This window comes from Poecile atricapillus, chromosome 11 (assembly GCF_030490865.1).
Source record: "Poecile atricapillus isolate bPoeAtr1 chromosome 11, bPoeAtr1.hap1, whole genome shotgun sequence".
In the NCBI taxonomy this organism is placed as follows: domain Eukaryota; kingdom Metazoa; phylum Chordata; class Aves; order Passeriformes; family Paridae; genus Poecile; species Poecile atricapillus.
In genome coordinates, this window is record NC_081259.1 from 10,217,265 (window position 1) to 10,360,294 (window position 143,030).

Genomic DNA, 143,030 nt, shown 5'->3' on the forward strand with positions numbered 1-143,030 from the left:
CACTTCAGTTCTCCCTCTTCATCCCAGGGGAAAAAAAAGAAGAGAAAAACAATGAACCAAACCCATCACACACAAGCAGAATCATAACTTTGATACATCAAGAAGAACTGCAGCTACATATTCATGGGGGTGCATTATGGATTTTTAATTGACTTGGTATTATGAAGTGTTAATTGTTTTTCTATGAACATTCACAATAGGAAAAGGATGAGTTAGAACAAAGCAATTACTCAACTATTTTTTCCAAGTAACATTTATTAATAACATTTTTAAGGTGATAACTTAAGGGTCATAAGGAAGGGGGCTGCTGTCAGTAAACATACAATGAAAAGGTAGTAAGATTTTTTCTATTGAAGTATGACTAGCAAGGCTTTCAACAGTGTTTAGCCCAACCAAATTTAATATTAAAAACATTCAAAATTGCTAGAAGTGTTGCAATCAGTTCTATTGAACTTACAAAACCTCATTTCAGTAGTCAATACTAACCTACTATTGATATAAAATTTTAAACTCCATTCATAATTTCTGTAAACAAAGCACCTAAGCATTTGAAAGAAAAACAAGTTAGTTTACATCCCACTAAACGGCAGCACATGTGTGAAACCTCAGGCATGATCAAGCATGGAGCATTATTAGGCACAGAACAAGACAGAGCTTCCACAGCCAGCTGCTGAATACACTTCTGTTGCCAAAGATCTTTTTTATTTATACTAATTCTGTTATTACTTATAGCTGAAAATTTAATAAATCCTCCATGTGGAAGATTTCAAAGAGACAAAGAAGTCATCTTACATAGGTTTGTGAAGCTTCTGAGTGCTTTCAATTGTACATGACTTAGAATGAGTTATGACTTCTTTATCTGCTTCAGGAATTTTTAGAAACTTCTCCAGAACCACTGAACTTTGGCAGATACTGGACTTGTCAAAGAGCATAACACATCAGAAGACACATTTTCAGTCTGCTATTAAAACACTGAGGTATGCTGTAATTTATTATGAAATGCCAGTTAAATAAAACAGAAGATGATCGCTGTATTCTGAGGCTGTCAATTCAAGCTCGAGTCAAGGGGGGGAACTACTAACATACAAAAACTGCTTGTAATTTCTGTTTTCTTAGGGAAGCTGCAAACAAGGTGAGTTATCTTACCCGTATCAACTGGCACCACGCTCAATCACTGTGAATGGCAACAACTGATATCCAGGCTGTTGGTCTGTCTGCTCCTGACTCTTGCAAACAAAAGTTTAAACTTGATAAAAATTAGGTAAATTTCCAGAAAGCCTTTGTTAACTGCCAATACAGATTTTCAACTGTCTTAATTAACATACTTCCAAAGTAAACCTAGCTAAACTAGATTTACTCAGGGTAATTTTTTCTGAGCTGACATGCCCCAAACTGACTACAAATGTCTAGAGGTGACCTTCAAACAAAGGAGGCACTTGCACAGGCACTGCAGGAAAGCCTCCATTGTCAGTGCTCAGCATGTGCTTACTCAGTTATTTTCTCCAGGGTTCTTGAACTTGTACTTACTATAGGAATGATATTCATTTAAAGAATAGGAAAAATGTTTTAACAACTACCTGACATTAGCACTAAGTGAACTCAGTGGTCTCCCCTTGTTGCCTTCTCAGTTTTCTTTGGTGTCAAGTGTTAGCATTACAGCTATACAAGTTTTCTATGCCTAATCCCCCTCAATTTGCAGTTTCCTGAAAAAAGAACAGGTGTCAAACTCAAACTCTTCTAAATGCAAACTAATGATTTAAACTACTTATCCTTTTTCCAAGTCTTTAAAAGCAAAAACAAATTAAGATTAAACAAGTTAAACACATGCATTTGCCTTAGCTAACACAGGTACTACTAGCACTATTCAAACCTGTTTTGTCTATCAATTGCAAAGAATTTTCAAAAATACTTCAAAAAAAGGTATGGTGCAGATGCAAAAGGTAAAAAAAAAAAATTTAAAAAAAAATCTGTCCTGTCTTCCCCTATCCCTCTGAACTGATCCACAGCCAAATGAAGACCACAAATACACACCTACTCTCAACAGGTGAGAGAACCAGGCCAGTGTTAACATTTTATCCCATCCTTTAAAATAGCACTCACTGAGCAAAAAACCTCTTGCTTTTCACACCATCTTGCCTGTCAACTATTCCAGGAGCTGTACAGAAGTTTTCAGGACAATGTGTAAGTACCTCCCCTCTTTTATTATTTTTAAATGTTTGGAAATGTATATAATCCAAAGACTTGCATCAAAGTTTAACAATTTTAACAATTAAGGCATAAGCCAGTGATAAATGAGGGGAGTGGGGAGAAGAGCTTACAACCCCACACTCAATCTCCCCTGTTATTTATTTTATGGCTCACAATGTACATTGACATACACACTGTTTATTGAATTACTTGTAGTAATGGAACTATAGTCACATCCTTCAGTTGCTATAGTTACATTACATCCACCTTTGCATTCAAAATCTGCAAAGAAATCACATGAAGGGTACTTCATTTTTTTTTCAAAGAGACCTGATTTGTCTTAATCAAAACTTTAAAGGAACATTTCACTTAAGCTGATATGGGCAAGCAAATTTTATAAAAATATACTGTATAGAAACACAGTTGGAAAATTGCATAGAAAATATCCTTTTATTTAAATCGAAATAAGGCACGGTTTTACTAGCTATGGTTTGGCTGTAAAAATGCGACTATTTTGATTACTTTTATGTTATTAACAGTATTTTCCATAAAAATATAGGTGCAGGAATAAAAAACCTTTTATACAGAGTGGGAAACACTCTATTGTAAAATTTCACCAAATTTACTGTAATTCAGCTGTCAAAAATTCAAATGCTATTTTAAATCAGGATCCCACATATTATTGTCCTCCGGGCTGTTCAGTGGCTGATGCCGTGCTTTCTTCATTTCCTGTGTAATCCAGGTGTTCCATCATCTAAAAAAGGAGGGGAAAAAAAAGGGAAAAGGGATGGCTCTTTATAAAGAAATACTTCTTTACCCCATTGATCTAAAGTATTTGTTAGCCAAGAGAAATATAATTAAACAAGTGTTAGAGTGCATTTTAGCAGCGTACATTTAACAGATCCTCCATAGATCAGAAAAATATTTAAGCCAAATAATCAAAGCTCTAATAGCTAATGCTTTCTACTACAAAATGATTCTCCAACCAAGGACCTGAGTCCTCTACAAGAAAATAAACTCAGAAGTATCTCAGTTATTAAATACAGAGAACCAAAAACAATTTGGCTTACACAAATTTTTCAAAAATATGGCTTGCAAAACTGGAAGTAGACTCTAGGATCTTACCTGACATTTACTGGTAGCAAGCAATAGCTTGAACAGAAAAGACTAATTTTCTCTTACCATGGCCGTAAAGGCTACCTATATTACAGTTAGTCAAAACTAACTGTAGTGATCACGTCTTTTTAAATTTTCCTTTTATTTTAAAAAGGATAAAGGAAAGGGAACTGTGTAGTCCTGCAACAGGACAGAATCCAAACCAGGTTATTATATAGACTGATTATACCTGGCATTGATGTAACTGATTAGATTGCCTGAAATAACTCAAGACAAATTTGTAGTTGTCCTGACTAAAAAGCAGCCTGTTTCCCTATCCACTATTGTATTGCTGGAGGCAATGAAGGCTCTGCCTCTGGGACAAGGCATTGGATGCATTACAGAGGTAATACACACGCTTGTTAGTGTGACAAACTGAGACCATCAGTTTGAGGGCTTCAGAACTGAGCATAACTAACAAGAGGCCGAGAACTGGACAGTTTGGGTAGCTGACAGCCACAGACAGAAGACACAGAAATAGTACAACTAATGCTGAAAAAACAAAATGTGCCCAGGAGCTCATATGCCCAGAGTGGCAGGATTATTAGGACAAGAGATAATGTTTTAAGCATCAAAAGGTGGAAAAGCCTACTTATGTTCTTTCATAGTGGCATATCCTGCCTGTCTTTCTGTGTAACAGCTGCTCACTGTGTGGGTTCTGATCTAAGCTGGGCAAATTTCCACACAATTATTTTCTTGTCTTACAAGCACCTGCTCAGAATCCTTGCCAGGACAAAGCCAGGCTCTGAGACTGCTGTGTTGTACACACTTTAGTGTGGTGTAATTCTATGTACAGGGTAAAAAGACTTGTTCAGTTAACTTTTCTATTCTTTAGTTATGATCCAGCTCTGTGCCATTCCTTCTTTTATGCCACCAGAATTGTTTCACTGAAAGTACACAAACATACCTTACCAAAAGCACTTTTGCTTAAACAAGTTGTTTCACAGTCAAGCCACACCAGCATGCTGTGCAGTAAACCCAGATGACAGTTCCAAAAAACAAGTCAGTGGGATTTGGGTAAGGTTTAGGAGAGCCCAGTGGCCACAGTATCAATCTGACTAAGACCAGAAAAGATCTTTTACAACCCTCCCTTCATGTGCCAGAACCAAAGCTCTAAGAACTAAGGCAGGCACCAGTCTTGCCTTGCCAATAGACTTCAGGACTGAGTTAAGAGCAGCAGCACACACTCAGCCCAGCAGTGAATACCCAGTTCTTGTGCTAATCACAATCTTGCATTTATTTCAGTATATCCAGAATTTTCCTCTAAACTGCAACCAAAAATCCACATCAAAAGTCACCAAAAGCAAAACACTCCCTACAATTACAGAACTCAAACCATCCCTTTGAATGAGGATTAAAGTATTCGTTTCCAGGATAAAACAAGAACAACCTTCCCCCAAAGTACCATATTGCATCGAGTCATACCATATATCCTCCTCCAACCTAGGGAGAATCATCTAATAACTGGCATAGAGAAAGTAATTTTGCTAAGCATTTTTGCACAGTCCTTTCCTATTAAATTGACAAAATGCTTCTAGAAATAGAGTTAAAATTATTTCCAATAATTCAGTGTATTCCAAAGTCAAAGATTCTTCTGGTAATCATACAACACTAAGAAGCAAAAAATATATTTTCTTTTGTATAAATGCTGGAGACAGCACCTATATTTAAATTTTAAAGTCTCCACTTAATAATCAGATTTTGAAGTTAACTTTAAAACCAAACGCCTTGTAAAACTCTAAGGGTATTGGGGGGATGGGGGGGGGGGTGTGTTTATATAAATGTTTCAAGGCTAAAAAAGCCACACCACCCCATTTTTAATTTTTCCTCCACACAGAAGGACAGCCCACAGTTTAAAGCTGGGGACAGCAGGTGCCACACTAAAAGTACAAGATGGCATTTAAGCAGCTTTGTCCACATATGTATCTCCACTGTGGGTTCTCTCAGGACAACCCCTTCCTCAAAGCCTCAGCAGGAATCTTTATGATAATTGCTGCAAGATGAAGGCACCTTGCTACAATCCCGGACAAAGTTGTTAATTTAAGCTAAGAAGGAGGCAAAGCTAATCTGACTGTACATCGTGGAGAGCTCACAAACATTCCTGAAGTGGAAGAGACTTAGAAGCTTTGCTCTCACATCTGATTTTCTGACAATTTTTAAGGGGGAGGTGTTAGGACAGCTTTGTAAGTAAAACATTTCTGTTTAACCTATCTACTAACATGGTGAGCTATTAAGAACTAAAACCAGCAAACTCACCCCCTAAAAAACACTTCCACAGAGCCAAACTGGGAATGGCAGTACAAATCTCCCCCTGTAAGAGCACATAGTACCTATGCACACAATTACTTGCAAGATTCATGGCAATAATGTTGCTTTCATGAAATTCTTAACAACTTCCAGTTATGATGGATTCAAGTCTCTAAAAATGTGATTATAAAACTTACTAAACAGCAGGTGCATGCTGTGTAACATGCCAGTGACAAATCTGTTGATTTATTATTTCAAAGAGAGATAAGAAGTGCTAAACACTTCAAACTGACAAACTCCAACAAGCTGCAAGACTACTCCATGTAGAAGACTTAAGTTGAATTAGGCCACTAGATTTTCCAGGTTTTTGCTAAAATTATTTCATAGATTGTACTGATACAAAAACCAGTATTCTAAAATTAAATTAATTACTGGAAAATAAGTATGAAATTAGTTTAAGGCATCTATGAGGAGTATAAGCAATCCAGAAACTTAGATAAACCTTTATTTCACACTTCATACTAGCAATACTGCCAGTAAGGTGGCAGGAAAGTAAGTACATTATTCTTCCAAGAAATCTCTGCAGTTCAGTGAATAGTTAAAATGTTTTCTGTGCAGCAACTCATTATAGCTCAAGACTACACCATAAAAAAGCCACACAGAGCATAACAAGAATTTAAGACTGCATCATTATGCAGAAACAGAAATTACCTCAGCTATGAATTATGGGACCTCAGAGCTATCTCAGGGAGTCAAGCATTTGTCATATGTATAAAGAAGAAACTAAAAAAGTGATTTTAACAAACCTATCCAAGAACTCAAGTGCACACAGCAGGACAGAAGAATTCTAAGTTATAAAAATAGCTTGGCCATATGCTTTTAATTTGCACTCAACCCCTCCCACTTCCTAATATCATCTTTGGTTTATATCTAATTTCTTCATTATTAAAGCTTGCTAATGAGACTTAAATTGTTAAAGTACTCTTTCTTAGAAGAAAGGAGCTAATGAGAAAAGAATTTTTAATTTGAGAATTTAAGACACAGGCAGACAGAATTCACCATTCCAAATTGTCTTCAAAGCAGACATCCTACATTTTATAAATACACGTGTAACTCCCACAACTATAATTCAAGATTATAATTAAATGCTTAGATTCCATGAGAAGCTGAAATTTGAAAGCTTGCACTGCTCTCTGCAAGCTGTGTGGACAGCAAAACTAAATGCCATCAGTGTTAGCTGTCATGAGCTGCTGCCAAGAAAGGCCAAATGTCGCTGCAGTCCAGAAATGGTGCAGCAGTGAGGTCACAAGGTCCCAGTCCCTGCTCCCCAGCCCAGGGCAAGCAGTGCAGACAGGACAGGATGAACACTGTGGAGCAGGACAATGACAGAAGGGCTGCAGACGTGATTACTAAAGGCAAATTTATAATGCCCAGCATTGTAACAGAACACAACAAAGTTGTTGTTCAGCACTAAGCAGGTTTCCACATCTATACAGTGACAGAAAAATCAGGTGAATGACTGCAATATAGGTGACAGAAGAGGAACTAACACCAACTGCAAATATTTGAAGACAGTCCTATGGTTTGCGAAGTTAGAGAGCAGAGAAGCATACAAAACCTGCCTTCAGGTTTAGGAATCACAGCTCCATTGCTACTTAATGTTTTCCTGCACTCCTTTAAAAAATAAAAAACCCAAAAGAGCTAAGGGTGAATACAGATTGGTATCTTGTCTTCAGTTCTACCTTCTTCTCTTAAGTAATTAATACAAAATTAAGAGGCAGATGCAGAAAAGACTGAAAAGAGGAAGCAGAAGGGGAAAAAGAAGAAAAAAGAAACTGTAAGATGATTACTAAAGTTGCATTAAAAGAAGGCTATAATCACACCTTGTAGCAAAGGCGTCCTGGAGGAGTCCGATACCTAAATAAAATTCATTCCATTATTAAAATCATACACAACAAAACCAACAAAAAAAATCAGAAAAAAACCCAAACTCCAAGAAGGTAACTAATGGACTATTATTATGAAGTTTAGTCACCTGATGCACTGTACCTGTTCTTCTACCCCTATTCCTAGGACACTGCTCTAGCAACTCTTCAAGGTATTTCTGTTCCCATGAGGGCAAAGCAAACCTCTACACAAGTCTGGCCACCCTTGTCCATGGGGCAGCTCTGCCCGAGCCTCAATCACTGATGTAGCAAAAACCTGTCTTCTGACACCTCTGCATATCTTTCCTCCTCCGAGTGAACACTGAAAGCTGGAGATTTCAACCCTGGAGCTGTGTGGGTTAGGGCTGTTTGGGGTTTTATTTACTTGCTGGGATTTTTTTGCATGTTTGTAAGTTCAGTAAGAACAGTTCAAAATACAGTTTTAGATAAGGACAATATATGAGAAAGATCAACCCTGCAGCATTTCAAGAGTGCAATTTGAATAATACTCTCTGTGAACAAAAAATTCATATAAAAATATTCTTCAGAAAGTTATAGAAAAATAGAAGTTAGTAAAGTTACACAGAGCTCAACTGCACACTCAATTACAGACAAGTCTAACTCAAGGATGGTGGAGTGGGGGTTGAAATCAACATTTTAAATTGTGCTAGAAATGAAGTCATCTGACTCAAAACAAGCTGAAGTTCAGAGTAGTTTTAATCCTTCACAAAACCAGTTGAAAGGACATGAAATAACTACTATGGCAACATAATTCTTTCAAGCATGAGTTTTGCTACAAGAAGTGCAAGAAATTTTTTGTCGCTAAGGAGACCTGCCAAATTTACTTAGGCCAATCTTACTCAGAACTTAAGTGAGGAAATTAAATTGCAAAGTGTTTTCCCCACAACAAACCCAGAGTTACAGGGCTTCATAAATGCGACCTTGTTTATTTTAGAAGAGCAAACAGCCACCATTTGATATATAAATGCACAGTAAACCAAATTAATTCTGACCTACAGAGAAACATTTCTATTCACTGGACCTATGAGAGGAGGAGTTGATTTTGTAAACAAAAAGACAGGGTATTTAGTTAAAGCTGAAAATCTGAGTAATTTCACACCTAAGCCAATCTCCAGCTGAAACAGATGTAGCTATTAAATCAACAAAAGGTAGCATTTTGCTAGTGATACTATAGGAGCTGGTGCCTGTAGTTTTATCTTTACAAGAGTTACTCTTCACTTCCACTGACCCACTTAAACTTTCCAATCCAGAAACTGAAAAAGCAGGAGCTGCTTCTGTCCACCATGAATTTGACACCCACCTTCCCCCAGAACAGACTATCCAAGCTCCAAGTTCAACATGACCTAGGTAGAGGTGATGGTGCTTCAATTCAAATACTGAACTTAGGTCTCAAGTAAAACACAGAGTAATCTTTAGATTGCTCTGTCTTATGATAAATGCCAGCTCACAAGGGCTACTGGCACACCCAGTTACTACAGCAAGTCACATCAGGGGAAATATGCACATGTCAGCAAGTGGGATTTTAAGAACTGTATTTCCTGGGTAGTGTCAGACATAACCAAGGGAGAAATAAAGAATATCCAAGACAGCGTGCCCATAGTGTGTGCTGTGATTGGAAGCAGTTACACAACCCAATTATTTTGTTCCTGAATGCTCCATACAATCCTTATGATGTAGGCCATTGGTGATGCATGGAAAGTTTCTAAAGCTCTAGGTGATCACTGGTTTTTTGGAACTGTCTCTAATATAGAACTAGCACAGTTTGGAGTCTGCATGCTTAGTTCAGTGACTCATGTTATACCACATCAAGATGATAGATGAGGAATGTTAAAATACAAGAAAACATTTGAAGTAGATAGAACAAATTACTTTCCCTCCCTGAGTACTGAACCAGCTATTTGATCTCCCTTGAGTTTTGTTCCACCACGTCAACTACTCAACTAACATTTTCTAAGATTAAAGACAGCTTTTCCTTATTAATTCCAGAAGATCTCAGGAAAACTTGCAAAAACTGGATTGCAGGTGATCTATCACCAAGTTTGCAGAGAAGCATATACTCAAAGGAATTAACAACAGATTACTCAAGGCTTCCAGCCTACCTGGTAATTGCTTCCTTTCCAAAACTTCTTCATCTCTTTGCGCCTCCAGGCAACAAGGGAGCTTGTGATGAGTGTACATGGTACAAGATAGAGAAGGGCAGGCTGCCCCATCTTCATCAATGCCAAAACAATGAAAGTCAGCACCATGCCAACAGCATAAGCTATTAAAAGACATTCATACATACACAATCAAGAACAGGAGAATTTTTAGATTAGGTCAATCAATTAGTAAGACAGAATTTCTTTTTAAGCAATATTTTCCTCGTTATTATAACTGAAGAAGAAAAACAATAGGCTGCCCTATATTTGCAAGATTTCTTAAAGCAACACACTATCATAAAGAATAGTCACCTTAAGTATAAGTCAGCACACTAAAAAGAGTTTCTAAAGAGATTCTTTACAACATTGAACCTTACCTGACAAAAACCATCTAGATCTGCCATTTTAAAAAAGCTACCATGAAGATCAACCATGCTGAAATATCACAATTTACCTATTGTGCAGGAAATGTAGTATACAGAAGATGATCTTGCTTGAACATCAAATCTTCTACAATAGGCAACCAGAAGTCCTTGAAGGGAAAAAAAAATTAAAAAAGGAAAAGGATTAATGAAATGTTTAGTCATGATTTTTTTTTCTTCCCAATTTTCCAAATGAAAGCAGCATAAAGAATTTATAGTAAAGCTTCCCATTACGGTATTTTATCTCCTTTCAGGATTTTTTCTGTAAAGACAAGAACCAGTCTAAGAAATCCTACAGAAAGTCTAGAAAATCAAAACCATACTATAAATATGAGCCAAGCAAGCTTGGAATTAGAGGTTTGGGGTTTTCAAGCAACCTAATTACATTGTGCTATTTTCAGCTCTCTAATACAGAAGCGTAACAACCTATTTTTAATACTTTTCTTCAATAGGATTCTCATTCAGCAATTTTGCCTGCACATGCTTGATTAAAGTAATTTGCTCAAGACTCCAATTATAGCCAAATTCAGCTCTTCTGAGAAAGATGGGAAATCTTGGCAAAACATTTTACATTACCTCACCTCTAATTACATAGTTTAGAATATGAAAATCCTACAAAATCACAGAATATTTGCTTTCTGTGAGACTTAAATGAAATTTAGTTAACACTGACAACTAGATTTACCTATGGGACTTGCATTTACTCTATCCAGTACAACAGAAAATAAAAAACCTTTCACTATTTAAGTATCCTGTAACATATTGAGATTTCTTCTTCCACTCTTACTTCTGTTGTATTTTGCACTGACTGATCAAGGCAAACTCCTGCATTTGATTTAGTAATTACCCTGTGAATAAACTCCACGAGTCAGCTGAGATTAAAACTCAAAATATTTATTCATAAATTACAATTACCAAAAATATTTGCTCACCTGGGACAATAATGTCTCCAAAACCCAACAATGAAAAGGGCAAGTCACAGAGTGTCGATGCAGAGTGTTCAAGTCTAGGCACTCTAATAACCACGGGTAACTGGAAAACATTATTTCAGAAGCCACATAAATCTCATCTAAAGCATTCTGGTGTTCTGGATTTTTTTGGTTGCTTGAGTTAATAAACAGTTTAAATATAATTAATTTATCATTAATGCAGACTTCAAAATAGGTAGAACCTGAAGTAAAAACCAGAAACCAACATAAAAAGTAGATAAAGCTTAAGGCAACTGGTCAGCTGGAATTTCAGATTTACAAATAATATACACACACACACACAAAAAAAAGTTAAAACAACATTTAACCATGTAAAGGGAATAACAAATCTGGATTATTAACCTAACTATAGAATACTGATCAATGATATCCAGGCCCTAAAGAGAAATTTGGACAGTAAGGTTTTCCCCAAAAGAACAGTCTTTTCAGAGGAAATAATTTAAAAATCCAGTATCTGAAATACAATCCTTACTTTCTCATGGGGAGCTGAGCGTTCAGTAGGGACTTCCACCAAGTTTCCATCACTCTAGGATCAAACCCAAGTCAACAGGCATTTAATACTTATAAGAAAATAGCAGAAGCTGGCTATATTTTGTGAGAAAGTTATGCCGAAAAGCACATTATGAATTAGCTACACAGAGTCAGTACTTCAATGCTGCACATATCACGATGACTGTTCATACCTTTTCACTGTTTCCAAAAGGACCAGCTGCAACTTCAACCATTATACTTGCCCCATTCTGAAATTTAAGTTATTTTTCAAAAGTTAGTGGTTTAATGAACCAGAACTTTCATACGACATTTATAGAAATTGCTTGTATCTCCACTGACAATTCGGGATTGGAAAAATCCTGAATATCAAAGGGAATGCCTCAGTATTGTGCAGTATTATACTGCTTTGTTTGGCAATAAAAACATGTAGTCCAGGCTAAAATGATGTTAAAAAACCCCAAACAACAAGTCCACTAGATGTAGCTGGAATTTTAGATAAAAACATGTCAGCTTTTTCTGCCATGAGCTTTCTGCTTCAAAATAAAAGCTAAACTTGCACACAGTTCATACCACACTGCAAGTGATCACTGCAGAAAGTACTAGAGCATATTCCAATAAATGGCTCTTTAAAGAAAAAGAAGGGAAAAAACTGGAGGGCAGTAATTTCTCATGATCACACTATGCCTCACACTAACTGGGGATGGTTTACTTTTAACCATGTGATTGCCATAAAAATTTAGGCCATTGTTATCTTACATGGGGAAAAATGGAAATCAGCTTTTCCACCTTGAGAATACTGCAAACACTGACCTGTTAAACAAAAAATACTCTCCCAATGACCAGACATTTTTGTTCTTACAATGAATTCACAGACATACCTTTGTGATAAATGGTGTTATGAAGACAAAAAACACATCATATAGAAGGAGGAGGCCTAGAAGTATTACACAGGACTGTCAAAAAAAATGAGAAGAAAATATTACTGTGGGTTTTCAAGTATCACACAGCTAGATTCTGGTACCATTACTGAAACATGTTTTAATCTGGCATAACATTAAAAACAGGATTAGTTTCTTTTAATAATTATTAAAAATGGTAAAGATGAAGTTTTTTAATATATATTTCTTGCATATTGAAAACCTACTTCCTGACTGTAAACTTGCAGATTCATGGCAGCAAAGTATTATCTTAAGGTAAGCAACTTACAGTACCTTAAAGTTGGGCATTTTCAGTGTTTTAATGAAGTTTAGGCAGAAAGCAACTCCCAAAATATCTTGCAAAATCCAAGCCCACCTACAAAAAAAACCCAGAACATTTTTACCGGTTGTTCAAACTGCTGCTGAAATCGAGATTTTTCTGGAAATAGCTAGGAGAATTTCTCAAAAAGCAAGAAAAAAAGTTTCAGGATTACTGCTATCAAAACCACAAAAGTCCTAGTTTCAAGATGTTCAATTTATGCCAGCCTCTGATCATAAATAGGTAACTGTTTGTGCTGGTAATGCCTGGCATAGAGTTCATTTTCTTTACAATAGCTGGCATGTTTTGGATTTGTGCTGGAAACAGTGTTGATAACACAAGGATGTTGTAGTTACTGCTGAGCAGAGCTATTCCCTATGCTATTCTGCACCTCTTTTCTTCTGTGGCAATCATTAGCAATCAAGCTAGTTCTTCCTCATCTTCATAGTTTTTTGTAACTTCATATTACCATACAGCTCATTTGCATTGCTTTGTTCTCTATTACTCCCATGCTTGTTAAGCTTCAAAATACTTTCATGATTTTTTGAAATTGGCACTGGAGTTTAGAAGGATGCTGTGCTCCAGGATTAGCTGTGTGCTGGGAAGTTCATTAACACCAATTATTCACTCTACTCTTAAGTCAGAATGCACCACTTACCTATCTTCATTTCGAAATACTGCCCAGACAACAGCTGCTGCTATGCAGAATATAGCAAGAAAAATAAGCCTCACTTCAATGGTTTTGTTGGAACATGTAATCCTAAAAGAAAATAATTAAATTAAAAGAGAAAGCCTGCAACAGGCCAAGACACACGCCTGTGCTATCACACATCCTTAAGCTGACAAGGTGTTGTGAACCCAGGAGTTTCTCTTTTGCCTGTCTATTCTGTACAGATTCAGGTGGCATTGTGTTTACAACTGCAGTACTTCTCTGGGCTGCACTAAAAACCTGCCAAGAGGGGCTTGGATGGCCTGTCCTCATTCTAGCAAACACATCCAGGGAAGGCAGCAAGCAAATGAGTTTGTTTAATCTATTTCTGTCATGCAACAATTACACCAACTGAGCTACATCAGTGAGGGACAGCCATGTCAGAATTGCACAAAATGGTAGTAGTGAGAAAAATCAATTTTAGGACACTTAATACAAGATTAAAAATGAAGTAACCATGTATTGCAAAATTGTGAGCCCATATCCATTTCTACCACATACTCAATTTTCTGTGATAGTTTTTGAACTGACAACTGACAGAAGTAATGCCTCTCCTGCAGCTGACACAAAACCTGCTCTTTTCTACTTGATTACTACCTTTGATGGGCTACTGGATCACCTGACATGAATGGCCTACACTAAGCAACATGCAAATCACACAATTCACATGTGGTTCATAGGCATTGTTCTTTTGGGCAAAAACCATGTGTTGCATTAAACATTCAGTAAAAAAGTGAAAATGCAGGGAAGGAAAACAGAGACCCTCCCATAGACCCTAAAACAAGCAGGATATTTAACTCAGAGTGGTAAGAAGCACCTATGTGTGCACTGGTAACAAACCAGCTAAGTGAGGACTGCAACTACAACCTTCTAACATGGGTGACACGAGCAATGTGTCATCCATGCTGAAAGTTAAAAATTGGCAGGTACAGTACAGGTTAAGAACAGGCAAAAACTCTTCTGCTGCCTATAGCAGTACTTGCTCCAAACAGCATCAAATGTGCAGGATCCTCCCCTTACACAGTTCCTTGAGGAACAAAATAAGCACATATGACAGACAACCAGAATTTGGCAAAACCAAGCTCAGACAGACAAGAGAGCTTTCAAATTTTATTACAGAATGCTTTAAAATAAAGGTAATGCAGCAAATTTACAACTATTTTAACTGTTGATTATGCTACAGATACCTTTAATATTTATTAAAGCAGCCTGTAATTTTCTTTTGTAACTATCCCACACATTAAAACCATACAGAAAATAATTCGTCAAACTGTTCTAGTATTTTCATGCTGCCTTGAGTAGCAACCAGGAAATACCCAAAGGAAACCTGTCATTTTTAGTAAGTGAAAGGTGCACAATACCTGCACTGCCCAAATGGGATTTCCCCTATTAATGCTGCGAGACAGTTGTACAGACTCATCGCAGATGCCAGGCAGAAGACTGATATTATAACATAAACTAAATAAAAACAATGAAGACAGGAATCAGTGACACAAAATAGAAAACAGCAAATAAAAACAATAACATGCATTCGATATTTTGTGTACAAGAGATGTCTGGACTGGCACTGGGTGATGAGGTTTAAGGGTTACAGTGACAGTACTGAGGAGACAGTTGGAACGGATGATCCTGAACGTCTCTTTCAGCCTTGAGGATTCTGTGATTCATGATATAAACTCTTTATAGTTATAGGGGTGCTCAAGTCATTGGAGATCATAGTCAGCCGAGTATAGAAAATGCTGAGTTCTGAGTATCTCTGCTATGATAAAATTCTCATCAAGCAAAAACTTGACTCAGAAATATAAAAATTGCTTTCTAGCCAGATCCTCACCAAAAAACTAAAACCAAACACCGAACTCCAACTAGCAAAACATGTTTTCATCAAGCAAACTCTAAACACTACTAGGTTGTCATTGCCATCCTCCCAAGAATGTCAACATCAATCATAAATTTTTTTTTGCTCATCATTAGTCACCTCTCCCCCACATGACTTCATTCAGAACAAGCAATCTCAAGGCAGTAAGACAGCTGAAGAAACCTCTCCTTTAAGTAGCAACTGCATCCTTTCAACCCTCAACTCATGCATGGAGAGAATAATTTAAAAAGTTACCTTCATTTTAGTTTAGAAATCTAGTTTTTTAGACAAAACATTTCATAAGATCATGTAGAAAAATAAGTCAAATTAGATTGTTCGTTTTTTCTTACCTAACCATTTGTAGAAGAAATAAAGTAAGACCAGCATGACACAACAGATGACAACAAACAAGATAACTGTTAGAGGGGTGAAAGTAACATTTTCTTCCTTCTTCCATCGGGTTTCTCTCTCCCCAGGACTTGCTACTGCTTTCAGATTCTCACTGTTTTATGAAAACAACAAACACATTTACCTCAGATGACAGATTATGAAAACGTTCTACTATGACCAGAATTGATGGTTATAGAACATTCAGACTGACAAGGTTTCAGTTTAGTTCATACTATTATTAGACTTAAACCCACAGAAAATGGCATGGTTATTGTTTGAATTTCTCTCCATTTTTAATGAAGATATGCATTTCCAAACTAGCACACATCACAAGGAAAAGATTAACTGCACTCCTTTCCAATGGTGCAATTGCCAACTTTAAGGGAGCATCCCCAACCGATCCACGTGAAGAAATGTAGTACTACACTCTTAAACTGCTTTTCAGGATACACACACTGAGCTCTATTAGTGCATCACCTCTGACTACAAAATTTATTGGGCTAAATGTAGACAATCTGAAAAATATGTCTACAATAAATCAAAATCATATGTATTGCACACTCTTAAAACCTCATCTAGACATTAAGTGTCTGCAAAACCCATTCAATTCATGTGAGCAGAATGAAACTAGCTAAGTACTAGCTCTTTTACACCTCATAATTAGAGTAAGTGAAAGAGAGGTGGTATAACTGGGGATTTTCACTGGGAGTAAGATTTCTGGGCATACATACTCCATATTCATACTTCACCATGCAAAATAAGGAGGCTTAAATTGCTGTGTTTGTTCTTTGAGCAGAGAGCTCTTCTACTCTTTAGTACACACCTAGTGCAAATTGCCCATCAGATAGCGTGTTCCTGAGGAATCCCAGGACCTACCTACCAAATGCTGAATTCAGCACTGAAACAGCTACCTTCAAAAGAGAATAGCCCACAGGAGCAAGGCACCTTGTTAGATGAATCACCTTCTCAGAAGACATGCTTTGAATAAGCAGCTTTTTAAAAAAAAAAAGCTTGCCCTAGATTTATGAAAGAACACTAACTAGTTTAATAACTTACATCTAGGTATTTTTAATATGGGAGACAGCACCACATTTTGTTATTTTAGCATTCTGTGCAACCACACCCTGCAGGGTGAAAAAGAAGCATAATCAGATCCAACCTTTAAGAAAAGAAACACACACACCTCCCCTCCTTCTACTTCTTTAATCTTTTTTAAAAAGCTAATTTGCATAACTATGGGAAAAAGGAAACCGTTGTTATCACATACAATCCTCTCCTTGTTGTTCTGGGGAGCAAAGCACCAGAACACCACTCAGACCCTGAAGGTAGCAACACACACTGGCCCATTTAGCATACACAGCCACCCAAGAAACACTGCAGAATAATGCCATGCTCTCAAAGGCCAGCTACAGCCAGTTTAACCCCAGACTAGTAACAATTCTGTACACCACTTAAAGCTGCACATCCCTCAAGGACAGTGCAGAAAGCCCCACTACCCCTTGTTTCCCCTGCCTTTGCCACCTTGTTCTGCACTGGCACTCCCTCTTCCCTCCACAGGGACTGCTGCTGCCTCCTTATCCTTGCCCAGTCCTAGAGCTGCTGCAGCCCTGGCTCTGCTGCTCCACCAGCTAAAACACAAAGCTGAAACACATAAACCAGGTTGGATTTTATTTGGAGCCAGCCAGACAACCAAACTGTGCTTCCCATTGCTCCTGGTGACAGGAGTGCTGCACAGCCAGCTGGGATGGAGCAGCTGCACAGATCCCTGCCGAGGCAGACACTACATACAATATGTATTTACCTCCTGAATCACTGCATTTGAAAGGTGTAACTAGAACACCTAATTTCTGTTGTGGATATTGGAGAATTATGATGCTAGTTACAGAGTATTTGGTAATTTGTCAAAATATTAACTCACACCTCCTCCCAAGAGCTGCATTATCCCTCAGGGACAGTTACAATCTGTGCTTGAGGTTTCTCAAAGACCACTGGTGATTTTTCAGAGGTTAGAGTGCTCAAACATTTGATGACAAAGCAGCTAATTGCACTTAGATCTTCTAATTTTTTAACTACCAACCTAAAAGAAAATAATTTCTCACTGATCATAATGACAGTTTTCACAAGCTTTGCAGTGCATGTAATTTCAGCAGTTCCATTTAACAAACTTACAGTTCTGCTACTCCACTCCAGTAGCCTCCCAGTGCCACTGTAAACACAGCAATTAGGAAGATGACAACCATACTGTAGTCAAACTCTGGCAAAGGTGGTGAATACAGAGTCACATTAACTTCACTTCCAAGCACCTGAAATATAACATACAAGTTGGTTCATAAGGAGAACAAAGAAATTATATTGCTTATTTTCCAGCAAGATGTATGTGATTTCCTACTCATAATCTACACAATGCTGAGAGGAAGTTTTCAACTCACTACACAAGACATGTCATATGTTTGCCTAGCAATGCTTTCCATGCTACCTTTCAGGATGGTCAGGTTTGGAAACAAATCTATTACCACTCCTGTGTAAATACAGAGATACCACAAAAGAAAATGGTAGCTCTTTGCATTCTTTCCACACTTCTGAGAAGTTGTGCCTCTAGCCCAAATGCCTCCCCAAAATAAACCAAGTGCTATCAAAGACATTAGCTCTGCAGGAAAGCACATCTAACTCAATCACCTTAAAATACAAACTCACAGATCCACTGAGGTATCAGCAGATCTGCCTCTAGCTCTCAAACCCACAAAACTCAGTTCAGATACAGACATGAGGCTTCAGACAGAACGCAGTGACAGCTCAAGGTGACAGAAAGTTATTTACCAACAGCTTCACACAAACATGATTTGAGATGGATTCAAATGAAAACAAAGCAATTTCAAGCTAATAAAAAAAAATTAAGACCTAAGGAAGAAAGCCAATCAGCTGAAGTACGCAGAAGAAAATTGGAGAGAACACTGAAATGTAGCTGGTACTGAATTGTACAAAAATCTTGAAAGCAAAACCAAGGTGCTTCCATTTGACTGAAAGGTGTGATTTAAAAAAACAAAGAAAGGATGATAATTTGACAGGAAATGGAAAGTAGTAGGGAAGACAAGTTTGCTGTTGCAGTCAAAGTCCAGACATCTAAAATAATTGTGCAGTGAGAACAGACTTCAGAGATGCAGAAAAAACAAACCAGATTTGTTTACAGTCTGCATGTGAGATAAAAGCAAGACAGAAGAACATGCCAGACAGGTTTGGCTTCAGAAAGATCAAATTGGCACTAGAAAGACTGAATGGGAAGCCCAGTAATAGAGTGGAATACATTGGCCACATATGAAGAAAGCTGAATCATTTCAACATCTAGATTTTCTAATTGCATGCAGATAATAACCTTTCTGCAGGCTAAAGAAGTCAGAATCATTCTTTTTGCCTGAAGTTATGGAAGTTCAGAAAACAAGGAATAAAATTAAATTCTAGTGAAACACTGCAGTTGTATGAAGTGGAGCATAACATTAAAGGGAAAAAAACTATTCAAATTACAGCATCCTCTATTTAAAAAAAAAAACAATAAGCCATCCCAAAAAAACAAACAAAAAACCCAAACAAACATCACCAAGAACCAAAAAAAAAAGCCAAAAAGAGGCCTAATAGACTTTTACATTTTTAGTATTCAGTTCCATCATATCTTAATCCATTTTTTCCTTTAATTTTCATAAATCTTACAAAGTATAATTCACATTAAATCTAGAGCAATTGTTTCTTTTTCTCCTATTGTTCCTCTCTTCACTAAAAACTTCCTAAATCTCAACTTCCACCACAGGGAGCACTAGAACGAAACGGAGTGCATCAGGTAACAAATCAGCAAGACAGCTATCCACTAACTAAAAGGTTTGTAACACACTGCTACTGCTCTCAAGACTCTTAACAGACCTGGCTCTAATGGTGAAGGCTAGCAAAGATTAACAGATATATAACAGAGATTATTTACTTGTCAAATAAAAAGAACGCTTATATAAACTACTTGCCCTCAGACTGGTGCTGTCTCTCTCTTCTAAATAAAGGGAGGAAGCTTTAAAATTAGTTAAACAAGAAATGCAACTGTAGTAGGAAGTGTACAATGGCTGCTGGATTCCAAGCAGAGCATATCATTCAAAATAGCAGCTGCCACTGACATGACAGAAAGCTTTGGCAAAGAAACGGAGGAGAACCAGGAAAGATCACTTGCAGTCTAGGCTGGTTCTTCACTACTTTTATGAAGGCAGTCTCATTATGAGACAAAAATGAATTCTTTGATTCAGCAGCAGTATGAGACATCACCTGGCACACTCCTCTACAGCAGAGGTGCTTTGGTGAGTTACTCTAGCTGTACAGAAGTGATTCTAAATCACACCACTCCAAGCATAACTGGGCAATAAAGAAGCGCAGAGAAGATCCAGACCTAACTTGTCCTAGGTACCTTTCCGTTAATAGGGCATTCTAAAATCACTCAAGCAAGCAAACACTTACCTGACTTGAGGAAACAAATCTGAAGACAGAGGACAGCCTGAACCTAACCCCAGTACTTATCAAGGCTGTGGCAGTCTGAAGACAGCACAAACCCTCAGTCATCTCAGTGCTCAGCAAGTACATGTCTTTAATGACAACAGTAAATAACCAAAGTCCTACAAATCTAGGCAGTTTCAGTTTGCATACTTACCTAAGACAACCTTCCATGGCAGCTCTGAAGGTTAAGAGCAGAAATGGTGAAGTGAGCTTGTAAATTCAACTCAAGAAACTAAGACTACCCAGTGCTAGCCTCTGCTATCCCCAGAAAAACATGTGCCAATGCAATTCCTGCTTAGCAAAACTATTCAACACTAAATAAAAACCCCCAAAAGCAGAAAAAGCCACACTGAAGAAAAACTACTGTTTTCTTTAAAACCCCGTGCAATGTTTTGTTATCCTAACATTCCATGCCAAGGAAAAGAAACTCCACATACTCCCAAAACAAACTCCCCTGCTTATAAAGTGTAGGAGATACCACATTTAACTGCTGCATTTGAACAACATGCATTTGGCATCTCACCATCAACTCACCAGCAGAAACTCAAACTACACTGCCTAACCACTCTTTAGCTGATGCTGTCACACTATACAGAGAGAGCTCATCATCTGGCAAAGGCAAAAAACCTCTCAGTCTTTCCTCAAGATCCAACCTGCTCAGGTGCTGCTTGCCTGGAAGCTCTGGTGCCAGTAGCTACAAGCTTCTGCACTAAAGGAACAGCCCTCTCAGGCCACAGCTCTTCATGTGTGTCAGGCACCTGCAACTGTATCCAAATCTACCAGAAGAGACAGCTTATCTTGTTCAGCAGGAAACTCCTAAGGTTCCCCATCTCCAGTTAGATATTGTGTTTCCCTTTCTCAGTGTTCTAATCAATCAATCTCTCTTGTTCACCTAATTGGGAAGACCAGTAATTCCACAACTAAATGTCTATCCTCTCTTAGGAATGAAAGCAGTATCTAAGCATATTCAAATCAGGCAGACATCCAGACCTGACCTGAAATTAATCTCTTTGTTCAAATACCTAAGTTTATATAACCATAACATGCTGAAGTTCTGTACTTACCTGCTGCATATCTACTATGTCATTATATCTTATAAGAGCAATTGGAAGAGTCACATCTTCAAAATCAGTCTTGTTATCTGAAATAGCAGACTAAAAAAGAAAGCATAAGTGATAAGTATGTTGAGCCTATTTACAAAGTCTTAGATCCCTAAAAGCAGATTTTATCTTCCTACAAATAAACTGAAATTGAAATGATAAATCAAAAAGGTCATTCATCACTCTTTGTAAAAGGCTAATAAAGAAAAATGTGCTTAAATCAAACCAGATGATACTACCAAGACATCTGAAATCATACTACTCTTGTGCTTTTATAGTATTATGAGAGATAATCAAAACTGTTTTTAATTTCTACACTTCTAAAGCAAGATGAACTTTCTGTGATAATCACACAAATTCGTAAATTGTACATACACTTTGCAGCTGCAATGGAGAAGAAAAAAGCAATGAGGTATCACAACACCTTTTTTATTTCCAGTTTTGGATTACATTTCCCTAGCTTACTTTTATCACACATGTCTAAACCAGTATCATCTAAGTTTACATGGAGTTCAGAAAGCACTGAAATTAGGGAATAAAAAAGACAAGAATTTGGATCCAGAAACATGTTTGATGTTTCAAACAACAAAGATACAAGGAACATTTAAAAATCCAGCTCAGCTGTAGCTCCTCTGAGCTGATGTGAGCCAGCACTGCACAGCCCCTCCAGCACACAGCTCTGTGGGGAGGGTAAATGACTCGTGCTGGAATCCCACACGTGGTCAGGGTCCTCTGCTTTTGGGGCTTCTCTCAGCTAATGCTGCACAACACTGCATGGGACCAAACAGACAAGACACTATTTCAGTACAGAAGAAAATTGTTTGTTGTAACTTACCAGCCTAGTTTTACTGGCAATCAACAGCATTTTAGCACCCAAACTTTGTGCGATTCTTGCCTTCTCCAAGAAAGTGCAGTTTCCTCTCATCACTACAACTGCTTTGTCTTTCATTAAGCCAGAAGGAACTTCTGCTGAGCTGCAGAGGACTGTAGAAGTCAGGTTTTCCAGAGTCATAAAAGTCTGCAGAGAAAGAGGGAGAAAAGGTTTGTGATTAAAGTAGGAAATTTGATATTACAAACAAATTAATCCAGATGACTACATTACTATGCTCTTTACCTGGAGATTTGCCAGGAAGAGGTGTAACAGAAAAAAAAATTAATTCAGGAACATAAAATCACAGCAGCAGTTTCTGCAACCTGCAATACTGAGGGACATTTAGAGCAGCATAGAGCTGAAATAATCTGGCTATTTCTAAATGTAATTTCACAGAAGGCAGTTTTATAATTTAAGCATAAGAAACTGATTACACAGAAAAATCACTACTTGTAGTTCAGTGGAATCTGGTGTACACCCTGTGATATTTCCAGGCTTTACAAGCCAAAAGAGCACTGATGGATACAACATAATCAGAGGTCCAAAGTACAACGGTTGTTTAAAACCAGCTGTTTAGTCTAATAACATATTACTTTACATCATCATCTCCTTAGTTGAAAATTTAATTTCATATCGACAGTTGTCTTGAAATGATTGTCAATTTTCTTAATTTGGTCAAGGCATCCCAGTGGCCAAAGTGGCACAGCAAAGACATCTGGGGCAATAAATGATTTTTACTGTGTCTTACACTGAGTTAGCCTGCGAAAGAACAACAGAAGGGAAAGCAGAGTGCATTGATCACTCCCAAACACAAAGTATTTCCTGTTTATAAGAATGCCTAAAGAATATTTATTTCTGCCTCACACCAACACATTCAGAAAATATAGCATCATAGTACATTTCAGATGATCTCCTATTACATCACCTGTTTTCAAGACATTTAAACAGTACACCAAACTGATGAGCCAATATAAAAAAAAAGTTTCAGAAGTTTACCAATTTTTGTAAACAAACAGAACTTTAACTCACAAATATAAAACTTAGACATAAAGATAACACCCAAAGGGAAAAAAATTAACAGGATAAAATTAATAAACACAAAAAAACTGGATCTAAGCACAGAGAGAGTATTCTCTTTGTAAACTCTAGAAACCAACTCTTTAAAGGATAGAAATGTTCACTATAGTTTTTTTTTTTGGAGTGAGCTGGGGAAGGGGACAACATGAACCAAAATGGCAAATATTCAGTATAGCATGTATTTAACTCAAAACTCCAAAGACCAGTTTTAGTTGATTCAAATTCATATTGCACTCTAGTTTTCTCAGAGAGTATGTCTACAAGCTACTTACAGCATTGTCCAAGGTTTTTGGAAGAGATACCCAATTAGAATTGTAAATGATGCAGTATTCCTTGGTTACTGGAGGCACTCCACTTCCAGAGGCATGCAGGATCCCCTCATCAGCAGCCACCTGCAATAAATTAGAGTTTTCTGAGTTACACTAAGTTCAGAATATCAGTTATGCAAACATTCTTCTAAAAAGCTTAAGAAGAGAAAGAACTATTACGAGAAAAGGAATTTACTCAACTCATTATTTTACATAATGACTGATTCCATGAGAGATGGGGACCATAAGAGCAGGCTGGAAAATTAGGAAGAACCTAGTTACTATATAATATTGCTAATCCTCTTTGCAAATACAGTGTATTTATGACATATACAATTCATGTCACCAAGCAGAATACCAGCAAGAAACCAATGCAAATTACTTCAGATTCTCTATCTTGTGCCTTCCAAAAAGTGTGAAATTTTACATGGAAAGCAATTAGAACAGTACATGGAAAAGAGATGAAGTTCCAGAGTTTTCCTTCCTCACAGACTCTACAATTTTCCCTACTAATAAAGTAGGGGCTTATATGTATTTCATATAGATATATATGCATCATATGACAATTCCCAAAATATCTTTTTGTCAAGTAACTGTAAACACAAAATGATCAATTAGTGCACCTTAAGAAGAATTTGTGTAGTCAAGGAAATACTGGTGATTCTCAAGCTTAGAGTCCCTCACATAATATGATTCCTGTTACTTACAAATAGAGCTGAATTTTAAAACTTTTGATAATGTTAGGAATGTATACTTCTCTGATAATGTTAGGAATGTATACTTCTCCCCAAGCAAAAATAATGGTCAGGTATCTAAATGGATAAATGCACAGACTAAAGATAAAATGCAGCTACAGCTATAAAGCAGTGAAAACAAATGAACATTATTTGCATCTCAAAGAAGTGAAGAAGTGTTGTGTAAAAAAACTGGAAGATGTTCTTATTACAACTCTTTGTCTTGAAACCAACCTCAATAGCAAGAAGAATCATCAGAGTAAAAAAAAAAAAAAAAAAAAAAATCCTGCTGTAAATTTCAGATTTGTGTAAAAAGCCACTAACATACTAAGCTAAAAGTAGGGATGGGTATGGGGGAGAAGCCTAAACAGATAAACAATGCTAAGCATTAACAGAGCTAGAGAAGCATTTCTCCTCAAGCTAGAAGATCTGTATTCTGCAGCAAGGGAGAACTGGAGAGAAAATAAAAGCATGTGACGATATTGTTTCAGAGGTTTATGTCTGCCTGGTTTGAATAGCAAAAAACCTTCTTCAGAGGAATCCATTATATTGGCCCCAGCGCATGAACATCTGCTGGGAGAACTGTGTCAAAGGGCCTGAGCACATTAACTGTTTAATACAGAACAGTTCTTCAGCTGCCAGCTGAAATAAATTGTTCCATGATTTATGATCAGCACAAAAATTATCAAGCCTTCCTCTTAAGTGCATTCATCTAGAAGTACAAACTAATGGTGAATTAAAAGCAGTAAAGACTTCAACAGGTGCAAACCCCAGAGGCTTACATTCATTAAAAGCTCTTTCTGCTTCACCAAATAGAATAATAAGTGTTTTCTGGGTTCCAGGAAATCAAGTGTTAATGCTACACAAGCATAAATTTACCTAGAAGGAGTGATTACTTGCTTATTTGATATGCATGTTTTGTTTGGCAAGCTTCCCTTCTCTGGGGATTAATCAGGGCACACAGTTCATCCTCATGAGGTGGAGGGAGGCAGGACCTGAGCATGACGTGTACCCACACCTATTCATTGCTGAGCTCCAGAGACAGCATTTAGAAGTTAAAAATTAAAAGAAATGCTACATGATGTGCCCCACTTGGAACATCCCCAGGGAAATCCTCTTGCATCCAGCTAAAGTCCTGTTACTTTCGAATCACTTCAGTATCCTTTCACAACAAAGGGCTACTGGTTTGGGTAGGTGGCCTTGCAGTTAGCTATGCCACCGAACAAATCTTCCTCTCAGCATACATACAAAGCTAACATTTCTCACCAAGCACGTTTTCAGCCTCATTACTTAGGAACAAGACTAAGTGTGTGATCACAAAAACATCTCTTGAAAAGATTAACCTGCTTCCCTAGGCTGATTTGCTCTGGCATAAAAGCATTTCCACATGGAGAAGAGGCATGACAGCCGTCCTTACCTAAAGGGGTATCACCATCTCCTTTCATTTCAGGTTCAGACAATTCACAATGGCCCCTCATCTCCAAACAAATCCCTTCCCATTTCTGACACATAGTTGTCTCATCATATTTCCTTCCCTTATCACTTTCAAATTTTTTGTCATATAATTCCTTATCTTTGATAAAGAAGTCTCATTCTGTCTCTTAATCCCTAATTTTCCAAACATGTCCCTGTCACTGCAGGGATATAAGCCTGGGCTGACTACTGAGCTCTGGAGTGTACCAGTAACCCCACCATGCAGAATACAGGAAATCAGATGAACCAGTAGACACAGAGACCAAACCAAGCCTATATTTACAATATCCACTACAACTAGTACCTAGATAAGACATATAAAAAGTCAAAGGTACAGACTAGGGAGAAGGCAGTCTGCATGTAGCAAGAGACAACATAAAACCCACAAAAACATAAAAAGGCAGGAAAAAAATAGCCATGAACAGAACAACCATCACTTCTCTGTTCTGCCAGTGACAGTGTGACACACACAAATTGGCCCTTCTCCCTCCCTCCAGGCACTGTGACCCAGGAGAACAGAAGCCCATGCTCAGAGAGCAGCAGTGATCCTTCCCCAAACCCAACTCCCCATGCTGTTGATGTCAAGCGACTGCTCCTGAGGCAGAATAACCTGGTCCGATGCTCACCACAGCTACAACTGCATCTGTAGAGCAAAGAAGGAGGCAGGACATAGGGCCAGGAGTCTTGTAAGAGGGCAGAAGTACCTTCCCTTGTCAGCAGCAGCAAATCATTGGGTTAAAGAGCAAAATAACTCTTCAGAAAACCCCAACACACCAGTGACGGCTACGTGGGACTCAGGAAAAGCAAGGGAGACAAGTTACTTCCCCCACAGGCATTCTCAAGGTAATAACAGACTGTGCTGTGCATCTGTTGTTGAACATATTCAGTGGTGACTTCCTACACAGGAAAGAAGTATTCTGCATCCTGTCTTACCAAAACAAGATGGACTCCATTAAAACTAAGTACACAACAAAAACTCAAGAACAAAACGATTTCGTGGAACAGCATTTAATGCACGCATGCCCTTTATACTGCCTAAACAGATTATGGAGGTTTCTGACTTCCCCATTTCACTACCCCATTTGGTACAAGGTGGTCTGCCAATTTCCACAGCAATGTACACCTGCAGAGAGGAAGAAGCTGCGAATATGTGCCATACCGAAACCAAAACTGAAGATAAACGAGGCCAAAGTCAGGATACATACACATACTACAAGCTTCCCCCTTCCCCACACTTAACCACCAGGTTTATCCACGCAGGCACCCGTGAGATTTGTTATCTCAGCTCCCAAGGCATGACCGGAGCTGGCCCGGCCTGAGCTTCCCGGGCCCGGTGGGGGGAACCGAGAGGCCTCGCCCGAGGCGCGCCCGGGAGGCCCAATCCCCCGGGCCGCACTGCAGCCCGAGCCGCCCGGAGGCAGGGGCAGCCCAGCCCAGCCGCGGGAGACGGGAGCTGCGCGGGGCCTGCCCGCCGCGGCCGGCGAGCTCCCGGGAACGTGCCCAGGGATGAGGCGGGCGGAGGGAGCCCCTCGGCCGGCAGCGAAGGGAAGCGACAGGCAGCGCCATCCGCCAGGGCCGGCCCAGTGGCGCCGTTCGGCCCCAGCCGGCCCGGCAGCGCGGCCCCGCGTCCTTACCAGCGGGAGCAGCAGGGCCCCCAGCGCGGCCCACAGCAGCCCGGCCGCCCCCATCGTCCTCCGCCGGCTGCTCGGGGAGGGGCCTCCCTGGGCTCGGGCTCCGCACGCCCCCGCGGAGCCTTTCACCGGCTCCCGGTGCGGCGCCACTTCCTCTTCCGTCCGCCGCGGCGCCGCTGCCGCCGGCCCGGTCCCGGGACGCCGCGGGCACGGCGGGCGGTGCGGCCCTCCCGGCGGGGCGGTGCTGCGGGAGCCGGGCGGCCACGGGGCTGCGCGTCCCCGCCCCCGCGGGGCTCGGTGCCTCTGTGTCCGTGTGTTCTTTCGCTGCGGTTCGCATGGGGTCCGCCCAGCAGCCCCCTTGTTTTAGGTACTGGCGGGCTCACTGAAACTCCTCAGAGCCCTTGCAAGAGAGAGGACACGGCCGCGTTTGCCCCGCGTCTCCCGACACAAAGCAATCCGAGTGTATCGCCTCGGCCATGGGATAGAGGTGTGGTGAGGATAGCAGGATGTCGTACGTGAGAGCAACAGTACAAGAAACAGCAAAGTGTGACCTATACCACGAGATTGAAGAAGTTGTGTTCTTTGTTCTTAAAAAAAACAAAACACAACAACAAACCAAAAAGCGCATTTCAGAGATGTCTTCCAGGTTTCGAAAGTACTAAAAGGGCTCTGATGCATCAGATGTAAGAACCAGCAAGGATTTCCAGGAAGCACATGGGCTGAAACAGCTCTGTGATTTACCATCAAAGGAAGCTGTGCAACATCCCTTTTTTCGCTGGAGGTTTTCTAGCGCTGGTTCCGCCATCCGCGCCCTGCCCCTTCCCGGGGCTGCCGAAGAGCCAGCGTGCACAGGGAAGAGGAAGGGGTGAAGAAAGATTGCTGTAGAAAGAAGGGATTGTGGCCATGACTGAGATGGCGGAGGCGTTAGGGAAAGGGAGACGCCAGAGGATGAGACCACTTCAGCATCAGTAAATCAAAGCCATAAGTGGGTAACTCCTTTAGTTTGAGATGCTCACAAGCTAAGTGTTTATTAGTTATTACTACGGAGGAAGGAGATTCCTGCACGCATGGTTCTTCCCCTCTGTGCATTTAAGGACAAAGACATAGAGAATATCTACAGAGAACATTCCCCGCTGCATTATAGCAAATTGTCAAGAAGCTGTTCTATTGCTGTAAAAATCTGAGTAATGTTTACATACCTGTATATAAGTAGTGTCTTGAGCAATACCAATATTTTGATGGTAACAGACAGGCTTTTTATTTTGCTCAGTGACAATCTGCAATTCATCATTATATCACCAACAGAACAGGCTTATGCATCTTGTAGTATTGTTGACCTGCAAAAGTGTGTCTAACAATTTCATGTGCTTAAACAGTTAACTAGATAATGGCACACTATGACACAGCTAATAATTCATATTCTATGCAGAATTGGTATTTAAAAAACAGGCTAGTATGTTGTCCATCTGTGTGTTTCTATTCTGGTGCTGTTGTCAGAGTAACCATGATACTTTACGCCAACTACTATTTCTTCTTCTGAGTCTAACAAGATCTGGATGACAAATGAATACTGATTTACTTCAATAAATCTGCCAATTCTGTGATCTGTAATGAGCTATGGATATGTATATTACACTGTATTTCGGCATGGAAGAAGTCTTTAATTTGAATTACAAGTGTGTAGAAGCTCCCAGGATCAGATTCCATGGCAGCATGTCCTGTCCTGCCATGTACTAATCCTTCTCTTTGTGTTCCCCAGGAAAACACAGCAGTTTTTATTCTGTCTGCAGCTGAAAATAAAAATGGACCAAGAAAAAAGGAATATGATTTCCTCTGAATAAAAGGAAATTGCTCTCTCAAAAGTTGCTTGGTTTGATGTCCCCTGCCTTGATAGTTGTTTAAAGATATTGTGAAAACATTTTTTATACTAAACACATATTCTGTAGTCCAGTCTATGTGGGTTAGAAATACCTGCACTGAAAAGCTGGTGGGGTGATTGGTTAGGATGTCAGCTTAGGATATTTCAGGGGGTTAGGATATCAGTGAAAACTTCTTAGGTAATCTTTATTGGCAACTTCAGTAGTCCCCAGGCTTTACCATCAGCTTTACTATGTAACCAAAACTAAAAACATGATCTATTCTCAAATTTCAGCACCAAGAAAACTAGATTTTGTTCATATATGTGATTTCCAATACCAGGCAGAAGAAATCTAGGCTATAAAGACATTCAGAGCTTGAAGAATGACTTCAAAGCCTAAAGGATCCTTCTCTCTTTTTTTCCAATTTTAAACCTCAAGTTTCTTATTTGCAAAGAACAATATAACCCTAGGCATAACCAGTGTAAGGTACTAAAGATCTGTACCAAAAATTATATCCTTTCTATACCACCATAGTTCTCATCAGAGAGAATATCAACACCACTCTCAGAAAAATCCCTTTCCCATCCAAAACATCAGCATGGAATAAAATCTGTAACTCAATTTAGGCATTCCTGAAAGTGTTAAAAAAGGGAGATGCTTAATGTAGGCATTGAGGATATTAGTTAGAAAGTGGAAACTGAATCTAATAACAATTAGCATGGAAAATAAACTGCTTGAACAATACTATGCACATATTGAAATCTTCTTCATGGGAATAGTGAAATTATCCTTTCCTTCCTTCTGCAGTTTTCCATCACTTACACACTCTTCTAAACACTAATGATTTCATTCACAAGGAAAGAAATCCGAAGTGCTGTCAATTCTAGGGCTATTCTCCTAATTCTAACATTGCATTAAGTGCTAATTTATGGTTTTTTTCATAATGATCATCCTCTTGGCTTGTCAGTAAACTTATCCCAACCAATCTGCTTTTTTCTATTCATTTACCTGTATTTCCCTATGCAATTAAATTTACTTTTCCAATAGCTTAACTTTGAATTATTGTCTAATTCTGTTAACTTTGCATAAAAATCCATAAACAGAAGGTAGTTCCTTCCTAGGTAGGCAGATATGGAAGGGTGGCTATCAGCATTAAGTATTTTACAGAAACATTGCATAATGTTTAGAGGACTAAGATTGCAAAAGCAACTGGACTCTGCTTATCAAATAGTTATGTCATACAAGAATCGGGGTGGAGGGGATTTGGGATTCGTTGATCAATACCCATCTTCAAAGGGATGAAGGGATTTTAACATGTATTCATTTCTAAGAACTAAGAAAGAACACTGACCCAAATGCTGCACATATCTCTAAGAAATTTAGTAGGCAGTAGAATAATAGGACAGAATAAAGCAGGTGATGAGGAAAAGGAAATAGGTTAAATGAAAAATATTTTACTCTGTCCTATAAATTCTTTCAGTGCCTCATATTTTCACAGCTTTTTGGCTGGAGTCTGGAACAAAACAGCAAAATAACACTGTGAAACCTCTTGATTAAACAGGTACAGGAAACATTGTTGCTGAAACCTCCTGTTTCTGTGAGACAGGCACACATGCTGGCAATAGGGGCAAGTGCAACAGCCCCATGGGACCTGTGTGTCCTGGCAAGAGACTCATCCAAAATATACAAAGAACAGCATTTAAGAATTATTTATTAATGCAAGCACATGTTTAGCAACTTTTCCCCATGTACCAACAGTATTATCTGAACACCTGTAAATAGTAATTTCTACAAGGAATAGATACCCTAGTATATGAATATTATGAATATTATGCAGCAGAGAGAATAACTAATTTAAATGCGTTTTCAAGGTAATGTTTAAACTAGTTGAAAGAAACTAGTGAAAGCCTTGCTCATACACCATTATGCAGCAAGGCCCCATTAGCATACATTAATGAAGCACTGTAAACCTTACTTTTGAATTACATTGTCAAACTTGTGCCACACCCTCAAAGGCATTGAGGTTTTAATATTCCCTGGTGGTAGACACTGCAAGGGTAAATGTGTGTAAACTGCATTTAAAAGGGTATTTCTTTCACCATTAATCTTCAGCTTCAACTCATGTTGAGTCCAGACCTTCAAACTTGCATATATCAGACCAATTTTTTAAAAATAGATTTCTGGCTAGAATATATGCCATTGTTTTGTCAGATCTATGAATCCTTAATAACACACAGCTCACTAATTACTATTATTAGGGACAGTCTTCATTCACCTTTAGACTCAGGTAAGTTATGTAAAATGCATACCTATTTCTTAAGCACCAGCAAGATCAGATGCATGTAAATAAACTATTATATATAAAATAAAAAGAATTCTGTAACCCTTTTTCTAGCTCTTTGATGAATAAATATGAAATTAATTAGTCATCCACTTGTACAGGCCAAAGTCAGCTTTAAAAGTACATTAAATTCTCTCCCAGCGATTTAAATGTAGATTTTAAGTCCATTTTAAAAAATTTCAGTAAGTCAGAATAATCATACTAATTTCAGTTTAAAAGAATGCCTTATTTCCTTACACATTACTTGAGATGAAGGTCTAAATATATACATATATATTAAAACATATGTATTAGAACAGTGAAAGACATAATTCAACATTTTTTTTTGCCTCTCAATAAGGATGGGCCCTTAGTAATAATAACCTTGGTTTTGTTCAGTTTGGATTCATATGCAAATATCAGAGGAAACTTAAAATTTGTTAGAATATTCTTCCCATTTACATTGTTTTAATAACAACAAAAAAGTTAAAAGGTTCACTGAATAAAGTAATTTCAACACAGTTTTGTGGCCTTGGTTTCATGAGTAATGAATTGTACAGGTCTCAACAGACATCTCAAAGCTGTTGTTCTTGTCCAGCCATTACTACTGTCTCATATGAAAACTAGGTTAAGAGAACTTCCATTTAAACTAAAGGTTTGGGTATCATTTTAGGATATCAGTCATGTTAATGGGATGCACATAAACAGGACATATGGAACAAGTGAGAACCACAAGGTGTTCAGTAGCCATACTGCAGCACTTGATAAGCTGGGTTTAGGCAGTGCAGAGGCCAAAGCAGCCCGTGCCATGGGTGTCCTGTACACCTCATTCTTCCTAAAAGGGCACAGGTTTAGTTATGAGTTTGTCCATCTCTTAAGTTCCCAGGTGAAGACAGGAGCTGTAGTTCAGTATCAAGCATCTCAAGCTGAGAGCTTTTTTGGCACCAGAACACATACTAGTAACATCCTTGTCTACTCAAATTGCTTCACTATTTTGTTTCATATTTCCATTCTCTACATAACAGCAGGAGAAAAAGCATAAATGGAAATCCAGAATAGCCAAGGTGACCTGGCATCTCAGTCTGCAGAGTCCAACAAACTGTCACCCAAACTTCCTCAGGCACAGGGAGTTCTTCATGACCTTTCACTCCAACTTGTTCATACCCTCCCAGTACCTGGAATCTGAATATCAGATGGATCTAGTTAATTTCCCAGAAATTTTGGCAGTGCAGTGGAGCAAAGGCAGATACCCTTTTACTATTGCTATTTTGTATTAATGCTAGTTTTGATTTGGTTTGTGTTCCAGTGGGTTGCAGCAAGCCTTGGCATTTAGAACACCTGCAACCTCACATATAGCAGAAAGAAAAAGAGAAAAAGCCCTCTTGTTTTTCAAACATAAATGTGATATCAGTCTGCAACTGCTGAAACCAGAGCTACCTTTGTGGGTGGCTCTGTATTTTCTGAAAACAGCTTTTTAAGCCACTGCAGGAACTAAGCCACTACCATTCATTAAAGTTATATTGGCAATCTGTGTCTCAAAGTCCCAGCTTAGTCATGCATTTAAGTGCCTAATTTCCTCCATATACCAATTATGCACATATTATGGGTATTTTCCAACTGATATCAAAGCTGTCTTGTGCATTGCAGATAAGAAACGTCAACATGAGCATGTTCTGCTCCCTGCTCCTTCCTCATTAATGTGCACCACATTGCCTCTCTGTGGCGAAATCTCCCTCACTTCCATACCTCATTTTTTCTGTAGTTCCTGATCAGCCTATTAGCTCTTCAACACTTTCCCTGCAGTAGGAAAAGTTAAGCAATAACAAGGGGACTTTATGCTTTCACATAGCAAAATATAAAAGTGGCTCAGAACTGTGTGTGATGAAAAGTTTAAGTAACTCAACAGCTCCAACAGGCCAGTTCTTAGAGAGGACCTATTCTGTCCAGGATGAGAAACCTTTTACATATACACTGTAGCCACATTAATATTATCAGGAAAATTACTGGTGTAAGTACCTTAAGCCTTCTGTGTCAGACAAATCACTGTGTATGAAGGAAGGACAGTTTATCTGCAGAAGTCCAGGCACCAACCACTTTCAGCATCTCTTTAGGCACTCAGAACTTCACTTTTACAGGTAAAACTTTGAATTTCAAGCATTAACCACAAAGTACCTGCGAGCCTTACAGGAACCCACTCACCAGAGAATATCCTAGCACCACTGTAAAACAGAAGTGTTTTCTTCCTATAGTTCCACAGTGATTATGAAAGGCAGACAAGATAGTTCTTACCTTCAGCTGTTGGCTTTTCAGGGCAGTGTCACAGTGCTGACAGCAAAGTAAATCCAAACATGTTCAGGAGCATTCATTTAATCATCTTTCACTGACAGATTGGAGTTTATTTTTCCAGTGATACCATATTTAGTAACATATAATGAATTTCATGAGCATGGAATTTAACACTGTTGAATTGTGCTTATTCTTGCTGGCATAGAAAGATAAAGGGCATTTATTAATCTCTTAACATTTTTTGTCTATACAGAGTGGAAGCTACAGCAGCACCTGGTAGTCCAATATGGTAAGAGCATACAAAGGAACAGTACCATGTGTGTGGGTTGCAAGTTATCATATCACAGGCTAACTTGGCACATAGCATTGACACCCTATAATTGGTATAAAGCTGCTCTGCAGGAGATAAAAAGACATATTAGGTTGCGAAAAAAACAAATACCTTTTCTGTATACTGACCACAGGTGTATGCAGTATTATGGGACAGTCAGTAAAGCCTAGCAGGAACATCAGGGGATAAGATAGCCAGAATTGAAAATACCTCCCTATCCCACTATCTTTTTTTTTCCCAAGGAAGCAAACATGCTAAGACTCTGCCAGATTACATAAAAAACAGTCGATCCTGCTCTGCTTGCAAGTTATTTTACTTCTGACTAAAGAAAGGAAACATAAAATGGCATCAAGCCAGAGCTGTAATGTTTCTTGATTGTCTTGATGTAAGTGTTTCACAGCCTAGAACATGGATCAAAAAGTTTGATCAATTGGTATCATTTCTGTATTTTATTTCAATCAAGTGCCAAAAACCACCAAACCCCACAATGGAGTTAGAGCTTGCATAGAACAGAGAAGACTTGATGTAAAACTGTGCTCTCTAGTGGAGAAATTTCATTCTATGCAATAAAAGTTGAAGCCATGCTGATCCATTTACTTATCCAACAGTTTTCAGTGCAGAGAAAATATCAGGATTTTCCACAATATGAAAAGAGTGAAAATTCCCAGTTCAACATATTTATTATAACTAAAATAGATTCACACTGAGTTATATGACAGATTACAGGTACACAAGGTTTCTAAATATAGAACAAAAAATATCGAAGCCCTAAAACGTGTTTATGTTTGTTAGATTTTTAAAAGTAATGACACTTTTAATGTAATAGCAAAACATTTCTTTTTAATGATCTTGCACTTTATTATGGTCTTATATAATACTATATAGTCTGATGAAAATAGGTTAGTTTCACACCAGATAATGCTACTCAGTTTACATGATCAAAACTAGGATTTTTCTCTAAATAAGTGTTAATAACAAATTTTCTGTTCATTTATCCTTAGAGAGAAGAAGTGAAATATTCACCAATTCCTTTATTTCTAGTTATACTGCTAATTTTAAATCTACTGAATGGGTCTCCAAGAAACCCTAACTTTTCTTCAATGTGTTTTCTTACAGTGTTAACAAAATACAGCCCATTTTCTCCATGCCAACTGCCCTATCACCCTTTTTTCTGGGCACGTACAGATGACTGAATGCATTAGCTCCATATAAAAGCAGATGAATTAGAATCTATTCTTTCAAACACCTTGGCCACTTTTTGCTTTCTCAACACTATATAGGATCTAGCTTTTTTGAACTCTGTATCTTAACTAGGTTGTTAGAGTATATCTGAAGTTAGAAGACAGAAATGCAAAAGACTTGCAAAAGCTAAATGTACAGTTAATTATGCTAATTTTAAAATATATTAAAATTTGGTGTGCATTCTAATTGGAGAGTAAGGATCTAGCAAGACATGGATATTAGGTTTCTCTTATGTGGTTTCAGAATGTTATGATCAGCTGTTGACCATTACAGAAAGCAATACTCCCTTTTTGGACCTAAAAGATAAAACATGGGGGAGGGGAAAAGCTGTTTTTTAAAACATATACAGAAACACAGAGCTACCATTCATGTTTTAAGTTCCCTAGTATATTCTGAAAAGGCAGCCTAACAATATTCAGCAAGGCCAGCAGCCTAGATTTAAGAAGTATCACAACTACAAACAGAATCATACAAGTTAAAAGATTTTCCAGCTATAATTTTTTTTAAATGGAAAAATGTTCATAACTGATCTTTTGCCTAGAGCAAGGACAGTTTGCTGACTTCCAGCATAACTTGTGCTGATATGGCAGCATTTTAAACACTTGTAATTAGTTAATCCCAAGAGAGCAAGCAGATTTCCTGTTTCTGCAGTGGTAGTCATACAGAATTTTGAGCTGGGGAACAATTGTCAGTGATTGGGTAAGAGAAAAACCTAGTTCTGCTTCAGCAGTTTTGTCACATCACTTAATCGAAAGATGAATAAGAACTAAGTAATAAACTGTAGTTTGAGCATGTCTAAGTATTTATGGCTGTTTATTTAAATATTTATGAAGTGCTGGAATTCTGCAAAATGCTGTTTCCATTTAATACCCTCCTGCAACTTTTCACAATATTCTTTAAATGCGTGTTCTTCACATGGCCGTATCACTTACACCACATGCAAGAAAATATTAATTTCATATAAAACAGACAGTCTTTAAATTAAGGAGCCAGAAAGACAAGCAAGATATCCCTTGAAGTCCTGTGTGGCTAACGTTACAGAGAGGTAACAAAGGAGAGATCTTAAATATGTTTAGTTTAAAATTCAATGGTAGTCATGCAAAACTAACACACAGTTGTGAGCATATTGTAGCACCACTAGAAGTTAACTGGTAGGTACAATTAGCTGTGTTGCAGTAATAGCTGCCAGTCACAGCAGTGTGTGTGCACGGATGGGAGGCAGCCCAGTCGCTGAGGGACACATGTCTTGTTCTCAGCCTCATTTGAGAGTCAAAACGTTTGCAAAAGCTACATTTTTAGATACAGAAGTGTTATCTTGGCAAGGCAGAAGTTTCACTGTGTTTTGCAGACTCAGCTAACTATCCCACATTAGAGTTCATTCACTATCAAAAAGCATTAAAAAAATACCAAAAATTTATGCATTAGGTTGTAAAGCATCTAAAAAACAGGTCCAAAGTTATCTCGCAGCTACAAGGTCATACTTAGCAAGTCAGTTTAGCCCATGTAAGAAGTGAAATCATGTGATATCTTCCAATTAAATCTCCTCTGCATTTCCTGCAAGGAGAAAAAACAGATGCCAAAATCCCAGGCAATTCATACTGACTTGCAATTCCATCTTATATGACAGCTTTGAGAGGCTTTTGGGACAGAGCTAGGAAGTCATCCACAGTGACAAATTACAGTTGCTACTACAACACTACCATGACTGACCATTTTAAGGACAACTTACAATAACTCCTTCAGAAGATATTGTGCAAAGAACACCAAAGCTTGTACTGACCTATTTTTAATTTAGGTACTCTCCCTACTCCATAGTAACAAGGTTTTAGAGAATATGAAAGCACAGTCCAGGGGATCCTCATAAGACAGAGCAGATTTCAGCCTTCTCTCGGTTTCCTATATTTCAACAGTTGCAGAAGTGCCATTTGTGTAGCCACCTTTAGACTTCATGTGGTCCTGAATTGACACAGCCTAGGGAAAAAAGCTTATTAGAACACACAACTTACAAATTCTGGTTGCCAGAGCAATTATTAAAGGCATCAATTTGAAAGAGCAGATAGGCCACATGTTTACAGTGCTGAGTCCCAACTATAATAAGGAGAAATAATAACAAAATCCTGTTAAATACAATTTTAAGTCAGTGTTTGAGACGCATTTTGCTATACAAAATCCACTTATTCTTACATCCCTCAACCTGGCACAGCTTTGACTTCAGGGTGATTTAGTTCTAGTATCAAGTGCATCCATAGAATCTGTATCCAAAAGGTTCTCATCATGTGTAAAGATACTGAGGAAATGAGCACTTCCTGCTCAGTGTATCTCCCACAGTATCTCATATTTACAAACCAAAAGACAGTTCTCTTCTGATGCTACTCTATTGATTAAAAAAAGCCCAGCCTTCAAGATTTTTCTCTCTCTTACAATTATCTAGTATTTTATTAGCTACTTGCTCTACAGGTGACTGCAGGGAGATGTGTGCTTTCCCAGAGGTGCACACTTACTGAGGAATAGTCGCTACTCATGTCTCTGGCCCCGACGTGCGCGGTGTGTACAAAGTTCATTGGCTCTCCTATCATATTCCGGTCCAGCCTCCGACGCCTCTTCTGTGAGGAAAAAAGATATCTTAGGTCTCTATTCAGAAAACATCAGCAGCTTTCAGCCAGAAACAAGTGGCCAAGATAAAAATAGACAGCCAGGACTGACCCTAATGACACCTCATGGCAAGCGGGCTGAAGTTTCAGCCTGTTCGCAGTAAGACACAACGACAGTCACTTTCATTACTGCTAATTGAATTCTAGCAAAAGCTTTATTTACTGTTGGAAAGTCAGGGCCTGAGAACTACAAACAATAATACTGTCTAAGTTTCTGGCAAAGAACACACAGTTCAAACATAGCTTAACAGGAATTGTTTTAGTTTTTGCATTTCTTTGCCCAAATTAATCAAACCAACAAGATAATGTTTCCTGTGTAACTGGAAAACAAAATTTCAAATCTGATAAAGGGTGGCAGCTATGCATCTACCTACCGGTGGGGGCTGTTCACCATTGCACCAATTAAAACAAACCAGGAACTCAGTCATTATATTTCTCAGTAGGTAATAAGGTCTTGTTAAATATAATTCTCTGGGAGTTTGAGCAGTTCAAGGATCAAGATGCAGTTCCTAGAGTGAGCTTAAAAAGGAATTGCTTGTGCAGGTTCACTGGTAGAGATCACAAAATGTATTTGATAAGTATACCTGCAAAGAGATGAATATTTAAATTTATATTAAAATATATCAAAGTTTTGTAACAGTTATTGAGAAATAGGCAGTTCCTAAGACTAAACCAAGATTGTTACATTCTTGAACATACCTGTAGAGGAGAGAAGCATCAATTTAAAATTACTATGTTCAAGTCAAAAATCAGGGTTAAGAATTCTGTGTATTTACTCACAGGGAGTATAGGAAGTTCTTTACAGAAATGTAATAAAAACAATGATAGAATTAAGTCAAGTCTTGTTTAACAATCTGTGATCTGATTGTAGGCAAAGCTAACCAATACTTATGTTTTATTTACTCTTTTTAAAAAAAAAACAGCTTTGAACAGATTGACCTGTTAACATTTACAAACTGAGGCCTTACATATGATACAGTTACTCTACTTAGATAGGGGAAAGCTCAAAGCAAAGAGCCTTCTACAACTCCAAATAGCCCTTAAAAGAGAAAAGAGCCTTGCATACCAGCAAAGGAAACCATTCATCAGAGCCTAGAGCTTCCCAGAATGTATAAAAATATTAACCTAGCAATCCTGACCTGGAGACACAACCAGGAAAATCACAAAGTACCGTGAAGGCAGGAGACAGCTCAATTTTTAGTAGTTACTGACTTTTTTTTTTTTTAAATGTGTCTTCCTTTAAAGCAATCCTTGGGTTATACAGTAGCCTTTGATATCAATTTTTTCATACTCCAGATCATTAAAACAATATCACAACATGTCAATTTAATAAAGTTTTGTGGTTTTTTTTAAAGCTTACAGCTTAACAGAAGTTAAACAGTTAAATAGTTTAATCAATTCAATCTTTCTGAGCCTCCACTAAAGCTTTCACAACCAACCAGCATGAGTTTCCTCCTTCATAGGCATTTCTTATGTAGTTCCACAATTATGTAATTAGCACATCTATTTATTTTACCTTTGTGGTTTTCTAACGTCTCACTTCAAGCAGATTTCTTAAATTTCTGTGATTTATCTTTCAAAGCATTTCTTATGTCTGCTCCTTTGTTTTAAGTAGTCTATGGGATACATTTCTGCAGAATGTCTTGTATTACTCCAGTTTGTCCTAGGTGGTTTTAATACAACTCATTATCTGCCTCATATTTCACCTCATCCTCTCACAATGGTCTTCACCACCGGAAGGGACAGTGGTCCACACAACCATAGAAACATGCAGAAGTCAAAGCTTTTACCAGCACTTCACATTAGTCGCAGATTTTTTGGTTTTGTTGCATGCTAATGAGACCACATCAAAGCTAAAATTTTCTTAAGTGTGTCACCGCGCAGAGATCACCTATTTGGAAATCAGACTGCCTGATACGACACCATGCCTATCCCAAAGCAACAGCTGATCTCCTACCGTCCTCCTGCCGTACCCCCATGTGTCCATCTCCCTCCGTGGGGCTCCGTGCGTACCTCGGTGCTGCCTGCCGCTCCCGGAGAGTCCTGACAGGATGGTGTGTCCTCATTCGAGCGCTGGCACACACCCAGCTCCCGACTTGGCAGCTTCAGCACATTTACAGTTCATATTCCTGGGTTATAATTAGTCCTGTTGGCTAAGCAAGAACGCTCCGCTGCGCTCCCATGCCCTGCGGCGGCTCCACCGCTCCGGGAGGTGCTGCACAAGTCTCTTGAGCACTTCACGCGTCCCTACAGGTGTCAGAAACGCAAAGCGGAGACCAAAAATAGAGCCCTGGTTTGGCGTCAGATTTGTGCAGCCGTGCAGTTTTCTCAGCACTCCCCATGCAGCCTGTGGCTCACTTCCACCCCTGCGGCAGCTCTGCAGGTGTCCTGCTGGCACACAGCGTGCTGAGCGCCTTCCTGTTGTCTTTTACATCAGAACGCTTCTTTTCCTTTGCATGACTCAGAGAATCATCCCCCAGGACAGGAATGTTTGTGCCAGGGCATGGGACACCACCTTACTCCCAGAGACTCAAGATTTCCACTCTAACTAGAAGAATTTTAAAAACATCTTAACGTTTTCAGGCTCGCCCAAGACAAGTAAAAGCCAACAAGAATGTCCGAACCAAGGAGAAAACAACATTTTGTCACAGTTGGCACGCAGACCAGAACGGGACAATATCCTGTTGTTCTTTCTCTCTGTTTTTCACCATGGCAGCAGTATCATCGAGGCGAGGAGACAAAGGGCCTGGGAATGGCTAGCACGCGCAGACACGGGTGCTGGATGTGCTGGCAGGATGCACAGCCCTGCTGGAGCCTGGGACCTTAAAGCACCCCAGAGCTTTGGGAATGTTGAGATAAACTTCCCTGAGTGTAACAATCAATTTCTTCTACCACTGCTGTGTATTAAAAAGTATTCAAAGTCTTCTTGTATTTTATTTACAAAATATAAATGGAAAATATTGGCCTGAACCATATCAAAAGAACCAAAAACCTGAATATTTGCATAGAGAAGGGAGACACGTGGTAATGTTGATAAATAACATCACTAAACACATTTATTCTTCCCAACTGGCCCTTAGACTCAAGGTCAGATCATGTAAAATCCTTGCCTTGAACTCTTAGTGCAGGACAATGAAGGTACAGTTAGTGTATATTGTCACAGGCTGCCATCCACCTGCCCCAATCCAGCGTTAAACTGGGATTACTGCTGGGCCCACTTGTTGTCATTTTAATTCCAGCTCTGTCAATAGTAAGTTCATGCAAGGAGCAGTGTATTTTAGCCTAAATGCCTTTCTGAAAACCACCATGCTTCTAATTTGTTAATTTGACATCAACATCACGTTAAAGTCCTCAAACGGTTATAGGTTTACATATTTACATTTTGAATGACAAGGTGTGGCAAAAGACAGCAAAACTTGTATTAGTTTTAAGCATGGAACTTGAAGAGTGCATCTTGCTTGGTAAAAAGGTGAAGAGTACAAAACAATTATTAAGACTTTGGAAGAACCTTGGGGCCAAACAGATAAAATCTTCTGTAGAGTGAGTTTAGCTGCTTGGAAGTAGCACCCTGATTTTACCAGTGTATGTACAGATTACAGGGATGCATTCCTCAAACTATACAGTAATGCTACTATGTATCATAAATGTATATCTTGGTCTACCATCCTGGGGCTTCACAGAAAACTGAGAATAAGGTTTTACCTGATCCCTTCAATGATCTAGGTGTGTAGGATTTTTAACCTAAGAAATTGGGGTTTACTCTATGAGGACATCCTTCTTTCCAACGCTATGTAGACATACATATTTTAAAAATAACTCTTCAAAACCCAACAAAACCAAAACTAAAACCAAACAACCATAAAACTCCCTCATACATAAAAGCCCCCCAAACCACAAAGGCAGCTCCCCTGTTTCAAATTGAAAATGAGCTAAATTACCTTAATATTGAAATAAAAATTTATTTTCAACTAAGTATCTGTTCCACTTTAAATAAGAAAAGCCAAAAGACCAAATTATGTGTTTGGAAGTTAAAAACAACTGCAAAAGGAATCAGCTGAGGTTGCCTTGCAGTTTTACTAGAAAAAAACACTAAAAATCATGAAAAGCAAGCAAATGGTTGGCAACACACCCACCACTGATAATGTAAACATGTTGAATGGATTAAGTGGCTTGTAAATGATGAAATTGAAAGTTACTAAAAAAAAGCTATGATCAAAAATTTCCCTTCTTTACAGAAGGGAAAAAAGCCTTAACAAGAAAAGGTAGAGTTCCTTAGGCAACATCTGAGGAGCAAACATGACGGCCAGGGAAAAGCTTATGAGGAAAGCAGGAAAAGCAGGAATTGGCCCCATTTAGAGAAGGCTACAGAAGAGATTCTCTCCGTGTTGATGTCCCGGTCAGTATTCCTGGGGCCTCCCGAGGCTCCGGCCCGGCCCGAGGACACGCCGTGACCTTGACCGCAGCGATGCTCGCGGGGCTGCCGCGCTGCGCCCGGGACAACGGCAGGGGGCGCCCCGCGCAGCCCCCGCGCTCGCGGCCTTCCCGCCCCGCCGCTCCCTCAGGAGCTTCGCGCGCCCTCACGGGGAGCCACGGCCGGTCCTGGCCCCAGCGTAGCTCCTCACTGTAGAACCGGGCCGGTGTCCGGAGCGGGGCCCAGCCGAACCGCCCGAGCGCCCGACACTGCCGCAGCTCCGCCCTCGCGGGAGGGGAGTGCGCGGCCCTGCGCTGCACCGGCAGAGCCAGCAGGGGGCGCCACGCCTTCACCTCCCCGGCGCGGAGGCCGTCGAGCGCCATCTAGCGGCCGCTCTGTAACACGGCCGGGCGTGAGTGAGCGTTCCTCAGCCAATCGCCGCGAGCCGTTCGCGTCACGCCGCTTCTTATTGGCTGTGCGGAGGAGGCTGCCGCCCAATGGGCGCGGCGGAGCGCGAGGGGAAGGCGAGCGCGCGCGGGCACCGCCCCCCTTTGCGGAGCGCGCGGCGCGGCGCGGACCGGCCCTGCTGCTGCTCTGAGCGACCATGGCGCTGCCCAGCAGTTGACGTTTGGCTTCTCCCCTCTCCACCTTCTCCTCTTTCTCCGGCCCCTTCCTTCTCCCTGCCCGGGTCCCGGCTCAGGCACGTAGACGGCCGGTACCGGAGACACCGGGTCCCCCCCGCCCCTCAGAAACAGGCAGTAGGAGTCGGGCCGGGCGGCCGCCGGACGCGCCATGAACATCATCATCGGCATCGGCGGGTGAGAGCTGGGACCGGGCGGGGAAAGCGGCTCGGGCTGCGGGACGGGCACGGGTCTCTCACCCCGGCCCCTCCCGGTGCCGCAGTGGGGGTGGGGGGGTGGACGCGGCCCCCACGTGGCGCTTCCCGACGGCCGCGCTCTCGCCGCAGGGTCACCAACGGCGGCAAGACCACCCTGACCCGCCGGCTGATGCGGGCCCTGCCCAACTGCAGCGTGGTGCACCAGGATGACTTCTTCAAGGTGAGCGGCCCGCCGGCCCCTGCAGGCCGCGGGAGGGCGCGGGGTGACCCCCGCGAGCTTCCGCCCGCGCTGCTGGCGCGCTGCCCGCCCTGCGCCGCCCTGCCCGCGCTGCCTGGCGGGGCCGTGCGGCGGCCGGATAACCCGCGCGGTAGCGGCTCTCCAGGACTTTCCGCGGAGCGCTGTGCTCCTGTCCGTGGGAAGATAGAGGAGCAGGCGGCTTTATCTGAGCTTCGTACTGCTGGTTTTATCTGCATGCAAAGGAAGCTGGTGGAGGGCTAAGATTCCCCTTTGTAACTTCTGGGTTTGGATCTTGAATCTTGCTTTGAAATGGGTATTGACCTTCTCAGTAGCTGTCCTGACCAAGCAGGTTTGTTTTTTTTCTCTTGTTACTGTTTCAGCCCCAAGATGAAATAGAAGTTGAAGATGGGTTTAAACAGTATGATGGTAAGCCTTTGTTAGTGTTAAAAAAGCATAACTCAAAAACTTAAAGAGTATTTTAATTCTTTACGTGCACTGTTTTGTACTGACTGTATCACTAGATTATATTAAATTACTGCATAATGATAGTTGTCTGTTTCATCTTAGTGATTAGTGCATTAGATATGGAAGCTATGATGAGTACCATAAATGCTTGGATTAAAAACCCAGTCAAGTTTGAACGTTCTCATGGGATCAACAACACACTGGATGCCCAGATCTTGGAAGATAAGGCTGGAGGAGATGAAACAATCCACATTCTTATTGTTGAAGGCTTCCTACTTTACACCTACAGGTAATCAATTGTGCCTTCATACATTTTGACTTTTACATTATTTCGTGTAATGGGCAAACCTCCAAGGGAATAAAAAGATGTGTTCTAAACCAAGAGTTGGCATCTGGCATTGACTACTGCCAAGTTTAGGTGTCACAAGTCTAAAGGTCGCTGGAAGTACAGGAAATGGGTGTAGTTTTACTTTTTTGGATTTTGCTACTAATTAGTTGAGGTAACCAAACGGGTATCTCTTTCAGGCCACTGATTGACGTGTTCCACCATCGGTACTTTCTTTCCATTCCATACGAAGAGTGTAAAAGGAGAAGAAGGTGAGTTTGTCAGAGTTCTTTGCTAGCCCAATAAGATTTTACTCCATTCAAGAGTTTGTTTTTCTGAAGCTTTTAGATGAGAAGCGATAAAGCAAATGTAGCTGCTGAATTAGAAAACCGTAGTTTCTTTCACCAAACTGACCTAAAACTTCCCACCAAGCTATTGTATCATATATGTAATGTTCAGTTTCTGCACACACCTTTCACTAGGCTTTCTCTCATGCTGGTTTTCCAATTATGCACTTGCCAGGTTTCCAATTATCTGAGGTTTTACATTTGGCTGTATTGTTGCACACATACACTGTTCTTACAGCAAATGAAAACTTCAATTACATTTCAAGAGGAATAAGTAGACAGCTATTTTTCCAAAGTTTTGCTAGAGCTTTTAAGAGTTTATTCATCAGTATTTAGATCAGGTTTGTCCCAGTAACTCCTTTTGCATTTTAAACACTTTGGACTTGCACATCAAATTTCAGTTTATTTTCATAACTTGATACTTGCAGCCCTTGCTAACTACTAACTTTCAATAATCTCAGAAACTAGACTGGAGTCAATGGGCTTAGGCTAATGTGTAGGGAACACCAATGAACGATCTGTCATTTTCCTGAATTGTTATTAGACTACTTGTGAGTAACAGTGCCTTAATTTACAGTTCAAGGAATTACACTGTACCGGATCCACCTGGATTGTTTGATGGCCACGTTTGGCCTATGTACGTAAAGCACAGGAAGATAATGGAAGAACTTGGAGTTGATGTGGGTAAGTCTTTAATGATAAAAGCACTTTATGAGATTACTTTTCAAACCTGTGCAATACATACTGGTTAGATGCATACCGGTTAGGTGAATGAAGCAGATGGAGGTATTTTTCTGATACCAGCTAGCTGCATGCTTTTTAAATTAGGATCTGTCAAGCTTACAGAGACATTCTGTTATAGCTCTCTCATTTTACTTTCTTTAAGTGCATTTGAATGGGACGAAATCAAAGGAGGAGCTGTTTAATGATGTGTATGGGCAGATCCAGAATAAGATTGAAGAATTACTTAACACCCAGGTATATGTTCATGCTTATAATTGCAATTCAAAGGCAAACCTTTTAAAACCTCTGTTGGAAAAGCATGAAGCTGTAACTTGAAATATGTTCACATCTATCTTTCTGTTTAGAAATAAGCTGCTGCTGCTGATTCTTGTGAGTGAAGATGATTCCTGTTTGCTCCATGCTGCCTACCTGACTGCCTCTAAAGTTCCAGCTTCTGTGAAGACTCAACCCTCAAATTCAACTTTGTTCAACCTTTCCCTTGAAAACTGAGTTCTATATGGTCATAATTAAAAAGCACTTCCCCCTTGTCTGTGATCCTAAACTGTGCTTCTGTCTAGTATGTGTTCTCAAGTAACTCTTCATGATGGTCTTAGTGTCACAGGTTAAAACACTGTAGTGGAACTGATGCAGAGTGGCTCAACTATCCTAGAAGAGAGTGTGTGTGTGTATCCATATACACAGACACTGCTTTGACTTCTTTGTTTTCAAAACTCTGCATGCATTCCTATAATAATTAGGCAGCAGGTATGCTTAGAAATTAGTATTGATGTTCTTCAAAAATAAGAGAACAGGAGACTTTCAGGCCACTTTACTAGTATTAAATCACCGTTAAATCCAGTGCATGCACTGATGCAGACAATTGGATGCACTTGGATGCAGACAATTCAGTTTAGGAATTTTTCAAGAAGAAAATTTTACATACACAATAGCTTTGAAAATATTGACTGTTCCAGCAATTTCTGTAGTAATCCGTAGGGTAAGGCAAGGTCAGATTCCTGTGTAAATATCACAGTAGTTTAAGGCCTCTTAAGGGAAAGTTTAAGGTCTCAGGGAAAGAGCACTGTGAAGGCTTTAATCCATAGTGGGAGGAAAAGTGAATTAGTGACCAAACCTTGATTAAAAAGAAAATAAAAAATTGTATGCCAGGTATTCCAAGAGGAAAGATATGTATTGATCCAGGGTGAGACCAGTCCACTTCTTTGGAAGGTTTTAACCAATGCCGAGAACCAGCAGTTACTTCAAGCCCAGATGCATTAACTTCCTGACAGGAGCTGGTCCTCCCCAGTATCCCCTGGAAACAGAGAAAGTTCTTACATATACTGTCAGACTAGGGCTTGGGGAAAGTTTCTCTTGTAAGATACTGTACTGTGAAGAGATAGGCATTAAGGGGTTGTTCTGATCACAGCTGAGGATGTACTTTGCTTCTATTCTAGCAAGGAGCTAAGCCAGAACAGGTGTCCATACCTGATTGTTTTTCTTCAGTACTTACTTAAGTAGTGCATTCCAATAGAGCAGAGGCATCATATCAGCTTTCATGTGGTACATGGTTGCTCTCTCCTTACTCTGGTCAATGGGAAAGGTCTCCAAAGGCTGAGCATTATAGTCAAACTCTGCCAGAATCACTTTGTTGTATCCTGTTACTAGTGGGCAGGAAGTGTATCCATCATACTGCAATGAAAAATACCCACTTATCATTCTGAACCAAAGCCTAAAGTCTGAGGTTTTACAAGCCATGGTTAACATTCACATTTCAAAATAACTTCCTAGGAGGTTTCTGCATTTACAGTGTAAATACCAGTGAAGCTGGAAGGCTGCTAAGCCAGTTCTGGTTTATTAACCATAATACTAAGCCACTCTATTTCAAATGTAGATCTGCTTAACAACATTGCTTAAATTAGACCTAACCTAGAACAATAGGGCATAATGTCATTCATTAATGGTTGGTTATTGTAGCTAGTGAAACAGGTGACCAGCAGATCAGGATGAGAGCTGGTGTTTATTTCAACAATCCAAGAGGATCTTTAGTGAGAATTTCCAGAGAATTGCAAGATATTCAGGTTAGGGCTCCAAAGAAGCCATGTCCAAAATAAAAAAGGCTAAAGGACAAATTTGACAATATGTATAGGATTAACAGCTGTAGTACAGAAGCTTCAGTTTAACTCCTTAAAAGATCATGTCCTACACACAGGAGAAGCAAGTTTGCAAGACATTTTCTGGAGCAGGAATTACCTTAAGTAAATCACTTGCACTGAGTATAAACCCTGACTAATTACCCTCTAACCTTCTCTGAACTCAGAAGTCAGGGAATGGCAGTATCATCAACTGTGCAATTCCATTACTACTCCGATATGCAGCATGTAACCACTTAGCACCACAACTGCAGAGGCAAAGCCTTTCCTGCCTTCTGGTTCACACACAGCTGCCTGCAAGACTTCCTGCATAAAAAGGGGGAAAACATTCAAGAGAATTTCTCCCTAAGACAAGAACCGTAAGTACCTTTTTAACTGGCAACTCATTCTTCATTACCAGAGAAATGGTTTTATCAAGGACTCCAGACTGTGCAGCTAAATAAGAAAGAAAAAGAAGTGTACTAAGACTGTTTCAGCCAGCAATTACTGTCATTACTAAAGCAAACAGTAGTAGCAAGGTATTTTGTTGGACAATTCAGCTGCAATTGAACTTGTCCCAGATTAGAAAAAAATAACTAATACTTTGTCCTCACTGTTTCAAACATGCTAAAGCTTAATGAAACTTGAGCTGATATTTTCAGCCTATGCCCATTCTCCTATGATAAATTGTATTTGCTCAGTCTTATCAAACACTGAGGTTCTGGCACACTGGAGTTCTGGCACACTGAAGTTCTGTTTCATTCTGAGTGCTGTAACTGTAGATCCATTTATTGAAGTAGTTAAGTACCCCACTCTTTCATTACATCAATAACATACTGTTTTTTCTACTCTTATTTGCCTTTTATCAGTTGTGAGACCATACACTAAAAGTATTTTAATTGTGGAACCTGTGGCTACAAGGCCAGAACATATGATTTTTTAATAGTGACTTAACAGTTAGGTGGCATATACATGAGGAGCTAAGATAAAACACAAAGGTTCATTACTGAATGATGTAATACAAGAATAGTTCATTCATTATATGACATTCTGTGAACACAAAAAACAGAATTAGTTCATCTGTGAGGCATCTGGAACAACAGAACTGTTGGGTTAGTGGCATCAACATGGTCTGTAGCTGGCTAGTTGGTCCAAACTAGCTAACTAAACTTTTTGGTTCCAAAAAGACTCTGGTCTTTTTGAAAGCTCAAAATTCAAGTCATGGCCTCAGGAGTAGCAAACTAAACAAAAAGCTTACTGTGACTCCACTCTTGTCACATTTTCACACACAAACATACACATGCAATTTTACCTACAGCTGCAGCAGTTTTTGATGTTGGAAGGTTGGTGCAATCTCCAATACCAAAGACATTAGGATACTTTTTATGTTGTAGAGTCTCCTTATCTACATCCACCCAGCCGCTTTCATCTGAGACAGGACTGTTGACAAGCACAGCAGGTGGCCCCATTGGGGGTGTGACATGAAGCATTTCATACTAAACAGAAAGAAAGGCACTCAATGGTTAGCTCATGAGAGCAAACTATCTGTTGGTATAAGGCAATAAACACAGTGTGGAGAGAGAGTTTCTTGGGTTTGTGTATGTTTTGGTTTTTTAAATGAGTATATAGAATGAAAATCTGCTCTCAGATTTCAAGTGCATCCTTTAATTAACATGAACCTTATCAAGCAACTCCATTAGCAAGCAATTTGCCTTCCTCCAAACACACCTGAGACATTCCCACAGCATAAAGGACTCCAGGCATAATTTATGATATCTTTTCCCTTCTCTCCACCTTGGCTTCAGAATTTTTAATGTTCTGCTAAAGTTAGAGATCGTACTCTCAGCGGGAACAGCAATACACAACAAAGCAGACTGTGTTATAACAATGTAGAAGTTATTTCCAGTACACAAGGAAAACAAATAGAACCAAATGAGTCTGAAAGCTCCTGACCTGATAAACTTCAGTCACTCCAGGTTTGTCCAAGTTTTCAAACACAGCTTCTTGCTTGTCTGCTCGAACTTCTATGAGGTTGCACTTGTAGTTTACAGCAATATTCCTGTCCTTTATTACTTCAAGCAATGCATCAGCATATTTCTTAACACCAAAAATCACACCAAGTGAGGTGTTGAACATGATGTTTGCTTTGGAACGTTTTCCTGTCTGCAGGAGGAGATCCAATTAGCATTTTCTATCAAGAAACTATGACAAGAAGAGACAAAAGAACTGTGCTGCACTACTAAAGAGCTGTAAGAACTATTCATGCAGTTCAATTATTAATGAATATTTAATTAATATTTCACAGCATGTTAGAAGGTAGACCCTTTCAGCATGAGGTACTGAACATACCTCACACAAACGACTGACGAGAAGAGGTGGCTGCAAGGCACTGAAGAACTGCTGTATGCAGGTTAAATTCTTGAAGCAGTTTAGTGTTAAAAAAGCTTTCTGAAACTCCCACTTCTATGCATAATTCAGGTATTTACCCAGTAGGTAGATCATTAAACTTATACACATATGAAGCCTGACACTTCCACCTGAAGTTTTCTTTTGCTCCCACTAAGCTTGCTTTAACAGCCTGGCTAAGACTCCTCCTGATGCTGAGACAATGCATCCAAGGAGCAAGCATAGCCACTTTTCAGACTAGTAGACAAATGGCAACAGGTATTAAGTACTTAAAGTAACAAGAATTACTTCATTCCAGCCAGTGTTATTTTGGTACACCACATGAAGTTATAAGTTAGGCCAAGAACAGTTGTATCTGCAGCTCACCAGAAGCAGGACAAACAGTTCTTTCAGTATGAAATTCTGAATTGAATTTCTGAATTCTACAAGTTTTTCTGGGATTAAATATATGCTAAATATTATGTACAACCCATTTACCTGCATTCCTTATACATTAAAAATACAAAAAGCAACACAGTCACTTTAATAATCCTGAGTCACAGCATTCTCACGTGGTTTATACTTGTTTCAAAGATAATGTGAAACCCTTAGAACAAGCCTTCCTTCCAACTGTGAGAACAAGCACTGGCAGAGAGGGTAAAAGACTTACTTTTCTCAAGTATGCATCTGATAAATACATGATCTTCTGAGGAGCCCCTGCACACTTCACTGGAGTATTTGGAAAAGTGAAGATAGCATTTCCTTCCTTAAAATCTTGTAAAGCTCTCCATGTTTTCTCTACCGTCTGGGCTGAATAATTTGAACCTATTTTAGGGTGTTTAAAACCTTCAGGCAAGCCTTTGATCTAGGAAAAGAGAAATTAAGGTTTCAGGTACAGATGGCAGAAGTTTTGTCATCATTGACAAGTATTAAATACAGACTGAGAAATAACTATTAAGAAGTCTCCATCAAAAAGGAAGTCCATGCTTACTTGCTAGTTGGTACTTTTAAAAATAGGCCTAGCAATAGAACAGGTATTTCCTTTAGAATTCAGTATATAATTTAGTAGATTTAACATTTAGTGAAATTACAACATCTGAACGTAAGTCTTCAGTGCAGACCCAGACCCAAGTTTTTGCAGACTGAAATTCAGAGCAAAAATATATAAAGTCACTGCCACATCACCACAAGTAAAATAATATATATAAAAAAAAAGCATTATGAAAATTTTTAAGGTGAATGAAACTTTTCTGCAGTCAGTTGCGGATACCTGTATTTGCCTAGGGTCATTTTGTTTTAACTAATCCGCATTCAGTAATTATTTCCCTATTACTCCTACTATGACCTGAGCATCTGCTTGTGAGAAAGGAAGTTGTACCCATTTCAAAATAATGGATTGCAGAAATTCTGTGAGAATACAGAGTCATGTTACACGTACTGCAATGTGTTTGGGATGTTCCAGTCTGCACCAGAAGTACACTGCTGGTGAAGAGAAACCATCCCTCTTTTACAATTCTCCTCTTTTATTTAAACGTTACTATGAGTTTTCATTAGAGAGTGTGATTAACCGTGTTACATGGCTTCTACTAGTGAACACTGAATTTACTTTTATCAGCTTGTACTGAAGCAATAGATACAAAGATTGAGAGGAGGGTCACTGGACATTCTGCATCTCCTCATTCCACAGACCTAATCACCAGAGCTTATTTGTGACTGTAACTAACTGAGACCAGCTCTTGCTTAACATGTATCTCGAAAGCTTTTCAAAGAGATACTTAAGTACATTGTCAGGTACAACATCATATTCAGGTCAGGGTAAAACCATGAGAGTCAAATTGCTCAGACATCTTGCCTTTGTGTTTTCCTTCTCCTACACACACATCACTGTGGTCACTCTTGCACCAACATTTTCCTCTGAGTGCCACTGAGTGAACTGTACAGGAAATGTTACACAAGGAAAGGGCCCCAGGGCCTATTTAAACACAAGCCTGGTAACTCAGCTGGCTCCTTCTGAAGAGCATCCTTTAAGAAAGGTGAGGGTAGGTCAAATTAATTCTGCAGGTCAGATTTTACTGGCTGCTCCTCATCAGATTTTACTGTGTTCCTCGTTCTGTTTACATTAGAGGTGCTTCAGACTACAGTCAGTACATCTTATTATCTCATTATCACAGGCTACCTTAAAGTTCTAGATTCAACTTGCTGCCCCATCTGCTGATATTGTCACAGAGATGCAACAAAGTTGTTGTAAAAGGCTTTTCCAAGGGTAATTAGGTTTATTACACAGGGATCTGTAGAAGGAGGAAAGTCATTAGTCTGTCTTCTAGCTCTTTTATTCATAGTGTTCAATACCTTGCAGTAAAAACAGTACTGAAAAGCCATTTACTTTAAGGAATGTATGTGATGCTATTAAAAATAGTAAAAATATGATTATTGTAAAACAAATACCTTCTCATAATGCAGACTAATTCCAAGGGCAATTATCAGATACTTGTAAGATACCTGTTGTGCAAGGAACAAAAAGTATTTTAGACAAAGAAACCAAAGCATTATCTCAAAGTTAATTTCAGTTATCTAGCAGCAACAGAGTCACAAGGAAGGAGATATAGGGAGCATTAGTAACATAAGTTAAGCTCTAAGAATTCTTGTTAAAATGCTAACTGCATTATGAGTTACACAGCCTTTGTTATACACAGACTCAGGTATCTGGAGCAAAATATTCTCTCTTTTCTGTTCAGTTCACCATAAACAGGGCATTTTAAGTATTGTAAGTTGATGTTATTCTAACCTAGTTATCTACCACAAGTTTTATTAGAAAAAGATTTTAGGACCAAGTACATAAGACTAATTAGAATTTCCCAGCCTCCTAGATGCTGGAGGTCTTGCTCAATAGGCAGTTCTAAGGGGATCTGCAAGATGTGGACAGACAACCCCTGACATTAAATAAAAACTTTTTTTTTCTTTTTTTTTTGTTTTACATTATTACCTTGACATCATTCTCCAGCCAGACACAGTTCTTATCTGGATCCAATGCCGTAACTTGAGATTTGATCCACTCAACACCTTTAGGCATTACACTTCCCATTGGGCGTGCAGAAGCTGCCAGCTGCTTTGCACCGCCACCAACCAGGGTCCAGAGTGGCTGATAGTAATGAGTCTGAAATAAAAGTTCAAATGGACATTTCAAAACTGTTTAAAAGGATTTAAAGACACATCACTCTGAATGGGAGCAATGTGTTTTTAACATTGTATTATACTTAACAAAATAAGCTGTATAAATAACCAAGATTTTTCCATGACAAAGCTGCAGGGATACAAAAATCTCATGGAGAAGAAAGTGTCATACAAAACCTTTTGAAAGATAGTTTTTTGGCTTACTTTCCACAGTTAAAAACATGTGGGGCTGGAGAGGAACAAGACCCATCTGGTCACATGTTAAATGCTTATTCTTTATCAGACTCACCTTACTTGGCTCAACAACAGCCACATTTCCTGCCCCCACTTTCCTCTTCATCCGAGCACTCATGGCGATTCCACCAGCACCTCCACCCAGCACAAGTACTTCGTAATAATCCTTGGCAGCACACCTGGCTGCTGTGTGTAAGCCCAAGGAGCTCATCTTCTGCATTCCTGGTTTCAGCAACCACACACCAGAACGGAGACAGGAGCAGGATACCACTCCAATTGCTGACATCTTTCATTAAGTGGGAAGCTAGGAGATAAGGAAAGGTACCAGTAACAATTACAGGAAGCAGAATTTATGGTTATTTAAATGCCTAGGTTAGTTTTCAAGGCAAAAATTATACTAAATTCCTCGAGTCGCCAGGCAAGAATTACAGCTTTTTCATTTATTTTTTCATTATAAATTTATTCATTATTTATTATATGGTGAACATTCATTTCATTTATGATACTTATAGACCAGAGTTTCAAAATTACACCAGAAACCTCAAATATTTTCAATAAAATCTTCCAATGTCAGCTTGGAAAATTCCCCACTACACTAGATGTACTTCAGCAACTTATTCTGCACGTTTTTGTGCTATCCTGACACCCCTCATGTCTGTATACCCTGAATTCTTTATAATGCTCCATTATTAATGCTTACAGTTAGAATTTGGGACAGAGAGGGGAAAATCCCAGACACATCCAATGTAAAATAAATGTTAATAATTTTGTTTGACAGGTTTCCAAGATGCAAACATTTTCTTCTCAAGCCCTCCCCAGTCAGAACAAAACACGGAACTCTGCAGTAAGTTAGTTTCAGTTTAGAAGGCTGTTTATCATCTGTGCAGGCAGCTATTTCAAGATGCGGACCTCCATTCATAAATCTCTTTTCCTTTTCACTCTAAGGCTACTTGTCTGCATGTTTTTAGAATAATTCTGTTTAATACTGAAGAAAATGCGTTTTAAAGAAATCATAGTTAAGCAGGAGAGCTCAGTACCTCAGTATCTCAACTACAGCCCAGGGCAAACACCTAACCAAAGCACGAAGCACGGCAATTCGTGCAGAGACCGGACAACTGCAGTTTCTTCCTCTCCAGAACACCTACCGCATGCTAAGCTCCTCAGACTGCCTACTTCATGGAACCAGTTTATTGAAGGAAGTTGGAATAAAGTTAGAGAAGTCATACTGGCAAGAAGTACAGATCATTGCAGCTATTCTTTAAGCAGCTGGCCATAGATGGGCAGCTTAAGCATTCCTCCCATGCACGTGTGCGCGCTCGGCGGGCAGCTCCCCAGCCGGCTCCAGCGCCTGCGAGCCCCTCAGGCCAGGGCACAGCAGCCGCAAGGGCCCGAAAGCCGCTGCTGCCCCGCTCCCCGAGGCCAAGGGACCCGGCCCTGCAGGGGGAGCAGGGCCCCGCTCCCGGGGCTGGGGCACGACCCGTCAGCGCTCGGTGAGGCCGCTGCGGCCCGCAGGCTGCCCCGCCGGCACGGCCCTCCCGCCGCCTCCCTGCTCGGCCCAACCCGACGGCCCCGCTCCCTCACGGCAGGACGGGTCCCCGGCACCGCTCCCGGCTCCGCACTTACCGCTCGCTGCACTTACCGAGCAGTGCGGGGAAGGACCGCGCCGCCGGCCCGGGTGCGATCGGCTCCGGGACCGGCGGGGCGGAGCTCGGGGCTCCGGGTGCTGCCCAGCCGCGGGCAAAGGGCGCGGGCCGGCCGGCGGGGCAGGGCAGGGCCGGCCGGGCCGGGCCGGGCCGGGTGTGCGCCGCCGCCGGTGATCGCGGGGCCCCCGCGAGGGGCTGAGCCGGGCGCTCCGCTCCGAGCAGCTGCCGGTGGCACATGCAGCTCCAACCCCGTGCTTTCCAAAGTTTTGAAACTCCAGTCCTAAACCTGGCCCCCTGCCAATCCCAGCTGCGCGTTCGCTACTGGCCCCCATCCCAGGCAGCAGCCCAGAGTCCCACCTAGACACACAGCACAGGTCACTCACATCGGGCTGACCGACACCACAATCACTACAGTACCTGCGATGGAGCAACTACTGAGACTTCAATACCTGAACTTTCTCAGGTTACCTGTATGCACCCGCCCTAAACTATAATCTAGGAGCCCTTTTCTGTAGAAAGAAAAACAGAAAAAATATTAAGCTTAATAAAATAACATCAAAGCACTTACTAGATCAATAATTAATAGTAAATGAGCTCTGATGGAGTGAATCCTCCAGTGACAGGTAAAGGCTGCCTTTTCAAAGCTGAACACCCACAGTTCCTGAGTTTTACTGGACAGAAAATGTACTGAAAGACACAAATCGGTATCTTTAAAAGTGTGACATGGAGATCAGACATTTTTATTAATACAAGAGACTTCTCTAAGAGAAAAAAGCCCCAGGGTTTATAGCGACATCCTTTAAAACACCCAAACTGCCCATTTTTATAATTTGTATGCATTTTTCACTTCCTGTTTCCAGCTGTGCTTGTATAATCAGAGTGCAGCCTTTTTTCCACACTTTTTGTTCTCAGAGGTTGAGGTTGATCCTTATCTCTGCTCATGAGAAAATTGTTGGGCTGGCTTTTTAAACACGTATTTTTAGGATTGTCTTTAAACACTGCAGTACTTTCTTTAACCTCCCATGCATGTTTCTCCACAGACTGCTTACAGAGATAACCTACAGTTTTAATTCAAAAAATTACTCGAATTCAGTAATTCAGAAACATCTCACAAACCAAACATAAAGAAACTCCTCACCTGTGGCACAGAGGCCTCCAGCAGCTGCAGGGAGCGCTGCCTTAACCTTTCCAAAGTCCAGGCAGGATGAGGGTGGGAGCTGCTGTGAGGGCTGGGCACACACTGCCCAACCCTAACACTGTTCTACCACATTTATCTACATTTATCTACTCCTTAAGTAACTTTTTATAAAATCAACCAAGACTAAGCATACACAGCAGTAGAACTGCTCACTCTAGCTGTGCATGCTGATGCAAGCACATATTTTTAGATACCAGTATCGTTACATTCGTCCAATGCAGCATTTACAAAAGTAAATGTAAATGCATTAAGACGTACAAGAGTATTTGATAGAACATCCTATGGAGATAATGAATTGTAGTTTTCACTGAAGTAGTTTCAGAACACATTAATAAAAGTTATATAAACTGAACAAACTTCATCCTCTATATTTTTATTAATTTTCTCCCCTTTATTACAGAAAGGTCATTTAGTAAAAGTAGATCTTTATTCATAGAAAACCCAGATCTTACCATGCTTTTATAGGAAAAGTTAACAAATTACATTTTTATGTATGTGCATGTGATTCCTCAGGTAAGCACTGTCAGCTTTTATTCCTTTGATTGGAAATTATTCCAAATGCTGAAATATACCAAATTTCAAAAGTATTCAAATTTCTAAGAATTTTTTTGAATTCTCTAGTTTTAGTTAAAATAACCATGATTTTTTGGAAACAAAACCAAACCCCACAAAACCACAGTTCTTTGGAAAAAAACAGTTATTGACAGAGACAGAGAATACGACTTGACACAGTAAACTGGATTCTATATGAGGAGATACAAATCAAGAAATATCAAAGGAATTCAATCCTGATTTGGATACTGAGGCATCTAGTTTCATGTTATAGTTTAATGATAACAGTCTTAATTCCCAGAATCTGATTGTGAAATTACATTATAAAATAAAATACTTAAGACAACATTTAATTATATACATTCTGCTCCAAAAAATGGACTGTGGAAATTCTTTACATTTCTCTTAGAAATACATACAAGCCACAGCAGAGGCCAACAATCCACAGGCAATTAATAGCCATGAGTCAACTTCAGGGAAAAATACCTGTGAAAGTTTTCATCTAATACTGCTTCACTAAAAGCATTTCAGTGTCTCTTCAGACTGCTATAAGTAGTTTGTTCTCATTGCCCCAAATCATTATCTCAGTTTACTTTGCATGATGCCTGGGTACTTGTTAGAGTGCATCTTTCACAGAAAAGGATGACAAATATTAAGGACAGAAAATTAGGAGTTCAGAAAATTACAATACAGAAAGTCCAGGCAGGTGTACACTGTGTGAGTCATCTAAAACAGAGTGAAAAGTAAAATTGACTGGCCCCTGTGATATCTTCCTCTACATATTTTATGGAAAACTTTACATAGCTTACCCTTTATCTTACTTCAAAACACATCATTTACATTATCACTTAAAAAGAAACATAGATATACTTGAAAAGAAACACAGTTCTAAAATAACCAGTTTGTTAGCGTGTAAGAACAAATAATTTAAAGCTCTTTTATCTAGACAACTTGTACATTCATTTGAATGTGAGTTCACACCAAGTGCTGCAAGATAGGAATTACATTCAGAGAAATGGACATCAACCTTCATTCCAAATTTCTCATCAGCAACACTAGTAATCATCAATCTGGGTGAGGACAGTGTAACAAAAAATCACTTATATATCACCAATGTGCAAATGATTCATTTGTTAAGGGAAAAAAACCACTAAATGCAGTAGTTTTCCTACAGGTGGCTGAATTTCACATGAAATGGAAAATTTTAGTTTTGGTTATGTTTTATTTTGTCACACAAGATGAAGAAATTACAACTTCTAATCCCACAAAAATATGCTTAGATCACACAAGTCTTCCTAATAAACCCTTACAGAAGCAACAGTTTCCTGGTTTGACTTAAATGTTTGTGGAAGCACAAATTCATTAATCTTTGCGTTGTGCACACATCAATTTTGACAATGTTTAGTGTTCTGCTTCTCCCCTGCCAATCATTTCAGCTGGGAACTTATTCAGAAGTCACTTTAAAGCTGTTCTTAAGTTACTTGATGACAAAAAAAAAGACTGCTGCAATGAAGTGTACTTTTAAGCAAATACACTATTTCCTTCAGCTCATTAGAGATGAACCAAACTAAGGCTGCACAAGAAATCAGTATTTATGACCAAAGACAGATCCCAACTGCATGAAACAAAGCAGTTGCAGTGAAAATACAGCCAATGAAGTCTGGTGATGAGAACTGAAATTTGAGAAGTATTCTGCATTTTGTCTGAAAAACATGTGCCAGTCATGAAATCTCATAGAATTCTAAACATCAAAAGAACAGAAGAAAACAAAAATAGATAGGTACTTAAAACTATGATGCCTAGTTCTCCTATATACACATATATATATAAATTAACTTACAGTATAATAATATCAAACTGCATAGCATTACAAAAGAAGGCAACTTGAACGGCTGAAATTAAAAAATGTGAATGTTACCAACTCTATTATTACCATTCCGGAATTTATAATACCATAGAGTAGACTTGCCAGCAACAGAATTGCTAGCAACTCTGTAGCCTGATTTAAGCAAAGTCTGCCTTAATTCCAGTTAAAGAAGAAATCGTTAGTTCAGACAAGTAGTTGTATGCTCTGCTTTCAGGTCCTCTTTGCAGGTTTTGCTGTTAATTGTTTCTCTCTTTCAAGTTCCTTCTCACGTTGCTGCTCTCGTTCCAATTCTTCCTTCTGCCTCTTTTGTTGCAGCTTAAGTGCTCTTTTCTAAACAGAAAAGACAAGAAAATAATTGTAAATTTTATAGATATATTTAAGTTGGAGCAACAAACAAAATCCCTCCCATTCTCATTCTCTCCAACACACCCTTCTTATGACTGAATGCAGCATAAACCATTCATTTTTGCTTCGTCCCTCCCACCTTCAGCTTACTGTTCAGAAATGTGAAATTTGGGGTCTACACTGGGAGAACACAAACTGAAGCCCCTTCAGTCTCACTAAAAGTCATCCTTTGGGTATACCTGGTGAGATTCTTATAATGCAATTTACTGCCTCCAAGAAAAAATTCTCTTGTTGAACATACTGAAGGATTAAATTTGCCATAATGTAACCAGGCTGTCTGTATAGCATGAAACCAGTGAACTTACGCCACTGTTAATGGTACATTAAGAAGATGGAGAAATTTTTACATTTGTAACAATCTAGTTTCCATTGAAATGAAAGTGAAACAACAAAGACAACTGCTTGAAATGGAGTGGACTAAGCAACACAGTAAGGCATGATTCTTACACCACCTAAACATAAAGATGACACTGAACGAATAGTTCAGATTTGTAGGCTCCTTGAGCACCATTAGGAGCAAGTGAAAGGTTAAAAAATGGCTTGGAGCTACTGAAAACATCCTTTTAAGGTAAAATTTTATTTTAATCAGAATTTTCAACATGCATCCAAAGTAAAAGTTGGAAAACAATAACACATAAGTAAATATCTGTACTGGAAAGTAAAAATATTTATCCCACTTACTTTTAACTTTGATGTCTTCTCATGCAGCATCATCATTTCATTTCTAATATTCACTAACTTGCTGTGATAGTGTTTAGCTTCTGAAAACTTAAAAACCGTAACAGTTAAAGCAGTAACTGTCAAGTTAGAATAGCTGTTTTATAAAGCTACACAGCAAAATAGCAATGAAAAACAGTGATTACCAGACCAGTTTGATAATGGAACAAACATGTTTAAGTTTATATATAAAATTTACATATCACATATATTAATACAGAAAATCTCAAGAGTTACACACTGTAATCTGCTGAGTTAAGATTAATGAAATAGAACAAAAAATATTACAGCTTTATGGCCCATACATGAGTGTTTCATGGACCCTTCCTGCCAGTCTGAGGAGGTGCACAGTGCTCATGCTGGAGCTCTAATCCTACTGAAAACACGTGTACATCTGCTTTGGTTGCTGGCTTTGAACAGCCATTGTCACCAGTGCTGCCTGACTGAGCCTGCACTCTCTTGCTGCTGCCCTTCCTATTTAAGGGAAATACGCTGGTTCCTACCCTCTCCAGGAGTTTTCCCCTAATATCTGAACTGGTTTTCCTTCTGTAGGTCATGAAAAACAAGGAAAAGACACAAACTGCTAGTAATGCTTCAGCAAGAAAATCTATGCTAATCTAGAATTTATAAGGCATTACTGGTACTTACCAAAGCATTGATATCAACAATGGAGTTACACTCTTTGAATTTTGAAATTTCTTGTTCTAATGTTTCTAGCAGTACCACTTGGTTCTGTCTAAAAGAAAAAAAGATGCATAAACCCAAAGTAAAGCACCACATATGATTTTCAAGCCGCCCTTTAAATAGATTTTTAATCAAAACAGTACCAATACACGCTTCCCAATTCCAGATTCCTCTGATGCACTGCTAGGTGATTTCAATAAAAACATGAGTAAATAACTAGAAAAATCCAAGCTGCTATTTGTTACACAAATTCAGCCAGCATCTTACAGCACATGGATATCCAGGACAAATATCCCAAAAACCCTGAAGAGGCACTCTCCAGGTTGCAGTGGTTGACTGAAAGGAAGAACAATTAGCTCTTGACTTTCCACTTGGGTGTCTCTGCGTCATAAATTATTTCTGTACAGAACTTGTGTGGATTCCTGGTGATTATTACGGTTCTCCATCCCACACAAATCAGCTCAAGTCTTTCCAGACAAAGGCTGTCCTTGGCAGGAGCATAACCACATCATGCATAGTGAAACCCAAACTAAGGTACCCTGCAAAACCTGAGATGGATCTGTGTAAAGCTCTTTCCAGTATCTCTATCCATGGCAGATCTGGTTTGCATGTGAAATCAACTACTCTGTTATCAGTGAGGTATCGGTGTACAAAGAACTCTTATCTGCTTAGCTCCTTGTTTGTATTTTTCAAGTGTTTCATAATACGGTTTAGAGACTGAACAACACACAATATATCTCACTACAAGCTGCCCTGAATACAAACTGCATGTCTCCAAGCAAAATAAATCCAGCTTTTAGCACACTTTTCCACTAGAGAAGTGAATAAGCATTTAAGAAATCTAGGTCTTCTGCTCTGCCTGGCTTAGGGGATTTTAGTCTTCTAGTGTTACACATTCTTCAAAGTGCTCACGGGCTACTACAGCTTATACACACACCCCCTGCTACTCCCACAGATCACTGAATTATTCAGGCTGCTTGAGTCAGGACACTGAAATGCTGATAAACTATATTCCAGTTAAAGGGAGCTGGCACATTACTGAAAAGAGCAGCAAACCAAGTAGGCACGTGTATGAAGTTGGTTTCAAAAATCTGCTTACGTAAGTTCCTGCAGTGCTGATTTTGATCGCTGAAGATCGGGCAGATAGTGGGAAATCAATCCTTCAGTTAGCTGCTCCACAGCTTTCTCATCTATTAAAGGCAGATCTTCTACGACTCCTTCATCTGGAGATGCATCACTGGGACCTACACCAAGGAACAGCAAGGCAGAATGTGAGAGGTCAGCACACCCTTCGAGTTTCACTTGGAGCAACTATATTTTCCTTTCCAAAAATTAAAAGCATTAAAACACATTAAAATTCTCTGCACTTTTTCTGCTAAACTGGACTTTCATATTCTTTATTTTTCCCTCATTCTCAGTCCTATATCACAAGCTTCCTGGTAAACCCTTTTATGCGAAGAGCAATAGAATAGAAAGTGGGAAATATAACTGCTCCATAGATATCTTTAAAAAAAAAAGAAAAATCGAGTACTCAGTCTACTGAAGAAAAAAATGGGCAACATCAGTGTTCTATGTATCAAGAGTACCTGAACATTAACAGCCCCCAACCTTTGCTTTCAAAGTCTGAGAACAAGCTGGGCTATGAGAGGTCTTCGCCTGTCACTCAAAACACCAAGACTTCCCGCTGAACTCCAAGAATTGAACGTCACAGCCTGTACGTTTCGTATGGGCACCCTATGACTATTTTTTGTCTGCAGCGCTCGAGGAAGACAAAACCCTTTCACCCACACAGGCCCCCGCACGGGGGAGAACGATGCGAGAGGCAGCCCTTGGCCTCGGAGGGAGCCCGGGCCTCGCACCGGGGATGGCGGAGCGCCCTCCTCCGGCCTCTACCGGGCCCGGCGGCGGCTCCAGCCTCTCCTCGGCTCTCGCCGCACCCGCGTCCCGCCCGGCCCGGGGTCTCGGCTCACCCCGCACGTACCCAGCGAGCTCCCGGGGTCACCCGCGGGCGCCGCCTCCTTTCCCTCCGGTCGCTCCGCGCCGTTCATCGCTGCCGCTCCCGGCTCCCTCCGGCAGGGCAGGGCCGCCCGAGCCCGCGGCAGGCGGGTCCGGCTGCCCTCACCGAGCGGGCCGGCCCGGCGCCCCCCGGCCCGCGCCCCGCCGCCGCCGCACCATAGAGCCGCCGCCGCGCGCCGGGACTGGGCCGCGCGCCGGGCGCGGAAGTGACGCGCGAGCGACGATGGCGGCGTTGGTGAGGAGAGCGACAGCCGGGCTGCGGCCGCCGGGGCGGGGCCGGTGTCAGCGTTAGTGAGGAGAGCGACAGCCGGGCTGCGGCCGCCGGGGCGGGGCCGGTGTCAGCGTTAGTGAGGAGAGCGACAGCCGGGCTGCGGCCGCCGGGGCGGGGCCGGTGTCAGCGTCGGGAGCTCCTTCCCGCCGTTCCCCGGAGCGTTCGGAAGCCGCTGGGGCCGGCGCTGAGCCTCGATGTGTGCGGGTTGCAGCCCCGCGGAGACCCTGCTTGGACACGGGCCTGACAGAGCAGAGGAGCGGTGGCACCGTCCCGGCGTGCCGGGCCACAGCGGCTGCCGGGCCGGAGCCGCGCAGCCCAGGGAGCTCTGCTGCCACGGCACAAAACAGCTGAAATCACCGCAGGTGCCCTTTCTTGGGGACATCCTTGCTCTTGTGTTTTATAGATTTGTATTCTCCAGAAACAGTGCAGACTTTACACTACTTGTAGCTTTTGTTTCTAGGGAAATTAATAATTAGCTTTTGTGTATACGTCTGTCTCTGCTTCTCCTCCAACAGTCTGCAAGAGCCGTAATAACTTCACACAGGATCGTAGAATATTCTGAGTTGGAAGGGATCCAGAGGGATCATTAAGTCCAGCTCTTAAGTGAGTGGCCCATACAGGGATCAGATTGCCACCTTGGTGTTACCAGCACCCTGCTCTAACCAACTTGCAAGTATATATATTCTTTAATGAAAAATCACTTTTATATGGTATTGTAGAATTTATAATTTTTTTCCTCTTTTGCCTATAAAGACTTAAAAAGGTCTTTTCAGGAAATGCAGGTGCAACTATAGAAAGAAACTAATGAAGGACCACTCAGAAAGTTTTTTTGTTAATGCAGTATTTTGATATACCCCCAAACCTAAAAAATTAAAATAAATCCAGGCAGTCTCCCTAATGCTCTTCAGAAACAGAGCGAGGCAAAAAAAGGGGCTTTTGAGTTGATGTGTCAACCTTAAAACTAACATTTCTAACAGCAAGATTGTTGAAAGTTCATTTTCATTTTTCTTCATATGCATATTCTAATTAACTTTTGCTCACAATTATATCACTATTCCATCATCAGATTAAAAACTAACCCATTTTTCTGCCTTTTATTAAAAAAAGAAGCAACAAGAGTAAGTTGTTAAGTAACTTGAACAGACTCAACTCAAATTCTGAATTCCAACTAGTTAGCGATTTTACTTAAAAGTTTCTTTTGGTAGGGGGGGAAACCCACAACTTTTGTTGAAAGTTCCACTGGGAAAGACTTCTGAGTTTCCAGATGGAATTTCTAGTAAGAACAAGTGAGATAATGACTCTGAAATAGTCTCACTTGAGATGTGGGAGTTTCAGATTTGTGTTCCGTGCTCCTGCTTTGCCTGTTCCAGGCCTTCCCACGTCTTGCAGAAATAGACTTAGGATTGGAATAGAAAACTGGTATCTGGTTTTCTAGACAAAGTTTAACTATTTGTCAACCCAAATGTTCCAAAAAAAGGGAATGATAGAAAACTTTTCTTGTTCCTTTTCTTCTGCAAAATCTCCTGTTTCACAGTAATTATTTCCAAAGTGCCTATGTATGCAATACTGTTAACACCACATAAACCTGTTTAATTTTAATTTAATTCTGTGTTTTAAAATTTTAATTTTTAATTCTGTGTTCAGAAACCTTTAATGCAGCACTGTCACATAGGTATTTTGGATTTTATTGTCGGAACTGATTTAAGAGGTTACATATATTGTAACCATACCCCACCCTAGAAATGTGAGTGAAAATGGAGTTAACTTGAATTGTATAGCAAATAGATGTTTTAAACCATCAGCTTTGGAGGTGCCACATGACTACAGGGACAACATGAAAAGGAAATACTTCACATTAATAGGTAACCTCTTAGAGACTCGCTGTCCTCATTAAGTAAACCAGACTACAGAAAGAGTAGAGCCTTGGCTGTTACAATGAAGAAACTGAGTGTAGCAGGCTGATACAAACTGTTCTGTTCAGCAGAGGATCATCTTACCAATGTATGAACTGGTTCTTGATTTGACAACACTTCTGATCTTAGTTATTCAGTAAAAGGTGAGCTGGCAAACGGTGCACTGATTTAGTGTGTTAGTCCCCCCAGCTAAATACCCCTTCTCACTGCTGGAAGTTTCTGTTCCTGTAGAAGTGGCAAAGTTCCAGTGTAAAGCCGAATTTTAAGAAAATTTTAAAAGTAGTTCCTTTGATGGTTCCTGGAACCTGGCTGCTCATGTCTGTGTGTCCTCCTCCCTCACTTGTGCTTGTACAACTGCCAAAACACAGAGTGAGTTCAATCACCCAGAGAGAAGAGAAACATAAAAATGGGTGAACTGGAACACATCTGGGAGCACTTTCCTAGGCAGCAAGGCTGGTTTAACTGGTTCCCATCCTTGGCTGCTCATTCTGACTCCCACACAGTTTGCTGCCCCCTCGTTGTCATATGGATGGATGCCTGCGCGAGTTGAGATCATGGAAACAGTCTCAGTTACACATACAAATACCCAAAACCCTCCCAATACGCATCGTTTAATTCTGACCCAGTTCAGGGATTCAGAGCCTTGTTTGGCCCCTGAACAATTGTGCTGGTAACAATGCCAGGGGAATTATGAAGTGGGTTAAAGGAGATGGCACCACTTTAGCCATTTGAAGAAAAATAACCTGAGATTACATGCTCAGGAAAGCAGCCACGTTGTAAAGTAGCAAGGGAGCTGAGATAAAGCATCATACTGTCCATTTTTGGACATCATTAGGAGAACAACAATAAGCAACCTCCACCCAAGGCCAGTTTACCACAGAGGACTCCACTCCCCGGGGGCCAGTTCCAAGAAGGAGCTCACTCCTTGTCCTGCAGCACTGCCGATACCTACCAGAATCTGCTATCAGCCCTTGACCAGAAAAGGAGTTCCCTTCTACAAAATCCTGCACTTCTATTACAACTCTCCAGTCCTCACTTGGTAACTTCCTTCAACCAAGTGAAAAAACAAGATATGTACCTTCTCTCTGATGGGCATCATTTCCCAGAAATGTTTATGGCTTAGCGAACTGACTGAATACAGGAATAGAATTTGGCCATAGGTACAAACTGATGCGGAACACATATAGGCTGAAACTCAGAAGAAAATTTCTAGCACTCTGACCAATGAGGAGCAGGAATAGCCTCTCAGAAAAACTAATAAAGGCAAAAATCTAATTACTCTTATGTTAGAGCAGAGTTATGAAAGGAATTATACAACAACAGGGTCTCTGGGATTTGTTTCTCCTTACATCCTTTAAGGAATGCTCAGAAAGGCATATGATTCCTACAACTCTACCTCAACTGAGTTATTGAAACAATGAAAAGACCTATGCCGTGACTGAAGAGAAAGAGAAAAGCAACTAATGCAAACTTCTGCCTTTCAAAATCTGAAGCCAGAGCACGGAACTATGCAGTTCAGGCTTCCAGCGTCGTGAACACAGCTTCCTGGCTATCACGGACCACCATACCTGCACGGTATGGCTTTGGCAGTTCTTAGCCTCTACCTCGCACGGCATTTACCCACTGAACACAAGCGCACGGAGGGGCGGGAACAGCCCCTCAGGCCACCCCGAGGGGCGCGCGGGTGTCGCCGCCGCACCGGACGGGTCCCCCCCGCTCCCCCGGCAGCGCGGCCGCGGCGAGACGGCAGCAGCGGGACTCGAACCCGAGCCATCCCGCGAGGGCGGCGCAGGCGCAGTGCGGGCGGGGTCCGCGGGCGCGCAGGGGACACGACTCGCACCAACTGCTGCGGCCGCCGCGCGCGGGGCGGCCCCGGGCGCGTGCAGGGATTGCGAGGGCGGCGCGTTGCCCGCCCGCGGCGCTGCGCGGAGCGGAGGGATGTGACGCGCACGGCGGCGGCGGCGCTCCCCCTGCGCCGGCAGGGAGGCGGCCCCGAGCCGGGCGCCGCCTGCCCGGCCGCGGCGTGACCGGGGCTGCGCCGGCTGAGCGCTGCGCGGGGTGACCGGGGCTCCGGCGGTGGCAGCGCCTTGCGGCGCGGTGCCCGGCGCGGAGGCGGCGCTGTGGGCCGGCGGTGCCGGGGCGCTCCGCGGCTGAGCCCCGCGCCGCGTTCCGTCCGGCCTGCGCGGGGCCCGGCGGGGCGATGTAGGGGACATGCCCTGACGGGACGACGAGCGGTCGGGGCGCCGCCTGCGAGGGCACAGCTGCGCCAGCGGAGCTACCCGCTGCGGGTCGGCCGCGCCCGGCCAGGCCCCCGAGCGCCGCCGCTATGGCTGGGGCCGGGCTCTGGACGAGCATCAAGTCCCTGCTAGGGAGGAGCGAGGACCCTCTGTTCCTGAACGACTCCAGTGCCTTTGACTTCTCGGACGAGGTGGGGGACGACGACTTCCCCAGGTTTAATAAACTGCGCGTGGTGGTGGCGGACGATGGCTCGGAGGCGGCCCCGGAGACACCGGTGAACGGGGCGTCCCCGGGGCTGCCGTCCGACGACGAGTCCCTGCTGGACCGGGACATCGCCCTGCGCAGCGCCCGGGCCGGCCGGCCGGACCCCTGCAGCGGCTGCAGCAGCCGGCGGGAGCGCTCCAAGCAGAGGAAGGTGAAGAAGCGGCTGACGCTCGCTGCCCTCCTGTACCTCCTCTTCATGACGGGGGAGCTCATAGGTGAGTCGAGGGCCTTCTGTGCCGTCCCTCCGGCATGGTGCCTCACACCTTGTTAGGCTGCTGTGGCCTTGGCTTTGAGTATTTACTGACCGAAACCATCAGTCCCATAGAGAGACCAGAGAGATGAGCTGCACGTGCAGAGAGTGAGAGGGAATAAAGTCCACCTGTATTTTCTGTGAAAGAAATTGCAACTTCCCTTACCTGAATGTCTCATCGATTCCCCGAAATGGCGTAAAATATATAAATTTTTCTTTGTCTAATGGATTTTTTATTTCTCCTTGTAAGTTTTAAGGTGTTTTTAACAAAGGAGAAGTGGCATAAACAATTTCAGTTGCAGTATTTTTTAATCAACGGCCATAAAATCTTGCTGTGTTTGCAACAAGAGAAGAAGAAAATACAGTTTCAAATGTGACATTTACCATAATAATGAAAGTAATACTGCAGGGGTATTTCACCAGATACGGCAATACACAGTATTACTTAAAACTGAAAAGAGAAGTCCTGAGCTATCAACAGCAATCCAGTGAAGACATCACTCACCTGAGAACTTGATGTCCTCCTGTGCTCTGGACTAGCATGTGCTCCATCCAGACTAAAATCATTTAACAGACAGTCATTTAACGTGATAGTTATTTTAACACTTAACACTACACTTATTTCAACTACTTTAATACTACAATGTATAAGAATACCAAGTACTTGGCATTAAATTATTTGTGGTTTTTGTTTGTTAGTACTTGCAGAATTATAGTGAGGTTTTACCCAAAACTGAGTTCCTATATAAGCACCTGATTGTTGGTCAGAAGAATGAACCTATTGCTCAATTTCAGCTTTTGTTGCTCCCTTCTAACGGCTGTGCTGTGCAGGATGAGGAGGACCTGTGCATTGTACACCAGTCTGTACTGAACAACTGTGCTTTATCAAATAGGCTGTGGCAGCATAGTCTTGAAATAAAATGTGAGTGTCCCTGAGATGCACAGATGCATAGATTAGCTGTTCAGTGTTACGCCTTTGCCATTGTCTAATAATTTTTACAAAGTTCAGTACTTACCTTTTAATCTCTGTTCACTTACTGTGTCCTCTTACTGTCTGTATTTTGGATACATCCATGCCATGCAGTGCAAGTGTCTGCTGGGTGTGACTCAGCCTCCTGAAAAATGCTTTAATGCTCTCATCCACTGTATCCCGATTTGGAGTTGTGGGGAGCACTACACCGTGCCTGTACATTGATGTGTATGTTGAGCTAGGTCTCTCCATAGCAATTAATTGTTTTTAAATTTCTTAAATTTCAACATTCAATTCTGAATCAGAGATAATCAGATTAATTACTTGTCATAATTCAGACACACACACACACAAAAAAAACCAAAACAAACTTTCTGGAAAGGAAGACCAGTTCCAGTTCCAGACATGGAACCCACATCCTCCTCCCGACTTCTGCAAATTGAATCAATTGAGCACTCCTGTGAAGCGATCTCATACTCTTGCTTTTGCTAGAACACTTGTGAATTGTATTTTTAAGACAAACTTGTGTAAGATGGACAGGGAACAAAATAATTGCTAGAGGCTAACTAATGCAGTTTGTCCCACAGCTGTAGTGGGAAAAAAACCCTAGAAGAAATGTTCAATTTTTCAGAGAGATACCAGATTATTGACTGTGTTTGCACCAGTTTATTTGGGGCCTTATTTCAGGAATGTGGGTTAATGGAAAAAAGTGGTTTTGCCTTTCAGCATGTCTCAGTGTGTGGCTGATCATTAATAACATGGCCACAACACATCAGCTTATTATGGCTAAGGCCCTATGTGTCAAACTTCTTGTGGGGATTTGGCTGAATGCCTCCATTTGCCCCCTGGCTCCATGTTTTTTCTCTGGCTGAGATTTTGGTTCAGCATGAACTTAGGTAAATTTGATGAGCAGTAGTGTTGTATTTTAGGCTTAGATGTCCTTTAACATGAGAGTGATGTTAGTTGACTGTATTCATATCAGAGTTTTGATGTACACTGAATTTAGTTCATCTGAAGGGCCTCTTACTGAATAATGTCTGAGCTGTTGGTAGGTCGATGCTCAAGTCACTGGGAGTGTTTCTGTTTGGGGCTTCGGATCTGATTCATGCTGTTGGAGACCTCTCCATAGCTAGCACAAGGAGAGCTCTAGAAATAATAGATGTTGAAAGTAAAAATACTCTGATCACTGTCATGTCATCTGTTGTTCTTCCCATAGAGTTAGGACTTGAGCAGGCTGGATTTGTCTGTACAGAGTTTGTGCTGTTCTGGGGACTTGTCCTTCTCAGGTCTGGGTGTGCTGTTTCCAGACATATTTAGTTCTTTGGGTACAGAACCAGAGAGCACTGAGAGCCAGACCCATCAAATATTCAGGCATTCATCTTCCACAGAGAATAAATAGAGGGTTTGGATATCTCTGTAATTCTGTTGATCTCAACCTGAATGACTTGTCACAGGTCAAGTAACCATCAGCATAAGAGTAATTAGAAATTTATCCCCCAAGTCCTGGGTAGTGCCCCACCTGTTTAATTTATTTCACTCAAACCCTGTACTGTGTTGTCTTTAGTTGGTTTCAAATTTCCAAACTTTATGAATTGATCTGAAGCTCAGTTATTTGGGAAACTCTGTATAGGATTTTTTAACTGATTTCCTTCTATGATCTTTGACAGATCTAAGTTTCTGAGAAAAAGGTAGACAACTCCACCAGATAATTTTTTCAGTAAAAATCTTTATGGTATTTTTTACCAATGTCAAGATGAAGGAAATCTTGTTACAGCAGGTTTTTTTGGTGAAATCTTGATTGGCATATTTTTTTCCAAACTCATTACTCCAGCCTCTCACTGTTTGTTGTTTAATTTGATGAGCAGTCAGATAACAATTTACACTTTGGGGAAACCATTGTGCATCAAGAAATGAAAAACATATTGCAAGTCCTAGTTAGCTTTTCTGACAGGGTTTTGATGTTTTCAGCTATGTTTAGAGATTTCTAATTGATCATCCATGAGCAGAACTGCTGTCCTTCATGGGTCACTGAAAACAGTGGTGAGCCATCAAGCTGTCTATTTGTAAAGGTTATAGATGTCTTTTTTTCCAAGTTGCCAATTGTATTTAAACAGCCTCTAGGCAGTACCTTTAACCAAGTGATGAACCGATATCTTTAGAAACAGAGAACCTTTGATTTCAGGATTTCGTAAATGTCAATTATGTTTTCTTAATCCACATGCTGCATTATGTTTAGCTTCAGTATCTGAATTCCTTCCTTATAATTTTATTTTGAAAGTCTTTAAAAATGAGAGGCTATCTGAAATGGAATTGACTCTTCTTGGACTGAAGTGATTCTCAAAATAATACACTTGAATCAACATATATACTGGAAATAATTATATATGTAAACTGCTGAACTAAATGTCCTTACATATAAATTATTGTTTTTTCTCTGTTGACTATAAAAGAGGCTGAGTTACACTTTCTAAATATTTATTTTAAAATTATGGGAGAACACAAATTAATTCAGAAAGGAAAGGCGTAACTCATTTTACTCAAAAAGTCGCTGAATTGCTAAATCTTAAAAACTCATTGTTTTTGAGCTGCGATGGCCTTTTGGAGAATTTCAGCCTCAGAAGAATTCGACATAGAAAGTTCTGAACAATTGAAGAGAGGAGGAGGAAAGGAGCTGTTTGAAATGTAGTGCATTTGTAGTTGCCCACAGCACAAACAGTACTGCAGTACAGCTGTGCTCCGTGTTTGGCTGGGGAGGAGAGAGTAGCTCTGTCTGCAGGTGTGTACATAAGAACACCCATAGCCACACACACACAGGTTTTATGGCCAGTCTTAAAAGCAGTCAACCAGTTGTGAATTCCCCTTTGCTACTTCCTCTGGTCAGCCTCTTCACTAAGACAATTTTAATTGTATACAAAGATTTCTTTATTTGAAATGTTAGTTGGAGCCTGAAGCCTGCCAAATGGCACACCAGCTGCACGCTTTGCTCAGTACAATTTACAGGCTGCAAGACAATCTCAAGGTAAAAAGAGAAACCAAATCATAGCTGAGCTGATACTGAAGATGTGATCTTTTCTGAGATAATGGGCTTACCTTCAAGCATATGGAAGACAACACAGCCTGTCCTTGATTTCCCTTTCTATAAGGGATACTTAAGTGAGAGATGCATTGTTTAAATCTCTCACTCATCAAATAGTAGCACCAGCAACTGAATTGGAACAAAGATATTAACCTTTGATCTTAGGTTATTTGTCTTAATGCTGCTCATTATTACAAGAAAAAGTTATGGTAATAAATAACAAAGAAAAATGTTATACAAGTGAAAGTCATTGTCTGCAAAATAGATATTGCCAAAACATATACACTCCTGCCAGGATGGGGACTAATTAGGGTCAAAAGCATATTAAATAATAGCATAATAATAAATAATGGCATAATAAATAGCATAATAAAAAGAGGACAGGGTAAATTTCCTGGTCATTAAATCTTTGGAGTTCCGTTCGTGTTCTGTAATGTCAGAGTGTTTAACAGATGTAGTTTAACAAAAGAATCAGTTGATTAAACACATGTGCAGTAATATGTAGAGAAAAGATACAAAATTGTTTCGGACCTGATCTTGCAAACATTATGATGCAAGTAGTCTCTGTTAGAATAACAGGAGTGAATCCTTTCTGTGTTATTTTTAATAGAAAGTACACTTGACTGCACTTTAACTCTGGTAGCTTTAAATTATAGCATGGCATTTTGCTTGTAATGGCAAACCCCCTTCCATGTTCAGTAAGTATAAAGAAGGACTCCCATGTACTTACTGCACTATTCTGAAAAGTAATAACTGCAAGCTATGCAAAGAGGATATTATGTGAAATAATTAAAAATGTCATGTGTCCTGACTTTTCCTATTATGTTTTCAGGTGGCTATGTTGCTAACAGCCTAGCAATTATGACAGATGCACTTCACATGCTAACTGACCTTAGTGGTATTATTTTGACCCTCCTCGCTCTCTGGCTGTCTGCAAAATCTCCGACAAAGAGGTTCACTTTCGGATTTCATCGCTTAGGTATGATGCTATCAGATTTTGCTGTTAAAGAGTATTTTAAGCAACAGCTGTAAAGAGCACCTAATTTTAGAAGAACAAGTAGTAGAAAGAAAGTAGCAACAAACCTAAGAGCTGCTTTAACTGACTCTCAGTGTCCTTTCACTGGCCATTGAGGATATACTGCATAGGTTGTATTGTCACAAGGGAATAGATTAAAAAAATCAAAAAACCAAGCTCGGCCAAAAGTTTGATGGCAGAATTTCATTCACTGGGAGCAGGGTGAGTCTCTCCATCACTGTGGAACTGGCACTTAACAGATTCAGAGTTAAATTCTGAATGCTTGATTCATCTGTCTTGAAGAGGAAGGCTGGGGAAATGAATTCATGATTACATTGTTGGTGAAAGAGCTGTGCATGTCAGCCCTTTGTTATTCACAACAGATTATTGCCAGTGCTCAGGATTTACAAAATCTTGTTGACTTCAGCAGAATTGTGATACTGGAAAAAGGTCCTATTCAATGTGAAAAATTACATTTTAATCCACAACTAAGACGTTATGTAGAACATATTATTAAAGAGCTCTGCCCTGCCTGAAGTCGTATAAGTCAATATTTCTCTTGCACTCCCCAAAGCACAAAAAGCTGAGGTCAAAATGACCTATGGTTTGCAAAATACAGTAAATTACTTAACCTCTGTCCAGTTTAGATGTCTCTAAAAAGAAGCATAAACAGAATTATGGACTAACCCTTGGATGAATATTTTCAGGATTTATTACTTCATGTTTGAAAATGTATTGATGATAAAGGGTGTTAACTGGATAGAATGTACAGCTACAGGTCTGTAGATGTTTTAACAAAATCTTCAAAGTATCTTTTTCATTAAATAGATAATTTCCAGTGTCCCAGTTTTCTACCTGTTTTTTATAACACTCTATAGCATACATTTTTTCAAGGAATTTCATTCTTGTGTAGTCACTATTTGCAATTCTTATTTCGGCTGCTAGAACAGCAGTAGAATTCAACAACTCCATCACTCCTTGTCATTTGTCATCAGTTAGTCACTAGTGCATGAATGCATAACTCTGTACACTAGCTAAGCTCTTTGGGTCTCTAGCAAGAAAGCATTAGCAATGCCAGCATTTCCCATTACAAACTTTTCTTTCATGAAGTTTTAATTTTGTGATAGGAGCTCCTCTGATACTGAAACCTGACCTCGAAGCTATGCCCCTGGCATTTGCTCATACTCTCCAGGAGGATGTTTGTTAGCATTTATACATACTTTAACCCTATTTCAAAATAATTTGGGTAGTTTGTCTTTGTAACTTTTTAAAAACCAAATAGCACATACCTTGAACGTGCCCTGGCATAGCTTAAAATAGCAGTTTATCTTAAGGAAAATAAAAGAAACTTACATAACCATTAAAATAGTACTCAATTCTGTAAATTTTCACTGCTTTTTCAATTAATGTGAAAGAAGAAATCCCTGAGGATTCCTGCCACCTCATCTTCTACATATGTTTTTCTTCAAGTTTACTGCCAGGAAAAATACTAGCCAAATATTAGCCAGACTGATCCAGTGGTGGTCCATGGGCCAGATGTGGCCCATAAAATTAATCTGTACTGCCCTTCTCCCTAGGAGCAGCTACAGGGAGCAGCCTCTCAGTTCTGCAACAATTGCTCCTTCTTTTCTGCTCCAGTGCCAGCAGGTGGTCAAAGACTAGAACAGGTTGTGGAGTGTCCTCAGCTGAAAATACATGAAACCCAGCTGGAAGCAGCCCTGAGCAACCCAGTGTAGCTGACCCTCCTTTGAGCAGAACTACACAGTTTCCAGGGGTTCCTTTCTATTTCAACCATCCTGCATTAGTATCAGCAGTGCAGCTCTCAGGAGGAAGGAGGAGGCAGAGGGCCTGGGGTTGGGGAGAGGAGTTTCTGTGCTGCTGGAAGGAAGTGAATCAAGGCCTTACCAGGGACCCCCAAAATACAGAAGATGAGATGGTTCAAAATTACTACACACAGTCTTTCTAAAAATCCCATTTTTGAAATTCATTTGCCTAATTTTAGACATCCAGTCTGAACACTGTGGCCTGAGGGCCCAGTTTCACACATCAGTGAGAGCAGTTTCTAGAGTATATCCTCATTGTAACACATTTTTCCAAATAACCTGTATGTAAGAAGCTTGTCAGCAAATAATATCAGTTCAACAGTAGCTTAAATTACACAAGAGAGATGTTAAAACATGTCAGGATGTTAAAAGTAGGGTACAGATTGGGCATCTGTCACAGAAAAAGATGTGGAGCATTTGTTTAAAGCTGGGAATACATGCAGGAACTGTCTCATCACTGACCTGCTCTGCATTAAGTTCTAAGATGATCCATATATTCAGTATGCATGAAAATCTTCTACTGAACAATGTTTCTGGTACTTGTTATCATTTTTGATTGCAGAATGATGAATTTTCAAACTTCCTCCCATAAACATTGCTTTGTAAAAGCAATAGACCTGTTGTCTAGTCAAATTCCAGAAGGAAGTAAGCGCTAATTTTCATTTATTTGAATTCTCTTTGAATACATAATATATAAGTTCATCTTCAGTTTTATTCAATTTTCAGTTGGGAACAGGAAGCTGACAGATTCAAGAACGGGTTAGAAAAGTGAAGACAAAATAATGGAAATTGCAGTCATGTCAAAAAAGAATTAAATTCTTGAAGCCAAAAATAGTTCAGTTTCACCACCAAGTGCAGATACCTCCTTTTCAGCAAGACACTGAGCAGATTTAAGCATAGATATGGAACCTGGCACTCATCCATTGCTGCAGAGACAATGTTAGTAATGACAGAAGCAGACAGTCCACTGAGACTGTGCACAGTTCATTTCACAAGAAGTGAAAGGTCTCAGCACAAATCCACAGTGCTGACATGACAGTGACTGTGGAAGAAACTGCAAGGAAAACACTGGTTTCCACTGCAGAAAACATGGGTTTAGATTCTAAAAGCACATTATATTGTTTCTCTGGTAAATGCTAATGTGCTATGGCTTCACAAGTTTTTAAAAAAGCATTCTGGAAAACGTAAGCAATGTATTGTGTATTTTTAAGACTGTTGCCCTGAATAATCTGCCAGCTTCATAAAGATCACTTTCATTTCTGTGGATATTTCCAGGATTTTAAAGTTGCTCTGAAATCATCTCAGATTATGACAGTTGCCTTTCAGAGCCTAGTTACTGCCTGGTAATGCTGTTCCTCATTCCGGCATTGACACACTTCTCAGCAACTGAATGTGTTGGTGTTTCTTCTCCCATAATGATATTAATAATTCAGTGCATGGATCAACTGATTTTGGGGACATTAAAATGCTGATATAGCTGCATAGGTTTTTGTCTGTAATGCTCAGTAAATAAAATTAAAACACTTCTGTGTTAGAAAAGACATCTGCAGTAACCCAAGTTGTACTGCAGGCTGACAGATTCAAAGCAGAGGAAGAAGAGAGCAATTCTCAGATGAGTGTTCTCAGAGCTATGGTATAGCCAAGGGCAGAATTTTGCCCTTACTGGGGAATAAATCAGGGCAACATGTGTGGAACTAGGGGGAAGAACAACCATTACAATTCCAAGTAAATTAATTCCACCTCTGATCTTTGAGTTCACAGAGGAAGGCTGAGATCCCAGTGATCCATCTGGCAAGTGACAGTAATGAGCATTACGCATAATGATTACAGATTACTCAGGCATGGCTGCAGATTTACATGCAATACAATGGAGCGAGCATTAAGGTTTTCCCAGGGCTTTTTGTAAAGCCCTATATTAACTTGTTTATAACTGAGACAGTCTTTAACTGGGCTAATTGTTTTCTCTGCCAGCTGTGTTGCTTTTTTTGTTTTTTAAGTTTCAGCTGCTGCAGGGCAATAGATTTCAGAATTTGAAGCTAGAGGATAAAAGTACATTTTTGATGAAACCAATCTAGTGGCCCATTTGGAAATATCAATTTTCTTTATAGTAGGACCTTAAAACTTAGTGTGGACTCATCCTTCTCAGGTTTGTGTGCTATTACCAGGACAATTTCATGGCTTGAGTACTGAGGCAGCACAAAGGTTCCAACCTAAAATACTCAGCCCTGTTTACTTCCCATCTGAACATCAGGAACCTTTAACCTTAAGAACTTCAACCACTTTCCACAGATGTAAATAGCAGCAGAAAGTACAGGACAATGAAATATTTTTATTAGTTTCCTATTTTTTATCTTTATTTAGATATATGTTTCCTTTTGAAAGTCCCTGCTGATCAGGTAAAATTCCTATGCCAAAATAATGGTCATAATGCTCTTTTATGAAATAATAATATTTGGTAAATATTAGATAATGTTAGAACAGCATATCACAGCAATACAGAAACTTACATTAAGCAAGCTGTTGCAGCTGAAATCTGCCTCAGATAACATTTATGAACACATATGTCAAGGAGCTTAAGAGTATCACGTGTGACAAGTTTGTACTGTTTGATTTATCATTTTATAATTTCTTCTCCATCCTAAATACAAATGTTATATTGAAATAATTTCTAAACCCAGCTTAATACTCCAGACAGTTAAAATCAAGGTTTCCCTTATTTGTGGGTAGGCTGGTAAGGTTTGAGATCACCTGTCCTCCTCACCCCTGGACAGGGCCTTTGCCTGCGACTTCTCAGGCAAATGTTCTGGGTTATCTGAAAAAAACAGGATCATCACCTGTGCAGAAGTTTTCAGAGAAAACATAATTTGAGGTATATGCTGATGACAGGGACATGTGAAGGAGTGGATTAGAACAAACTCTGCTGGTTAACCCTGTTTTACAAGTTTTATTTGCCAAACAATTTGTTTGTTTATATTAGGTATGATATGGATAAAGTAGTTACAACAAGGCCCTGTCCACATTCTAATTTGGAAATAGAAATGGACCTGAGACACATTTTTATAATGTTTTTTTCCTTTCTGTTTGCAGAAGTACTGTCAGCCATCATTAGTGTACTGCTGGTCTATATCCTTATGGCATTCCTCTTGTATGAGGCTGTTCAGAGAACTATCCATATGGACTATGAAATAAATGGTGATATTATGCTCATCACAGCAGCCGTCGGTGTTGCCGTTAACTTAATGTAAGATCTCTCTCTCCACTAACAGTCATAAATGTATTTCTCAATAAGCTGCTAATTCATTCATGGCCTGTAACCTTGTCGTGGGATGTAATTTTGCTGGACCTCTTAACTTTCATAAATAAGAACTTACACTGAATATTACTTTTTCAATTCTTTGGTTTAAAATGAAAAAAACCCAACAAATCCTCTCCATCCAAAAAACCCTAAAGCCTGTTTCTTGAAGCATTTCTCTTCTTTCACTTTCAGAATGGGGTTTTTGCTGAATCAATCTGGCCACCTTCACTCCCACTCCCATTCCCAGCCTCACTCTCACGTACCTCGGCCGAGCTCTCCAAACACAGCCCAGGGCAGCAGCCATGGACACAGCAGCCTGGCTGTGAGAGCAGCCTTTGTCCATGCCCTGGGGGACCTGGTACAGAGCATTGGGGTGCTTGTAGCTGCCTACATCATCCGCTTTAAGGTAAGGAAAGGCCTCTCCTGGAGGCACACAGAATTCTTGGCATTTCAACTCTGGTGATTAAAGTTAAAAGGGACCTGTTTTTATAAATTACTAAAAATACCTTTTTAATGATATTTTATGATAAGCTTCATACATCATACAAAATAAGCAAAACTGTCTCTACTACATATATTGTAATTTTTCAAATTAAAAAAAATCATGAAACATGGAACTAGAAGTAACCATATTTTCTGAGTCAAATTTTTGTAAGTGATCTTGTTTTCATACATCCTTTGACATTGTGACATTTCCCTTTGCAGCCAGAATACAAGATTGCTGATCCTATATGTACATATGTATTTTCCATACTGGTGATTTTTACAACAATTCGAATTCTGTGTGACACGGGAGTTATTATTCTGGAAGGTAAGATCTGTGCCCAATCTGCAGTACTTTACATGGAAAATTCCAGTTTTCTTGACATCATGATCCCCATCTCTATGTGGATTGTACCTGGAGACCTGTCTGTCTTGGTGCTGCTTTAGTCTGCAGGTTCTTTATGGGTCCTCTGAATTGCAGCAGTTTTTAGGTGTCTTTGACTGTGGCAGAACAACACAAGTCCTATGTCTGCATACTCTTTACCATCAGGAGATGTAGAAGTGAAATGTACAGAACTTGCTTGTGTGTCTGCACTGACTCTCAGCTAAATCAATCGAACATTTTCCCGTACTCAGTTCTACACTCTCACTTCTCTTGTACAGTTAAAGTGAATGTGAATGCAGGTAGAAGAAGGCACCAAGCCTAGGAAACAGCTGCACACCTGGTTCATGCCTGTCCTGTCTTCCCCTTTCCCACAAGTGCCTTCTTATTACTTGTGTGTACTTGTATGGCTGTTGCCATAGGGGAAGCTGAAAATTAAGAGTGGTGTAAAATGCAGAAAAAAGGAGGGAAGAAAAAGCTGAACATGGGCTGAAGGATCTTATCTTGTGTGACATATAGGGAAACGCGTCAGCAACATCCTTTGCTTTATCACAGCTTACATGCCAACTACTATGGCTGGATCTAGTACTGTTATTTTATAAAGTGAAGATGTTAGGGCTGGGAGAAAAATCCAAGTTTTAACTGCACATTCCTAACTGTCACATGTGAATTATCATAGACTTTACTTCTATTATGTTATGAGGTTAAATCAGAAACTTCAGAATCTTCAGTCAAGTGATTTTGCTGTCACTTAAGATTCAAAAAAAAAATCCAACAAAGTAGAAGTTCACTGAGAAGGCAAAAATGATGAAATTTGCTGAAGAACCCTCAATTAGCTCTAAGGTAATAGATTTAGCTCAAGAAAACAGGTAAGATAAACTAATGAAGTATCAGATTCCAGATGTTTTGAGTTGTAGCTGTTTGCATAGGTATCCCAGCTGTCATAAAAATCTCCAAGTTAATGATGTCGTTAAAAGTGATGATATGTGGGCTTTGTGCATGCTAGGGAACTTTTCCAACTCAAATTCAGGATCTCCACAGAATGGACTTGTGTTTATACTGGAAACTGCTGCTGCAACATCTAGGTCCTTGAAGTTGTATCAGCTTTTTCAGTTTCCTCATTATAGTAAGAATGCTAAATTAAAAAATTAAATAGCTATCCAACACAAGCAATGAGATTCTAGCTTTTAATATTGATTTATAAGGCAGAATAGAAGTCTGTCAGAATGGCAGTATGATGTAGATACAAGAATTTGAGTCCATTTTTCCTGGGAAAAAGAAAGCTGTATAAATACAAGACAGCTAGTTATTTATCAGCTAAACATTTTTTGATGGTCTCCACTAGAAGGAAGATTCTGTTTCATGTGAGACAGTCCCATTCACTGAACTTTCAAAAGAGATAGTTCTGGAATTAATGTCATTTAAGAGACAGTAAGGCACCAGGTTCAGAGAAATCATGCAAAAAGTCTGAAAAAACTTGAGAAGCTTGTGGCTGAACTCCTCATAGTATACATAAACTCCATAAAACTACAAGATAAGCAATAAAAGTTACTATAGAATCAAAACTACTCTAAAATTTTGGTTTTGCCCTTTGTACAGATAAAGGATGGTGGTGGTAAGTTAGAGATGTGCTGCTGAAAATACCAAAAGGGCTTGATCTCTGATTTGCAGAGATACACACTGTAAAACACAGTCCTCTGTGTTGACCATGGCACATGGATTACTGTAGCCTGTGAACGTGATCCAAGGTGCCCAAAGAACAGTTTCAGGAGACAGGCCCTAGCATTTTTTTTTAACAGATTTTGACCTTAGAGTCTGGCCTAAGCAGTTACTAGGGGTTAGAAGCTGCAGTAAAGTTGTCAACAAAAGTACATCATTACAAAGGATCAAAAGTTGGCTGTTGCCAGAGTGTGGATTCTGGACAGGACAGATTCCAGTTGAGACAGCTTTGCAATTCCTGTACAACCTCTGTATCCACACTGGACTTAACAGGCCCATTTCCATGTTATTTTCTGTTGATAACATGGAAGTTACTAATCACTTCCAACAGCACAAATTCTAATTTTTTTGACATTGAGATCTATTATGATGTTTTAAAGGCTACTGAGACTGTGCAGAAGACAAAATTAATTTTATCTTATGTTTGGTGTCACAGGAGTTCCAAGGCACTTAAATGTGGATCGCATCAAGGAAGACTTGATGAAAATTGAAGATGTTTATTCTATAGAAGATTTAAATGTTTGGTCTCTCACTGCAGGAAAAACAACTGCCATAGTCCATTTGCAACTAGGTGAGCTGCTGGATAGCATAATTCTAAATTAAATCCAAGTTTAGGAAAAACCCCACCACTTCCTCTTCAGATTGTTACTTAACTTGAACCAAGAAATATCGTTGTGGGAAAAGAAAATCTAACTCTTGGTTTTGTACAGCAGGGAATAGAACACCTTGCTCAAGAAAGACATGGTCTAAATGAAAATTGTGCAAATAAAATGTATTCATACCAAAATGCCCAGTGCAGATTCTTTGGGTAGAGGGAAAAAAACCCCACAAAATTTCTCCTCAGAAATGTTTTGCATGTTTAGGGAAAGAAAGGGTGAAGTTCTAACGTGGAACAATCTAACATACGAAAAATAAATGTTTTGCCAAAACACATGCTGACTCAGACATCTAACTCTACTACGAATATCAGTTCTTAGTAAGAAAGTTCAGGTTTTTGGGGGAAAGTGTCAGACACACATGGAGTTCTATCAAGAGAGGTGTAAAATGATAGAGTACACAGTGACCACAAGAATAATATTAAATTAATAAATGAATGTGAGCAAAAATTATTCTCATCAGTAAAACTGTGATAAATTTGAGAACATTTGCATTGCCCAGGTTTCTTAAGGAGTGAATTTATTAATTATTTTCTTAATTTTGCAGTTCCTGGTAGTTCATCTAAATGGGAGGATGTTCAGACCAAGGCCCGACAGCTGTTGCTGAACACGTTTGGAATGTACAAGTGCTCTGTCCAGCTTCAGAGTTACAAACAGGAAATGAGCAAAACCTGCGCGAGTTGTCAGAGTTCCAGTGCCTAATTTCATACGTTTTGGGAACTGCTGCCTTATTCTTTACCTTGTGTAGTCAAAGACTGAGAGCAATAAATGCAAAATGAAAATTATCCAGTAGTAACCATTAATATGTGGATTTGTACCATGGGACATGCAGCAGGGAGAACTGGTGCTGCAAAAAGTGCAGCGGTTGCCCTACAGAACATGTATTTCACTCTCTCCGTTGTACTGGTTTATTCAATTTGTTATGATTTTGAGACAAAGCTGGTTTTGGATTATTGTTTACAAACTGGAACGTGGCTCTGCAGATACCTCACAAATTACAGTCCAATATTGTCCTTTAATCATTACGTATCACAAAGTACCTGCACTCCAAACGGAGCATCGGGTATTCAGTATTTCAGTCAAAAGTCTCTAAAGCTGATCATACCAGGGTTGCACAATGTATCATGATCCCCAAATTCATTATTCAGTATTTTTGCAATAGTAATTTTCATACAGTATCTCAAACTATTAACACATACGTTAAGTTGAATTCTTGTGGAAGCTGTCTCTTCAGAGACACTGCAAAATACAGAATTTACCCAGACCAGAAAGTTAGCTTTAATCCGGGCATTCAGAGATCCAGACAGGAAGATCCTTGCCCGGACTTCTGGTATTTAACTAGAGACCCAACACTGGACCCAAAGTGTTTTAGGTGATCAGTTACCTTTAATGTATTTTAGAATAGGGTTTATACATTAGAAACAGGTTATTTATTTTACAAAGTTTTGACTTGTAAGAAGAATTTATTATTAATAATCTTGAATGTCTAAACTATCATTTGATTCACGTTAAATGGCCAGTTGATTAGCATGCATTCTAATTGTAATTAATAAATGTCCTGTAATTGATAATTTTTCCATGATTGTTTTGTTTTAAAAGAAAAGTCAAATGATAGAAGTGATATTTGACATGGAAATACTCTCAAATGCAATCTTCAGATACGTGCATCTAACGGGAAAGCGGGGAGCAGAAGTTTTAGAGATGCACAATTCCATCCATCACAATCTCTGATCTTTTCATCTTTGCTTTGAGCACAGCATGGCAGCATCCTGACGGGAATGCCACTGCAATAGCAGTTCCCACTACTTAGCTTATGAATAAAGCAAAATCCAAGCAAGCTCAGTAAACGAATGGTGTTGGACAACAATATCATAACAACCTACAGTGGCAGAAAGGCTTTTGTATTTACAGAGAGGAGGCACCCTGAAAAGACTGTGTATTCATCTGGACAGCTCAGAGTCCACAAGGTGGAACTGTTTGGCCTCATTGTGGAACCTGTGTATTTTGAATGTACACAAGATAATAAATCTTTACACTAAACTATCATACACCTACAAGCCCAGATTTAACCTGTTTCTGAAGTCATTGGCATTGAAGAAGCAAAGGGCAGCAAGAGTATGACCCACAAAGTTCAGAAGATCAGAAGATGGCTTCAAATACATTTTAATTCTGTACTTTCATCTTATGCAGAGCTTCCACTGACATGAAAAGTAGTTCTCTGTGGAAAACTTTTGCCCAGTTACGGTTATTGTGATATTCAGCTGTGAATACTTCAGCTATTGTCTGTTTTGAAACTCGCTAGGGTTTCACATTTTCATCAGGCTGATTTGTATCTGCATTTGGTGGTAACAATTTTGGCTTCTTTTCTTCTCTTTTTGGAGGTAAGGGATCAGATGATGGATTTTTATTGATGAAAGCTGACAGCACATTGTGAATTTGGACAAAGTGCACATGACACTGGATTGTGTTTGTATCTGTTTGGGCAAGAAATGGGAGCACTCGTGTACAGCATGGGAGCATGTGCAGCTCAAAAGCAGCACCATGCTCAGGAAGGTAATGCTGCAATACAAACACTATCATTAATTAAGCCATATCACAGTTCATGAAAAATGTGCATCCCATCCTTACAAACTTACTGGCAAAACCCACAAACAAAAGGTATTTTGCACATACTAATGCTCAAATGGGTTTTAATTAAATTGGAGTTTACCGTTGATGTAATTAGATGTTGAAGTACAGTAGACATGTATTGTATTTGCAGTTTTTTAATAATTTACTATACATTTGTTTAATTGAAGCAAAAAGGTGTGTTGTTTTATTGTGGGTTTTATTAAATAGATTATTAAACTTCACATTGTCTTATAAAATACTTGTATTTCTCTCATCATCTTAAAATTCTTACAGCAATGTGATTCTTAGGGCAGTGTGTTTTGAAATGTCTGACCACTCAGCTTTAACTCAGTTTGCAGATGCTATACATAGAATTGTCTCTGTCTTTAGTCAGAACAATTTAAAACTTGTGATTTTGTATGCAATAATTGCACTTTAGAAAGTATAAGCTGACAAAGTATGGTGAAGGATCACCATAAAGCAACTGGCAAAACATTCCTGAAACCCGACATTCACCCTTGAGGGCCCTAGTTACCAAGGTCTGTAGACTGGAAGGTCACAGAAAAGGCAACAGAAGACAAAATGAGAATAAAGAATAAAAGAATCAGTAAGTTTTTATAGATACTTCAAGATTGTTTTCAGTATCAGCTTAGAGAAAAGGGGCATTATTATAAATAAGGTCTCATGTTTTTCCAAGCCAGATTATTTCATGTGGCTAAGATAGTTTAGACACTTTTACACTATTCTTTTCCTTCTAACAAATCCTCTGCTTGAAATGAAAATGCATGTACTTGACAGGACTTTTTTCTAAGCAAAAGACTTCCAAGATCTGAGCAGGTTTCCACAACCAGTGTCCCTGGTTTCCAGAGTTGTGCTGGAATGCTCTTGCTGACTGACCAGATGAAATCTTGAGAAAATTCTGCCACTTCTGGAAGTCCACACTGGGAGAAGGTTTTTACTTTCAAAATCTGTGATTGTCACCCATCCTTTTCTGAAGCACAGATACAGTTTTGATGACAACCTACTCATATGAGTCAATAAAACATTTTCATATGAGTAGACTGCAAACCCTCACATCCCACTCTTCCCTTCTGAAGTGTTCTTATCCTAAGAAGAAAATTATCAGCAACATATTTTGTTTCTGAATGTTTTCCTTGCTTAATTATGTGGTTTGGTTTTTGTTTTTAATTGTGTTGACATTTTGTCTTTTCAATACCAGCAGCATTTCTTTCTTCACCCGCAGAATTACCATTTAAAATGTCATACTTGAATCTGGTCTTCAATTATCTCACTACTGTACATATCTGCTATTTCTTGCAGAATCACTCCCAAGTGGCAGAATGACTCAGAAAAGCAGAAGGCTGGCATTTAAAAGTAATTTTCTGACATAGAACCAAAAACCCCAGAAGACACTGATAAGTAATAAGTGGCAAGGATTTTGTTCAGGTATTTTGGTGGGATCTCATGAGGACACTGCACTGATGCTGCACAGGGCACGGCTTTTAAAGCATTATTTCTCTCTAGAAATAACTATAAGAGTGTAATAAAGGTGGGTAGTTGGGTAAAAGACATGATACATACTGCAGCAGCTTCCTAGTCCAATAAACTAGTAAACTAATCCATTGCCAGAGAAGAAGTTCCCTTAGGATCTCAAGAGAAGGGGACAATCCCCTGGAAATATCCAGCTTATTTCCTTCTATCTAAAATGGCATTGCCAAGGTCTTTTTTCTTGCTGGTTGCTCCAAACACATTCCATTTTTCCAGGAGTGAGCACACGTAGCTCAAATGTCATGTTTCACCAGCTCTTTGCACTATGCCACTGCTCTCAGCTTTCCTCTCTGTTTTCTTGCATATTCTGCCCTCTCCACAGTTTCATTAATAATGTTCAGCTCACATCTGGGCACCTGCTGCTTACAGGGTCACCAGGAGCTTCTCTCACTGTACCAGGTGTAGAACACACCCCAACAATGGTGCTGTTCAAATACAGGCTTGCCTTTGCCAGAAGGTCATTTCCTCTTTCATCAATAGGTTAAAAAAAAGGCTTCTAACGAAGTTTCTAATTCACTGGAAAGACTTAATCTGAAAGCCTCTAGATTCCCTTTCTACTATAAAAAATTATGTTGTTCACATTCCCCACCCTTAATTCCCTTTCCAGTTTCACCCTCTCCTCCCCTCTATAACAAATCGTGCTGGATACTGACAGTCTCCATGGTCTGGAGCTGGCAAATCCCCTACTGTTCTACTCTGCTTATTCCATTTTCCACAGCTGAATGCCCTAGGAAGGACCCTACATGCTTTTTCATTCTCTGAAATACCTGACACAACTTTGGAAGCTACTAGAATAAATATGGATCCTTTAAATTTACTGTTTTGCAGCCACCACAGCAATGTGCTCTTAAAACACTTCTGTGTACAGATGTAAAATGATAATATCCACATTATTGTATTTGCTCTTTTGAGTATTTTTATTATTTTATCGCTATTTTCATTTTCTACATTGTTTTCTCTCAGTATTGCACAGTTTGAAAGTGACCAGTGCATATGCATATGCATATGCAGGATAAAATAACTGCTTTTGTTACAGCTATGAAGCATTTACACCTTTTATGGCATCAGTTTTTGTAGGAAAAAAAAGCCATTTCAAGAGAAAAAATATATTTTTATCCTTAAGATGACTGCTTCATGATGCCTTATTATTATACATGGTAAAAAGACAAGTTGTTTCTCCAGGACCATTATCAGCCAGTACATGAGGGTACACGAAATCAGTCAGTGCTGCCTGTCCAGAGTGCATTTTGCATTGTTTTATATAGTAAACTAAGTGCTGATACTCACAGGGATTTTTAATTCAGCTGATGAATAAACAAAAGGACCCAGATGGCAAGCCGACTAAATTTTGCTTTTATCAAAGGTGCATTAAGAACACCCAAGTCCCTGCAATCTTTCTATTTCTTTTTCCTAAAGCACACATAAAGAAATTATTTAATAAACCTCTATATAAACTGATGAAATGTGAACTTATAAAACTAGTTACTGTATAAGTCTAGTATCTGGCCTTTTAATTGTAAAACAGAATTTTTGAGAAAAGCACTATAAAAAAACATTTTCATAGTTAAGATGATGCTCCATATTTCAACGTAGCATACAATTATTCTGCATTTTTTTACAGATTTCTCATGTTCCTGTTTCCAAGCCCCCTGTGAGAACAAGTCTGACACACCTGTATGAACAAAGATTATCTCCACCTTCCAGGCCGTTCCCGGCTTTTCCAGACGATGGCGCATCGCCCCCAGCGTTAACATGGAGCTGTGTGCTGAGGAGGACCATGGAGACTTCCCGCTGGCACGGGAATATATTTTATTACATATTCTAGAAATGTCTTATTAGTTAAGTAAAGAAACAACAACACAACTCCAAAACACCCCCCTCACGCTAAAATAAACTCCTACAAAACCCTCTTATTCTTTCCTAAGAAAACCACAGGGGTTTTAACTTTTGAATGGATGCAATAGGGAAAAGCACAAGCCTAGCACAGACTGGCTAATCAGTTACTGGGAAGGAGTTTAGACACCTCTTGAAGGCATACATTGGTAAATACCATGGAATGCATGCTCCATTGCTTTCCACCAGTTACAAATATCTAAGAAAAAAAAAATCATATGAGTAGAAATTAGTTGAGGTGACAGATATTTGAAATGTAATTAGAACAGACTGTATTCTTTAATGTAAACAAGGTAAGTTATCACGCAAGCCCTTTGTTTCTATGAAAATAGGTATTCCTTCTTTGGGTGCTGAATTCATGTTTCCAGGACAACAGATGCTTCCATCTGAAACATTCCTGACTACTTTTTTCTGAAGAGGACACTTTCAATCAAAAACATAAACCAAGGGGAAACAATTCTGTTTCAAACTAGGCAGGTACAATTATAAATGGCGAATATTGTTGTGTTTACATGCTACAATCACCAGTGCAGTAGTGTTTTTGGATTTAGTGGAAAATACTTCAGGGAGAGAAAATACAGATGAGAGCGGCTGCTGAACCACAACACCCTTCCAGTAAAGTCTTCTTTCATTTCTTGAAGCTATTGAGCAATTCTGTATTTTCTAAGCTATTGCAGAAGAGACACACCTTAAACTGGAAACAGAAATTTCCCAGCCAGTTACACACTGGTTTCTATTTGCTTGAAACAGAATCTAGATGGAACAAATGAGGATGTTTTTCAAGCAACCTAGCTTCCTCAACTTGCCACAGAGCAAGGTTCAAGTCATATAATAGAAAATTCAATGGAAAGTAACTCTCTGCTTATCAAATGTTAAAGGTTCATGGGCAGTTAGCTGTAAATGAAGATATGCTTTAGATATGCACACTTGTGAATAGCTATGCAGGATACCTGGTTACATTAGATCCATTAACTGTCTTTGTAAAGCAGCAATGAAAGAATATTTTTCTTCCACAGACTTACTGAGATTGCTCTGACAAGAGGATCAAGAGAAGAGCTAGTTCCTAATTTTAGCTGTCAGAGCTAGAAGGAAGCTGCTCATGGAGTTTGAGTAATAATAAAATTAAACCCTACTAATGAGCCCACCACCTGCTATGGCTAAGTAGGGATATTCATACTGCAGGATTGTTTGCTTGGTTTTGTATTTTATTTTTTTAAATTTTTATTTTTTAAGAGTTTATATATTGTTTATGATGCAAGGTGTGTTTGTGTGCAAAAAAAAAAGGAAGGAGGGAAGAAAAAATAAAGCCAGGTCACATGGGTAATGCAGATATGAAGTGGGAAACATTAGACTCCATTACACTAACATGCAATCAAGTATGGAACATATTAATGTACCTGCAGCAAATTGTGGTGGTCAGAATGGAAGTCAATACCAATTTCCTTTACAGACTGCAGCATTAATTGATCTATTGTGCAGTTCAACAAAGACATCTGATGGTTTTAAAGTCACTTTTCTCCTAAACAAGGTGGATTTTACTTTTCAGCCCATACCAAAAACTTTCATTATTGTATGAAAAACATAATATTGGAGTGTTGCCCATATCTCCCTTCTTTGTTGGGTTGCCATTCATTCTTTTATCTGTTTAGTGAAGAACAAAAAAGCCCAGTAGATGAAGAACTTCACTTAGCTTTTGCTTTTTGAAACTGATTACGCTTTGTTTCAACAAATGCTCTGTAGGTACGGCAATACCCTGTGCTGTACTTAAGGAATGCAGGTTATACCTGTGGCACTGCCAGCCAGACAACTGAGGATTTCTAGAAGCAGATAGGAAGATCAAACATTTTGGTTCTTTACTGAGGGAATCCATCTATGACTTTGGTGGTAATTCTGTTTACTGCAGAGGGTGTGTACACCTGTGCCCTTCACACCTACTGAGAAGTGACACTCTCGACAGTATATCCTCAACTACAAACCTCCCTGTAACACCCTGTTTTGTGTAGTGGAAACACTTCCTCTGTGAGCTAATAAAAATACAGGAACTTGAGCAGAGAAATGCCCAGTTCCTAAATGTTTTAATTTTTCTTAAGAAGAAAGAGAATTTTCAAAAAACACATACTAGTACATATACTTAACCACTACAATATTTACTGTATTAATTCCATGCCTCCCTGAAATCAGTATAAAGCATTCACCTAACTCCAAACTAATGTTTTTTCATCTACTTTGTAAAACATGCTATTGTAACACAGGAATTATGGCCAAGAGTTTGGCAATGAAGCAATGACTAGAACTGCAAGTCACTGTGCCTAGGATTGTGCTGTTTATTTCTGCTTTAGAGAGTGAGGTGGATACTGCAGTCTTGAAGATGAATTAATTTTTTCTGACCACAGCATGTTTCATTCAAAGTCTTTGCCAAGAGGAAAAATAAACACAGTAATGGCAGAATAATGCTAACATATTTAATAATGCTAACAGCATGGGCAACATAGTGATAATAGTCAAAAAATATTTAGGCTTTACTGAATTATAAAAGAAGTCATAGCAGAAGGGAAAGATGCATCATTAAATGAAACAGTTTAAAAAACTTCAATAAAAAAAACATGTCTCCCTTGTTTCAATGTAGTGAACTGGTGATTTATTAGCAGTAGATGACTTTGCTTATCTTTGGCAAACTGATAAGATTTTTCTGTTACTACCAGGGACCAGGACTTTCTGCATTTACTTCCTTGTTTGTGCAGTGGTAGCATCATATAAGGACAGTGTTTATTAGTTACCTGCCTATTGGAAATACATTTAATTCAATTAAAGAAGTGACATCCAACTGGAGATGAAGAATATGATAGTTTTACTAAAGTTAAAAGCTTAAACACATTTATTTACATGAAAGAAGTTTTTCAGACTTGTGTGGCTTTCTGACCTCTCAGCTAATACAGAACTTTGCAATGAAAAATTCACACAGTGTACAATACTGGAACAGGAAGGGAAAGAACTCCAGCTTTTCACTAATATTAATGGAGGTGAGTGTTCCTTATGTACACCTCACGCCATGCACCAGTGCTTTCCGAAGATAAAATGCAGTTCTGTGCAAAAGGCTGATGCAGCCCTTGAACCCATAGTTTACCTCTGGAATACCAGAACAGTCTGGTCTCATGCCAAATACTGTAAAAATGAGTAAAATGATAGAGTGGCTTGAAAACCAAAGAGTTCTACAGAACTGGAACCGTAAAGTGGGGTGCACGCAGCCTTGGGGACTGCATGATTTAATGGTTTAAGATTTTGACAGGATTGCTAGAGAACTCTGGTCCCCACAGTCCATTTTCGGTGCTCTATCCTAATGACTTATCCTCCAGAGTCTCTAGATCCTCAGTTTACCATCCTCTGGTAACAGCAATGTCAGTGCAGAATGCCCATGCCCTTCAGCAGGGAAATCTGATTATAAAATCAATGTCTGTGATGAAAGTCCCAAGTTCAAGAGCTATCATCTCCTCTCCCTGCTTCAGCAACACTTGGGGTCAATGAAGTCAGCAAATATGGCTGAGGGAGAGCTAAGGGAGTTTGAACTTACAGAAATTATGTCTTCTAATTACTCAAAAAGTACACAAATGAAAAAAAGCTGTTTCTCAGCTTCTGCCTGGGCTGGCACTATCACAGTCTGCCAGTCCACAGGAATCACTGTGATTTATAGTGCTTAGGATTAAAAACTGCCAGACCACTTCAAGTTTGGAATTACAGAACATGAAGAAATTATTTTACCATTTACTTGCAAAGAAACAACCAGATGAACATAATTTCAGTAACAGAACAGCCCTTACTCAAAACAAAAGATATCCAGATAGAAGTGGGGAGCAAGAGCCTCCCATAATATTATTAGCAGATATGGCCTTTATTTTTCTGTAACAGCATAATTTAGAGAGAGCTCTCAGTGGAATGGACCCTACCTACCAACATAATGTTAATTTGTTAACAAATTCAAAGAGAAACTGCAAATGTTTTTATGTAAGTCTATTGAAAGATAATCATGTTTATGGCTCAAATTTGTGCTTCATTTTTTAAAAAATGGAAGGACAATTTTTAAGTAATTTTGTTATTTATGGATATAATGGTGCCTGGAAATGTTTAGTTTATGTATCCTTACTGTTATTAGTAAGGCTCTGCCTTTTTTCAATCATGATGCATTTATTACAATTCATCAGCATAAATAAAGCAAAGCAGAAGAAGAGAAAGGGAGAAGGAAGGCAAACGTTAAAAGCAGGGCCTCTTCTGCTTAACTTCTTACTTTAAACCATCAGCCCAACTATATTCTGATCCACTCACTTGATGTGTAACTTTCTAAAACACAGTGTAGGTCTACCAAGAAACAATAGTAATAGAGAAATAATTAGGCCAAGAAAAATTTAAGTTTTTCTGATGTGTTTGTTTGATGGGTGAGACAGAAAGAGATTTGGCAAGAAGAAAACATGCGCCAACAAGTGAAAAAAGGAATGAATCTCGATAGAAAATAGGGAGGAAGATGTGAAAGGCAGCAAGCAAGTAATGCCAGAGTCTAGAAATATTCTATATTGAATATTTCAAGTGGAATGAGTGATTTTTCTACTGCTCAACAGCCAGTAAAACTGGAAGCACATCTATTTGAATTTTAACTGATGTTCACAAGTACTTTTTAAAACTTATGGAAAGATGGTCATAAAAGTGACTTGCTTTATCTTAAAACATTGTATGATGAAGTCTAAGTTATTTATATGAACCTTTTAGGGAATGTTACACACATTCCAATCTTGGCCATGAGCAGAAGAAATGGCATTGCCAGCTAGGACAGGAGCACATCTGCCAGCCCAGCACTGCAGTCCTGGCTGCCGCTGCTGCTGCTGCACAGCTGGGCCTGTTCACGGGGCTCCACACACAGAGCCACCAGCCAGGACAGCCCGGACACCTCCAGGGACTCCAGACACAGCCTGTGCAATGTCCCAACCCCCAAACAGAGGCCATGCAGCTGCCCTGGTGCACCAGGCCAATACTTGGTAGGCTTAAACATGAAAACTAACACCAAACTAAACCCTTTGTCATGCTCCTCTTGCTAAGAGACGAAGGTTTGTTTAAATTAATTTGGTAACCTGGGAGTGAAGGCCAGTACTGTCCTATATCCTGATACCCAGACAAACTGCCTCTAGGGCTCCCAGCTAGTGCTCTGCCACCCCCATGCTTACACCTTGCTCACATGGCCCTCAGTCCCCACACCCGCACCATGGTGATGCTGCAGGACAGATCTCACTCGTTAGAGTGAAATCTGTCCCAGGCCCTGGGCTCCCTGTGCTGTGAGGGGCTCTCCCAGGTCCTGGGTGAGCCCTGAAGGGCAGCACCTCCCCAGTAATGGCTCTGGCCAGAACAAAAATTACACAACAAAATTATCTAAAAGTAAACGTTAATTAAACTAAACCCTTTGTTCATCTGGGCAAGGTCCAGCAAAATTGGGTTGGCACAGCCTTGGTGAGGGTGTGTGACCTTTGGTCAGGGCGAGGCGCACAGGTGAGAATGCTTTGGATGCGGTGTCAGCTCACGGCTGCGCAGGGGCCATTACTGCGATGGCTGCTTCCCGATGGAGAGAGCTTTGGGCAAACAAGCTGCCTGCTTCACATCAGCACCTGAAGGGCAACACTCACCACGTCCAACCCCAGTGCCCAAGGCCAAGCCGGCAGCATTGCTTTTATTTCCATTTCAGCTACACTTTTTATGGGATTTCATCGTCCATGTGCTCCTGTATGACAGGGATGTGCCAGAGGCTTCAGACAGCAAATGAAAACTGTGCCATATTCGTTTAACCTGAAAGCTTTTTTGGGAAGTGTCCAACACCAAATATTGGCTGGATTCAGTGAAACATTCCCATTACTCTTTGTTTTCCACAGCTAGTCCTAGAGACCAGGACCAGGGACTAGGCCACTCTCTGCACTAAGGCAGACAAATGCAGGATGAACTATTTCCTTCAACAGTTGCATCAGGCCCCTCTGTAAGTTACTATTTTCTGCAGAAAGCCACCACTGAAGTAGCCAGACAGTGCAGAACTACAATAATAGCACCTTGTGGCAGAGAAATGCAGAGGGTCAGGAGAAATGCTGACACTGGGGCTAACACATGCAAAGAAACCAAAAGACACAACACAGCTCTCTGATAACCATACCTCCCAGAAGATCTGCAGTTTTAGGGCCTTGAAGTACTACTGTAATAACAAAAATTAGTAATTCATTGTATATACACTGCAAAAAGCAACCTTCTATTCTTCTGTTCTTTCAGAAAGCTATTTACAGATAGACTACATAGAGAAAGTTAAAGAAGCATGACTATAGATTCTAATGATGGATTTCTAAATGTGATTAGAACTATTGAAACACATTTCTAATGGTTTCTAACCTATACTGGAAACTACAACAGGCTAGTGAGCACTTTTATTAAACTTCATAATTAATAGGAAATTTGGAAGTGATATAGTTCCATGGACATGTACTAGCCAACAAAGATAGTGATTGTTAAAAAAAGTCAAAATCAACCAACTGTTGAAGGAAATGGAGAGAAATAAGGAAGTTGTTAAATTATTTCAGTAGTCTCTAAATTGTTAATGGAATAAAAACTCATGAGTTTGCATGACACAGATCAGGGAAGCCTAATTGTTCTCATCAACATCAGCTTAATAAAATTCTACTGTTTGTAGAACAAGGAAATAATTTGTATATTGCTTTATAGATTTATATTGAGTAGCTGAGTGGAGAGATACAGTAATTGCTCTTGGGGTATGTTACTTATAAGACAAAACCCTTCTCTATGCAGATGACAGATTTTTAGGAACAGCCCAGAGAGAAGACACAAAACCCTACAAATTTTAACAATAGTCATAATCTTTTTGAACTGCCAAAAATATTTTGATTTCTTATATTGTGTGAAAACCCTCCCCAAAAAATCTGTATTAATAAAGAAAACCAGAACAGCTTACAAAGCAAAACAGTTTTATTACCAGAGCTGCTATGCTGCAGGATATGGTAAGAGAAGCAACAACCTGTGACTGACAGCAGTCACACTGCTTAATGTGCTACTGGAAACATCATTGAAATGTGGCTAAATACAAAATGAACTAAAAATTACTTGCACTTATTTTCCCAATGCTGACAGATACTTAGATCATAGTATTTGTAGCCAAAAAAAGTGACTTACTGAAGAGTAAAATCAATTAATACACCAACTCAGAGCACAGCACTTTGTTTTTGCTACAGTCCAGTAGAAATATGGAAATACAGAGAAATATAGTAAAATATTTTCTGTTTTAAAATACTTAAAACTTTCATTCCTCAGCACCGTATTTTTTCTGTTTCGATGCTATCCAATCTTCTTGTAATGTCATTCCTTAAAATGCAAGCTAAGGACTTATTCTGAAGACTAGTAGTTTCTCTTACTCTAAAACATAAATGCTGCTGAGTCATCCTTACTAGATAAACAAATATTTATGCAACGTAAAGATTATTTCAAGTTTCAGTATTTGCAGCACATTAGTTTTGACTTAATCTGTCCCCACATCTAACATTGACAAGGAATGCAAGGCTACTTTATGACCACATCTGCTGGCATACAAAGACCTCCTCTGACTATGACTTTGGTCTCTATATAACATTGAAATACAGAATAGAAAGGAAGTAGAACAGGAATCCCAATTAAGAAAGGCTTATGGGCAATTTAAATGAAATGTATAAATTTAGAATTTATTTTATTACTAATTATTTAGAACTTATTACTAATTAATTAGAATTTATTTTATTACTATTAAACTAATGTATTTTGAAACAAATCCTGAAATTCTATAAAAACTATGAAGGCTTTTTCAATTTATAATTACCATCTGAAGACTCAAAAAATTTACATCAAATGCTTATTGAAAATGAGTATTTTGAGTCAGATTTTTGGACTATGTGGATGCTGTATGCCAACTTCTAAAGCAACATGAAACTCCTCATCCAGAGTCAAAAAAAATGTAGGGAGACCCTAAAAATGTAGCAGAAGCATTTCCGCACACTGATTTCAGTAGTCAAGTTTGTGCAGAAGTGATTCCACTAGATTCATAGGGTACCTTTTTGAGGCAACAGAAACTTCTCACTTCGTAAGTTTTTTGACCTTTTCCAGCTCTTCTATAGGTTGCCACTGCTGATTGATTGTTACCAGCTGGAAGAAATGGAAAATATGAAAGTTAGTAGAATCCCACTGAGCATTTACTCCACTCCTACACCCCCCCCATATCAAACATCAACTTATTGGTGAAGTTCTAGTGTCTATTTTCTTTTCAGAAACATGCAACAGATGATATAAAAACTTGTTGAACACAATCACTTAGATATTAATTAAATAATAATGCCAAAAAATTTTATTTTTCCTTATCCTAAGTGCTCTATTAAATTAAAGTATTTTTCCTTCAGGCTGCAGTACTCAAATATTCTTACTCAATTCTGTAATTCAGGAGCAAGGTAAGGGTAAAGAGCACTTCCTCTATCCTCAAGTTTCCACTGTAATCAATGGAATTGAGTAAATGGATGTTTGGGGTAGGAACTGACATAGGACAATAAGCAGAAGTATGGTATGAATTTAAGATCAGACCTACAGTGTAAGAGCCGAATCCCTATCTACATCATAGGGTGAAGACATAAAGTAATGAATGAAGCACTTGTTTCCACTTTTAACTAGATATACATCAACTTTACACTTACTTTCTCATTTGTATTTTACTAGTTCTTACACTTTTAAAGAAGTGATTCATTATGTTGGAAATTTATGCTATTTAGACATATATTATATGTACAAATTACCTTCTGAGGCTTGGCAGGATCAATAGTTTCCCATGGTTCTGAACTGCCAATCTTGTGAATGCTTTAAAAGAAGACAAAACAGGTTATTATGTTTTAAGGCGTGCCCTTGCATACATTTTCATATGAGCAGCCTATTGTCAGTAGAGCTATTCAATTAAATAAGGAGCTCCCTAAAACACAAATTCCCAGATTTGGGCATTATATTTTAAAATCTGGACAGGAATCAATGATGGTTTGCTTTATTTGCAGCTTCCAAAGCACAAAGCAAGCCAGCCCTGCTCACATATCATTATGACGGAAGCAAGGAGAAAAATCAGAACAGAATAAAGACACAAAGTAAGGGGACTTTTACCCCGACAATTAAAATGCCTATTTCAATCACTTTGAAATAAATAAATAGGCTCCAAAAAGGTTTAAGAGTATAGGATTTCACTCCAACTATCAGCCAAGCCATTGGAATACTATCTTAAGTTAGTACTATCAAACACTGTTCTTTATATACAAGTCGATAGCCTGGTTGCAATCTCATCTACCTATCAGATTATATTAAATTCTTGATTAGAACATTTAGAACTTATACCCAAAGCAAAGAAAAAATGTAATTATTAAATCAAAAGTTGAGAAATAACTTGGATTACACTCAAAATTAATTTTCTCACTATTTACAATCTGAAGATACTTTAGTCATTACCAGTAGTCCCAGTACTCTGGAACAAATGCCTGGTGCCTTTTATTTTATTTTTTTATTTGTGTGTGTGTAAAACACTATGGCCAAATACTCGTCTGAATAAAAAAAGTTAGGGTAAGCTCCAAGCACTAAGTTTTTGCTTACATCACGTCAGATTTGCTGAATAGGGAATAGAGACAAAAAGAGAACGCCCCAGCTGCTGCCAAGGACAATATTCCGGCCAGGGGAATGAGCTGAAAGATAAAATAGAAAAAAGAGCTGAATTTACGTCCCAGCTACAGACCCACGAGTAGGGGAAGCAAGGGTTACACAGAACTAGGGAGGGATTACCTGTTCATGTATATTACCTCTATATTACTCTTTACACCACTTCACTATTAATATCTGAATTTCACTTTTACCTCTGTATTACCCTTTCTCCACATCTCATTTGCCATACATGAACATTACGCGGGTCCCATTTCCTCGGGAAATCAAGTGGCAACCCCGGTGCGGTCGCCCGAGCCCTCCGTATCCCTCCCCGCGGGCGGGTACCACGGTCCCGACCCCTCAGGCAAACTTACTTCTTTTTTCGACTTAAGCATGTTCAAGATGCCCTTGCCCATGGTGGCGGCGGCTGCGGAGCGGCACAGGTGTCGGCTGCCCCGCTCCTCGAGTGCGGCAGGAGCGGGCAGGCGGTGCCGGGGCCGGGCCCACCCCGCGCCCTTCGAGCCCCGCGGCGCTGAGGGGCCGGGACAGCGCGCCCCCCAGCGGCCGGAAAGGAGCGGCCCGCGGCCCGACAGCGCCCCCGCGCGGCCCGCAGGTGCCACAGGGAGAGGCCGGACAGAGCGGGATGCGGCCTGTGCCCCTCCCGCTCCAATTCTTCTCTCTCCGTGACTGCAGCGCAAAACTCAGCTTCGGCATTTCTCCTTTGTCTTTGTCCCCTTCGCTAGGCAGCTGCCCCAAGAACGGGGTATCTAGGCAAACGCCCAGGTGATGACCGAGCCTGCCTCTTCAGAGCTCGGAGAGGTGCCTATAATGACCAAAAGAGGAGCCCAGTGTCACCATGTCCCCTTGTGCTGCAGCAAAAGCTCAACCCAGGCCCAGGTTCTCATCACACTTTTGTGTTCCACAGCTCCTATCACTTCCCAATATCCCCGTCTGAGAAAAACTACCAGGGCCAGGCTGGAGGTGAGAGCAGGCAAGTCCCGTACATTGGTTTCTCCCCTTCTCACTGGCCCGCTGGAAAGCAGTCAGAGGAAGGAGAGGCTGCCTTTACTGCATGTTCTGCTCACTCCCTGTGGCAAGGAACACACCTGACAGGGCACAGTCAGCTCAGCTGGTCCTTCTAGGGAGTGTGGAAAATTAACCAGCAGCATCTTTAAGGCAAAGGAGCTGGCAGTATTTTACTGTAACAACTTTCAGGTCCAGCAATTCCAATGCAAATTCAAACATGGGAAAGCAAAACAGTTTTCATACTTTTTCTCAGCACTGCTGCTGAGAAACCTTTGTGTATTTGGGAAGGTCATGAGCACTGGCTATTTGTTGCCACCAATAAAACTACGGGATCATCCTTTCTATACACTGGTGATAAAAGCCACCAAGCTGTAGGGCAGTTTTTTGTACCTGAACCCTCTCCTAGGTTACAACAGCTTCTACTACTGCCTTTTGCTCTCCTCAGTCACCAATGGCCTTGGAACGTCCTTTTGTGATCCATCTCACTACAAACCCACTCTCAGTGCACTCCCTAGTTTAGCTGTTACAAGAAAGAAGTATTTGCTAATGGGTTTTTAACTTCTGAACCTCAGCTAAAATAAAGAACTGCCATTGACAGTGGTGTACTTTGTTCACAAGCATTTTCACTGGGAAAAGATAATAAAAAATAATAAAAAACTTCCTACTCTGTTAAAACACACTCTTACATACATGTATTACCGATTTCCTTAGAAGTGTCTGTGTATTTTAGAAGGCAACCTACAAAAATGTATTGACAAGGAATAGCTGGGTGGGGAAAATAATTCTGCAGAAATTGTCATTAAGCAAAGTCCCTTTTCAAAAAAAGAAATTATTATAGTTTGATTACATGTTATCTGCTTACTCAACCCAAATGTTTGTATAGTAAGCAGTAACTAATCTAAAATTAGTCTCAAAACCCCTGACTTCCAAACCTGGACCAAGGAGTTAAGCAGTTACAACCCTCTCACTGCCATTGTAATTTGGAATCTGCTTGTAAAAAAGTAAGCCTGTAGATAGGCAAACCTTACATTTTATACAGAATGGGAGTTTGTCCTATTTAATTTCCTGAAAGCTTTTGTATTTCTTACATATTTGCTGTCTTTTGGAGACTTCACAATACATTTTAAATTTTCTTATTATGCCATTTTTGTATTTAAAACACTGTGGAACAGCTTAGTGTTACTATACTACTACTTTTATCTAAGTATCTCAATTACTTGTTTCATCGGAGGTAAACCTACCCAAAGCAAACAAGATTTTAATTTATTATTCATTATTGAAATTACAGAATTTTCCACATGTGATGCTTTACTGTATTTCATACACCTGGAAAACTACAGTAAGTACAGTATTAAAAAGCAGGAAAGATGCAAACCTTTTCAAAGTCTTTGTAATATATTTAAAAATACTTATGCCACTCCTTTTTAGATTCAAGAGGCTAATTCTTGATTAGAGAATTTTTCATAAAATTCCAAGTCTTTTATGCTTAAAGATGGTTTTACAGTCTTCAATGATTTCACAAAATGTTCCTGTTTCACAGCAGTTGCTTCAAGTCCATTCTCTTGCAATGCCAACAAAGCAGCCTTTAAAAGAAAAAAAACCCAACTACTTAGACCTTATCATGTTTTAAATTGCAAAGAATACTGCAAGTATTCTAAAATATTTTACAGGGAACAAAGTGTTAGTTAAAGCATCTGAAAACAGCATTGTATAACTTACAGTTATTTAACAACATATCCAAGTAAGGTTACCATAACATTTTCATTCACTTTTTCTGTCTGGATTAGACAATACATCTCTTATCACTTTTATATTTCTATTTTCTTAGTTTCTAGTCTTCTGTCTTTTATACAAGTCAACTCAAATTCTGGATTTCTCTTCTCATTTTTTTGTATTTCTAGCCTTGACAATACTTGCTAATTTCAGCTTGCAGTACAAGGAATGCAATTCACCTGGATGTGAGCATGGATTAGAGAGGGCCACATGAAAGAAAAGGTAGTACAGTTCCTAAACTTCTGGTAAATTATCACAGACAGACTTTATTCTTATTTGGCTCTTTTATTTAAAGAATGAACCCTTGTTCAGTTCTCCTGTTTTAATAATTTTCTTTGGATTTTCATTGTAAACTGGGAAAGAACCTACATTACAGATGGCTTAGTAACATCTATGAGGTAGCTCTCTTTTTTCAAAGCTGTTTTTTAGAGTTGATTTCACAGATGAACCGGGAATATTTCTTACCTCCTTGCACAGATTTTCAATATCAGCTCCAGAGAAGAGGTCTGTTAGGACTGCCACATCTTGTAATGACACATCAGTATCTAATGGAATTTTTTCAGTGCAGATTTTCAAAATGGAAAGTCTTCCCTGAAAATCGGTGCATATTATACAAGAAAACAAAACCAAAGAAACCAAAAATTAGTCTTTCTCCAAAGCAGTACCAAACTTGAAATTAGAGCCAAGGAAAATCCAGAAAAGTACAAAAACTGTCTGGTTTTGGTGGAAGAATAAAATGCTATTAATGGAGATAATGCACTTTTGGTTATCTCACATATTTAAGGTCTGTTACTCACAGTCACTCCTTGCTTCATGAAAACAGAGTATTTTAGGCTGAACAGGCCCGATGTGGCATGCTTTGGGTCAACTTTTTTTTGTAAAGTTGAGGACAAATAGCTATACTAACCTTGGGAACAGTACACAAAAAATATCTGAAGCAAGCACAGACAACTTATTTTGGTATTTCCTGAATTGTAGCTTGATTTTGTAAACACACATTTTCTCTATTTTCCATATGCAATACTATAACTACTGACACCAGTTAAAATGTTACTGGTGTTTAAAGTACAAATATTTTTATTACTTTTAAAATTTTTTCATTGTATCTTGAATTTAGTGACTGATCTCCAGTGAAACACCCATCACTTGTTAAGTATGTTACAGGAATATGCCCCCTTTTCTCCTAAAGTATGCTGGCAATTAATGTCCCCCTTTAAAGCCATGTATGGATGTGTAATACCTTCAGATCTGGAGGTGGAATATAGATTATCTTGTCCAGCCTTCCAGGACGGAGCAAAGCATCATCCAACATATCTGGTCTATTTGTTGCAGCAACTACCATGAAATCTTTGTTCAAAGTTTCCTGAAACTCTAGCTGAGTAAGAGATCATGTAAACAAATTAGTGCAACAAATTAGTGGCTGAGATAAATATTATCAAAAGATATTAGTTAACTACTAATGAGAAGAGGGGAAGGGCAAAAAGATCATGTAATTTAACATGTAGTTATTTTCCCTTAAATATTAGTATTTTATCTGTCCTGAGGTTAAAAAATGCCTTGGTGCAGGGCAGATTACATGACGAAGAAATACAGTTATTATCTGCTTTGGCAATAAATAAAGACTTTTCTTTGACCAGATTGTAACAAAGAACTTTTTACATGCAAAAAATTCAGTATCCTACAATTCTGGAACTGTTTTCTTTATTATTTCCCCAAAGAGTACCATCGTAACAGGAAATCTATACACAAAAAAGCAAAACATTAAATGTTGTGAACCATTCTGACAAGTGAAGGTAGAAGTTTCTGTTTAAATAACTAACTGATCATAACTTTGCTGCTTTTGTATGCATTATGCGTGAGAAAGAACTGCAAATGAAGTAGAGGAAGTACATATAAAAAGTAAGCTCAGGGAGGAACTTAAGAGTAAAAATAGCACAGTCAATCTAAAAAATTACTTTAGTGTAAAGAAAAGGATCTTTGTGTCAGAAGATGAACACCCAACTAGTAATGCACATTAGTCTGTGTGGGTATTTTGTGCAAACAAAGCCTCACTGAGGAACAGTGTATGTAAAAACAATCAGCAGCCTATATACAGTATCTTCTAAAAACTAGTAATTATGACAGAGTAAAAGAACTTCTTGCATGTTTTTGAGTTAGAAGATTTTAAGTTTAAAATGTGAATGTCAACAACTAAAATTTTTGAAATAACTGGACAGTACTTCTCATTCCTCCTATACAGAAAAGGGAGCATAAATACCTTTCTTTCCTCGTCACTTTGTTCTTGGCACTGAGCCTCAAGCTGTAGCTTGCATCCTCTTCTTTCTGTAACTTTCAGCCCAACCCCATCCAATTCATTGAGAAGAACAGAAAGAACCCGCTCTGAGACACCATGGCCAGCTCTGCAGTGTGCCCGAGATCCCAAGATAGAATCAATCTCATCTAGGAATATTATTGCTGGAGTATTTGCTCTTGCTTGGCGAAAAACCTTTTCAATGAATGTTAATAAAACAAAACATTAATGCCTGCATTCTATCAGGTAAGGTGAAAAAAGAATCCCACTTACATATAGTCTGTATTTTACCTAACTTTAAAGGTACATTTGTAATGATTCTTAAGAGCTGTTCTGGCTTACATTTACTATTGGCAAATTCTGCTCCTTATTTCTATTCCTAAATGAACTGAAAACAAAAGGCTAGAAATACTTCCAGAGTTTAACACTGGTATAATTTTAGGGATAGATTCTCACTTTATCTACATGTGAATCTGTAAGCCATTTCTATTTTATAATCAGATGAGAGCTCTATCATCTTTTCAACAACAAAATTTAGATCTAACTAATACTTTACAAAAATGAAGCAAAAATGGACTACAAGACCTAACACAAATTAAAATGTGTACCTGAGACAAAATCTTCTCTGAATCTCCAACATAAGGTGAGAACAGGTCAGCACCACTTACAGAGAGAAAGGAACAGTGACAACTTGTGGCCACAGCTTTCACCAGTGTGGTTTTGGCACAGCCAGATGGCCCATAGAGAAGAATACCCTTGGGATGAGACAGGCCCATCCTGGTAAATGCCTCAGGAAATTTCATAGGCCACTCAATACTCTGTCAATACATAAAAAAGGGATTAAATTCTTAGTAACAAGCAATCAACAAAAACTGCCAAGTACATTATTTCTTCATCTTGATACAAACATTTATTGGAAATTAGAGAATACTGGTTTAGTCTTTCTTCATATAATGCCCCCTGCTTAAATTTTCCGCTTGAAACAGAACTAAAAACAATCCTGATGAGGTAAAAGCCAAGAGCCATCCCTGGATAAATATTCAGGAATGGACAAATTATCTGGCCACTAGTTAAGTATTTCTCAGCTACTAGAAACATGCATATTTCCCCATGATATTACTATGCTTGGTGGTGATATCTTGTGACTGCAAGATTTCTAACTCAAACATTGTAATAACACTGCAATAATGTTCAAAATACAATTTATAATCAGGTAATTTGCAAGAGAAATAATTTTCATAACACAGCACATACAAAATACCTTGGAGTACATATTAGAAATTAGACATTTATCTAAATTAGTTTAATACATTACCTGTTTTAACTTTAATTTCACATCTTCAAGACCACCAATTTGCTCCCAAGTCACAGGTTTACACTCTGTTAGTCCAACTGCACTTCGAAAAGAGGATGGTTGAATTTTTTTAAAAGCTTCTTGGAAATCTCCCATATTAATCATGGTTTCACTTGCAGTTGAATCCTGAAAAAAAAACCCCAGATAGAGCATATTAACAACATTTTAATGCAACACTTAAATGCTGCATTAATATGCAAAACACTTCAAGTAAAGCTAAATACAACTAATAAGGAAGTCAATTCCTGACCTAATGAGCTTAAACACTGCAGACACAAAAATGCAACATAAACTAAAATATAACCTCTTTAATAGCAAGTTTTCACACAGGAAAAAACTGATTTTAACAGAAATTAATATTTCAAAGAAAATTACTATTCCCTAAATTCTAGCTCCATTAGGCAGTGATCTGCTAAATCAAATAGTTGCTTCAGGGTTAACACATATCACATCCTACAATCTTATGAATAGAAATAAAAAAGTTGCAAAATCCATTTTCACCACACACTGAAGAATGTAACATATCTCAAACAGGCTATAAAATGCCACTATTAAGCCACAGATGCAGTAACAGAACTAAGGTGAGAACTGAAAGATGAGCAAAAATAACATATTTATATTTATAATATGCTTGGTGTGAGTCTTCAACTTGTAGAGCTTTTCAAGTAAAGTATTAATGAGGAAAGGGTAGTACAAATATTACTGACATTGTTCTTGAGTGATTTGCAACCATACCAAAGAGCTGTGGGACACAGCCTGCATAGCAGCTTCTCTGCAGAGTGCTGTAAGGTCAGCTCCAACATACCCAGTTGTCATTTCTGCCAGCTTAGCCAAATCAACCTCTGCAGAAACGGGCATATCAGATGTAAGCAACTGCAGGATGGATCTTCTCTGTGTAACTGTTGGGGTCCCAATAATAACCTAAACCAAACAGAATAAACAAAGATTTTATGTAGATAATTTGCCATACTCATTTATTTTATAGACCTAGGCAAGCAATTTAGTCTCTGCTCTATACTGGCTACTGAAAATTTATATATACTTATACCCCAACTAAAGAGTTTTACAGAAAACCTATTACAGCACTATACAAATGACAAGTATTTAAAACACCATTTACTTTCCAAGTGAACAATGTTTATATAGAGTTGTTCATAAGACACTGACAGATACCGTTTATCAAGTCCCATAACACTGAAAAAATAATTTCCTTATATCACAAGCACTAAATTAGATGACTATGATAGGAAAAAATAAAATAGATAAATATTTACACATTATTGAAAACCAGGTGAAACATCATAATAAAAATACATCTCAACAATCTATAAATCCCAGAAAATAATGAAAATTATAATTATGAAATCATTAAAGAACTTGATTAAACTGATGACCTAGGAGTGGCTTTAGGCAGGGAAATAAACAATACAAGCACAAACACTGTGTGCTGCAGAACTGCGTATTTTTCTTCTTTGGACTACTAGGCTAATGGAAGTTTTCATAGACCAAACATCTGTTACTGAAACCTGAGTAGGTACTGTTGACACAACAGGTTACTAGTTCTCTGTCACAATAAATTTTTAAGGAGAAATGCACAAGTCTTCAATCTATGATTTAAATGGAAAAAATCCAATCCTGTAAAGCTAAGCAGCTGTAAGAAAACAAAGCCCCTCAAGATCAGGTCAATGTCTTTATGATAAAGAAGCAAAAAAGATCCCTCCCATCCATTTTCATGTATATGGAGCTCTCAGTGTTCAGATTAAAAAACCCTGAAACAACCATACCCAAGTTGCAGCAAACTAAAGATAGAAACAAGACACCTGCTCCAAACGTGCAGAATCCCACTATGAAACATGACTGGAAGACAGCTCCCTTCCACCTCAATAAGGAAAGAAAAATGTGAGTGTACGAGTAACAGATTTATTTACCTCTCTGTCAAATCTGCCAGGTCGTCTCAGCGCAGGGTCTAAGGCATCAGGCCTGTTTGTCGCTGCCACAATGACCATCTTACCCTCACTCCCCACACCATCCAACAGCGTCAGCAACTGAGCAACAATACGATCTTCAGGAGCATTGTTTGAACTTCCTCGCTTTGGGCATAAAGAATCAATCTCATCAAAAAAGAGAATGGTTGGGCCTTCGTTTGACATCTCTCTGCCCTTTTCAAAAACTCTTCGCAAATTCTCTTCACCCTCTCCTGGCCTTGAACCATGGAGGGCTGGGCCACTGATGCCAAACAGATACGCACCCAGCTCTTTTGCTACTGCCTTTACCATTAGAGTTTTCCCTACACCGGGGGGCCCAATTAATAGCACTCCATTAGGGACAGAAAGACCAAGCTTCTTGAAAGTTTTTGGAAAGCGGAAAGGCAGATCAATCATTTCTTTCAAAGACTTCCCCACATCATCTAGTCCTGCAATTGAAGTTTTCGCAGCGTCTTCTGACAGATGCCTGTACCATTCTAAAGTGATCACCTCCTTAATTTTTATGCTTGTTTGGGGAGTTATCAATCCAGCTTCCTCCTTCAAAGGAGATGCAGACAGTATTTCAATATACACCACAGGATTTTCGGGACTCGGAGCAACAGTAACAACATAACGAGGCGAAACGTATACATTTCTTAGCAGCTCTCTGATTGTCTCCTGTAACACCGCTCTGGGAGTGGACTTTTTCAGCGCGGCGCTCTTGAGGACCACTCTCAGAGTGGCTGTTCGCAGCTGTCGGTAGGGCAGCAGCTGCAGCCGGCCCAAGCTCAGCGAGAGGCCGCGCAGGTCCCGCGCCCTCAGCCCCGCGGTGCTGCAGGTGAGGTCGGCCTGCAGGTACCCGTCCGCCAGGTCGTGCCGGGGCCACGCCGTGCACACACAGCAGCCGCCGGGCACGGAGATCCTCAGCGGAGCGCCGATCCTGGCTCCCAGGAAGGAGAGCGCGGCAGGTCCCAACCGGCACCGCTGGGTGCCCTCATCTCCCGGGTCCAGCGGGAGCAGCTTTAAGACTGCCGCCTCCATTGCTGCCACCGCTAGGGAGGGCAGCAACCCCCGTGCTCTGCGCGGGCCCGTCGGCTCCTTACCGCGCCTCGGCCTCCCGTGGGGCTCCCGCTGTGCCACCGCCCGGCGCACGGCAGCCGCGGCGGGCGGGACGGGAGCCCCGCGCAGGGGCTGGACGCGCCGGCGCGGAGCGGAGCCCCTCGCGCGCTGACAGGCGGCCCCGCGCATGCGCCACAGTGGAGCACGCGCACTACGCCCCGCCTCAGACCCCAGAGCGTCATGGAATAAATCCGGTAGGAATAGAGCTCGAAGATCATCGAATACAACCTGTGTCCCAACACCACTGTGTCAACCTGGCCACGTCCAGTCTCTCCTTAAACACAGCCAGGGACGGTGATTCCTGGTTCATTCGATATATAATCGCCCTTCCTGATAAGAATTTTTTTTTCTGATGTACAACATAAACCTCCCCTGGTGCAGCTTGTCCTGCATGGGAGAAAGAAGCCAAGCCACACCTGGCTGCAGCCTCCTTTCACGGGGTTGTACAGAGCGATAAGGTCCTGCCTGAGCCTCTTCCTTTTCCAGGCTGAGTCCTCTGTGCTCCCTCAGCCATTTTTCATAGGATTTGTGATCCAGACCCTTCACCATCTTCGTTGGCATTCTCTGGAGCTGCTGCAGTTCCTCAATGCCCTTCCTAAATTGAGGGGCCCAGAACTGGCCCAGCTCGATGTCTGCCACCTCTCTCAGCCCGTCTTGGGCCTTCCCTTTTGAAGGGCTGTCAAAGCAATGTCTGTGAGGTGAGTGCTTTGTATAAGAAGAGATTTCTTACACCCTCATCCCACAGACAGAATGCACTGACTCTCTTTCTAGTTGCCATCCAGCTTGTTCTCCACAGAGCTGGTCATGATAGGCCTTGTTTGCCACCTGATTTCTTTGCCCTCCTTTTGTCTCCTCAGTGCTGCCCGCTTGTTTGGTGCTTCTTAAACATGATTGCAAATGTTGGGCTTCCCCACTCCTGTGCCCCAGCCAGTGCTTCCTTCTGCTCCTTGCCACCAGCAGTCACGGTTGAATCAGCTGTGGCTGCTGGTTAAAAAAACAGGTGGGGAGCCACAGGATTGGCTTGAGAAGCTGCTGATACAAGTAATTAAGATACAAATATTCATTCAACCTTCAGTAAAACTGTTGTAGTATGCACATATTGACATATTCTTAAATGATTACTTGGCATTTAAGAAAAGTTTTGGTCCCCCCACCTTCTTAGATTGTGCCGTGAATTGTGCAGTATACTTTAATGAAAACTTTCCAGGAGGTCTCTCAGCATTGTGGACTACAAGATAAAATTTTGTATGTACATGGTTTTATTCTCGAAAGTAGCTCTGTTTTAAATAAAGTCACACATGCTGAATACACACAGACTTTGAGACCACAGACATACAAGAATTGCGATCTCAAATGCTCGATGCTAGTCAGAGACACAGTTAAATTCACAGAAAACCCAGAGAAGGTGGTTTACAGCACAACTACAATCTGTCCTGCCTTGTATTCTGAAGGCCTCAGGAGGGGCAGTGTAAGAAAACCTTTGTGATGGTGTCCTGGCTAATCACATTCCTTGCTGAACAAGGCTGTACACAAAATATTTCAGCCATATGAATAAAAGCAGACAGTGTTAAGAGAACCAGTTCATAATAATTCTAAATGCTGTTTAGGAGCTCACAAGAATTTCATAGACTTGCACAGTGTGAAAACCAACAAGCCTTCTCTTTCAGCCTAATTATATGCAAAAGGGCCTGTAATATACTTCCTTTCAATCCATGACCAAATTTTCTCATTTCAGTGTTTATTTTCTATTCCTCTACTCCTGGATATCTACTTAATCTTTCTTTCCATAGCACGGTTCTGTACTGTACACATATGCAAATGTTTATATGTAATATGCTCATATGGAATATGTACCAGGTATTTGGTGTAGGACACACTAATGTCTGTCCAGAGAATGTACAGACAAAAGATTCTAAGGAGCTTTCATTCCAAGAAGGCAAATGTATCTTCAAGCCAATGTCTTATAAACATATTCTCTTGTTTTATTTCTTTCCATCAAAGGTTCGCATAAACATGAGTGCCCTCAAGTACATACTCGATTAAACAAAAAACATACTCTGTTTAAAATGGCAGATTTGTGTTTCAGTTTCAAACTGTAAGTGGTAGACCCTCTGCCTGGTTTTAGAAAGTTGTGTTTAGGAAAGAAAAGTATGGAAAATTGTATATTTGCAATGAGCTCTGTGGTTTATATTCATATAGAGTGGTTCCTTCTAACAGTCTTATAGTAACATCAGGAAAATCTGATTTCTTATCAGAAAGAAAGCATCTGCAAATCTAATCTTACATAACAAAGTAACAAAAGTTGGTATCTAATATAAAAACTCTGCTGTTGTTGCTTGATGAGCACATTTCAGTAAATTTAAGCTTCTTTTAAGTTTTTACTGTATTTTATTGGTGTAATACTGATTATTTTACTTTAAGACACTCATACTCCAGTTCTTTTCAGTATAGTGAAATGAAGCCCCCCAAAAAACTAATATGTCCTATTGAAAGACCACAGGATTGGCTTTTTTGGAACAAATTGTGCAATCACATATATATTATTAAAATATTTTCTTAGAAAACTTTGCTGAGTGACATTGCTCTCATTTCAAATGCACACTTTTTAGTTGCCATGCTTCTGAATGATTTACTGACCCCAAAATTTACAAAGTAGCAAAAAATATTCCAGCATGAATCTAGTTTAAATTGACAAAAAAGTTGAAAGTAATGTTTTAAACAGTTTTCTCACCATTCACTAGATGGCAGCTGATCTTCAAGAATGGCTGTATTTCTCCTTTCAGATCTGATAATTTGGAGGGAGTAGTCATCATTTCTTGGAGAAATCAAATACTGCTGGTTTTGTTCCCAAGTCCTCTTAGGACTCAGGGTGCACTGATGAGCCTTAGTTACCCTGGCCCCATTTACTGGGGTTCCCCACGCACACCTCTGCCCATGAGCCACAAGCTCTATTTAAGCTCAGGCTTGGGCCTTTGCTCCGGGATGGCCTGAGCTGTAGTTTTGTGTCTTCACATCTCTGGAATTCCTGATTTGTTTATGGACCTGCTCTTGTTGGTACAGGGTTGTTTGATGGCCTGGGCTCTTGGGCATTGTTCCTAGGCCTGTATTGCTTGGGCTTGGGTTTCTTAGGCTGTGCCTTGCAATCCTTCTTATCAAATTTGATTGCTGGTTTCTGATCTCTTCCAGAGCTGCTGCTCCTTGATGTTGTTCACCAGATCTGTTTTGTAACATTGCTGAGGTGTCAATAGTATGTAGCAATGCATACATTAGAACTTTACATTTATGGCCTTCCTTGTTTGGGAACTGTTTCCTTGTAAGGTTTTATGTTTTACTTGCATGCTATCCAAGTTCTCAATAAACCACTGTCAGTTGGTGTGGGTTTCTGAAACTATTAGTTTTTGAGTAGTTACAACATACTGTCATCTCCTGTAACTTATTGTTGTGGAGTCCTGTTTGCATACCTTTAGTCACAGTTTAATTATCTAATGGAATGTAGAATATTCTATTCAATTTTAAAAATAAAGAAACAAATACATTCTAGAAAGTATTTGTGATTAAATGTTATTATTACTATGTTTGGAGAGACCCTGAAACTTGTGTCATTTCCCTAATGTAGCATCCTTACAAACCATGTTAATACATGTCATAGCAATTTTTTAGTTTTTTATTTATGCTTTTATACAAAGGGTGAGGGAAAGTACAAGAAACAAAGCATTAATGTAGTATTTCTTCACTGGGAAAGAATTTTGTTATGTAATGGGCATAGTTAGCAGCTGCATCTAGATATAATTCTGATTAAACTGGATGGAACTATTCTTTACCTGTTAGCCAATTCTCTTTCTGGGGAGAGGTATATGAGCAACCTCAACTTTCTGAGACAGATGAGGGCTTGCTATTATCTGAGAAATGCTGATTAAATTGGCAAAATCTGACTTCACCTTAGCACCAGTAATTTCATACATATATACTCCATGCAGTAGTAAGTCTTGAATTCTGTTAGTTAAACTATTGTGTTCTCAACTGATTGTAATGTATTTGTTTTTTCTGTTATAAAAATTGTCATCAAATGTGCATCAGTATTTGTAGAAGTCATCTGTGCTCTTTGAGAGGATGCTCTCAAGGCATCTTTGCTTTGAGAGGAGCAAATACCAAGGTAGAAAGGAACTAAGTAAAAAAAAAAAAAAGGTAAGGGACCTTGGAATAGGTTCCATGAGGATAGTATAAAGTTGGAAAGACAGTATGAAGGGAAAAGCAGGCATTCTTAGAACAGAAACCTGCAATTTCTCTGTCCTTACAGTGATGCATGTATTCCTTATGAAAATATGAAATGATTCTACAGATATTTTTGAGTTGTTATATATCAAAATAACTGTTTTATCCATATTTATGCACATCTCTTATGCTTTAGCTGGAGAGGTATTTTTGAAACTTTGGAGAGACAGTTGATCAAATTGTTGGTAAGAGGAATTGTCTTTGAGGAGTATAATAATTTTAGTCTCTGCCTTTGGGAGGGGTCCTATGCCTTCAGCATTCCTCTTTCCTAAAATAAATATCTTGGAACATAGTCATGCCCAAATATTAACATGTCTTCCCTTGTCATCATCCCTTAATTAAATTAAGTATTCTAAACTTGTATGAAATTTCACTTCAGTGTCTGTGCTTTTGCATTTCTGTTTTCAAGCTGCCTTGTCTTGTCTATTAAGGTTTCAAAATATTTAAGGCTACTGGAATGAGTTGCCCTTTGTACTTCCCACTCCAGTTGTTGATGATTGATTTACTGATGTGAGACTGTTATGACTTAACAAAGGGAATAAGAATGATTCTATGTTGTCAGGAGAGTTCCATACCTCAGAAGACATTACAATGCAAAATATTTCACAGAATGAGATCTTCTCTTGTAACATTCTGACTTTCAGATGCCAGTGGTTAAGTAATGTCACCCAAATGCTGTCATGAACAAAAATGGAAGAAAACCATAGCAAGAATTTTCAGTGATTGACTTCCTTAGCTTCTGACTGTGGAAGTTGTAGTATGCTGATTTTTTTTTTTTTTTCTAACAAGAAGAGATTGAAGATTCACACAGAAATAAAGACTAGAGTCATATTTCTAGATTCCTAGGTGTGATATAAAATTCCACAGATTGAGCCTGAATGGAAAAGAGTTCAATTATTGCTTATGCTGCTCTATCTTTAATGTCTTTTTCCCCATTTATTCTCTTTTGAAGGGTATCAAGAGGGGTTATTTCAAAGGGCACCCAGTTCCTCAGTACTTGAGTTATGTTACTTAAGATTAATTCCCTGTTACCTTAGCTCATGTTGTGGAAATTCAATTAAATTTCTTAGCTATCAAGAAATGGAAACAAATGTTTAGGTTTGTAAATTAACATTCAGTGGATACAGAAAATATATTTAAGGCATTGGGAGTAACGTGAATTCTGTATATTTTTCTGGCCTTCAAGAGGGCAAAGCTGAATGTGGAGAACAATTGAGCTACTGCTTGCATGAAAAACTTGAAGGCATTGATGATTGTAAGGCATGAAGTTTGCAATTACTTTGAATTTACATCAGTGTTCAGGTGTTACCAAGGGCCACCCCTGTTCTTTTGTAAGAACTGTAGCAATGTGTTACTTTGATAAATTGCAGTGAGGATTTATTTTTCCTAATAAGGGAGTATTCTTTTCCTTTAATTTTTCCTGATGGAAGAATTACAAACTCATCCTGTTTATAATGAGATCAACTTAGTGCTGTGATGCAGATGTCGTAATTAGACTTTGATCTTAGCTCAAGTAGCTTTTTTCATTCAAGTAACTAAGCAACGTTCTACTGATGGTGTCTGTTTGGGGATCTTGCCTTGTGCTTTAGGGAGCTGGCCGGCTAAAACAGTGCAAAAGATGATTTGATTCAGATACATACATGTTCTAACTGTATTCAGGTGGGCATGGACTTAGAACTGAAAAAGGGGAAGGCTAGAAGTATTTGCAATAGAAATACCTTATTCTGCAAAGGTTTAAACCTTTTTAACTGTGCAATGAACGGTCCCATTGAAGTTTCAAGTCAGAAGCTTAAGAATGCTCTTCCAAGTTCATGTTACATGGATCATTGGCAGAGAAAACTTGTACTGCTTGTGCAAACAGAAATAGAGGCTGACCTTGTGTTTCAACCAACAACGTGACCATAGGCATGGTTTGTTACATCACCCAAACTGATGGGGCAGCTTGAAAAGCACCATGAACATCAGTAGCCTGAAGGAAATGTTGTTATTCCAGAATCTTTTCCCAAAGGAGCTTCTTGTCAAGTATGACTTCACTGTAATTGAAAATGATGATTAAAATTTGTGGAAGATTAAAGTGAATAACTAAAAAATAATGAAGCCACTTGTCAAATTGAATCTTGCTAATGGTAAACAGCTGTTTGTTATTGTGGTGAATGTAGGTCTCTGAAGCAATATCAGTGAAATAATTAACCTGTTGAATTTGGTGGAGTTGCAGCCAGTCACAACAGATTGAATTATGAATTCAAATGTTCTTGTTGTATTTGATCGTTAGCAGAGTATGAATATTTTCCTTTCTAAAATGCAGTTGGATAAAATTATTTCTTTTTTCATAAAGGCGTAGCCTGAAAAGCAGGACTATTGAAATTAAAAATAGATCAATGAAACCATCTTTGCTATCTTTATTCAATAAGATGGATTCTTTAGTTAGGAAAATCTTGTTGGTCTGCAATTTGAAGAGAGACACTACAATATCTCAATTATTCTCTAAAGAATCTTTCAACTTTTTTCCCATTTTGGGAAATCTACAAAATCAGAACTTCTGAAATAAATTAGAATTTAAACTTACGTTTCACATGAATCACATTTTAGAGACTAGAGCAGTCATCTGATGAAGCAAGATGGTATAACAACTTATAGCTGAGTACACTGTTAGTAATTTCTAGTGCAAATGTCCAGGAAGTATCCTTAAAGCATACTTTAAAGTCATACAAAGTCATGTGAATTGTGACTAGGGAATTAAACCCATGAGACATGTGATTGTTCTCTCCCATAAATCTACAAGACTGAAAGTGACTACTGATTAAATATATCTAAAGATGAATCCTTTCTGAAGGATTTATTTCCTAATTCTTTCCCTCTGAATGTTCTGTGTAGATCTGCTTCTTGAACAAATGCTTTCATAAAACTAAAGATTCTGTTTTGGTTTTTCCAATCTGTTATGAAATTCAACATCTCGGTAGAAACACTTTTCCTGAAGTCATGCAGTATGTTTTACCCACAGTGCTTTGATTGTTAGCTTTTTTTGACTTTATTTTCCCGGCCATTTTCAAAGTTGTTAGAGGTTGGGCTATTTTTAAGATCTTCATTTTCACTTAAGAAAGCTAGAAATCATGCTGGATCTCTTCAAATCTCTAAATTTACTTCACTGAAGCCCAAAGCTACATAAGCCATAGTTGTTTCCTATGAGTTTAATGAAAAGAAGAGGCTCAATAATAGATTGCTTGTAGATTGGAACCAGCCATTGACTGAATCACCTTTACCACTCTTGCTAGCAAGAGGTTGAGAGCTAAAGTCTAAATTTGTAGAATTCTGCTTGCTTCATTACATGTAGAAAACTTTTTTCTTAGAAGTAGCTCAATAGGGGATCAGTTATCTCCCAGGGAATTGGTAGCATTGTTCAAATTAAGTATTGTGGGAGTTGGATGGGGACATCCATTTAGGAAAAGCTGTACTTTCCACAGAACAGAATATAACTGTTCAAAGAATATTTGTGTGAAGCTTATGGAGTTCTGCTGTGGAAGAATCTGTGTAAAAATTACTATATCCACTTTCTCCTCAAATAAGTCTCTGCTGATCAAATTATTTTTCACTTTAAGAATGCATTTTTAATTATTTGCCTTGCTAAAGGCTCTGTTCTAGTCTGAGATTTGAAATCTAGAATGCTTCCAGCTTGTGAAGTCACTAGTAATCACAATTTTCCTTTTCAAATTCTGTATGTTCTCTTCTTTTGCTTTTTTTTATCTGAAATACTGCTTTTTCCTTTACAAAAGGAAATAATTTTGAAAGGGGTGCAAACAGGGAGATTGCAGTGATTAAAGTATTTTCATGTACTTGTTTTTAAAGAGGCTCTGAGGACCTGCTCAATCATGTGACATCTCTCCACTAGAATGACACTGAATATAGGAGGAGGGGTAAGTAGCTTGTTGGTACAAGGCAATTGCAAGACCGCCTACCTGGATAGATGCCTGTGTTTTTGTTAAACCCAGGCTTGACAAAGTGAGTGGACTAATAGTCTCTCAGCTTTAGATTCCTGTTGAATACCTGGAAGGGCACTTTAAAAAAAGAATGAAATTACAGGAGTCTGAAATTACAGAGGATAATGCATAGTAGAATCATAAGATAAATCAAATGTATATCCTAAAGGGAAATAGAAATCACAAGACATGTGAAAATAAAACTTTAAAATTGGAATTTATAGCTGTTGTAGTAGTTAAACTAAAGTTATCTTGTAAAAAAGTTTTAATGAATTTAAATGATTCATAAGGTTGCCATTTTATGGGCAAGGAAACCTGTGAAGTTTATGCTGTACTTGGAAATTCTTTCAACATATGTGCCTTCTCTGTACCTGCCTTGCAGTGACATCTGCTGGGAAAAGCAGGAAGCCTTTATTGTAATTACAACAGTTTAGAAAGAAAGTTAATCTGAAATAAAATATAATTTTTCCAAGCACGTGTATATTCCCCTATGCAAGAATCTGGTATCATGAAGAGATGTAAGTAATATGGAGCATTCCAATACTAAATTTTAAATGAAATTGAAATCAGTTACAATGGCAGTTTTTTGTTTCTTATCTACAGCCATATATATTTGTTGACATATTAAGGAATAATTATAAAATACCCATAAATCTAATCTTACATCTTAAAATATTTTAATTGCCATACTGATGTATGTCTCAAAGAAATGCTACCCCTCCAAATTTACAGTTGATATAACCCCATTTTTTTCTAAAATATATTTTGATATTTTTAATGAACACCTTTTGATCTGTTTCATGTCTGTGTAGCTTAACACAGTGCTTTAAACAAAAATCTTCTGTGTTCAGGGATAAGTGGGCATTCAAAGATCATTTATAGATGACTGAATAGACACTGAATCTTTCTGGTATGTGGTGGTACTTGTGCAAAGCTTACACCAAAAAGATTTGAGAAGTAGAGAGAAATCTAAGTGATGTAGAGGTGAAACTGCCTCTTTTTATTTTTTTTTTTTTTTTTAGGAGAATTTCAGAAGTGAAAAATGCCGTGTTTTGTATTCAGGCAGTGTGTTGAGATGGTGACAAGAATTTGAGTGGACTCTGTCCTCAAGTAATCTGGTGAAATTACAGTATTTTAAATAGTGGAAATGGGTACTTTAAAGGGGGAAATGCTGCAGAAGATGATAGTTATGAATGCTATGAGGTAACATTATGAAAATACATTGAAAGTATTTTTTCTTTGCTTTTATCTGCTGATGTTGGAGCTTTGCAGATATGCTACTCATCTCTTTCACTGGACAGAAAAATAACCATGAATGATACCCCAGAACTGCAGGTTTGGATTATTCAGCAGCTCAGGGCCGACATGTGTTTGTTGCGTGATTTAGCCCCATTAGAGCTTCAGTTGAACTGCCTGAAGGTTACATGTGGCTCAAGAACCACAAATTGGCCATGTCTACATTATGTGATCATAATGGAGCTTTCTGGACTTTATATAAACAGATAATTCTAACTTGCTCCAATTTTTAAAAATGCTTCAGATTTTTAACAACTGAGATTGATTTTCCCCATGTTTTCTCTTGAATGCCTCTGAAAACCAATAAAATACATAACAAAAGCCAGCAAGATGTAAGAAAAATCAAACACTTAAGATATTAGGGCGAAGAAAAAAGTCTTCTGTGCATTCTTCCCTGTCTATAGAGAATTTGTGGTTTCTCTTCAGTGTGGGCAAATCTGTCCTGCCCATGGTGAGAAACAAAGTAATTGCTCTTGGCAGCAAAACAGGTAGCTAGGAGCTGGGGTCTCAAAGGTATAGTGTGAACAAACACAAATGAGTTTTAATCTTTGACAAAATATGTAAAACTATCAAGTTTGCTGTGGCAGCATAGAGCCCTGTAGAGTGCATGAGAATGAAAGCCAGAAACAGTTTTCTGTGCTGCTACACACAGGCAGTATAGAGGCACATGAATTTCATGAGAAGCCACCTAGTCTCCAAAGCCACAATTTCTTTTAGAAAGTTTATTGTTTGGTTTAGGAATTCAGCTCACATAGCTACATTAACAGAGCTTTACACTAACTGTGCCTGCTAAATAAAATTATGTTGGCTTAGAACATTTAATTTGACAGGAAACTCAAACAAGCTCCCTTTGTTACAGCTGCAGTTGCTGTGGGATCAGCTATTAGTGTACTTACCTTGCATTATGTAGCTCACCATCATAGACTTTAATGTATCTAGCATGATTATTTCAGTGCAAAACTTAAATATTGAATTGAATTTATAATGTAGACTTCTGTTATGACCTTTCAATGTACATGCTGGGGTGCCCTGGATAGGTGAAAGCAGCAGCATTTTTTCTTGTGCAGGAGGCAGGAAAAGTACACACATGGAAATGCTGAAGTTGGTTCTGTCTCTGTCTATGAGGATGCTGTGTAAGTGTTGCAAAGCACCACAAATGACAATCCCACCACAGATCATCCTTCTGAATGCTGTGTCCTGAAAGAAGCACTGCAGCTGGCAACCTTCCAGGTCAAGGCTTTGTCTAAAGTTACAGTAAAATGTTATCACCTGGGAGCTGTAAAAAAACACTGTGGTAGGTATCATGTCAAAAACTATTTTTCTGATGCATCACATTTAAAGTATTTTTGGGGATTTGAGACATTGCTTTTGAGAGAGACATTTAATTGGAAAAAACTCAACAAATGAGAGGAAGCAATTTTCTTTGTATTTTTTTTAAAGAAAGATAACTGATTTGAAAAACTGTGTTGCTTTCTGTTTTGTTAATGTGTAATACCAGCATAGAGAGAATGACAGTAATAGATTACTTTGGGAGTAGAAACTTGTTTTAGCAAACGGTTTCTCAAAAAAAAGTTATTTTATGTGTGCCAGCTTCAAAGAAAGTAATAAAAATGTAATAGTTATTGGATGTTGGGCTGAGAATTATTATTTTTAAATAAAAATTATTGACAACATGCATGTTAGAAATGGAAAAAGCCTACTGTAGCCAAAGAGTTCAAAGAATGTTGGACAAGGTTCTTCAAACTTAGAAGGAACAGTATATTTGTTCAAAAATAGGCTTATAGCCCGAATAATTACAGGATTTAGCCCTTTAACCTGTAACTGGGGTGCATGATGAGTGGAAAACTGCTTCTGAGAAATGTCAAGAGTTTTTTTTAAATAATAGTGGTCAACTAGTTTGGAAAATATGTGGTATTTGGTCAGTTTTTCATAGCAAACTTAAGTTGCGTCCCAAACACTTGGCTGTAGGTTAATTAAATGAGAGGTGCTTTTTGATGATTTAGAAAATACTAAGTAATTTTATAGAATGCTTAATGTGCTTAGGTTTGCATTCAGAATGAACTCTTTTTCATCTTGTAGGATGGGATTTGGTGTCTTTAATGGAAGTGTTACATATTTCCAAAACATTTTTCTTACACTAGTGCTCACTTATCTTCATGATTAGTGTTGCAATTTTGCCATAAATTGATAACCAAGTGAACAGCTAAAAATCGGAAGTGTTCATTGGTGACAATATTACAGCTAATGACTTAATTTTAAACTATAAGTTCATTTTACTAAGTCTAATAACTGTTTATTTGCATTTTATACTGTTGAGTTACACATTTGAAATTTCAGGAAGTGTTTTCTCAGTTTTAATTTTGAACAAGTTTATAAAACAATTGTGCTGAGAACTAACTTTAGGTGATTAAAATCCAGGATCTCTTAGTTTATTCAGTTGTCTCTGTGACACTACCACTCCTGAACAGACTGCTTAAGGCTCCTCATTATCATCGTGTATTGATTTGGTCCTGTGAAGGTACTGTATTTTTCTGTGTTGTGTATAACCTTGCCTTATTCTCTTCCAAAAGATAAAACCATCCAGATTTTTTTTCAATACATACAGCAATGTAGCTTGACTTTCCATGTTTAATTCTCCTTTTATATAAATTTATAAGGCAGTTAATGAATTCCTTAAAAAATGAGTCCCAAATACAGATGTGTGTGGTACAATGCCCACCTTAGCAAGTGCAATGCAATGGAAAAAAAAAAAAAGAGATTGCAGGTTGGGAGATAATTCACATCTTGCTGCTCTTGTGACAGTCCTCACCTAACCAAACATTTCATATGTGCATCTGAGAAATTCTTTTGTTAACTGAACTTGGGTATTTCAGTGTGCTTTAAACAGGGGGAATGTCTAAAAGCTGCGCAGCAAACTTCTTGAGAGAGGTATCACCTGTCCTTTTTCAGCTGTCCTTGATTTTTAGTGGCTCACATGTGTAATAGTGAATCATGTTTGTGTGGGTTTTATATATAAACTTTTTTTAAATAGAAGAGGTTAACACTAAGAGCATTATAGTCCACAGTATTAAATTTGTAGTCATTGAAGTCATTATTCCTTAAGCCAGGTATAAAAATAAAACAACATACCCCATCTTAAGTGATCTTTAAGAAGCTTGAGTTTAAACATAAACTGAAATTACTGCTTTTGTCCTGCAGTGATTTATGTGAAACGATGTATCCACAAAGAATTCACAGAAGTCTTAAGTATATATTAGTGAGTAGAATTTGAAGCTGATTTTTTAGATGGCCCAGTTTCAGAAACAGACTAAAATTTGGCCTCTTAGTCACTTGATAGTAACTGTTGTATGGCCAAAGCAGATGGACTGCTTGATGCGCAGCAATTTTTCTTGTTTCTCTGATGTCTTGCCCTTAATCTGTCACCACTTGTACACCACATGCAGCAGACAAAGCATCCATCAATGCAGTTAGTCATAACCAGATAAGTGAGATCAAAATTCCTGACTTCAGCTCTACTTTATTTGCAAAATTTTTGCTTATAAACAGATGTTGGTGGTTATTGTTCAAATCTTCTCTGAAAACATTTTGCCCAGCATACTGTATTAAAATCATGCTGCTGTTGTTATTGACACATGCAAGTCACACACTGAGCAGTAATGAAAAGCAGTCCAATCAATTTTGAATTTTGCATGCTGTCATAATTGCAATTATATTCTTTGCATCATACAAATGAAATTGGAAACTAGGGTCCTTACTGGGATTAATATTATGGACAGTTTCTATTCCTGTCCTTTTTTTCTTTTTGAATGTTTCTCAAACATCTCCTCTAATGGGTTTGACAGAAATAGCAACACATTCACTTTTTCATTAGCAACAGATTCTCTTATTAAATAGTTTGAAAATTGAATAATACAGCTCTTAGATCCACTGTCCTTATATAGCAAATTATGTGGGTAGTTCTCAGTCTTCAAAAACAGTTTTATATGCGAATATATTTGAACATCTGTCCACATGCATTTGTGGTGTAAGTGCATCTGCCCAGTCAAGACAAATTTTTTCTTTCTAACTCTCCTCTTAGTGCACAAAGATAATGATCATTTCTCATTTTATTAATTTTAACTCTTCTCATCACTTTGGTATCCATCTCAGTATTATGACAGATGTGTGATAATCTGAGACTGGCTCCCTTTCTGGTGAGTCTCTCCTCTAGGAGATCTGTGTGAAAGCTGAACTGATGCTTGGCTGTTACAATGAGTAGAGAGTTCTCTTTGTGCTGTCCTGGCCCTCTGTGTTCTTCCATGGGGTTTGAACGACTTTATGCATGGCAATGTATTTTTAGTACCTTACTGGTGAAGGAATCTCTGGGATTCAGGAAGAACCAAAGTAGAATTACTAATGTCTTACAATATTTTGTGTAATGACAAGGTGATTGATCATGGACTTACTGAAATAGTGCTTCAATTTGCACAATTAAAGTTAAAAATATTTTTTTTTCTTTTTAGAATGGAAATGGATTTAAGATTATGATTTCTGATGTTCATTTTTACTGGTTTTAGGTCATTTTTAGTTTTAATTGAAGTATCTTAGAAATTTTAATTTTACAATGACCTAGGAACAGTTCCAGAACAAAATACTTTTTTTTGGAGAGCCAAAATCCTTTGTTCAGTTCACTTGGACATTAGATTTCACATGAGACTGTCTTTCTGCTGCAGTATTGTATGTACAATACTGTTTCATTCAATGATTGCATCAATAGCTGTCATAAGACTGAGCTCCTCTCTAATCAGAAAGCAATCAAGTATTGCATCACTGGCAATACCAAAGATTATGCATTCTTTGCATCTAAAGAAGAGCCTGCTGGAGATCATGGACATTTTTATAAGGCATCATAATGTAAGAGATGCACAGAATCAGTTTTATATTTGGAAAAGTGGTTCAGGAGTTTCTGTTCACATGGAGGACTCAATATCACCTAAAATAATTTTGACTACATGGGATTTATTTCTTGCCTATCTAGTGGTGTACATCCACTTAATTATAAAAAATTAAACTCACTAGTTTAAAAATTAAACTCACTAGTCTCACTACAAGATCTTGTAATCACGTGCTTCACTTGAGAGTCTCTCAGAATCTTCCTCAGATCTTTTTGTTTCCAAAATTTTCTTTGGAGAGTGACCTGAGGTAGTGCCTGGTTCACTTCACCCTAATATGCTCAACATGGGGAAAGAATTCAAATACTCAAGTAGCCAGGCAAAGCTTCCTTTGGACTTGCCTAAAAATCCTCATTCCTCATACTGAGGGCATATGTTGAATGAAGGATTATTCATATAGTTTCCTCAAATGTTTTTATTTTGTTTTGTTTTAAACAAGTTAAACTACAAAAGAGAATTTAAATACCTTTAAGAGTATTTTTTTTGTTGCGGCTTTCTCTCAATTAAGAACCCCATAATATTAAACAATGTTACAATTTTTGAATACATTTTCTAGCATTAAACTTAATTTCAGTTCTTGAAGGGATAAAAGGTTGTAAAAGGGTTCTTTTACAACCACAGCATAACTGAAAATTACCACCTTTGATCATTTTGTATATGGGTTAAAAGTTTTTCTCCAAAAGGTAAGTAATATTGACAGTTTTGAGTATATTCCTGTAATCATCTCCCCTATCTCTTCTGATAGGCTATTCATAATTTTATTTTAGAGTTATTTTGTCTTAAAACACAAATATTCAAAATTTAAAGCTCACTCTTCTGCCTCTTAAAGTGTGCTCAAAAAAAGATAGCTGAAGTACTGTCCTCTTGATGTCTCAAAGCCAGAAATTTGTACAGTGCCCATTAAAGGGCACCTTGTTACAAAGGGAAATGAGGAAAGGTGAGAGGATTCAGTCTGTACTTGGATACTGAAGTGGTAAAACTAATTGTGTTTGAAACTGAAGCATTTTGTAATTGCTGTAGATTTTTTCATGTCTCAATCATGACTGGTTGCAGACCTCTAGAGTGCTGGACTCTTTGGAACTCAGTGTGCCCAGAATAGGTTCTCTCATACTAATACCAGATACTAATACTTTTCTGACTTGTCCTGTTTCATTCATGTTTTAAAAGGTCCAAGTTGTTTAGCTGCCTTTAAGAATTCCCATTCTGTAAAAACATTCAATTCCTTGCTCTTGTGCTAGTAGGACCAGGATGCCTGGTAGCACCAGTGCTGTTTTGTCTGGCATTTACATAGTGAAGCATTTAGCTTGACCAAAGTTTGGTTGGGTTTGCATAGGTCAGTTCATTGCCTTTTTTCTCCTCTGTGACTGAGGGAAGACTGATTTTGGGAGAGACGGAATCCTTGTCCAAATGTGCTTGGTACACAGGATGAAGTGTAGGGGGCAGATCTCCAGCTGAGGATTTGCTCATTGGAATCTTGATGATATACAGACAACTTTGCTGATACTTCTGGGTTTTCTTTGATCCAAATTCTTAGCTCATGAGACATCAACACTTATTTTTCATTTTCACATCAACTGTTATGTTTTCACTCCAAGTCCCTGACAGCTTTAGACTGTCTGGTTATGCTATAGGAGGAATGAAAATAACAGCTTTATCATGGACAGAATATCACTGGTACTGTCTCCTACTGCTTTTCCTGTTTCTTTTGGAATGGAGGACCTATTTCAATGGTTTGTAGGAGGTTGATGGGCCCCAGATATCTTTGGGGAATTAATAATGAAACACAGAAAATATAGCCTGTCTTGGAAACTTAGGAGAAAGCTGTTTTATTATATGAAAGGGATGCCTTTTCTTGTAAATTTGAATCCTTCTCTCTTGCTGTACTAAAGTAGGTTTGCTCAGAGCTAGAGGAGGAATTGAATTTGTAAAATAAATTAAAATAGACTGATTTAAAGTGCATGAAGCCTTTTTATAAATTTTACCAGAAAATGAATGAAAGATGTTTCTGCATACTTTTAATTTTCTTTTACATGCTGGAACATTATAATTTTATGAGCATTCATGAAGCTGTGTTTTGCTTATTGTTACTTTCTAGTAGAAGTTTGGCTGGAATAAACAGTAGTGTCATTTGGGCTATAAACAGATCAAAGATTTTAAGAATTGGCCTGCTGCATATATTTAATAGGAATGAAGCTAGTTAAAAGCTATAAAATTATTGGAATGAATTAGGTTTTATAGAACTTACTTGAACATACTCTGTATGTTCTGTGGGTGAGGAGGAGTGCTTTTAGTCAGTTGTAAGTCCATTCCATTTAGGAATGGAGCAGAATGACAAAAAATCTTTTGGATATAGTTAGTACCCTAGGATCACAAGTGCAAAGTTGTCAAAGTATTGTGTTGCAAAAGGTTATCAGTAAGTTTGCCAAACCAGCCAAGGGAAAACTGGTTGTTTTACTATGAATAAAAGACTTTCATAGTCAGAGGTCTCACTCTTTAGGTAAATTTCTAAAGGTTTGTTTATAATTTCTCCATTTATAGATGTTCCGGATATATGAAATATTTCTTAATTATTTAAAGGAACATGGTCTAAAAAAGTGCTTACTGAAAAACAACTTGCTCAGAAAGTGTTTCCAGGGGTGGGAGGTATAAAGGATCTGTTGCAACTTAGAAAATCCTACCAGATGAGGAAAATGAATTCAGATACTGTGATGAGGAGTACCTGTATACAGAGCTGTGGATAGGCTAAGCAGCCTGTGCAGGCCATTCCAGTAATTAAACTTTTCTGCTTCTAAGTATGGATCAGTAAAGAAGCAGTTCATTTAGATCTTGCTGCTTGGCACTGTGTTGTTCTGCCTCTCATGAAGAGGACTGGATGGCTTGTGTTGAGCTATGAATGTCTTGTTCAGGAGCCTAATCATTTCCTGTGTGGAAAAACTCAAAATATTTGGTATTTCACAGGTAGGAATTCTGATTTTCTACTTAAGCTGCTGTGTCTAACTGCTCTCAGTCAATGCGGATGTTTCAGTGATACAGTGCTTTCCAGCTTGACTCTCCTGTGGAATTTTATGTTAAAAAGAGCAAATAAGATGTTATGAAGTGTTTTTCATAGTAAACTTCAGAATTGGACTTTTTTGTGTTAGAGCCACACAGAATAATTGTTCATATAAAGATGATTGGAAGTATGTTTTACATTTTGAAACTTGTGGGTTCAAAGGGCATATTTTCCACACCATTAGAGGAGTTTTCTTGCTTTTTGAGTGAGCATGAACATTTGCCTCTTACAGTTAAACTGAACCTGTGCATATAAAGGCTTTGTGTTGATTCTTTCCACTGTTAGTGTAAAAGGCCTGGAAGGGGAAAGCTCTTTCACAGACAGCAAGTCACAGTAAGAAGTTTTAGCATTGTGTTTATTTACAGAAGAGTCTGGTTTGCTAGTACATCAGTTCTTTTTTTAGTCTTCCTAAAGCTAGGTTCTTTAGAAACTAAATGCAGGGCTTTGTAAACCACAGTGATGTGTTACAGTTTACAAGTCATATTCTTGTGAAGCCAGGCACTGTTTCACTGCTTAAGAGGCTCTCTCCTTTTCCATCTGTAAGAAGATAATTTCAGTACCAAATAGGGATCTGTGTCTTTGAGTTATCTGGCTTTGTTTGACTGGATCTCATAGATACCCGTTGCTAGCGAGAAGCTGGGGGTTTTAATTGTGCTTATTGGTTCTTTTTGAATGTTGTCTGTCAGGTTTCATGGTGACTTATTTCTTCCGAGGTAGGCAGTCCACAATTCAGTGTCTCCATACAGGACTGCAACAGAATTGTGCTTAATTTCTGTATTGATGCACATATTCACAATTTGATAGCCAAACACGTGCTTTAATAGTTGATTTCATTTGTAATAGATGAATAGTACATGGTTGAGACAGTGTCATCTAGATCTGAGTGAGTTATGATATATCGCATTTGTTTGGGATATAAAACTGAAGACTGTGGATCTGAGATCCCATTTAGATTGCTAGTAAAGATTAAAACTTCCATCTTGAAACTTCTATCTTGGTTGGGCTTTGTTCTACAAATTATCTGAAGAAATAATACTGAAGATAATTACATTTCCTACAGCTGTTTCTTTAAAGATTATCCAAATGCATTAGTGCACCTGTAAAACAAAATAAAATTAAGTTAAATATGCTATGACTAATATACATTTCCCCACTTAAGATAAAGTGCAGAAGACAATAGAAATGGAAAACTAGTGCATTCTGGCTCTCGATGAAAATGCTGCTATTGAACTGTTTCCAGAACAACATGTACTTGGATCAGTATTAAAGGGAAGTGTTGTGCATATTTAAGCCGAATGACCCAGTGTAGTGATAGTGCAGAGCATATTTCACAGTTATATAAATACCTAAACTGTTTTGTTTTAAGCTAAAAGTAAAGGAAAACTGTCTGCCTTAAGTATTTTTGTTCTGAAATTGACTCCAGTAGCTCCATATTATTGTTACAGGGAACTATGCCACTAACTTAATGATTCCAGGAAACAAGATATGTGACATGGTCCTCTATTTGACATTAAAGAGCCCCTCAAAGCTGCATTGTTATACTCCCTGAGCTTTGAGGTAAAAATGTCAATAGGCTTCCACTTCATTTCAGTTCTTAAAGTAATATTTAGCAATGCACAGGTCTTTCCTCCATTATAATGGATAAGAAGATCATTGCAAATAGTGGCAACAGGAAATATTTTTCAAGGAAGTGAAAAAGACTGTTGTCTCATTTCTGCTTTCATTTCATTTATCTACATCTTTCACATTGCTTTGCTTGTTTTAATTTCCTTTCTCTGTCAACCACTATTTTTGCTCTGTGCTCATGCATGCAGTGGTTTATCAAAGATCATTTTAGTCTGTATGAATTGCTGAAGAATCTTGTGGAGGAAGTTAAACTCTTATGTCACCAATAAAAGAACATGAAATTTCATGCCTTCTTTTAAAGAAGGCTGTTAATAAATGAGCACAATGTTCATGTAGAGGATCTTAAGCACCCATTTTGTACTTTAGCACTAGATTTTTGTGCTACTGTAAGTTTAAATAACTACCTGTAGTTTAAAACATTAGTAATTGAAAACGTGTTCTTTCACACAGATTACAGAATGAAAAAGGAGGAAAATAAGAGTGACATCATTAAATGTCTATATATGTCGTAGTGCTTGTCACAAGAAAAAATTATCAAACACCAATATGATCTAGATAATTTAAAGGCTTGAAAGTGTTACATGGATGTGTAGAAATGTGTAGAGAACTTGCTATTTTGTGCAGATCTACCACTAACAGGTTGGAAAGACTGCAAGTCTGCTCACAAACATAGAAGTCATATTTGTCACAGAATCAGGGTGTCTTGATAAATTGGTATCAGTGATGCCAGGTTTTGGCCACATCTTTATTCTAGGCAAGTATTTGTTTACAAATGTTTACAGCATTTTCACTTTATTTTTCTTTGTTTTCCTTTTGATTTTCCTTCTGTGTTGCTTTTTTTATAGCTCTGTGTGAAGGGATAAAGGATTTGCAGTATTAAAAGCTTCTTTTATTTTTGCTTAAAATGAAACTTCACCAGTCTTCTCAAGCAAGAATGCTTAAAAACTTACATCTTAGGGTATTTGTGTTTTGTTTTAGTTTGATAGCTTGACATGAAATATTCACAAAATAATATTTTTAAAATGCAATAAGTTTTCAAACAATACTCTCAACTACGTTCACCCGAAGAAGGGATTGTTTTCAACATTAACACTGGAGGATAATAAAAATGAGGAGATTTTACACATTTTATTCCTTCCTATTGTCTTCTGCCTTAATTCCCCCATTTGTTTTCCATTAATGATCTAAAGCAACCTTTCCCTGACTCAAAACAATCTTGAGCTTTAACTCTCTGGCTCTGACAAGAAATAGGAAGCAAACTGTTCAGCTTTCACTGTTCTAAAGAGTCCTCAAAAAGCAGCACAAGTTCGTTTTGAAATATGACTTACTGCTTTGTCAACACATAGGATTTTGTTATTACAATTTCAAATGTTAAAGCAATATTTTTGTTAATGCTTTGTCTTCTTTTCTCACTCACGTTATCTCCTAATATTTTGTAGAGAAACAATGCAAACAAGAAACATTTAATTTTTAGTCAAGTTGAAACTTTTGGAATGTCTCAAAAGTCTAAGTGATGGTCTTATATTTGTTATATGTCTTCTTGAAACTTAAACTGCTTGACTTTTGGATTGACTTTCAGTTGGTCCCACTTGGGGTAGAAAGATCATTGTGAGCATGGCTGGACAGATTAAGGTAATTGATGCATAGGGGTCTGAAAGTATCAGAAAGTTACCAAAGTGGAGGTCCTGGCTAGAATACCAAGGTTCTTTCTCTGAAGGGTGGGGAAAGTCAAGGTACCCATTAGGGAATACAATAGAGGATTGATTTTTCTTGCAGATAATTACTACAGAACTTGGCAATAGGAACTTACTGGCATCTTATACTGTTAAATTCTGCCCAGCTATCTTTAGAAGTCTTACTCATTTTAATCAGGCTTTCTCCCCTCCTTGTTTCTTATAGAATATAGATTTTCCCCTTTTAAGCCACTAAATTGTGGGAAAGAGGGTCAGGAGATCTTCCTCCACAGACTAAACTGGGACTTCAGTGTGGTTTCCCCCCCAGTTCTGCCTCCATTTCATATGAGCAGAGGGGTTGTGCTGTTGGTATAAGCAACTTAATTCCTGATGCAAATAAAAAAGATGTCTGATATATCTAGAAAAGGACTGAAGTCTTTTTCTAACAGAAGTTATAGATCTTATAAGAAAAGATCTTGTAAATCTTCAGAAATATGTTTGGTACCCTTCTTCCTTTAGGAGAGGAGGAGGTTTTCTATCAAGTCACTTCAAATGAATAAATGGAATCTTTTCAGGCTTAAAACAATCTGTTTGTAGTTATGGCACATGTTTGATCAGCAAGATACCTTTAAATGTTACAAAATTGTGGCATGCTGCTTAATCTGTTTATTTCCACTTGTGTATTTTGATAAACACGGGGACTGGTACAGTCATTTAATATGCAGTCAAGGAGGATATAGTGGCAGAACAGTGTGACATAAGTGAGTTATAAATTTAATTTGAAGGGCCACAGTGATCTATTATGTTTATTGTAAATATAAGGACCTAATTTGATTAATCTAGAGGGGTTAAAGTTTTTATGTTATTATGAATATATGGTAGCAAATATAGATTTTCTAATTGCATTTTATTCTTTTGGGGATGCTTGTAGCTTGAATGAAAAGGTTTTTTCCAGTGTTTTAGTCAAAGTTGTTTGATGTTAGCTAGGATAGACTTGGGGGAATATTACATCCTTTATTTGAATATAGAAAAGGATTCTTTAAAGTTTCATTTACACGACACTTATTTATAAACTCATTCATGACTTCACAAAAAAGTTTTGTGGGAAGAATATTAAATTATTAGTCTCCAAACCTGTAAATTTTGTTTTAGGGATTTACTGATCTAAGTCTATGCTGGCCAGTACAAAGGGTTTTTTGTAACAGTTACAAACAGGTTGTTACAACCTTCTAGTAATACTGAAAAGATGAGATTGCTGTTTTGAATAAATCTTGCTAGTTCATCTAGGAAAAAAAAAGTGTAGTTTTTCTGAACTAACTTATACAATTGTTAAATTGGAACAAATACTGAACTGGAGTTCGTTTCTTTACTCTCATATTGTAATTTTATAGGCCTTACAATTTACCAAATAAGGGAAATCTAAAAATATCAGAAGCTTCACATACTTGGGTATTATTTCTGTATGAAAGTACATTATATGCCATTGTGCATTTAATATAGTCTTGCCTAGCAGTCTGATTTTTGACTGTTGTTGTGATCTGTTTTATGTAACTTATGGCAAGTTTACATATTTTCATGACTGTTAATACTAAATTCTATACTAGCAAAAGGTTTAGGAGTCCTTTACAAAGAAACATCCAATACCATGTGGTCATTTTGACAATTTATGAAATGGAAAAGGAGAAAAATAAATAGCACCAGGTCTGACAGAGTTCAAGAAGTGTTTGAACAATACTCTTGGGCACATGGTGTGACTCTTGTGCAGGGCCAGGAGTTGGACTTGATGATCCTCGTGGGTCCCTTCCAACTGAGCATGTTATGGGATTCTGTGATCTGCTTAGTGAAATATCCATGTTTTAGTACTTAATTCTCCTGATATCACTGCTGGCTGGAAGTGTATTTATGTTTTTCTTCATTTGAAAAAAAGTTCACAGAAAGAAGAACTGACATAAAAAACTTCAGACTCAAATCCTTGTTTTTAAAAAGGAAACCATAGGGCAGACAAACTCAAGTGGGACTTAAGCAAGATACTACTTGTAAATCCCACTATTGTGTCATCATCCCTGCCTATTATCACCAGTCACTGGGGTGCTTTGTGCTCTTTTAAGTGGCATGGATGAGATTGGATAAGTTATAGTTTGTTTATGTCATGTTCCATAACCTGCAAGAGTTCATAGTTAATTCTTTGCTTTCCTGTGGTGAAAGCATTTAGCTTATGTGAAATGTCTTTTGGGCTATATATAAAAAAAATCCCGATTTTACAACTGAATAATATAGAGTGAAAAAAGGCAAGTTAGTTGTGTAACACTTCAGAGTAACAGGGGGGAAATCCAGAAATTCTAGCTTGCAGTCAGCCCAATGTAGCTGTCAACAGACCCCATTACCTTTATTCTGCTGTACTGTACAGTCTTCTGGAGTTGAGACCTCGAATTCCTTGTTTTCACATAATGCTGGTGTACAAAGAACCACTGAATAGCTGAGACTTTTGTCTACTAAATAGCATTTACTTAAGGTTCTTTTTATTAGTGGAACAAAACTGAAATTTTGATGTGACTACTGAAATTAGCCTTGCTGAGAAGTCAGCTGCTCAGTATTGTCTAGCAATAGTCCAGTGAAACCTTTATAGGCTTTAGGCTTTATCTTTACAGTAATTAGCCAGTGTAAGTTTAAATAGGTGAAAGAAATACTCATATTAATGGGTTTACTTAGCACAGGCAAATAGGGAAATGATAGTCAAAGCAGTATGTTCATTTTTTTCAGACTTTGCTTTGTCTCCAGAGATTATTTTTCTGGATAAAAAAATCAAGACTCTTCCAAAAAGCTGGTCAGTGTAGACAGTTTAAACACCATATCTGAATGTAGTTCTCCAGAGGAGTTTTGTTGGTTATAAAGAGAAAACCTGAAACTCCCCTATCTTTGCAATCTGATTTAGCCAGATAATGCAGATGTCTAAAATTGAATGGTGTTGCACAGAGCCTAAAACTAAAATTCTAAAGCTTGTGTTTTATATTCAGATTTGAGTGTGATAAGTGTGGTATACATAAGCTGTGCCAGTCAAATGGACTGTATAGAGTTAAAATGAAGCACACCAATCAGATCATACTGCTTAAAGTTCCTACACATATTTATTAAACAGTTATGACAATTATGTATTTATTAATCTAAGTATCAGCTTTAAAACACTGACAGTTGTAATAAGGAAAATAAGTAAGCAGTGATGTACCTATAACACAAAATACATCGTTCATGATAGAGGATTTTTGAATGTGGAAAATGTGAAAAGTGAAAACAAAATCTGCCAGTGATTTATAATATGAAATAATTTATATCTATCAAAATTAAACACATAATTTGAGGGGTGTGTGAAACCAAATGTGCTTTAGATTGTGTAACAGGCAATTATTGTAGAATTGAGCTACAAACTTTAGCAATCAGTTAACTGGTGTTAACCTGTACAGTTGACTTGTGACACTTCATATGCCCTTACACTCTTAAAATTTAGGTTATGTGAATTAAGGACAAATGTTTTGTTAATTTGGAACCAGTGACTGAGCTTGAGGTACTTAATTTATGTCACCTCTATATATGTGGGTGGCCAGTGATTTCACACTCAGTTCTCTGTTCCTCCTGCAAGCTGTAAGAAGCCTTCTCTGTCACTATAGAGAATTGATTCCAGTTGGCTGCTACAAGTGTTTGCTTTTGTCTTGCATCAAAAGATGTCCAAGTTACTGTTAGTGGCATGTCTTTAGAATATCTTGCCATCTGCTGCACAGGACTATACATTTGCTGGTTTTTCCAAATATGAACATTGACTAATTAGGACCATGGAAAAAATTAAACAAAAGTTGAGGAGGGAAAAAGTAATGGGACAGCTGAAAAGAATCACTGGCATTCCAATACTCTTTAAATAAACACAAACTGTTTCATGCACCGTACTTGTTTTGAGCCTGAGTTTTCTGTCTGCAGTATACAGCATTTATCTAGGGGATCATATCTAATTTTGCCAAAACATTTAGAGAAATAAGAAGCGTTCAACTATAAAGGCTCTGAAAATGCAGCCTGACTTTGTAGCACAACAGAATTTGGAGCTTGATCACAAGCAAAATACTAGAAGTGTGAATTTTTAAAAATTTCTTCCCTTCTATTTTCTTGAAAATGAGAATATTTCAGTCTGAAAAGGTTTTAGGGAAATGCTTGATAGGTAAATATCTCAAAGGACTAGTAGTATCATTTCAGTCTCAATGCTGTCCATTTGATCCCAAGAGCAGCTTAAGCAGCAGGTTTAGGTATTGTGAGAGATGAACAGTGATGTTTCTCTAGAGGCTAAAACTGTCATCAGGTGAATCTGGAAAGTGAGCTCTAAAGAATGAAACTTATTCTTTGAGATGTGTAATCTTCATTAAAATTTTCTGTTTATTAGTCTTTGTTTCTTTTTGTGGTGCCTAGGGCTGTCCACTCTGAGCCAACCAATGCAAGGAGTCTAGGAGGCACTCCCAGGAGTCAAATTTGGCACCTGATGTAATCATTTAAAACTGACCTAGGAAGCCCCAAAGTTAATGGAGTTAAAAAATACACATGGACTATTTCTGCATAATGGTGGTTTTCAAAATTGATAAGTACAATAAAAATGCAATTAGACCTGGGAGATCAAACAACCTTGAAAAAAACCCAACAACAATGGCTAACAAACAGGGGGTGTTGTTTTAAATTCTTGTCGTCATTTCTGTTTAGAAATCCCAGTGATCAGATAAGAATTTGTTATAAAGGGACAGATAGCACTGTATTTGAACAGCTTCATCCAGCTGTCATGTCAAATGTCTTTGGCATCAAAATGTTTTGGTGTGCTTCTACTGGGGTTACTGATTCAAAAACTCATTAGCCAGTCAATCTATTCAACTTAACATAGAGGTTTAAAATATCATGTGGTTTGAATATTCTTCTTAATGTAAAGATAGGCATAAATGAAGAAGGACTTCTTGAATCTAGAATGCTTTGCTGTGAAATTAGGCAAATCCAAATTCTGATTAGAGAGCTAAATCTACTGAAACAATACGGGTTCTGAGGTTTATGCTAATATTTAAAACACGTATAATATCTACATTGTGCAAGTAATCCATATCTCAGAATTCCTTTCTTGAAATGTATGAAAATCTATGAATGTGAATACAAATAATCGAGTTTCATGTTATTATAAAAAGTATGCTCGCTGCTTGTTTTCAGGGGTCTACCCTAATGTAAACTTAAATAAGAATTTTACCTAGTTTTCCTTTCTTGCTTTAAGAATTCTTGTTCTCTGTAAGTGCCCAAGCCTAATACAAACCATTCCACAATTTTTAAAATACATCTGACATAAGAAAACCATCATAACATATATTTAATATGGGTTACAAACATAACTATTGTTTTCCTCTCTGTAATAGAGCTTTCTTGGATTTCTTTTAATCTTTTCCAGAAGGCAAACATGTTTTATATGAACACAGAATTGGAATCATAAGCATCTGATTTTTTTTTTTTTTTTTTAACATATCCTTAGATGATAAAACCTTGACTTCTCATTCTTCCTCTGCAAGGTGAAGTTTTTGTGTGTGGCCAAGCTACAGCTGCTGTCTGGGTAAGGGAGCAAGCCATTGGTATGGTTGAAACCCCAGTGTTACACAGCATGCACACACTGAATTAGATGATGATGCTGGCAAGTTGTGTTCCTTTAACCTCTTTCTGTCAGGTTGCACCTGTGACTCCAGAGTCAGTGTGTCTCTTTTTTCTCTCTTCCCCTCTCCCTTCCTTCTGCTTTTTCCCCTCATGCTTCTGCACATCCTTTTTTCCAAACAAAGTGTTTGTGTTTAATGCTTCATTCATAGTTAAAAAAAATTCTTTTTAGTTCATTAATTTTTGATTTTTAATGTTCTTATTTTCATTGTAATATCTTACTTATACCAGAATTTATGGAATAATCAAGATACATTGTTGTTGGTGATAAAGCACACAAGAGCCTGTTTTGTTGATGTGTGTTTAAGATCAAAAACATTTCCTGCCTTTTAGCAATGACACTCCTCATGATCTTTGCACTTCAAAGACAAATACTTAAATTTCAAGTTATAAGTAAAGTAGTATATTTTTCTTAATAAAAATTACTCGTGTAGTAGAGTATACTAAAAGCACAAAATTTGAATGTCACCACAGATATATTAAGATTGATATTCAAGAAATAAATTATCTGAAGTTTTTGAGTCCAGTGATCTTTCTTAGGACTTTACCCAGTGCAACTGAAATGGGCATAGGCCTTTAGGGTATCACAAAGGATAAAAATCATAATCACATCTGTTTCTTAATATTTTTGCAAGTCTAGCAATTTGGCAGTAAATTTTATGTATATGTGTACTGGCCAATTTTTACCTAATTATATCCTTATTTTTCTAGGTGTTAGCTAAAAGCCCAAAATGATCTTGGGGACTTATGGCAGGGAAAACATAATTGACTTGGAATTGAAACAGCAATGTGGAAGTGTGATAATTGCAGATTATTCTGCAAGCCTTTGTCAATGTTTAAATGAAGTTTGTGTTATACCGCTTTCTGAATACTGTACGTAATGACTTGTATACAAGTTTTGTTTGCAAAACGCTTGAAGTATTAATTTGGAAGGATAGGACAATTCCACAAGGGAATTGTGGCTTTTCTGTATAGGCTTGTATCTCTAGGAGTGCACCTCATTGCTTCTACATGCTGAAATATCCATCTCAAACTTATTAGTGAATGTACATCTTCCTGGGGTGTGAGATTACTTAAGTATCTATTACTATAATGTTATCAGCTCTCACATTCAAGATTAGAATATGTGAACATTTTTTAAGGTGGTTTTCTCCTCTGGCGTCTCGAGGCGTGTCCGACTTGTCCTTCACACGCAGGGGTGGCCCTGTCCCGGCTGCCGCCCGGGCCGTGCCCGCTCTGGGTGACAGCGGCGTCCCGCGCTCCGCAGTGCCCGCCTCGGCCCGCAGGGGGCGCGCGGGAGCGGCAGCGCCGGGCCTGGGGCGCGCCCGCGCTGCGGGGAACGGGAGCGCGCACCCTGCTCCTCGGGGGGCTCCTGCAGAGCCCGAGCGCTGCGGGGAACGGGAGCGCGCACCCTGCTCCTCTGGGGGATCCTGCAGAGCCCGAGCGCTGCGGGGAACGGGAGCGCGCACCCTGCTCCTCTGGGGGCTCCTGCAGAGCCCGAGCGCTGCGGGGAACGGGAGCGCGCACCCTGCTCCTCGGGGGGCTCCTGCAGAGCCCGAGCGCTGCGGGGAACGGGAGCGCGCACCCTGCTCCTCTGGGGGATCCTGCAGAGCCCGAGCGCTGCGGGGAACGGGAGCGCGCACCCTGCTCCTCTGGGGGCTCCTGCAGAGCCCGAGCGCTGCGGGGAACGGGAGCGCGCACCCTGCTCCTCTGGGGGATCCTGCAGAGCCCGAGCGCTGCGGGGAACGGGAGCGCGCACCCTGCTCCTCGGGGGGATCCTGGCCACTGCTGCTGCCGCCGTACAGCCTTGCTGCTGCTACTGGCTGATACTGCCTGTTTTGTGCAATTTTATTCTTCACGTTTTTGTCCGATCAGCCTTCTGAAACATTTACAAGTTTTTGGAACAAAGCATCGAGAAATCATCCTTGAAGATAGCATCTGCCATGTGTTGTGGCCATTTTAGAAGTTGGATATACTGAGACTAGTTTCCTTTATATTAAGATTTAAGAAAGTAAACTGAATAATTTCTAGAATAAAAACAGCTAAAATCAAATAATAGGTGTTGGTCACAGCTGTTAATTATTTCAGTACTACAGTTACTAGAAGTGCAAAAGTGAGGTAAAAAGATACCAATTTAATTTGATGGTCTCCCTCGGGTGAGATATATGAGCACACTCAGATATGCCCTACAGCCATAATAATCTACCTATTGCCTAGGTCAGCTAAGGTGCTATGCCAAAACACTCGCTAGAAACTGTTATGCCATAGGAATTAAGACATTTAGAAAATGCTTATTTAAAAACCCTCTTTATGCATATCCTGTCTGCAATAGTGTTCTATCAAAGAAGAGCTTCTAAGTAACACTTCAATTTGGAGCAGGGCCGATTTTGGTGGTGGGTTTTTTGTTGTTGTTGTTGTTGCTGTTGTTTTATTTTGGTTTGGTTTTGTTTTTTTTCCCCTAGAACAACCCAGCAGTGTTTCCTTGGTGGTGAGAGAGAAAACTTCCTGGGCAAAAATGAGACCAGTAGGCTCGAAAGGTTATCAAATAAGCTCATAACACAATTCTTGTTTTACAGTCCTTATTTCTACTTCTAATTTTCTTTCCTACTTAGAAAGCATAACAGGATATTCATCCAACAAACACCCTAACAATGAGATTAACATTTAGTTTTAATAAATTTCTTCTGAACAGCTTTATCTCAGACACACATTTAAACTCGCACAAAAGGTTTAGAAAGCAAAACCAAGGACATTCCAGGCAAAAAAGAAAAAAAAAAAACCTGAAATTAAAAAAACTAAAGAAGTTAAAAGTAAGAAGAATCTGATGATAGACTTTCTGATGACACCTCATAGTTATTGTCAAGTGACCATGTTCCATCCTTACCTTCTTTTGCTTCCTTTCAAGAAAAGAAGAAATACCCATTTGGACAAAATTAAGAACTTTAATTCTCAGTCACTCTATGGAAAAAGTGCGAAAGTGAAACCTGTACTCATTTTGTTACAAGTCTGTCATTGGTATTTAATTAATCCATTAGCAGTTAATGATTATGGTCTGCTAAGTATATTTAACCTGCCTTGTTCTTCCATTCCCACTGCAGTTTTGTGTATTCTGTTTCAGGAAAGACAGTTTTTTTTTTTCTCAGAACTGCTTCAATCTTAAAAAAAAAAAAAATAATTTTTAGTGAAAAGAAGCGAAAGTAGTATTCTGTACATCTTTTTAAAATAAATTTTACTGAAGAGGGTCTTGTAGTCAAAAATGTTTCACACAATCCTCTCCATTCCTTATTGAAATGTGCCATTGCTGCTATTCAGTGTTTGTGTGAGAGTAGCCACACAGGACCAGTGCCAATTAACTGGAGTTTAAGTAAGCAGATGTAGTACAACTTTTTTTCTCATTTTTCTTAAGAACAGTTATTGTGCTTAAAGTCATTACTATGTCAAATTAATGTCACTGTTACCTCCTTAGTGGATTTTCTTAACACCAGCATTTTATGAGAGTGCCAAAGCTATTTAATTTGATTAGAAAATCTGGTTCCTCTTGTAAGAACAAGTCTGTGTTCCTTTTATGTACTTAGGGTTTGAACTCTTTAACAAAAAAATTAAATTTAAAAATTTTTTAAAAAAATATTTGTTAGGGCTCTGGGCTTCATTTTTGAGGATGTAGCTGCAATAGAAGATACAGACAACAGTTCTACTCTCAGCCTGTTCTAACTCTTGACTCTGCAATGCATGCTTTCCTCATTACTGAGCATTTTTCTTCATGTTTCACTGCCCTATCCTGTGATTTACAGCATTCCAAGACTTCTGATTTTCCTATTTTTTCCTTTCAGAAAATTTGCTCTTTATATTTTAATGCAATCCTTTTTAGGATAAATTAAATTATATTATGTATATGCAGGGCTACAGAATTTGTGGTTTTGGCCACATTCTCTGTGTTTAGCTGTAGCATTAGATACAAATCCTGAAGAGGATTGCTGGAGGTTATGTAATGATAACTTCAAAAGTTGCAACAGGACATTCTTCCAAGTACTGAGTCAGAGAAACACATTCCTGTACTAAATGCCTATTGAATTGATAGTTCAATTTAGTAAGTCTTTGTTTACTCTTTAATCCTCACAGTTTTAGCTGGAAAACGGAATGTTTTTCTCTAGTAGCCAAGCTAAGGGAGTTGTTTTCTTTTTAGCATTTAGTAGGTAAAAGTGAAATCAGTTTTGCAAGAAAATGTGTTTTATAATTTTGTTTGTGTTAGGATAATATATGCTACATATGTGTCTATGTGCAAGACAAGAGGACAATTTATAATGTTGAATAGGATTCCATTGCTTAAAATTTGAATTTGTTACAAAAAAAGATACTCTACACATTAATTCCAGGAGTGATCAACATCACATTGTTTTATATTAGTTACAAAACCAACTAACCAACTGACTTACCAAAAGTTTTCAGGCTCTTGCTATTGAAGGTGATTTGGAGAAAAATCTTCTTTCTTTTTTTTTACACAGACATTTGACTGTCTGTGTAAAAGTGTGCATGGCTGTTGAGTCAGTCCTTTAAAAAATGCATGAGTCTCACAGCTGATTAGGAAACAGGAAGACAGTTATTTTGGCAATAGGTGATAGAGCTAATGACATCAGCATGATCAAAATTAAGGGCAAATTTAGTATTTAAAATGTCAATACAAATTATGGTTTATTAATGCATTTGTATTTATACCAGGCCCATTACTTTTTAATTTGAATAATTACTTTTCCTTTTATGGAAAAAATAAAACCAACTCATATAATCCTTTATATTTGGCAGTTGAAAGGAGCTATGACAAAGAAATAAATTAGTTTCTGTGGGGTGAACTTAAACTGAGTCAAACCAGTGTCTAATCCAAGGTCCTGTCTTTAGCAGTGACCAAGAGCAGATGCTTAATAAAGAACAAAGTAAGAGGACAACCATTCCAAGTTCCTTGTGCATCTTCCTCCAGTCTCTGCATCTCAGAAAGATGTGTGTTTTCTTTGTTTACTAGCTCTTGATGGGGTGTTTTTGTCCTGTAATTTTGGTCACATTTTAAAAACATGGTAAATTATAGCTCCCAAAAAAACCTTCCAAATGGTTATTATTTTCCTAAAATGTAAGGTTACAAACGTTTGCACTAGATAACATAGATAATGGACTATGACTGAAGGATTTGAACATGTTGCTGTTTTTCAAATGGGGAGTCTGACAGCTGTTACTATTGTCCATTTTATTCACCATAGTCTAGGATACAGCCCATGTAGTAACAGAGAGTATGGGCAGAGTTCTTATTCTCTGCCTGCTATCCTGGACATCCTTTTCATTCAAGGCATTTACTGAATACTGTGCTGAGTCCTTTCAATTGCTATCCTAAAAGCTTAGCTTTTCTTGTGCTTTAAGGAGATTTTTTGGTCAAAAATGGTGCATCTTTTGCTATTAGCTGAAATTTCTTTCATGGCTTTATTTTACTCATGCCTGTGTCTTAGGAATAAAAAAATAATCCAAGTTTGTTGCACAAAGGTGTAGTTATTTTACCCACTGTGAGCTGAACATTTAAATGCTGGACCTGGTGGAACTTCTGCTGTTAGGGGCAAGAGGAGCCTCAGAATGTACAAGATATCTGTATTAGGGGTCACTTAGTAGCATGCAAGCAGCTCAGAATTAATGCTTCAAGAAAGCAGAGGAATATTGTGTTAGTCATTATGTTTTGATGGCCTGTAAAATTTCCCAGATGACTGATGTTCATATTAAGAACACAGTGTGGTGGGATTAGAATATCAGACACTATTAAGCATATAAATGATTTATGCTTAGTTAATATTTGTAACTGCTGTTTATTTTACTGTCAGATATGTGGAAGATCCTTTTTATAGAGCAATAGCTACATGAGACAGTAAAATGTAACTTTCTGATTAATTGATGGGCATTCTTAAAATGATATAAGATGACTTCATGATGAAAAATGGCCCGAGTTGTTTGCTTACATTATTTCATCTTGCTCCTACTAGCTTTGCCCTATAAATTTGTCAGAACCTCAAATTCCAGCAGCGTATTGTTGAAGCAAGAGAAATAGAAAAATAGGCCTTCACAAAGTATTCAAGAAATGGATTGTTCTGTAACTGTTGTATTTTATGTTTTGCTATGACCATCTAGGTCTGGAAAGGGTTATAATTAGTATCAAGTTAGGTTGGATTTTCTTATATATTTTGGTGGGAAGAAGAAACAATGCAAAGGGGATTTAAACAGGATGTGTCAGGAAAGGAAGAGAAACTGGCTTAGATAAAAATTAATCATAGCAATAAATTATTTTGCATAGGTTGCTTCTTAACCATCCCTCGTGGGATGAGAGGGACAGTACAAAGTGAGCCACAAAGGCAAGTGTTGATTTGAACTTCGATGGATGCTTCTGGTGATTATTTCAAATTTCCTGTAATCTAAGATAATGTTTTCCATTGACAGTAATTATATCTATTGTCTGAAACTGTCTATGCAGTAGCTTAATACCCTGACATCTGGTTTTCAGCTGTTCAGTAGAAGTTCATTTCTCCCTTGGCTTGCAGGTGTACACATAGGAGTTGGCATCAGTGGCTAGGAAGGAATGGAAGCAGCCTTGGCCAGTGACTGACAGCCCAGTTCAAATATCTCCAGAGGCTCTTGGAGATTCCTGGCAGGCATTCCTGTTTGAAAATGTGCAAGTTCTTATGTTTTCTTCCACAAAAATTTACACTGCTGTGTTTCTGCTCTCTCATCTGTGACTTCTCTGCTCAGGTTTGTTTCTGGTTTTTAAGTTTACAAGTGAGCAAAACAGTGACTTGTATTCTTTATATACCTAGAAGTTACTGGAAGTCTGAAGAATGAGTTAGGCAATCTAATTATTTGAGTACAAGTGTTTTGGAAGTTAAATAAAATAATTTTGTTTCTTTTTCTGTTTTGAAAACAAATATATCTGACTGCAGTTACACTTAATGATCCCTTCATTTTCCCAGTTTGTTGAGACATACTGTTTTCATGTGTTACATACTTCTGCCTCATTCTTAGAAAGGAAAGAAAAGAAAACCATATGTTGTGCTTTAATGGTAAATCCCAGGGATTGTCTGTGTGGTTGTAAGGGGTATGTAGATAAGCCATAAGACAAAATTACTGCCCCTATCTAAACTACATCTACCATAGAAGATATCCAGTAAGTAATTCTGTAATTCTGCTAAAGTAAAGAGCTGTCTTGATATCTCATGCTTTTTTAGAGAGAACATAGGTTTCTTACTTTTTTTTAATGCTTGCTCTATGAGCATTTTTATTCAGGAAACATTAAGTAGTGATTTAAGAAATATTGAAGGAGTCCAAGAGTGGAGTCTTTGCAAGGTAAACATCTTGTTTTAAAATTATGTTGAAAAGTATGTTGAACCGGGAGACTTTTATGGGAGATCTATGTGAAATGTTTAATCAGAGTCCCAACTTTATCTCTTGAGCGTTTAAATGGTGTTTTGTGAGAATGAGGACCTAACTTCCCCATTTTTAAATTTCTTCACTTAGTGATATGCAATATCAGAAAGATAAATAAATAAATAAATAAATAAATAAATAAATAAATAAGGAAAAAAACCCCAAATTTTAAAATATGTGTGTGAAATGTGACTGTGCTCTGAGCCAACAGGGGCTTTGATCTGTCCCTCATGCAGCTCTGTTTAGGAGCTTTCAGTAGACCATAATGGTCATACTAGCCAGTCCAATGACCTTGTATTTCAAAAGACTCCTTTCAAAGGTCTAAAAGCAAAGACTAAAGAGTATAAAACTGAGACAAATAAGTAATGATACTTTCTCATGTTACTTTTCTACTTCCAACAATCTACATCTAAAAGACTCACAAAATCACCAAAAGTGGTGCTTTGTTTACCAAATGTGAATGTTCTGTCTTTGATAATTTGCTACATATATCAGTGAGTTCTACAGTGTAAAATTAATTTCTGTTGTACCTGCTGTCTACTAATGTAATTAATACTCTTTAGTCCTTGACACTGAATTAATCATGATTTGATAGACAACTGTCTGTTATACTTGCTCACTTACCTTCCTGCTGAAAAATCTGTGTCTGTTTTATTTGGTGTCTAATTATTTAAATGGTAGTTTGAATATTCTTTTGTGACATACCAATAACCAATTAGTATAAACAAATTAGACTTGGGTAACTTTGGTTATTAAGGTGGGTTGATGTAATAGGGTCAAAGAATGAAAAAGAATTCATCCTTGAATACCTTGAATTGTAGTGGTTTTTTTCTGTCCATGTTTAACTCCTGAAACCAAATAGATGAACTGGGGAAAAAAAATCTTGACTGCAGTTGCAATGCATGTCTCAAAGTTATACAAAGGTAAATTCAGAAGAGGAAATCACTCCTAATGCTACTGGCATTGTTCCAGAAAAGAGAGAATCATTGATTGCGTGTAAGCATGAATAATTGTGAAAATATGTTAGCGTTCTTAGCCTTAGGAAACAGCCTTTCTATGTCTGTAGAGGGTCTTTTTTCAACAATTGCAGCAATTAAACATTCAGTTGCAGTTTCTAGAATTTCCAGTATTGCAAAGCTTTTACTGAACATTAGAACAACCAATATGCTTTTCAATTTTTGCTGCATTGATTCACCTTAGCAAATGTAGTACACAAATTTTTATTGTTTGGGTTTTTTTGTTTTTCCTCCTAAATACAACATTTAAGTGGGGTGGGGGTTTTTTACCCATTCTGTTTCATTTTTTTGCCAGAGATTTATCCAGAGTTTTTGTTTGATCCAAATTTAAAGAGATATTTCAGATTTGTTTCAATTATTTCTTTTCTTGTTCATCTTTCATATTCTTATCAATGAGTTGTACTTTGTGTAATATTAAAAAAGACTGTTGAAAAGGAAAGGGCTTTTATTTTAGGCTAAGGTGCAGATTTAGATGGACTGTAGAACTGGTATGGCTATTTTTATATGTGCTCATTCAGAAAATGGAAGTCTGCAGCATAAAATAAAAATAAATGAAATGTTTAGCATATAAGAAATTAAGTGCCAGCATACTCAAGATGTTCCATTTTTGTTACAAAAAAATCTAGCACTTAAGCTTTTGTGTTCAGGGGGCTGGTGTGCATGTGTCATCCTCAGGAAGTTGAAATTTCACACTACTTGATTATTGCTGGTGTCTGGTTATGTGCTTTTTTCTGTCCTAAGCAAAATCCCTGGGTTGGCATGCTGTATAAACCAGATGACATTTTCTGAAAACATTCTGCAGTGTCATCTACTGATGGTGATGTGTATCTGAAAGCTTTTCTGTGTGATGTTAATTACTGATAGCAGGGCAACTGAGGCTAATAGTGCAACAGTGTCATTATTTACCTGGCATTCATTGATAAAATAATCCTTAAGCTATTTTTACCTGTTCTAATTTCAAGTGTGATTATTTTAGGAGTGTATAGTATGGATTCACCTATACAATAAGTATAAAATAGCCTTACTAAGTATAGTAAGAATAACTTGCATGGTAAATAAAAAATCTCCTTATATGACTTGCATTCAGGAAGAATACAACGCAATATTCTTTCTCTGCTCTGATATTCCTGTTTTGAAAAATGAGCTTGATTGAAACCTCTAAAAAGAAGCAGTATCCTATAAAGTATTTTATTATTGAGAACTTTTCAGCTTTGTTTGTGAGCAGATTTGTATCTGCTCTAAAGGATTATGTGGACAGAAACTAGGTAAGTTACTAGAATTCTAGGAGATGCAGACTCAACCTTTGAGAAACTGTTGCATATTAAAGCCTTTCTGAACTTTGAATTCATGAAAACCTGCAACTTACATTTGAGTGAATATTTGAGGCCAGCAGATACATTGCTACATCAGCTTTGGGCACTTGGGGGATTAGTTTTACATCTGTGATTCAGAATGTTTCACATCACACAGCTAGCTTGGGCTAGGGCTCTTTGCAGAGACTTAGAGATAATTGTTTTAGACAAGACTTTGCAATATCAAATGGAGTGAGAGAGAGCCTCCATGAATGACTAAACGGGGTCACTGAATACACTGACCATTTTGTAAGTTGTTATGCTGGGTGGTGATTTTAGCTTCACATTGTTCTGAAGGTCTGTGCAGGAGAAGAAACTGATGCTTATATTAGGATCTTCTTGCTTTGACACTTAATTCAGTTATGAACCATTTTTCTCAAGTTTTTGATGACAGTATGACTTTATTGCCCTGGTTTCTCCTGCTCTGTGATGAATGGATACAGTACAGACATTACTGGAGACATTTTTGCATGTATGAGATGTAGAGGGTGAAAAACTATCTTATCTGCTAGTGTTGAAAACAGT

The 143,030-nt window shown here is 38.8% G+C and overlaps 8 protein-coding genes across 15 annotated transcripts; 2 read left to right on the forward strand and 6 right to left on the reverse strand.

Moving 5' to 3' along the window:
• Window positions 1-235: 235 nt before the first annotated feature.
• On the reverse strand, window positions 236-29,321 carry SPPL2A (signal peptide peptidase like 2A). 4 transcript variants are annotated; one of them, XM_058847294.1, is made up of 17 exons: window positions 27,485-29,321; window positions 23,608-23,727; window positions 22,223-22,405; window positions 21,352-21,441; window positions 17,936-18,069; window positions 15,727-15,878; window positions 14,883-14,979; window positions 13,471-13,572; window positions 12,788-12,869; window positions 12,455-12,529; window positions 11,768-11,824; window positions 11,557-11,610; window positions 11,028-11,127; window positions 10,128-10,205; window positions 9,635-9,795; window positions 7,473-7,506; window positions 236-2,941 (listed from the first exon to the last, which is right to left on the reverse strand). In XM_058847294.1, exons 1-17 carry the CDS (start codon window positions 27,536-27,538, stop codon window positions 2,910-2,912), a joined length of 1,605 nt encoding a protein of 534 aa, XP_058703277.1. In that variant the 5' UTR covers window positions 27,539-29,321; the 3' UTR covers window positions 236-2,909. The 4 variants fall into 4 exon arrangements, with proteins under 4 accessions (XP_058703277.1, XP_058703279.1, XP_058703276.1 ...); XM_058847296.1 differs by lacking the exon at window positions 11,557-11,610 and having other exon boundaries at window positions 27,485-29,317; XM_058847293.1 differs by lacking the exon at window positions 7,473-7,506 and having other exon boundaries at window positions 27,485-29,316.
• A 5,386-nt stretch (window positions 29,322-34,707) lies between these two features.
• LOC131583332 (CDC42 small effector protein 2-B-like) lies at window positions 34,708-40,524 on the reverse strand. 4 transcript variants are annotated; one of them, XR_009278494.1, is made up of 5 exons: window positions 40,128-40,524; window positions 38,545-38,754; window positions 38,021-38,122; window positions 37,300-37,490; window positions 34,708-37,073 (listed from the first exon to the last, which is right to left on the reverse strand). XR_009278494.1 is itself a non-coding variant. In XM_058847298.1 (4 exons), the coding sequence occupies exons 2-4, from the start codon at window positions 38,596-38,598 to the stop codon at window positions 37,416-37,418; spliced, it is 231 nt and encodes a 76-aa protein (XP_058703281.1). In that variant the 5' UTR covers window positions 38,599-38,754; window positions 40,184-40,524; the 3' UTR covers window positions 34,708-37,415. The 4 variants fall into 4 exon arrangements, 3 of the variants coding, with proteins under 3 accessions (XP_058703281.1, XP_058703283.1, XP_058703280.1); XM_058847298.1 differs by having other exon boundaries at window positions 34,708-37,490; window positions 40,184-40,524; XM_058847300.1 differs by having other exon boundaries at window positions 34,708-37,490; window positions 40,144-40,524.
• A 2,590-nt stretch (window positions 40,525-43,114) lies between these two features.
• LOC131583055 (nicotinamide riboside kinase 2-like) lies at window positions 43,115-46,072 on the forward strand. The gene is made up of 8 exons (XM_058846844.1): window positions 43,115-43,399; window positions 43,549-43,639; window positions 44,038-44,083; window positions 44,225-44,411; window positions 44,648-44,719; window positions 45,372-45,478; window positions 45,681-45,772; window positions 45,883-46,072. Exons 1-8 carry the CDS (start codon window positions 43,374-43,376, stop codon window positions 45,886-45,888), a joined length of 627 nt encoding a protein of 208 aa, XP_058702827.1. The 5' UTR covers window positions 43,115-43,373; the 3' UTR covers window positions 45,889-46,072.
• A 259-nt stretch (window positions 46,073-46,331) lies between these two features.
• SQOR (sulfide quinone oxidoreductase) lies at window positions 46,332-55,313 on the reverse strand. The gene is made up of 10 exons (XM_058846842.1): window positions 55,076-55,313; window positions 53,492-53,740; window positions 53,015-53,185; window positions 52,477-52,530; window positions 50,702-50,896; window positions 49,600-49,809; window positions 48,959-49,142; window positions 48,035-48,102; window positions 47,028-47,206; window positions 46,332-46,829 (listed from the first exon to the last, which is right to left on the reverse strand). Exons 2-10 carry the CDS (start codon window positions 53,720-53,722, stop codon window positions 46,772-46,774), a joined length of 1,350 nt encoding a protein of 449 aa, XP_058702825.1. The 5' UTR covers window positions 53,723-53,740; window positions 55,076-55,313; the 3' UTR covers window positions 46,332-46,771.
• Window positions 55,314-56,634: 1,321 nt separating this feature from the next.
• BLOC1S6 (biogenesis of lysosomal organelles complex 1 subunit 6) lies at window positions 56,635-62,734 on the reverse strand. Of its 2 annotated transcripts, none has more exons than XM_058846647.1 (5): window positions 62,505-62,734; window positions 61,602-61,746; window positions 60,467-60,554; window positions 59,783-59,869; window positions 56,635-59,026 (listed from the first exon to the last, which is right to left on the reverse strand). In XM_058846647.1, exons 1-5 carry the CDS (start codon window positions 62,548-62,550, stop codon window positions 58,907-58,909), a joined length of 486 nt encoding a protein of 161 aa, XP_058702630.1. In that variant the 5' UTR covers window positions 62,551-62,734; the 3' UTR covers window positions 56,635-58,906. The 2 variants fall into 2 exon arrangements, with proteins under 2 accessions (XP_058702630.1, XP_058702629.1); XM_058846646.1 differs by having other exon boundaries at window positions 62,484-62,734.
• Window positions 62,735-66,895: 4,161 nt separating this feature from the next.
• On the forward strand, window positions 66,896-81,837 carry SLC30A4 (solute carrier family 30 member 4). The gene is made up of 7 exons (XM_058846644.1): window positions 66,896-67,419; window positions 72,333-72,479; window positions 77,426-77,579; window positions 77,826-78,039; window positions 78,339-78,444; window positions 80,654-80,788; window positions 81,421-81,837. Exons 1-7 carry the CDS (start codon window positions 67,029-67,031, stop codon window positions 81,573-81,575), a joined length of 1,302 nt encoding a protein of 433 aa, XP_058702627.1. The 5' UTR covers window positions 66,896-67,028; the 3' UTR covers window positions 81,576-81,837.
• A 12,062-nt stretch (window positions 81,838-93,899) lies between these two features.
• C11H15orf48 (chromosome 11 C15orf48 homolog) lies at window positions 93,900-97,171 on the reverse strand. Its single transcript, XM_058847266.1, has 4 exons — window positions 97,013-97,171; window positions 96,594-96,682; window positions 95,762-95,822; window positions 93,900-95,123 (listed from the first exon to the last, which is right to left on the reverse strand). Exons 1-4 carry the CDS (start codon window positions 97,052-97,054, stop codon window positions 95,055-95,057), a joined length of 261 nt encoding a protein of 86 aa, XP_058703249.1. The 5' UTR covers window positions 97,055-97,171; the 3' UTR covers window positions 93,900-95,054.
• Window positions 97,172-99,038: 1,867 nt separating this feature from the next.
• On the reverse strand, window positions 99,039-106,200 carry AFG2B (AFG2 AAA ATPase homolog B). Its single transcript, XM_058847233.1, has 8 exons — window positions 105,010-106,200; window positions 103,817-104,002; window positions 103,043-103,207; window positions 102,336-102,545; window positions 101,695-101,922; window positions 100,678-100,812; window positions 99,903-100,028; window positions 99,039-99,247 (listed from the first exon to the last, which is right to left on the reverse strand). The coding sequence occupies exons 1-8, from the start codon at window positions 106,084-106,086 to the stop codon at window positions 99,095-99,097; spliced, it is 2,280 nt and encodes a 759-aa protein (XP_058703216.1). The 5' UTR covers window positions 106,087-106,200; the 3' UTR covers window positions 99,039-99,094.
• Between the last annotated feature and the right edge of the window lie 36,830 nt (window positions 106,201-143,030).

Coding starts and splice junctions, on each gene's coding strand:
- SPPL2A (XM_058847293.1), bottom strand. CDS start 27,538: ATGGGGGCGGCCGGGCTGCTGTGGGCCGCGCTGGGGGCCCTGCTGCTC. Junction 21,442..22,222: donor TTGCCAGTAAAACTAGGCTG/GTAAGTTACAAC, acceptor TTTCTTTTTTAG/TCTGCTATTTCAGATAACAA. Junction 14,980..15,726: donor TTTCTTCTACAAATGGTTAG/GTAAGAAAAAAC, acceptor GTTTTTATTTAG/TTTATGTTATAATATCAGTC.
- LOC131583332 (XM_058847298.1), bottom strand. CDS start 38,598: ATGACTGAGTTCCTGGTTTGTTTTAATTGGTGCAATGGTGAACAGCCC. Junction 38,123..38,544: donor ATGGTGAACAGCCCCCACCG/GTAGGTAGATGC, acceptor TTTTCCTCACAG/AAGAGGCGTCGGAGGCTGGA. Junction 37,491..38,020: donor TGAGTAGCGACTATTCCTCA/GTAAGTGTGCAC, acceptor TTTTTTCCCTAG/GCTGTGTCAATTCAGGACCA.
- LOC131583055 (XM_058846844.1), top strand. CDS start 43,374: ATGAACATCATCATCGGCATCGGCGG. Junction 44,412..44,647: donor TTCCTACTTTACACCTACAG/GTAATCAATTGT, acceptor TATCTCTTTCAG/GCCACTGATTGACGTGTTCC. Junction 45,479..45,680: donor AGAACTTGGAGTTGATGTGG/GTAAGTCTTTAA, acceptor ACTTTCTTTAAG/TGCATTTGAATGGGACGAAA.
- SQOR (XM_058846842.1), bottom strand. CDS start 53,722: ATGTCAGCAATTGGAGTGGTATCCTGCTCCTGTCTCCGTTCTGGTGTG. Junction 50,897..52,476: donor TTAGTCTGCATTATGAGAAG/GTATTTGTTTTA, acceptor CTCTTTTCCTAG/ATCAAAGGCTTGCCTGAAGG. Junction 49,143..49,599: donor GAGTGACTGAAGTTTATCAG/GTCAGGAGCTTT, acceptor CTTTCTGTTTAG/TATGAAATGCTTCATGTCAC.
- BLOC1S6 (XM_058846646.1), bottom strand. CDS start 62,550: ATGAACGGCGCGGAGCGACCGGAGGGAAAGGAGGCGGCGCCCGCGGGT. Junction 60,555..61,601: donor TCAGCACTGCAGGAACTTAC/GTAAGCAGATTT, acceptor TTTTTCTTTTAG/ACAGAACCAAGTGGTACTGC. Junction 59,027..59,782: donor AGAAGACATCAAAGTTAAAA/GTAAGTGGGATA, acceptor TTTTCTGTTTAG/AAAAGAGCACTTAAGCTGCA.
- SLC30A4 (XM_058846644.1), top strand. CDS start 67,029: ATGGCTGGGGCCGGGCTCTGGACGAGCATCAAGTCCCTGCTAGGGAGG. Junction 78,445..80,653: donor GGGAGTTATTATTCTGGAAG/GTAAGATCTGTG, acceptor TTGGTGTCACAG/GAGTTCCAAGGCACTTAAAT. Junction 80,789..81,420: donor CATAGTCCATTTGCAACTAG/GTGAGCTGCTGG, acceptor TTAATTTTGCAG/TTCCTGGTAGTTCATCTAAA.
- C11H15orf48 (XM_058847266.1), bottom strand. CDS start 97,054: ATGGGCAAGGGCATCTTGAACATGCTTAAGTCGAAAAAAGAA. Junction 96,683..97,012: donor TGCTTAAGTCGAAAAAAGAA/GTAAGTTTGCCT, acceptor TTTATCTTTCAG/CTCATTCCCCTGGCCGGAAT. Junction 95,823..96,593: donor TTCAGCAAATCTGACGTGAT/GTAAGCAAAAAC, acceptor CTTCTTTTAAAG/CATTCACAAGATTGGCAGTT.
- AFG2B (XM_058847233.1), bottom strand. CDS start 106,086: ATGGAGGCGGCAGTCTTAAAGCTGCTCCCGCTGGACCCGGGAGATGAG. Junction 100,813..101,694: donor AAAGTGACGAGGAAAGAAAG/GTATTTATGCTC, acceptor TCTCTTACTCAG/CTAGAGTTTCAGGAAACTTT. Junction 100,029..100,677: donor TTCCACCTCCAGATCTGAAG/GTATTACACATC, acceptor ACCGATTTTCAG/GGAAGACTTTCCATTTTGAA.